Source organism: Amphiura filiformis, chromosome 12 (assembly GCF_039555335.1).
Source record: "Amphiura filiformis chromosome 12, Afil_fr2py, whole genome shotgun sequence".
Taxonomy (NCBI): domain Eukaryota; kingdom Metazoa; phylum Echinodermata; class Ophiuroidea; order Amphilepidida; family Amphiuridae; genus Amphiura; species Amphiura filiformis.
Window position 1 is genome coordinate 39,823,003 of NC_092639.1, and position 144,179 is coordinate 39,967,181.

The following is a 144,179-nucleotide window of genomic DNA, read 5'->3' on the forward strand; positions in this document are numbered from 1 at the left end:
AAATTTTTCTTACAGTAGGCCTATAACAAAATTTCAATTTTTTGTTAGTTTTTATAGTTATAATTTATGGGTATTTGTAAATTTAGTAATGTATCGAAACGTATGGAAATGGATGGAAAAGGATGGAAATGGATGGGAATGGATGGGAAAAGGATAGGAACGGATTGAAAAGGATGAAAATGGGTCGGAATTAATCAAAATATGACTCAAATGAGTACAATAAGAGCTAAAATTCGACAAAATGTGTTTCACCCGTCGGTCAAAATGCTCAAATCACAGGACAGTGTGGCCAGTAAAAGCCGCCACAGCAGCATGAAACCACAGATACTATATTCCAATATCTGTGATGAAACATTGGCAGATCTCAAAGAAAGTAACAATCCTGGAGAAGAACTGCATCATAAAAAAGTTTGGTGAAAATTGTCTTGATAAAAATTGTCTATTTTTCCACAATTCATTCACCAAATTGGTCTATAGATATGATATCTAAAAAATCATATTAAATCAAATTTTAGAATTTTATGCTCAGATTAAATTTAAACACATTTTAAGGTCTATTTGATAGGGGAATTGGAAACTCATACTCAGCGATATCCTCCTACATGCAGGAATAGGCCTATAAAAATGTATATAAATCAAAAGTTAAAGCCATGTACGATCTTTTAAATTGAGTTTGGTCATTTTTTTTTCAAACCTGATTTTTGGCATATTAATTTTTGTAATGCTTGTCAAGTCATATGTCCCAACTTACACCTAATTGGGATCATGGAGTTTTTATTTAATGCTAATAAATAATGTCATTGAGAAAATAAAGTACAACTATTTATGTAATTAAATAATATCTTTTAATATTAATCTAAAATTAAAGAAGAATTTGCTTTCTTTCTTTCCTTCTTGCGTTAATTGATTAATTAAAAAGAAAATCGAGGCCTAATTGTTCTTTCTTCCTTCCAATTACTAGTATTTGAATTTTATTTGCATGAAAAGAAAAAGCAAGAAAGAAAGAAATGCAAAATAGGGAAGACAGGAAAACAAATGAAGACACACTCGATACAAAGTAGCACTCAGTATATACATGGTATAAGAAAACACATTTTGATGAATTTTAGCTCTTATTGTACTCATTTCGAGATGTTCGAGTCATATTTTGATTCATTCCGACCCATTTTCATCCTTTTCGATCTGTTCCTATCCTTTTCCCATCCATTTCCATCCATTTCCATCCTTTTCCATCCTTTTCCATCCATTTCCATACGTTTCGATACGTTACTATATTTACAAATACCCTTTATTTAATTATACCAGTACCCAGCCGTTATTGTAGGGGTAAGGCGAGCCCCAATTTTTTGAGATATTTGTGCACATGTTTATGCGGAATTGATTTGATTTTCCTTTCGGAATTATTACCATTGAGCAGTTGGTGAGTTACTGAATCTTTTTATGTACAATTTTTGTCATAATTTTGCGAAATTCCGTTTTAAAATACTTTGGACAGTTTTTGCAAAACTTTTGGCCTGATATTAAATTAAATTAAATTAAAGATAGTAAATGTAAACCTGTATTTTAGCTAGAGTATCTCGAGCTAGTGAAACCCCAAAAATATTTCTTCATAATTCCTCTTTTGATCGCATCGTTATCAGAAATTCAATGTTTCTATTTTGTTCTTTAGTGTATTGGCTTTTGTTTATGCAATTCCGATACTCGTGCGATAGAAATTGGCCGAAATTTAGCGTGTTATTCATTTTCAAGTTTGGCAAATTAGGTTGTTATCGTTTGGATTGTTACGTAAGCGTTATGCACAGGCCTGTTAATTGTTCAGTGCACGGTGATGCGGCAATGGCCATGTTTGGAGAAACTTTGGACCTTCTTCATCGCTGGGGGTAGCCAAATTTGCATATTGATTGTCGCATCCGAGTTTCTACCTCGTTAGCTACCTGCGCATCCGGGAAAGATGCATGGATGGATGTTACATAACGCGTGCATAACGCTTACGTAACAATCCAACAAAATAAAACTGAACTGAACTGAACTGAACTGAACACCACATTTCGCCATAATATATTCTAGAAACGCTTGCTGTTGGAATAAGAAAAATTTTAATTGTAATTATTGCACAGGTCACGGCGACCCTGTGACCTTTCCGGAAAAAGCCGAGTGGCAGGTTTTTCAAATAAATATTTTCTGTGTAAAACTGTACCATCAGATAGGTAATGGATAATATGAATATTAACTGTACATCTATCACAACAATTTTTGATAACAACTTGCGTCACAATTGATCTAGTATAGAAGGTAGAGAATTTATTTCAATCTTATATACGCCATTTTTTTTTGGAATTAAGTGAAAATTAATTCTGTAAAAACTGCATTTTTTTAATGTAATTTTCACATTAGACCCGACAAAAGATTACCGTTTTGTTGTTATGATAATCTAATCTTTTGATTTTGTAAATAAAATTAGGGTCTAATGTGGATTTAGGATGCAAACTGGAACAATCCAATGCCTTGTCAAAATCATTTGCTTCAAAATGGAGTTCGGATGCACTTCGTAATACAACTTCCGCCACTGCGGGAAACCACATGCACAGCAGAGCACATGGCCGATATCAAAATCGATTTTATGTATTGTGTATGTAGGCCTATTCATAGGACCCTCGTATTAATTGTCTCTATGCGCTTGAGAATTCAACAATATAAATAATGGTAGCTTTATTATAATACACATTAATGTTTTAAGCAGATAAAATTCCAAAATATGATGCAGTAATGAAGTTGCGATTTATTAATATTATAGGTATAAATTTTCACGATGACACTATCAAGTTCTTCGTGGTCGAGCGGTCTAAGGCGCTGGACGTATGGTATACGTGATACTAGCCAAAGCCGTGAGTTCGAATCCGCCTCTGCCAAACTTTAAAAGAATTAAAATTAAAATTTTACTTTTTAAAAATTTCATATTGGGGAAATGTGACTGGGAGAATTTATGTATGGCGTGGAGTGGTGTGGATGGATGTTGGCGTGGTGGGCGCGTGTATGGAAGCATAAGTGTATCATTTTGAGCAAAACCCAAGAATCGGTCGCTATACCCGGGTTTCGCCAGCCCATTCTTGGGTTTTGCTCCCCAAACTAAGGAATAGCTCACCAAAACTCAAATCGGGTAGCAATTCTAGGGTTTTGCAGGCCATTCCTAAGAATGGGCAGCAATACTATACAAGCCTCCGAATCTTGGGTTTAGCCAAGCAAAACTCAAATCCGGGTAGCTATTCTAAGGTTTTGAAGCCCATTTGAAGGCTTCCACAAAAAAGTACTATTAACACTTTAAGTAGGCCCCTAAATGATAATAAATAATTGATAATAATAAATAATAATAAATAAATAAATAAATAAACAACCTATAAATAATTGAGCAATACGTAATAAATAACAGGAAGAATGAGAAGAAATAAACAAATTAAGTTTTACAATGTTACTTTTTCTTACAATAGGCCTACTAATTTTTACTAATTTTCTAATACTAAAATATGACGGTGAACTTGATGTTACGATAGTACGGTGCATGCAGTGACTGTTTGATTGAGTTCTCAATCCGCGTCCGTTTTGGAAATGGACGCACGTCTGTTTGTCCTCTTCTCGCGTCCGTTTTGGAAATGGACACTGCGTCCATTTGATCATTTCTCACGTCCATTTGTACATTTTTGGCGTCGGTTTCAAAAACGGACGCGCGTCCATTTGCCACGTCCAATTGGCCATAAATGCAATCTCACATACCTCCCCATTCCTAGGAATAGCCCGCAAAACCAGGGTATAGCACCCGAATCTTAGGTTTAGCACGGTGAAACTCAAATCGGGGAGCAATTCTAGAGTTTTGAAGCCCATTCCTAGGAATAGCTAGCAATACCATGGTATAGCCTCCGAATCTTAGGTTTAGCTCGGTAAAACTCAAATCGGGTAGCGATTCTATGGTTTTGGGCTATTCCTAAGAATAGCGAGCAAAACCAGGGTTTAGCCGCAAAACCCTAGTTTCGCTCCCCATTCCAGGGTTTAGCTATGGAAACCTTGAATCGGGCTTGGAAACCCTGAATCGGGTCTGAAAACACTGAATCAGTTGTGATTCCGCAATTTGATACGGTACCGTATACATTTTATCTTGTTACGGTGTCAGTGTCGAACAGCGTGTATATATGATGATACTAATCTATTTTTACAGAAATGTTATAATATGGCTTTAATATACAAATATTTAAAATCATGTTTTTACACGCACAGTATCTAATTGCAATTACAAATACAACAGCTAAATTGAGCTGAAGTGAAAATAAAATAGTCTATTAAAAAGTGTATTTTGAAAATAAATATTGTTTACAGTAGAAAATAGGGAGGGGTGTAATCATTTATGACACAGGTATTTCTTTCTTTCTTTATTTCTTTCTTTCTTTATTTCTTTCTTTAAGAAAGAAAGAAAGAAAGAAAGAAAGAAAGAAAAAATGACTTGAAACTTTTGATGGGATAATCTATTTACAGTAAGGGGTGTTTGAACATTGTAATCATACATATTCGTTACTTGCACGGTTCCGCCATTATGCACTATGTGGGAGAGCCTCGAACTGGCAGCATACATGAATGGGAATTGAACTAGTCATAACGTTCTGTGTAAGGTTACATAATTCTTCCTTTCATGTATGCTGCCAGTTCGAGGCTCTCCCGCACATAGTGCATAATGGCGGAACCGTGCAAGTAGCGAATTGATCAGTGATGCCACCCTTTTTTTTTTTTTCCTTTTACTAATTCACAATAATGGCAGTCTACTCAAATGCATTCAACAAAAGCATGTTTGCAATCTACCGCGAGAGGTCGTCTTACACGCATAACAAATACACTACGATCAAATAGGTTGATGACAATATTTGATTGAATGGACTGCACTGTGCCATGATTTCGGTGAAGGACACTGGTTTAAATCCTTTGTTTGGAGCCAATCAATAATTTAAGTTGGTGCATTATAACAAATGATAGGGCAAGTTACTATGCGTCTGGAGTGTATTGTGAATTATACTCCTCACCAATAACATCAGAACATTCATAGGGCATACAATTTGTATTTTCTTGGAATTCTCGCTATTCGCAATAAGGGCGCCGCCAGCGGTTTGCGATGTAATCGTGATGTATCATGGGAAAAGGTCGACATCCAAGTCCGCGCAATACGAATATTACCATGCTATTACATAGGAACATGTGACAATATTTTTAGTTTGTCAATATAACGGTATTACACGCAAATCGATAGAGAAAAAATTAATTGTGCACATTTCAAATCACATTATTAAGTATTATTGAGTATCGATTCGCGTGTAACACCTTTATTTTGACAAACTAAAAAATATTGTCACGTGTTCCTATGTAATAGCATGGTAATATTCGTATTGCGCGGACTTGATGTCGACCTTTTCCCATGATACATCACGATTACATCCCATGATACATCACGATCATCGCAAACCGCTGGCGGCGCCCTTATTGCGAATAGCGAGAATTGGGCCAAGCCAAAAGCATGCACAGAACAAGATTCAAATACCGCGCCAAATTGTTGTAATTGGTTGAGGGACAGCTGGGATCACTGAGTTAATACACTAAGAATAAATATGCCAATTAAACACTGTCTGCATTTTATGAACTGAATTATATTTTTCATTTTTATAAAATGTTTTTGGTGAGGAGTGTAATTAATTTACTATTCATCCATTCACTATCCAAAATCACAATACCTACAAATCTGTATAATGAGACCTTCCAAAATAGTGGTACCCAACTTCTACCGGATTATTTTTAAAGTGTTGAGAAAAACCTTCCAATTTCAATAGAATTTCTGGTAAACTCTTACTCAATGCTTTGGAAACACAAAAAAATCCCGTTAGGTCTCAGCGAATGTTAACACTTTTCTTTCATGACTTTCTTTGAAAGTGGATATTTTTTCAAATAAGTAACAAAAACTGGGTGTCTAAGTTAATTGGACAGACAATAGGCATAGCTTTTCGCCAGCCATACATGAGCTGGTATCTATTTCTGAGATTAGGTTTGTATGCTCAAGAGATTAACTTTATTGGTATTGGTAAGAATTATTTTATTTTACTTTTTGAGAATGTTTTAAAATGATTGTTATTCGATTTGTAACTTTTCCTTACAAATCGAATAACAATAATTTTAAAACATACCACCTCAAAAAGTAAAATAAAATAATTCTTACCAATACCAATAAAGTTAATCTCTTGAGCATACAAACCCAATCTCAGAAATAGATACCAGCCCGCGTATGGGCTGGCGATAAATGTAACAATAATAATTAGCAGAAGAAAATTACATTACCTATGATGTCATATCGGTGTCCTTGACCGGGGGTCCTTACTCCTTGACCACTGAACAGCGTGATATCATGTTGATATTAACAGATCTATTATATAGAATCAAAATTTTCATCATATCACAGATTCTCAACAATCTGTGATTATATGGACCATATTGATGTGAAAGTAGTTATCTATCATATCCTGTGTCGTTTTATGGATAAAAATGACTCAAAATATTATTGATGAAATGGTTGCTATCATAAACATCAGTTTTGTCTTTTCAATGGGAAAAATCCGATGCAAAATAAAGTTTTTAGGGCCTAGCTATAATATGGGCATAATTTATGCATGTAGGCCTATAGTATTGAACAATGTACCCCATTTGACATGCACTTATAGATAAATAAATTGTCATAGGGCCAGCACTTTGTCTCGTTTTTTGCAGGTTTACATGGTCCAATAATCACAAGATGACTGACATGTGGTAACAAAGGAAGCAGTCACTGCAATTTGATTATGTCCCATATGATTGGCCATTCAAGACACCCCTGTGAATATACTATAGCGGCCTTTTCAAAATATAATACCTGTTTGCTTGACTGCATTGACAATACCCGGGAACAATACACACAGTATATGCATTGGACAAACTTTTTACAATAAGCATGATAAGTGATGATGTGACCTCTAGATTTATACATCGTTCGTCTCGCACACTGCCAACATTTGATTGAATGGACTGTTGGCTACTGCGCCGTGATTACGGTGAAGGACACCGGTTCAAATCCTTTGTTTGGAGCCAATCGATAAAAGCATGCAGGGCCTCTATACCCATGTACAGTTTATCCCTTACATAACCTATGTCTTGAATAAGCTGGCAAAGTTATGTAATAATCGGATTAATACTATATAGCAGTAGGTAAAAACAAGTTTTGAATAATCCGCGCTACAAAGTCCCATGCAGTGATCCCAGCGAAAGTGAAAAAAAATCAAATTGTTACGTTTATAAAAAAAACAAAAAAGGAAAACGACAGTATTGACGAAGTTGAAGCCCCATTCAAATACATGTAGCTAATTTATATACTGTCAGTACCGGTATATAAATTACAGACTCACGTAAATGCATTATTTTTTGTCTTAGACACACGGCTTTCGGCTCAACCACTGCACTGGCAAGCTATGTTAGCACATCTATGACAATGACGAAAGGTACAAAATCAGCCATACGCCTTTAGATAGCAGAAGACACCAAATTGGTGTTTTATGACCTTTGACATTCTTTTGTGGCGAGTGACATGGTCTTTCAATTCACGCCGAGTGTCCTTGACAGGTTTGACTATGCTTGTGGTCATGAAAGAATTCAAAAGATAACCTCTGTCCCAATAATCCCAAGCAATTGTCTGAAACTGCTCCTCGGATCATAAGAACTCAGTCCTCAAATGATAGTCATAATAATGTCCAAAATATAAAAATTACTGACTATCATTGAAGACTGAGTTCCGCAGTCTAATATCCAAAATCTGAATTTTGATGATTTTTACGATCGTCGGGATGAAAAAAAAATCAAAAAAATCACTGAATGGGCCTTTAGTTCCCTCCTCTCCTTCCCCTGGCAATATAAATCAAAGAAAAATAAAGAAAAAAAAAAAAAAAAAAAAAAAAATAAATAAAACAAGAAAAGAAAAGAAAAAAAACAAAGAAAATTAACCAAATTAAGGGATCTGGAATGAGCGTTTTGAGCGTTTCGATAGTATTTTTTGTGGGACACGAGAGCACATCAGACATATCGAATTGCATTATGAATACGAAGAATGTCTTTCTGATATCAAATAATTTCATTGTTTGAAATTCACGATATAATACAAATTTTATGACAAATAATTAAAATTTGATATTTTTCACATTTTGATATATACAGTCCTCGAAGTAAATTTTATAAATCTAATGATATATTCTTAAAGTGTATGTAGCTGGGAGGAAAAGCCGACGATCAATTCAAAATTTTGACTTTTCATATTGAAGATATAAAAAAAAAAAAAAAAGACCTAATTTTTTTTGGTGTTTTGGGGAAAAAATCCATATCTTCAATACGAAAGGTCAAAATTGTCAATTGATCGTCGGCATTTCATCCCACCTACATACACATTAAGTATAAATCATCAGATTTATAAAGTTTACTTCGAGTACTGTTAAATATCAAAAATATCAATTTTAATGATTTGCCATAAAATGTGTATTACATTGCGAATTTCAAAAAATCAAAATTATTTGATATCAGAAGGACATTCTTCGTATTCAGAATGCGATTCGATATGTCTGATGTGCTCTAATGTCCCACAATAAATACTGTCCAAACGTCCATACCCCAGCCCTTAAACAGTCCCTGGCATACCATACATGTATAGGCTTATGTATAGTAAATTTGTTTGCTTTATCTGTTTTGTGCTGTTTAAGGTTAGCCGAGAGTTTTTCATGCGCTTGATTTCAGAGGGGCGTAAGTTCATAACAGAAACAGCCATGCAGAAAATGAACAAGCGTACTGGGACGTAGGCCTACTTACAATAGAATATTGATCCACGGTCAAGACATGAAACTTGGCTTAGCTCGTGCCCGGAGCTCGTGAGTCGGGGGCGGGCGGGGGGTTACATGAGGGGCGACATACCGGGTCGGATGCCGGGGGAGGGGTACAAGCCATTTTCGGCAATTTTCATAAGGATTTTAAAATTGATTGGGGCCCGGGATTGGGGCACTTCGTCAAGCTACGCCCTGGAAAATGTGTTGATTTTGAATTTATAGCCTTGATATCTTTGATGAAATAAATCAATGCTGCTATTCCCCTGATTACAATGTAATAGGGTACAACAATAACATCAACAACAATATCAAAAAGCAATTATTTGCAAATCGAATTTGGGAAGAATATTCAAAAAGACAGACTTAGCAGGCCTACAAATTTCTGAATTATATAAAGTGAAAAACAATCAATCACGATTCACTGCAGTCAGCGAATCAATCAAATAAAACTAAAAAGAAAGGAGCAAGAAAGAATAAAGAAATAGTGAAAAGAGAAAGAAAGAGAGAAAGAAAAAGAAAAAAAAAAAAAAAAGGAAGAAAGAAAGAAAGAAATGAAAAAAAAATGAAAAAAGAAAAAGAGAAAGAAAAGAGGAAAGAAAGGAAGTAAAAATGAGAAAAGAGAGAAAAAAGCCACATGGGGACTCGAACCCACAAAAATTGTTCATAACAGATTCCCAGTCCAACGCTCTATCCACTGGACCATACATCAGCTTACGCAATTTCTTATTCTCGAAGCGGATATGTAACTATAATTTGATGTAATTACTTGATTACAATCGCGTCCGCACAATGGCTCTTAGAATAAACACGCATGTCGGCGCTGAAATTTTGAACGAACTGATGGAGGAAAAACCTCGTTTTTTTTTTTATTTTCTTCAATTTGGAGTGAAAATCAAATGGGATAGCAATTGGCAGAATGTTGAGAAATAATGTAGGTATTCAGATGTCTAAATTAACGCCCCGTTATCAAGATATCGATAATTTCACAAAACAGTTTTTTCTCAGACAAGATTCTCGAAAATGTTCCCCAAAAACGGGCTTTTTAAATTTGATCGGTACTGTATTTGGTTCTTCCCCATGGCAACATTATTTCTTTAATCGATTTGTAGTACAATACAAAAAAGGAGAAAACAATCACTCGGCGTGGTTTTATACGGAGCGAACATTTGAAAAAACTGCATGGAACGTGTTTTTGATCTTGTGAACATGGTGCGTAAAAATGATTTAAACGAAGGATTTTCAAACGGATTCTAAATTTTTTATAAACACACAAAAATAATGTAAAGATACATCCATGCACCAACATTTGACTCACTGCGATATTTGATTGCTGAGAAAACGCGGTTTTAGAGAACAACTTTATACGTCTTTTATACGTTTTTTATACGTTTCTTCGTGTAACCTTAAGCAAATAGTTAAACATAATTTCCATAAAAATGCTTTTACTGTCAGATATGTCCCCTTTTAATTTTGAGCAGAACAAGTGAGGTAAAGCAAAGAAAATTGGAATTTACTACTACTAGCGCCAATGAATGTTATATGATTGTAAAACGGTACGATCCTATGGGTGCGTGGGGGTGTGTGCATATGTGTGTCCTGCACGCGTATTTTTTTTCTGCAACTATAACTGGGGACGCAATACGATACCGGTATGTAATAAGAATCAAACATACAAGAAAGATGGCTCTTGTCAAATCCTACAATTCTGTCAGAGAAAATATGCATATTTGCATTAAATTTTTAATTAATTGACATAATTGATTAATTAATAAATATTTTATTTAATGATTTACCATAATTCCAAACATGTCAAACAATATGTCAAATTAAAGCTAATGAAATGCTTTATATATTGGTCAGAGCACATTTTGCAGAATGCATTTAGTATTTTAGTTACATGATTCCAAACATTCTATTCCAATTTTTTGCTATACACGCGTAGGAGCTGTACTTTTAATCAATAATTTCACTCCATTGTCAAAGTACTGTGCTCTCTGTTGGATCATGGAGTGACCAGGTCCTGGAGTGTGATGGTTTTGTAGCAGATGACAGTGCTCATTCAAGCCTGTCAAGGTCAGTTAGTAGCCACTTGCTAAATGGATGGCCATTATCAGCTATCAAAGAGATGCCTTGTGCAGCTGCCAATCACAGTAGAGGTTTGATAACATTTTGTTAAAAACCCAAAAGTGATATAACAGTCAGCCGCCTGGACAACCAATTCTTTAGAAATGCTTAGTCGCGCTAAAAGTCGATCGATACATGTAAAAATCAGCACAATTCAGAGATACACCTTTTTGCTATGAAATTAATTTTCTCGGTCAAATATAAAGCAATATTTTTTTTTTCCTTCAGTAATGTCAGTTAAAAACTTGGTGCTTGGATATACATTTTTTTTAAAAATCCTGGTGTTAAAATTAAGCATCAAATTGTGTCTTTTAGTGTGATATTTTTGGTTTTTATAGGCCTTGAATTCGCCTGCGAGCTTTTTACGGAATTCATGTTTTAGCGTCTCAAACTAATATAGTTTGCTAAAGAAAGATATTTCCCACCTCTGTAAAGCACATCGTGTGGGTCTATATGTTATAGTTTTGTCAGAATTTCCGTTTTTGTTTTACCCTTTTTCCATTCATGTTCCGAAAATGTCAAATCAGTACTTTTATCTCGAGAGCAACCAGCAGAAATAGTCGATATTTCCTTTGTTGTTATCCAGGTCAATTTTTCATTGAAAGCAAATTGCCCGACCAGCGATTAAATCCCCAATTGGGTGTTCTGGTTAAACATGATCAGTAGGAGCGCTATAGGTCTGGGAATTTCTTTGCTATATTGAAGTTCTGGCAACACTATAGCCATGCCGGTATTCCTATTAAACCCAGGGATATCGATCCACAATGCTAGTACTAGCCTTTATTTCAGCGTTGATTTTGAATTTTTTTCAGCCGACAGTGAAAGATGGTGAAATCAAAACGGAAATTCTGACAAAACTATGATATATCGCTCACGGTGATGTGCGTTAGAAAGTTGGGAAAAATCCTTCATTAGCGAACTATATTACTTTGAAAAGCTAAACGGTTGATCAAAAAAAGGCTCGCGGGCAGAGTTTAAGCCTATCAAAATCGAAAATCTTACACGAAATGACTGAATTTCACGCCTAAGTTTAACACTAGGATTTGAAAAAAAATACAGTATCAAGCGCTACAATTTGACTTGACATGTACTGAAAAAATGAAAATGATTGCGTTTTATTTGGCCGAGAAAATTAATTTTACATTGAAAAGGTGTAACTCAAAATTGAGCTCATTTCAACACCAAATTCGATCGTTTGTATTGCCTCATTAAATGACTGAGTGAGCCTTGCAGAACAAAATAATCCGTTGTCCAGGTTGCTAACTGATAAGGACAAAGCTGTGCATGTTGGTACTTAATTGTTTGGATTCTTATGTTGAAATTCCCTTGTATTAGTATTTTTATGTGTAGTGTATATTGTTCATAAATTATATAGCTTTTAAATTTTGGGCATTTTTGCTCTGTTGCACTGTACCATTATGGGATTAGAGCAAATCAATTACCGACACAAGCAGGTATACAGTGTATTATTTTATTTCGTATCTCAGGAGCATCTAGCTCACTTGGAAAGGCATCAGACTTTGGTACACGAGCGCTTCGAACTTTAAATCGGAAGGTGGTGGGTTCGAGCCTCATCACGGTCACATTAATTTTATAAACCAAATATTGTTCGAACTTTTCATATTTGTTTTTCTTTTATTGTTTCTTTTCTTTGACTTTTTTTTCTTGTTTTATTTAATTTTTTCTTTATTTTTCTTTGATTCATACTGCCAGGGTAAGGAGAGGAGGGTACTAACGGCCCATTCAGTGATTTTTTCATCCGGACAATCGTAAAAATCATCAAAATTCAGATTTTGTACTAGACTGCGGAACTCAGTCTTCAATGATATAGTCAGTAATAATCTTTTGGTCATTATATGACTATCATCATTTGACGACTGAGTTCTTATGATACATCATCCGAAGAGCAGTTTCAGACAATTGCTTGGGATTGGTGGGGCAGAGGTTATCTTTTGAATTCTTTCATGACCACTGAAGCAGAGTCAAACCTGTCAAGGACACTCGGCGTGAATTGAACTGACCATGTCACTCGAAACAAAAGAATTTCAAAGGTCATAAAACATCAATTTGGTATCTTCTGCTAGTGGTTCAGCCGAAAGCCGAGTAGGCCTATTTAAGACAAAAATAATGCATTTAAGTGAATCTGTAATTTATATACTGACAATAGGCCTATATAAATTAGCTACATGTATTTAAATGGGGCTTCAACTTCGTCGATACTGCCGTTTTCTTGGGTTTTTTGCCCATTTTTTTCATTAAAAAAATTTATAAAAGTAACAATTTGATTTTTTTTTTCACTTTCGCTGGGATCACTGAATCGGGCTTTGCAACGCGATATATTCAAACCTTGTATTCATCTACTGTTATAGCATTAATCCGATTATTACACAACTTCGCCAGCGTATTCAAGACATCCAATGCAAATAATCACCTAGATTATGACGTATCATACTGTAAATATGGCGGAGTACTCAAATTCATTCAACAAAACCATGATTACAAGCTATTGCAATCTACCGCGACAGCTCGTCACACACACATAACAAATGCACTATACGATCAAATAGGTTGACGACAACGTTTGATTGAATGCACTGCATTGCGCCATGATTACGGTGAAGGACACCGGTTCAATTCCTTTGTATGGAGCCAATCAATAATTTCACGCACATCCTCTATTATTGCCCAATTATTGCCCGGGATGATTGCACACTGTAAAAGAGCTATTGTTATAATGTTTGATGAAATCGTGTTTAACAATTTGCTTAAGAACGTCACAATACAGATAAAGCAGACAGATTTACTACATGTGGTACATGTATATACATATAGGGAATGTGTGTGAGTATTACCTAATTATAATAGGGGCGTATCCAAAAATGAATTCACGCCCCTTTCAAATGTCGAGCCAAAGTGCAGGCCCTATGCTTACTTTATTAATTTAATAACTTCTTTATTATAAATAAAATGACACATAACTTATGTGAAGTCACTTCCTATCTTTTTTATTTGATTCATAAAATTACATTCAACAAAATGATTGAAGAGAAAACACACAAGGCCTAGGCAGATTGTTATAGAATGGAGTAGGTAAGATGCCATGTCCATAGCTTCGCAGGAGTTTCCGACTACGACTAGCAATCAACATGATAAGCACATTCAGAAAAACACAGTTAAGAGTGAAGATTGTAGTGAGTAATCAGTCCTTTATAAATGTGCTGGCCACTATCTATTATAATATAGTAGGCTTAAACTATACATTGCGAATTAATATCAAGTTATTTTAAAATAAAATGTACATGTAAGTTAACTCAAACCGGCAGTGTATTTGTGACGTGGTATATCGAAAGCAGTGAAATCGGACATTCCTAAGCGAAGATATTGAGTTCGTAAGTTCTGGTATTAAAAATTGGAAATTGAGATATCGTGGGTAAAAAGCTGAAAAGACAAAAAAAAAAAAAAAAAACAACAACAACAACAAAAACAAAAAAACAGACCAGAACAATTTGGAGTAATGAATTAAATGAATTAAGTTGACATGAGATTAGGAATTAACGTTTTCTGCTGTTTCAGTGTACATGTTCTCGTTGATGGTTTGGTGGACTGTCATGTAACATGGATGTAAGCGTGATCCTAAAAATGCCTTTCACATTGACCAAAACAAATTACAAGACCTCTTCTACATTGAGGCTGGCTTTCCTTTTAAAGGAATTTTTATTAATACACTTTTTACCACATGGTAACATTTATGTCACTACAAGGTTAGTTAATTAACCCTCTCCACGCGGGTGTCGAGTCGACTTCAGACGACAGGTATATTATAACAAATTTAAAAAAATTTCCGAACTGTAAATTTTCATGACCATATCAGCAATCAGCATGAAAAATGCATTGAAATGAGTACAAGCAAGTCTAGTATTGGTTCAGTGGTTCTTGAGATAGCTCTTGATATTTTGAGAAAATATCTCAAAACTTGGACTTTTTATGCGGAAGGCAATGGCCAGCACGCAGAGCATTAATGACATTTGCGGAATGTTACCATATCTCGTAAACTCGTATTAATATAATTAGAAGTCCTTCGGCATGTTCGGCTTTACGAGCATAACTTCTTTTCAGCTGCGAATCCGGGGTTTAGCGGCACAAGTGTATCATTTACGAGCAAAACTGTGGTTTTGCTGCCTATTCTTGGATTTAGCCACGAAACCCTAGATTCGCCACCAAAACCTGGGTTTAGCGACACAGGTGTATCATTTTCGAGCCAAACCGTGGTATTGCTACTGTTACGAGTCGTACTTGACTCAAGGCCAAAATCACCTTTTTCCCGAACTCACACGAATGCACAACACAAATACACTGTTTGTTTAAGCTAACAAAATCTAAGTCTTTAATTGAAAACAGAGTATGATTGGTACATATAATAACAATATCGCATATACAATAAAATCACACAATGACAGTTTTACTATATCAGTACTTAACCAGCTGTCTTCTTGTTGGTGATCCTAGAGTTCTTGCAATGTTCTGGACGACTGATGTAATATATCCTTATTCACCTGTCCTGCGAAAATCAGCGAAGTCCATAGTACACTTGCATTTATAAATCCTTGCGTATAAAATCCTCATACGAAAATGATGATGCTTCCTCCAATCTCCTTTGCGCTGCTATCTCCACAAATATATCTCCTTGCGCTGCTTTCTCCACAAATATATCTCCTTGCGCTGCTTTCTCCAAAAATGGTGTTTCTTTCACCAACCACTCTTTTTCCAGGGAACAGGTTTCTTTAACACAGCTCCACTGTTTTTTGACAGATGCGTTGCCTTCACAAACCCAGCAAACTCCAGCAATGTGACAGAAGAACTTTTAATCCTTTGATGAGGAAGAGCACTTTTGTGTGCTCGCTGTCTTCTTCGTTGCTGTATTAAAATTAGCTCAATTATTGGCTATATAAACTGGTTAAAATGTACTTCTTTTCTTGAAGCACGAAGACCATCACACACATGTGGAGTTTTCAATCTCACATGACATTCTGTAAAGTCCCAACAAAAGCCTCCAGCTTTTTATAGCAGTACTCATGCAAAAAACCCATCATCTATTAATAAACCATTACTTCAATCACATTTTCACAACATTGCTGCAATCTTGGGATTTCCCAAGATTAATTATACACATTCACATTACATCACTTCCTGGGGGGTTTTCCTGATGGTGCAACAATGAACTGGGGCTTTCCAAGTTCCAAACATAGATCTGACTTTGTTTACAATAATTTGGGGGAATTCAAAATACAAGGGGTTTCCCATCTCATGAAATACTTTCAGCTTGTAAACAAAGTTAAATAATTAAATTAAATCAAATTACTCAGGGCACATCACACCCTCCCCTTAAAAGAAGAAAGTTCGAATGTAATGAAAACTTTCTTAAATATTTTCTTCCTTTACATCAACTTTAACCTATTATCAACTTTGAGTGTTTAACTCATCATACACAGTGACTACTTGTCACACACAACTTCCCTTTTAAAGGAAATCTTTGTTTGTCAGTTGTTTTTTATGCAATTCTGGACAGGGCATCAGCCATTACATTGTCTTTTCCCTTAATATGTTTGATGTCCAGATTGTACTCTTGCAAGGTCAAACTCCACCTCACCAGTCTTTGGTTTTTGCTCTTCATCCTGTTGATGAAGGTGAGGGGATTGTGATCTGTGAAAACAAGCACAGGGTATACTGTGGTACCCAAATACACATCAAAATGTAGCAATGCTAATAGCAATGCTAGACACTCCTTCTCAATTGTGGAGTAATTTCTCTGGTGCTTGTTGAATTTCCTTGAAAAGTAATAAATGGGGTGATCTATTTGATCTTCACCCTCTTGCATCACAACACCTCCACAGCCTATGTCACTGGCATCAACAGTCAACTTGAACTGCTTCTGAAAATCAGGTGCAGTAAGCACTGGTGAACTCATGAGTATAGATTTGACTTTGTGAAAAGCATTTTCACACTGTTCTGACCAAATGAATTTTGCATCTTTCTTTAACAAATCAGTCAAAGGACTTGCTATCTCTGAAAAGTTTGGACAGAACTTTCTATAATAGCCAACCATTCCTAGAAATCTCATGAGTGCCTTCTTGTTTACAGGTGTGGGGTATTGCTCAATTGCTTCAACTTTGGCTTTGATAGGTTTTACCTGACCTTGACCTACAACATATCCCAAGTATGTGACTGTGGCATGGCAAAACTCACTTTTACCAGGTTGACTGTCAATTGTACTTCTGACAGCTTCTCAAACAATTGATGGAGTTGTTCCATGTGTTGTTCCCAAGTTTGACTGTAAACAATCAAATCATCTACATACGCTTCACATCCCTCTATGTCTGCCACAATTTGATTTACCATTCTCTGAAATGTTGCTGGGGCGTTTTTCAAACCGAATGGCATAACTTTGTATTGGTAAAGACCAAATGGTGTACAAAAAGCAGAAATCTCTTTGGCACGGTCTGTGAGTGGAACCTGCCAGTACCCTTTCAAAAGATCAAATTTGCTAACAAATTTTGCATTCCCAATTTTGTCTATGCAATCATCAATTCTTGGAATTGGGTACGAGTCTGTCTTTGAATGAACATTTGCAGCTCTCATGTCTGCGACCAATCGGTATGAACCATCAGGCTTGGGAACAAGTATACACGGTGAACTCCATTCACTACTACTTGGTTCTATGATATCATTGTCTAGCATGTAATTGATCTCATTTTTGAGATGTTCCATTTTCAATGGATTGACTCTATAAGGATGCTGCTTGATTGGTTTTGTATCACCAACATCTACATCATGAAATGCAGCATTTGTTCTACTTGGCGTGTCAGGAAATATATTGTCAAATTTGTGAATCAAATTTGCAATTTGACTTTGTTGATCTTGAGAAAGATGACCTAACTTTGAGTCCAAATTAGTGAGCACATCAGAATTGTTCAACTTTACATTATACTCCGTGTGCTCCAGCTCTTTATCCTGGTCAAATGTGACATCAGAATTGTCATCTTTACTCTTGTCTACATTGGCGATTTTGTCTACATCGGCATGTTTGTCTACATTATCAGCATGTTTTACTGTACACACAGGTTTTGGAATGCCACTGTCACTTCTTTCAACATACTCTTTGAGCATATTTATGTGGCATAACTGCCTGCTCTTGCATCTACCAGGAGTCTTGATAATATAATCTACTTCACCCACTTTTGACTCTACCTCACATGGGCCATGATATCTGGCTTGTAATGGGTGTCCTGGAATTGGAAACAGTACTAGAACTTTGTCACCTGGTTTGAACACTCTCTCTTTGGCATGTTTATCATACCATTGATTCATTTTGGCTTGACCCTGTTTCAAGTTTTCTTTGGCAATATCAGTTACTCTGTTAAGCCTATGCTTAAAATTGGAGACATAATCCAACAAATTGATATCTGATTTCTCATTGAGCCACTTTTCTTTCAACAACTTTAAGGGCCCGCGCACTGTGTGTCCAAACACTAACTCAAAAGGACTAAATCCTAAAGTTTCCTGAACAGCTTCCCTAGCAGCAAACAACAACAAGTGTACTCCCTCATCCCAGTCCCTCTGAAATTCCAAACAGTATGTCCTGATCATGTTTTTCAAAGTTTGGTGGAACCTTTCTAGTGCACCTTGTGATTCTGGATGGTAAGCACTTGAGGTATACTGTTCTATACCTAATTGATACATGACCTGCTGAAATACTCCAGAAGTAAAGTTTGATCCTTGGTCTGACTGTATGGACTTGGGGAGCCCCACAAATGTGAAGAACTTGGTTAAAGCTTTCACTATAGTCACTGCTTTAATATTTCTCAAGGGTATGGCTTCAGGAAAGCGTGTTGACGCGCACATAATTGTCAGAAGGTATTGATTACCTGACTTAGTCTTTGGTAGGGGGCCTACACAATCAATAATAACCCTACTAAATGGTTCATCAAAGGCTGGAATTGGCTTCAATGGAGCAGGAGGTATTTTCTGATTTGGCTTCCCTACTACTTGGCATATGTGACATGTTTTGCAATATTCAGAAACATCTTTTCTGAGAGTGGGCCACCAGAAATGTCTCAGAATTCTTTCATGAGTTTTCTTAACACCCAAATGCCCTGCCATGGGACTATCATGCGCTATGTTAATAACTTCAGTGTGGTAGACTTTTGGTACCACAATTTGGTGCACTACCTTCCACTCTTCATCGGCAGGTGCATCAAGGGGCGCCATTTTCTCATTAGCACACCATCTTGTTTGTAAAACAGACAGAATTTTGTTCTGCTTCTTCTAGGGTCAATGCCCTTTGATTGATCTCTTTGAGTTCTGGGTCATTTTGTTGCTCCAGAATCAGCTTGTCATGACTTAATGGGTCTCTCATGGTTTCCCCAATTTGTTCATGCTCAGAGGCTGTGTCATTTTGAGGGGTCTTTTTATCCCCAGGAGAAGGAAGTTTATCTTCTTTCTCATTCAACTGTGACACAAATGTGTCTTCCAAATTGTAGCCTAAGTCATCAATTTGGTTGTCCTCAATTGTTTCTAATGAGGCTCTCTTACTCATTGCCCGTGTCACTGCACATGCAGGAAATATCTCCTCTTCCTCACTATTATCATCCTGTAAACAGGGCTTATCTGTAACTATTGGGTCAGGAAACACCTTCCCCCTGCCAAATCATTTCCTAGCAACATGGACACTCCTTTGACTGGCAATTCATGTCTAACTCCTATGGTTACCGGACCAGAAACCAAGTCAGATGTCAAGTTAACTTTGTGGAGAGGTACACTAATTATTTCCATCCCAATACCCTGGATCAAAGCATTACCTGCTGAACTATCCTCATTAAAGGGCAAAGTTCCTTCCAGAATCATAGACCGTGCACAACACGTATCTCGCACAATCTTAATGGGCTTTGGACTACCATTCTCACCAAGTGATACTACTCCCTCTAACACAAATGGTTCAAATTCTTCACACACCTTGTCTGTCTCACCTCCCTTTTGTGGGAATTCTTGTTTCTTGATTTGACTGACTTTTTTCTTTGACTCAAGTGACACTGCACATCCCACAGTATTACTAGCAGTTTGCTGCTGTTTTTGTGCGTCTTGTCTGCCTTTCAAGAAATAACACTGGGTCATCGTATGCCCTGGTCTCTTACAATGAGTACAAGTTACTTTGGATTTAAATTCAGTCCCAAATTTTGGTTTGTTACCTGAACTCCCTGGGGTCCCTCCAGCACTATGCTGTGAATTAGACTGAGGTCTCCCTTCTTGTGTACCACCCTGATTTATTCTAGGTTGGTTATGGCTGAACCTGTTTGAATAACTTCTGTTATGACCAAATCTACTCCCATTCAATTTGTGAGTTAAGCCATAGTCGTCCGCCATTGTCGCCGCCTCATTTAGCGTCTTAATTTTGCTAGCGCTTTCATCCAAATGGGTTTTAATGTCAACGTGGACACATTTCTTGAACTCTTCTATAAGAACCAATTGCTTAAGTTGGCCGAAATCATCTTTGACTTCTTTTGAACCAAGCCACCTGTCAAACATTTGTTCTTTTTACTCTAGCAAATTCTACATGGGTTTGATCTGATTGCTTTCTTGAATCTCTGAACTTTTGTCTGTATGCTTCAGGCACCAGCTCATAGGCCTTGAGAACTGCCTGTTTGACTTCTTCATAATCATTACACTTCTCTATTGGTAGAGCTGAGTAAGTTTCCTGGCCTTCCCCACAAAACTACTTTGTAACAGTAGGGTCCAATGCTCTGGAGGCCATTTCAAATTTGTAGCTACCTTTTCAAAATGTTGAAAGTACTCGTCAACTTCTTTCTCTTTGAATTTAGGCACAAGCTTTACATACTTTGTAACATCAAACCCTGACTTTGACTTTGAGGAGAAACTTGACGAGTATTTGTCACCTAGCTTAGCCAACTTCTCTTGTTCAAACTCAATTTCTTCTTCTTTCAAATGTGCTTCCATTTGAATTTTTGCTAGTTTTTCCTTTTCTTCCATTTCTAATTTGTGGTGCTCAAGCGCCATCTTTTCTTGGCGTGCTTTTTCTTCCATTGCTAGTTTTTGTTTTTCAATGTCTAGCCGTTCTTGTTTTTCTTTATTTTCATTCTCTAACTTGATCATTTCCAGTTTTTTTTTGGTCCATTTCTATTTTCTTTTGGTCCATTTCCATTTTCCTCAGTTCTAATTGAATTTCCAACTCTTTCAATTTAAATGCTGAGTCCCCACCAATTTCAGTTTCTACGTCAAGTTTCTCTGCCAAATAGGATTCATCAAAAATGTCCTCCCCGACCAAAACATCAATCAATGCATTTTTGATTATTTGCTTTCTTGTAGCTTGCTTTACTTTCAAGTTATAATGTTTGGCAAATGCTAATAAATCAGGCTTCTTCAACTCATCAAACTTCTCCCAATTTATAGTTCCAAGAAACTCTTCTGCTTTAAACTCTGTCATACTGTACTTTCACGTTCAAGACTTTAGTAAATTAATGTTAACTTTTTTACAGTGTATTTCCCGGACGACGAGCCCCCAATTTTTGTTACGAGTCGTACTTGACTCAAGGCCAAAATCACCTTTTTCCCGAACTCACACGAATGCACAACACAAATACACTGTTTGTTTAAGCTAACAAAATCTAAGTCTTTAATTGAAAACAGAGTATGATTGGTACATATAATAACAATATCGCATATACAATAAAATCACACAATGACAGTTTTACTATATCAGTACTTAACCAGCTGTCTTCTTGTTGGTGATCCTAGAGTTCTTGCAATGTTCTGGACGACTGATGTAATATATCCTTATTCACTTGTCCTGCGAAAATCAGCGAAGTCCATAGTACACTTGCATTTATAAATCCTTGCGTATAAAATCCTCATACGAAAATGATGATGCTTCCTCCAATCTCCTTTGCGCTGCTATCTCCACAAATATATCTCCTTGCGCTGCTTTCTCCACAAATATATCTCCTTGCGCTGCTTTCTCCAAAAATGGTGTTTCTTTCACCAACCACTCTTTTTCCAGGGAACAGGTTTCTTTAACACAGCTCCACTGTTTTTTTACAGATGCGTTGCCTTCACAAACCCAGCAAACTCCAGCAATGTGACAGAAGAACTTTTAATCCTTTGATGAGGAAGAGCACTTTTGTGTGCTCGCTGTCTTCTTCGTTGCTGTATTAAAATTAGCTCAATTATTGGCTATATAAACTGGTTAAAATGTACTTCTTTTCTTGAAGCACGAAGACCATCACACACATGTGGAGTTTTCAATCTCACATGACATTCTGTAAAGTCCCAACAAAAGCCTCCAGCTTTTTATAGCAGTACTCATGCAAAAAACCCATCATCTATTAATAAACCATTACTTCAATCACATTTTCACAACATTGCTGCAATCTTGGGATTTCCCAAGATTAATTATACACATTCACATTACATCACTTCCTGGGGGTTTTCCTGATGGTGCAACAATGAACTGGGGCTTTCCAAGTTCCAAACATAGATCTGACTTTGTTTACAATAATTTGGGGAATTCCAAAATACAAGGGGTTTCCCATCTCATGAAATACTTTCAGCTTGTAAACAAAGGTAAATAATTAAATTAAATCAAATTACTCAGGGCACATCACACTACCTATTCCTTGGTTTGGGGAGCAAAACCCAAGAATTGGTCGCTATACCTGGGTTTCAATAGCCCATTCTTGGGTTTTGCTTGCTATTCCTAGGAATGGGCTTCAAAACTCTAAAATTGCTCCCCGATTTGAGTTTTACCGAGCCAAACCTAAGATTCGGGTGCTATACCCTGGTTTTGCGGGCTATTCCTAGGAATGGGCTTCAAAACCTTAGAATAGCTACCGGATTTGAGTTTTGCCTGGCTAAACCCAAGATTCGGCGGCTATACCATAGTATTGCTGCTCTTATTGCTGCCCATTCTTAGGAATGGATAGCAAAACCTTAGAATCGCTACCCGATTTGAGTTTTGCTGAGCTATTCCTTAGTTTGCGGAGCAAAACCCAAGAATGGGCTGGCGAAACCCGGGTATAGCAACCGATTCTTGGGTTTTGCTCAAAATGATACACTTATGCTTCCATACGCGTGACATCTTTATCTGAGTTTGCACGTTAATAATTTTGGCCAGTGTAAACTTTAATCATGGTAGGCATTATCTATAATACCTACCATGGTTTCATGCATTCTTATTGTCTATTACTTTCGTAAATATCACCTTTTTTGTTTTGATCAAAATGTTTTGCGAGTCCCCTTTTCAAGAATTTTTATTGTCATGATAGGTTGTGCTATTTAAACGTTTGGTTTGCATGAACATCTTGGCATATGCAATTGTTTTGTTAACTTTTCTTTTGGGATTGTACGGGATGGATAAAATTGAGTGTTTTTCCAAAATTAGTTGGGAGGGATTAGTTCTTAGTTCTTTCGCGCTAAAGTTAGGTTAATCAGATCTTCTCTGGGTTAATTAATAGGGAAGTATGCCAAGGTGTTCCGTATACAGTGTTTTATATTTAATATGTTTTTGTGTGTAGTGACTTAGAAAATGTAAACATTAAGTTTCTTTTACTTACCTTGATGAACAAGAAGTATTATTATTTCAGTACTTTAGGCCTATTAATCATGGGCGCTAAATTTATTGTGAGCCAAAGATCATGTTAACTACCTCAAATTACGTATCGATTTTCTGGTTGATAGGTGTTATTGTTGTTTCATTGATTATATGCCAAAATCACCAGCATTTTTGTTTCATAAGAGTTTGTTTATATACTAGTTTGCATAATTTCGTTTGCTTTTGATTCAGGAACTTTTTTTTAAAACTTTTTTTTCAGAGCTTTAAAGGAGGATTTCGTGATGTAAATATATTTTTCTAATTTATAATGATTTTCAGTTCTTTCTTGAAAATGTGGATCGAAGGGTTATTTTCTTTCATTTTCATTTTATATACCGTATATGGAATCTGCATAAAATTAGAATCAAATCCAAAACAATATACAACTGTAGCTAGGACCAAGTTACCAACGCCAAAAAGCAGATTATCTTTTTTCCAAGAGAGGTTTATATTAACTTTGTTTTCGATCCACCTTTTCACATCATCGCAAAATTTCTTAACCACATGACAATCACAAAACATATGAATCATAGTTTCATTCTCCTCCAGACAGAAGGTACACAGACTGGAATCTTTTATCCCTATTTTAAATAAAAATGCGTTTGTACCAAGGATTCTGTGAATTTACTGAATTATTCTGAATTGAAACCAACTGAGTTTAGTACTTATTGTACATTTGAAGGGTGTATTAAAAATAACATTCCATCTTGAAGGATCAAATGTAGCTTCAAGCTTTTCTTCCCATTTTTGTACATATTTACGAACAATTGGTTTTCTCGAAACCAGAATATTGTATATTCTTCTGGAACCCTTTCTATTGTTACGAGTCGTACTTGACTCAAGGCCAAAATCACCTTTTACCCGAACTCACACGAATGCACAACACAAATACACTGTTTGATTAACAAAATCTAAGTCTTTAATTGAAAGCACGTTATGATTGGTGCAATATCCCAGCAAACACAAAACGTTTTCGACATTATTCGCAAAAGGTTATAAAATGTTGTCAGAAAACGTTGAAATGTCGGGTTATATAAAGGGTATATAAGAGTATAAAACGTTTTCATAACCTTAAAAACATTTTTGATAATCTACTGCTCAGCAAACAAAAATGTTTTACAGAAAACGTTTAAATGTCGGATTATATAAAGGGTATAAAAACGTTTTAATAACATTCCAAAAACATTCTTGAAAACTTGATACAAAACATTCTAAACAAAATTAATGTTATTTTGGGGTTGAAAAATATTTTGCGAAAAATGTTTGCCCAAAATATTTTCAATAACGTTTTAAAAACGTTTTCATTACCTTTATATAACCCGACATTTAAATGTTATTAAAAGGTTTTGAAAAAAACATTTTAAGATCTGTGTTTGCTGGGTTCAAATATTTTAACATAATGATATTTAAGTATTGACACAATATTTGGCAAAAATGTTTGCAAAAATAGTTTACAATAACATTTTTTGAAAACATTAAAAATATTGTTGTAGTGTGTTTTCATACAAAACGTTTTAAAACGTTATCATGACCTTTATATAACCCGACATTTTAATGTTATTAAAACGTTTTTACCTAAACCAAAAGCCAAAATATAACTTATTTAAAACATTTTAAAAACGTTTTTGTGTTTGCTGGGATATGACAACAACTGCACATACACAATAATCAAATATAATCACTCTAACTATTTAGTACTTAGCCAGCATTCTTCTTCTTGGTGATCATAACGTTCTTGCAATGTTCTGGACGACTGATGTAATATATCCTTATTCACTTGTCCTGCGAAAATCAGCGAAGTCCAGTGTACACTTGAGTTTATAAATATCCTTGCGTATGAAATCCTCACACAAAATGGCATTGCTTTCTCCAAACCATTATCTCCTTGCGCTGCTTTCTCTAAACTTAACTCCTTGCGCTGCTTTCTCCAAACATAACTCCTTGCGCTGCTTTCTCCAAACTTAACTCCTTGCGCTGCTATGGTGCTATTTCCACCTTTCACACTATATCTTCAGGAAGCAGGACTGCGATGCAGTTGTCTCCACTTATTTTGACAGTTGTGTTGCTCCATTAACCAGACTTCAGCAAATCGTCAGAAGCATATATATTCCTTTCTTGGAAGAAGTACGTTCTTTGACGTATTCTAGATCTTCTCCGACAACACTGGCAGGCAGTAGTGCATTGACTACGTCAAATATTTCTGGTTAGCAATTTCCTTTCTTTGAAGGAATTGGACTGTAAGCATATTAGCTAGCTATCCCAGATCAACACTATAAACTGTGTCAATGATAAAGGCTATTGTTGCAGCCTGTCAGATCTGTATCCAGATGATAATAATTGTAACCTTTTTTATAAAGTCCGACACAATCCGCAGTAGACCCTATGTCTTACTTTGGTCCATTTTCGTAGCTCCAAAATAATAACCATAATTTCAGCATGTCGTTGAGGACAAAACAATTGCTGTGTGGGCAAACAACGGTATCCGCACTTGACGAGATCCATCTACCTAATCTTCATCGCTCAAAGGCTGAACTTGTAGCACTGTAGGAATTCTCCATGACCACACTTTGTAATACTCTCTGAGTATCCAGCTTAATTATTATTGCTCTCATTTTTGAGAGGTAACTACACCAACCACATATTACAATCACATCGATACAGGTCTGCCTAGAATTAAATCCAACATGATGTTTTATAGCAAACTATCTGGGGTTTTCCCCAATGTTCTGATAATAGACATTCACCTTTCACATTACATCACTCCCCTGTGGGTTTTCCCACTATGTCATTTCCCCTTACAATCTCAGGGGATTTTTTTTTTTGACATAAATAGTCTTCATAAATGATGTTGTTATTTCCATTATAGGGGATTTCCAGAAAAGTCATATTAAACAAACTATTGCATGATTATACAGGTAACTTCCCCTATTTCATGACATAGGATTATACAGGGCACATCACACTATCTTTAAAGAGGACATCAAAGTGAAATGGAATAGTAGGGTAAACAAGAGTATCACCAGGTTTGTCAAAGAATTTTGGAAATGACTTTTTGATCGCCAATATTACACCACCGTACTCAACAAAATTTGTGCGAACATGAAAAATACTCATAAAATCCTCCAGCGAGAGGAATTCCTCTCTCATTTAAAAGATCATTTACAAGATCAACACCATTACGAACCCAGTGCTGGTAATACAAACTTTGTTTACCCACTTTAATGTTTTCATTGTACCAAAGTGGACTTTTTAGTATCTCCTGTCGAGTACATGTAGTTGGTTGATGACAGTTAGAAAATTTAAACTAAACCATGCCAAACAAGAATTCCTGAAAAAAATTGGTGTCAGTTCCAATTTACAATGTAACTATTATTTTAATGTAATGTTAAAGAGAAGTTGTGCACTGCAGCACTGACAAGAACGTTTAGTGGTAGTTCATTTTATCATTAAATAGGCCTAATTATACAATTATAGGCCTGCGTGTTTTGGCGCAACGTCAGCCTTCTATCTCAGCTTCTATTCTTCAATTTTTTTCACAGGAGGAAGATGGCGAATTTCATCATTCGATATCAGCAAAGTATCAGGCCCTTGCAACTCCTATACCAGCGCAATACAAAAAGATTTTTGTTTAATTAACACTGGATGTTTTTATAAAGATATTGTATGTGATGAAGAAAGGGGCTGGTGGTTTATTTGTGTAATGGTCAAAATAGGATTCGGATTGGGTCAGGACTCTGTTTTGTCATCTTCCTTCTGTGGGTCTTTGAACCTGCTCATTGTCTGGTGGTTTTTTTTTGGGTTTTTTTGGGTTTTTTTTTTTTTTTTTGTAATTTTGATTTTGAAATGGAGCCTTCATCTTTGGTCCGAGTTGTATTTTTTTCCTGAATGTATTTTAATGCTTTCTCTCCCCACCAGCTCAAGTACTGATAAAATACAAAATACAAAAAACTGAAAAAAAAGATGTGGACACCGTCGCCCCCCCCCCGTGTATTAGCCGCCGTGCCATTATCACGTGACTGTAGAAAAATGCTGCTGGTACCAGATATAGGCTAAGTAAAACAGCGTATTACTATCAAGACTTATGTTTCAAAGCTGTCCTCAGATCGATGCGTCAAATTTCCAGTCCATCACACTACGTCCATGTCGATATTATCAAGACCACAGACAGAGAGAGATTGTGTCTGACGTCATCTGTCAAAGTCGTTGATGATGACTTGCTAAACCCGGCGGTAAATTATTTTAAGCTTATTGTTAATTTTGCACCTTCTAACATACAAACCATCTCAAAAGTTAGGTCTTTATAGTAGGAAACTTTCTTGGGCGAAGGCACCATGTCAACAATGCCTAGAAAAGTTGCTTTTTGCCTTGTAGAAATTACGTAATTTGTAAACACTTCCTGTTTACATGGAAGCTGGTCGATTCGGCCAAACCAATTCGTCCACAGTTGACTTGGCCATATGCCAATTCATGCATTTGGCCCCAAGCTATGTCAGCCACAAACCAATTCGATATTGACCAAAAGGGATAAACGATTTAATATGTTAATGAATATATGTGACCGTCCATCACGAAACAGCTGTAAAGTCGGCTCGCAGTCAATTTTGTTTTATTTCGTGTTTAGAAAATATATCATAAGCTTTAAAATGAAAAATCATTTGACTCCAAACGATATCCAGAAGTAAAAAAGAGGGTTAAGTGCACAACGTACAAAAAAGTGACTATATCTCATTAACCGATGATCCTACATATATGCGACCACTGACTTTTTTTTCCCCTTATGACCAGAGGAAAATTTCAACATATGGCACGACTCGAGGATATTTGGTTAAAAAGATAGAGGGTTAAGTGCACAAAATTAAAAAAGTGACTATATCTCATTAACCAATGATCCTACAGATATGCGACCACTGACTTTTCTGTTCCCTATGACCAGAGGAAAAATTTGACATATGGCACGACTCTCACGTAATATTCCATTTCCTAGGACCGGCAGCTCACCGAAAGCCCGTGTTGTGAGGGCCACAAACTGCGGCTACGTAACAGATATGCGAACGCTGACTTGTTTTGTTCTTTATGACCAGAGGAAAAGTTCCACATATCACACGACTCTTTAGGATATTTGGTTTAAAAGATAGAGGGTTATTGCACAAAGTACAACAAATTGGTTTGTGACCGAATGCAAGACATCATTTCATCTAAATATACAGATTTGGTGTAAAAACAACGGTTATGGAGAAAATCACGAAATAGTTCAATTTGGTCAACTTTTTTTGTACATCAATATACAGGGTTCGAATTGGCATGTGGGCGATTTGGTTTGGGGCTGAATTGACGAATAGTATCGATATCGATATTGATATTTTTACAGAGCACGTGATATTTCGATATGATGATTCGAATTGTCACGTGATCGTCAACCCTGTACTAAAGGTGTCAGTTCTGCAGGAACTGACACAAAAACATCTTTTCCAAAATTGATTCAGTTTATCATTGTTGTTATTCATGAAATTCATAATATTAATAGATCCACCCTCAATGTCCTGGATACGATTTATACCTGTTGTCTTAAGAAAGAGTTTTGCCCACTCTGTCTCCGTATTTTTAATGATTTTACAGATCCAGGTTATTTTTAGCGCATCTATATACATGATATATGACTGGACATCAACCATTCTCACACCTCCTTGACCGTAATCTTGGATCATTTGATTTCTTGTAACCTTATCAATACCTTTCCATATAAATTTATATATTATTTGATTTAAATCTTTTATTAACTCGTATTGTGGATTAGGCAAAGTTAAAATCAGAAAGGTAAGCTTCGATAAAATAAGTGATTTAACTATTGTTACACGGCCCAGAACTGTAAGATTGCGTCTTGACCATTGGTGAATTAATTCATGAATTGACTCCATTGTTTTTACATAATCGGCACAATTCTTTCAAGTGACACAGTGAAGTCAATACCAAGTGCTCTAAAACAGTTATTATTATGGATCCATTTAACGTTCAAATGATCACAAATCGTTTCATTGCTACCACTTTTGACCCAATCCACACAACATTATTTTTTTGTCTATATTTACCGTAAACCACACATGTTTTCAAACGAATCGAGGATTTTAAAAGCTTCATTCATTGACTTCTCTGTGCCATCAAGGAAAAGAACAGTATCATCAGCATATTGAGATATGCGATATTCTGCATCCCCTATTCTAATACCTTTAATATTCTGATTTTTTCGAACCATCATACCTAGAACTTCCGCACAAAGGATAAATAAATAAGGACTTAGTCCGTCGCCTTGTCTGCATCCTCTACCCACTTTAAAAGATTCCGAAAGAAATCCATTTACTAGAACTGATGACGAAGCTTGATTATAAAAAACACAAATCCATTTTTTAATAGAATTGCCAAAATTGAATTTATCTAATATTTTCATTATAAATGTATGTGATACCGAATCGAAGGCCTTTTCGAAATCAATCATGAGAAAAAGGCCAGGAATATTTTTATTCTCTGCCAAACTCAACAGGTCGTACATTAAACGTATGTTTTCTCCAATATATCGACCCGTGACAAAACCTTTTTGGTGTTCGTGTATGATATCGGACAAGCAGGATTTTAATCTGGTTGCGATGCAAGACGAGGCGAGTTTATAAGATACATTTAGGAGGGAAATAGGCCGCCAATTCTTCAAATATTGACGTGGTTTATCTCCTTTGGGTAATAAAGTGATTATACCATATTTTGGAGTCACAGAAAGTTGTCCATTTTCATACGTATAATTTAACGAACGAAGCAAATACCATACAAGATCATTGAAAAATACTTTATAAAAATTCTGAACTAAATCCATCAGATCCAGGTGATTTATCATTTTGCTGTTTTTAAGCGCATATAAAAGTTCTTTATATGTTATAGGACCTTCAAGACTATCGCACTGGGCGTTTGACAAGATTGGAGTATGTGAATTTGCAAAAACAGAGTCAATCAGCATTATCATCAATTTCAGATTCCGAATATAAATCTTTATAAAAAATTCTTGCCTCCGAAAGAATATCCTTTGAGTTGGTTAGAACAGAACCATCTGTACGAACTATTCTATTTATTGTTTTGTTAACTAAATTACGTTTTTTTTTTTTAAAAAAATATTTAGACGCTCTGCCGAAGTCAGTTCAGGAAATTACTGGTATATCGAGATTGCAACAAACGTGAGCAAGTGAAATAAATTGGCAAGTGAGTTTTCAGCTTTCATGTTTTTGTCAAACATACTGTATACTACGAAGCGTCTAATTGCCACGACTTGGAAAGATAATTATCTTGCCATGTTAATTATCTTGCCATGTTAATTATCTTGCCATGTTGACTTGTTAGCGTTATGTCAACCCGACGATATAATTTATCTCGCCAAGACAACTTATCCAAAATGTAGGTCAACATGGCAAGATTAATTATCATGCCAAGTCGACATACCAAAAAATGGATGTCGTCTTGGCAAAATAAATAATCATGCCAAGTCAACTTAGCAAAACCATATGCCTACACCAACATCATAGGTTGATTAATAATAACCACCTGTCAAAGCACTTGACCAAATTAAATCGGCATAAAAATACTCTGCGCACCAATAAATCTTAACCCCCTAGGCCCTTTAACCATAGCCTTGATCCTAACCCTAATCGATGATCTTAACCCTAATCCTAGGCCCTTGTCATAACCTTAACCCTATAACCACGATTCTAACCCGGCCCCTAATCATAACCATGCATGCACTCGGATCCCGCTATGTCCATAATCCTAACCTTAACCTGAACCCTAAACCTAACCCTAACCCTAACTCTAACCCTAAAACACATGGTGCGTCATATGCATAACCTCTATAATTATTGTTTGATTACATGTTGCAGGTGCACTGGTAAACAGAAACTGCTGTGAGTGTCATCCATATCGAACCATGTCTTCCACCGATGTGTTTTTAGCCGGTGCTGATGCTTATAACAATAAATTCGATGCCGAGCAGTATCTCAAAGACTGTTACCAGTTGGATCAAGATGTAGTAGGCAAAGATAGCAAGAATTGGATGGTCAAATGGCTGACACAAATACACAAAGTATTTGCCAAAGGTATTATGGGTACTAGGCCATCATACAGGGCGTGTTTGAAAAACGGCACAGCGCATTAGTAATAACAATTCCTTTAAAAAAGGAATGGGTGCCCAATGTGAGCTTGGACGTGATATGGTGAATTCCATGGTGACTTTGTGTAGATTTGGTATTATAATGATTTTTCTAGGGAAGAGTAGAAGATGATCAAATGCAAGAGAAATGTGAGAATTTTTATGTTGAAAGCTAAATTGAAAAATGTGTGCTAAATAGGTCTACATTTAATTTATACTTGTACAAAAAAGGGATCAATGGAAATCACATCCACCGAGTTTCGCGTCAAATAAGAATGTTTACTGCCGGTGATCATAACCAGCCATGACAATCCAAATATCTATTATCAGTAAGTGCTAACATTGATACGACCTTGATGGTTTTAATGCTTAATTGTGATTACGTTATGACACGACTTTGAACATTCTGACAATCCAAATATATACTTAGTCCACCTCAGATGACATTTAACAATTTTGGCGCAGAATTGTGATCGACAATACTTAATTCTCCTCGGATGACTTTGATCTGACATTCAACATTTTCGCGCTTACACAAACCATATAATCACATCAAAAGAATCTACACCATCATAGCACAACATGTAGTCTATTTTCATTATAGGAATAAAATCAATTCATCTCAATATGCAAAGAAAGGAATGTGATCTTTTTGTCCCCGAGTTTACTATTCTATACAGACCATTGGAAGACTCAACATTCAACAATACAATGACAATAGAATTAGCTTGTTTATTTTATAAGAAAACTCATAGCTGAATCGCTGAGCTATTAGCGATTGGCATGATTGGTTTTTAGCCAATGATTGGGTTTTAACCAATCGCTCACCGCGATGTGCAAGTATAAGCCAATTTTGTAATAGAAGCTACTCTCAGCAGCCGGCGCGGAGCAGTTTATAAAGACACGTGTTTTGATGCGTATGCAAAATAACTCTTTACCTGGCGTGTACGATGTGCTACAGCGCAACGGGAGTAACGAGAAACGTCATAGGCGCCGTATAATAATATGTCAATCATCAGCTATACATAATGAATATTCAGCGATTTAAAAACTACGTAACTTACGTCAGGTCGGCGTCAAATCCTACCGTGGTAATATAAAACTAATTTTGATTGGATAAGAGAAAGTCCAAAGTGCCTGTGTTCTTGGCTGGTCAATGCTGAAAGTGGGGCAAACTTTTAAATATTTTTAATATTTGTAACCGGTGTGTGTTACATGTTGTAGTCCTCGTAGTAGGCACATACCACGCAAATGCACAAGTGAGTTGTGAGCATAGCCATACATTAATACCAACTCGTTCGCACAAAATGAAATGGCATTATGTTATAATTCTATCAAAGAAACCCAGAAACTCGTCTTACAAGTTTTACTCTACTTTTTTCCCGTTAGGAAATTTGAAAGGCAAGAAATTACTTGAGCTCGGAGCAGGACCATGCATCTACGCTACTATTTCAGCTTCCAAGCACTATGATGAAATCGTGACATCTGACTACGTGAAAGGAAACCGTGAACAGCTTACTAAATGGCGCAACAATGATCACGACTGCTTTGACTGGAATCCACATATCCAAATCGTCTGCGATCTAGAAGGAAATGGGTATGTACAGCTAATTCTCAAGTTTTAAGTTCAAGTTATGCTCTAACAGCTGACCTTCCTCCGACGTACAGTTCTTGAGTTATAGGCAAATAAGAAAAGGATCCAATATCGACCTGTACATTAGAGACAGGTCAAACCGAAACTCTCGGTGCTCTATTATGGGACATTCCATATGATTGGGGCACAATATGTTACATGGGCAATTTTGGGTTTGTATCATCATTCTATGCAACATTCACCTTTTTTGTGCAAGTTTTTAATTGACAAAGTTTGAAGTCGTAATTGTATACTAGTATATAAAAATAATACTTTTCACTTATTTTACATTTTTGACACTAGCATTGTGAATTTACATTTAAAATCATTTTGTATACTAATTCGAAAGTATGCAATGTACCAAAACCAAGTTTTATTATGGTAGCCAGTGCTCAAATAGAATTTTTTATGTTTTTGTGTGAGCTTTTTAAATTGGGAGACGGAAGCGCGTATGAAATAGCTTGTTGTGCAATTAGTGATTTGACTAGCCTACAGTGAACCTGTACTCTGGAAACAGCTGCTTATACACTCAATCTAGAAGCACAAATACCGTAAAACCTTGTCTACAAGCATATAGAGTACCGTAAGGGGACAACAATATGGAGTTTAGGTAGCATTTACAAACAAATACTGTTGTAAGACCAATCTATGACATTGTCATATTTACGGCTGTTTGGTATTAATTCAACTTTCATCAGAAACCCTTTATATACTTGTAGACGAGTTTTTACGATATACTGAAATCCCACGTCTATTGAGTGTGGGTTGGTCTCTTTCGTGATGTATATCGACTCTCTCGCAAAGCAATTTGACAATTTCAGTGTTTAGCTAGTTAATTCAGATTCATCAATTATTCATCTTCCCCTCCAACATTGTTCCATTATTCAACAGTGAAACTGCGGAAGAGCGTGCAAAGACACTACGTGAACGTATCGTGGACGTTGCCTTCTGCGATGCGCTCAAGGACCCCATGTTGCCTTCACGTAACGGTGAGAAGTACGACGCTATTGTTGCCTTTGGAGTAGTTGAAGAAGTTGCACCAGACAGAAATTCCTGGCTTCAAATCTTGGCCTGCATTGTAAAATACTTAAACCCAGGTGGAGTTCTTCTTTTAGGAAATTCACTCGGAAGCACGTTTTATCGGCGTGGAGCGTCTAATAATCGTGCCTTCGCCTGTTATAAGACAGATAGGGACGAAGTTATATCCACTTTGGAAATTCTTGGTACTACAATACTCTATGAGTCCATGCTAGACCTACCGGGCGATGGATACTTTAATGACCGCACTGATAAAATGTTTGTTGTTGCTCAGAAATAAATAAAAACTGTTATGGCGCTATTTTCTTTGTATTTTTCAATCATTTAAATATATCGCTCCGCGGTCTTTCTCTCATCAATCACGCTCGCCTACGACCTTGTGTAGTCGATAGCCAGTTATTGAAGGAGACGGACCACAAGCGTACTCAATCCGTAATCTATATTATGTTGTGATACTTTGTTGATCAAAAATAGCTGCAATTGTGCTCAATTCAATTCAATAGTAAAGTTAATATCGGTAATATTGGTTCTATACCATTTTCACCCTCATGAGGCAGTGACGTCAACGTCAAGCAGCTGTTTCTAACTTTGAAAATATAATGTGATATCATTTTAATCAGAACAGAATTATGAATAACATAATCTGAAATTTACTCAACATTTTCCGTCTAATTTTGAGAAAGTTACAAAAGGCCAGATTTTCCCGTGTTTACATCCGACTGATAACGACGTTTTGACCCCGTGTGTTCATGCGCACATAATCGTAAACATCACTCATTTCAAATTTGTAGAGATCACATTCACAAGTTCTAGTAAAACACGATTTTCAACACTTCGATTGTTAATATTGCCCAAGTTTACACAATGTTTATGCAAAGTTAAAAGGCCTGGTAATGAACCCTTGAGCGAACGCTAACGATTTAAGACTGCGCCCAATGAAATGCGCACTGGCCTCACTGCCACATCAGGGTGAAAATGGTGTACATTATTATTTTTATAAGGTTAAATAAGTGGTATTTACAGCACATGATGTATTCTGGGACGCTGTAAAAAAGTCTTCATTGTCTTGGAGTTCTTGTTGCAGTTTAGATTTGCAACCATTTTTTCTGATGATTGGCGTTGGGACGTGAAACTCCGGGATTGTACATTTCACACTAATCTCAAATTAAAGAGAATATCTTTACCAGTCACCATAGGCTATTTAGTTTTTTAGCTAAGTTTAATGCCCACGTGACCCATGGGCGCCGCCATACCAAGACTACCAACTGATCAGTAGATGTGCTACAATGCTAAGAGATAGGATTTTTTCAGACAAATATCATCAAAATTGCTGCAAATGTATAAGGCAACTTAATTATACATTGGGGGATTCTGTTTTTTTAGTATGTTTTCAAGAACTAAATTTTAAAAGTTTTTACCGACGGAAAAAAAAGTTATCGACGAAACTCTTACAATAATACTACAAAGTTGCGAAATGATAAATTTGCTAGAAAATTAGGCATCTCGCGTTTCAAATTGAAATACACAGGAAGACCACCCGCTGTGCCAAAGGTCACTTTCCAAACCGTCCTGTCTAGACGCTGTAATGTCGGTGCCCTTGAGTCACGTGGGTATTAAATTAAGTGCCTTTATTTAAATACCCCAAGACGACTGTTTATGTACATTGTGATTACCTTGACTCTCAAAACCAAGCTTCATTTTGGATGGAAGTTGAAAAACTGGAACCTTATTGATTGTGCATACTGTATACAATAATTAACCACTAACATATATATAAAGACAGAGGAAATATGACAGAAAATGAAATAAACATAACAATTCTGTAGCCAGTATGTTTATAAGACATAACTTGATGCTCTCAGCATTAACAGTGGGAGCATATACTGTACTAAAAAGTATCCTTACACTTGGAAAAAAAATCCTAATTTTAAAACTAAATCATATTTGGGTAACCTGCACATTATGACACGCCATTGAATTACAAGTATTTGATTAGATAGAGGTTCAGTTTTAACAGTGACAAACTGGCCTATTCAAAAGTCCATAGACTTGACTTGTGGTTTGAGAGTGGTGGATGGCTAATTCATGCGCGCCTTTCTTTTAATTTAAATTTAAAACAAAAGGAAGAAAAGAAAACTGAAACAAAAGAACTGAAAAATTGAAAAAGTGGTGAAAAGTACAGAGAAGAAAAAAGTCGAAATAAAAACTTACTGTTTTAAATAAAGCTTGACTGAAGAAACTGTGTTGTCTCTTTCTTGCGCTTGTTGGGATCTTTCCCCCTTGTATATGTCAGTTTGTCACTTTTAATACTGGACTTTCGTTTAATGCGTGTAACCTTACTTCTTGAGTCAACTTTGGGGTGTCATAATGTGCTGGATTAGAGAATGCTTCAATTTAAAAAATAAATTTACCCATTTTTTTACAAGTGTGAGGATACTTCATGTGTGAGTATATTGCACATTGTATTGGCTTTTCATGCAACATATACTGTGTAATAGACAGCTTGTTCATCCTCCCAGTAATTAAGGGTCTCTTGCTCCACCTTCTTCCATTTCCCTGCCGAAACGTACTTCTTCATCTCTGAATCTAACTGGCCATTCTTAAACAGCTTCCATTCATGTAGATATTTAAAGCTTACGGAAAATATGATGAAGCCCCCTTGAAAATAAAAATAAATAAATTTGATGCATTATGTACGGTATTAATAACAAAACGAGTTGTACCATTAAGAAATACAAAGTGTTGGTGGCTTGTCTATAGTTTGTAAAGATACACTACTAGATTCTTATTGTTGCCGCCTCATAGGTACACCGCAGGGCACCTAGCTACTTCATTGGTATTCAGTACGCGTGTGGGTACTCTAGAATACACATATTGGAATCACTAGTACTGGGCTCAGTGCTACACTTTAGGTTACATACCACTAATAGGCCTGGGCGATACGGAAATACGACGAGTAACTATTTGTTTGCATGGCATCTGAAAAGACTGCTTTAAAATCACTGAAATTGACCAGGAAATATAGCCAAAAAAGTACTTTTTAGGGTTTGATGCTTCAAAATGGTATATTTTTTATCATTACATGACATTTTTGTTGTAATAGTATCAAAATTCATACGCACGGCTTCACTTACTTTGAATCGAAGTTTGCCAGGCGCCTACTCAAAGGAAAAGGTCTTTTAAAATATAGCTAAATATATTGCTGTCTATCTTCTCCTAATCATCACCTGAGGACCGACTTGGTTAAAAGAAGAGAGGCCCTTACAAATATGCCAAAAAAATCAGATTAAAAAAAGTACAAGATCGTACATTATGGCTTTAAATGAAAAGGTTTTTCAAAATATTTTGCAATCTATCTTTTCCTAGTCATCACCTAAGCATCGGCTAACTTGATAATAGAAGAGAGGCAAAGTCCCTTACCAGATTTTGTTATCCGGGTGAGCTCTGGAAAGCTAGTTTGGTCCATCTGCCCAGGCGCGAAAGTTCCATTGCAAACGACGACGTCATAGGAGTCTACATATAGGTAATATGGAAGAAGGAATATGAACTACAGATTTCAGTGGTCACAGTAAGTTGACCTTTGTTTTAGCTCTGGTGACCTTGAAATGACCGTGACCTCTATCATTTTTTTAAAATCATATCAACATTACAAATACCAATTTTCATTCAAATTGAATAAATTATATAATTTTATCCCGTTTGACCCCAAAACATGCTCCACCTCCCCCCTATGTTTAGGCTAAATCTGATAACAACCCTACTTGCACTTAACGCTATAGGCCTATGTGGCCTTTTTGGCATATTCTGATGATCGCAAAACTTCATATGCATCAAACTGAACTTTAAGGTGTTTTGATTTTCAGTTCTCAACCCTGGTTGATCCTATGACCTTGAACACCAAATCTGTGTTTACCACATAGACATTAGCTAATGTCAATGCTTATGTGCCAGTCGCATCTCCGTACCGCGTAATATGTGGGAAAAGGAACCTTTGAAGGCATTTGATTGGATGTACCGGAAATATCCCTTTAAAGACCTTTAACCCCAAATATGTATATTTTTCCATAGACCCTGGCTATAAACAATAGCAGTAGTGTCCAAGTATCAATACTATACCATGTAATCTGTAAGCATGGTAAGAGAAGAAGTATATTTTCAATAAAATTCGCATTTTTAGGCAAAATTACTCATGCGTGACGTTTGACCCCAAACGGGTCATGACAATTGCAAAATATTGGGTAGCGAAGCTTGTGCATAAATTTGATTTGAAGTCCGACTATCACTGACATTATTGGAATCCAAGTCTCGTATAAATGCCCATATGTTAAAAGCAGGAATATCACCAAGATCATTGCAGCTGGGAGTCTTGTCAGTAATAGTTGCCACCACTTTTTCATATTGGAATTCAAGTGTATGCTCAGCCCTTTGGCTTATTAGACATTGAGTAGACATAGGCCTACTAGCAGCAGATGTGGACGTACATTTGTAAGTACTACGCGAAGCAAGATCACTGGCAGTGGAAGATGACCTTGGTGGCTGCCCGATATCAGACTTTGTTCTCTTTTTTGCTGATGGCTGGTCACCTTCTTTTCTTCTCGGCGATAAATGGATGAAGCAATGGCATGTTACATTTGTTGTTCATTGCATCACATGCCTGACTAACATAAGTCGTGTTCACACGGTCGGACATAAGTGAGTTATTACCGGTAATAAGCGACTTATAACCGGTAATAGTGACTTATTACCGGTATTAAGTGACTAAGTCCGACCGTGTGAACACGACTATAGTGTCTCAAACTTGTTTCGTTGTTGTAACCGGAAACATTGCATACTCATCGCATACATTATATTGAATCTTACCGTCGGCAATCTTGGTATTATGAACACCATCTATTGTGTCGCATATGATGTTTTTGAACAAGCCTTTCCTTTCTGCAACCCTTAACATATCCATAGACATATCCAATCCGTCAATGTTTGTGTAACCCAGCTTTATTATCTGCAATGTTAAAGGTAATGATATATGATATTAAAGGTAGCAGTACGGGGAAATCAGTGTTACAATAATATATACACGTAGAACGATAGTCTCCTGCTGGCTATTGTTGTACAAGGCCCACTCAGTCATTTAATTAGGCTATTATATAGAAGCGATCGAATTCGGTGTTGAAATGAGCAAGATTAATAATTTTCATTTTTTTAGTAAATGTCAGAAAAAAAAACCTCCTGGTGTTAAACTTAGGCGTGAAATTTAACAGGCTTCAACTTGGCCCGCGAGCTTTTTTTTATGAACTTTTTAGCTTTTCAGGGTAATATAGTTCGCTCATGAAGGATTTTCCCCAACTATCTAACGCACATCATTGTGGTCTATATTTCGTAGTTTTGTCAGAATTTACGTTTTGATTTCACCATTCTACACTTCCGATTGATTTCTTTTTCAAAATGAACGCGTAAATATACCCATGGATGAATGATTCTGCTAGCCACAATAAAAATATCGATTATTTCTGCTGGTTGCTTTCGAAATACAAGTATTAAAGGGCAGGTCTATTGCAAAAACAAGTTTATCTCTATTCGAAGAGAATAATTATTTTCGATTTTAACAGGCTTCAACTTGGCCCGCGAGCTTTTTTTGTTGTTGAACTTTTTAGCTTTTCAGAGTAATATAGTTCGCGGTATATTCAAAAATTGTTTTGGCCTATTGCTATGGTAGTTATTCCGATTATTACGTAACTTCGCCAGCGTATAGCATTGCAATATCCCACAGAGAAATCAGATACATGAGTTTGTGGACTTAACACGGTTTATATCACGCTGAAATTTTTTTAGCCCAAATGTTTCTCATGATATTGATATGCATATGAATAATGTAATATCACAATTTACTAATATATAAAAAAGAAGCGGCTGATTTTATCCATATGTTTAAAAACCATTGAATTGGTAATACTTAATTCAGATTTTTTTTTCCTGTGAACAACAACAGTATACGTTCTGTGCATTGAGAATGTTTATAGTACCTTCTGGCAATGCAGGCACAGTCATTTCATGACGTCAATTTTTTCTAGGCCAAATCTGTCTCGTTCGAAGGAACTCATCGCTTAAGTTGGTTTTTGCGGAATATCAATTTTAAACGTCTTATTTTCTCAAAAAGAGAGTAATTTTCATTGTCCTCATAATATTACCTTGCCAATGATATGATGTTGTCCGAGTAATATACCTGACCTTTAAGTACTGAGTTGAATATTTCAGCAGTCTGAAATGAAAAAGGGTGAAAATAAAACGGAAATTATAATACATAGACACACACGATATGCTTTACAGAGGTAGGAAATATATTTTATCAGTAAACTATATTAGTTTGAAACGCTAAAAAGTGACTTCCGAAAAAATCAGGCATGAAATTTTGTCTTTTAGTGTACGATTTTTGATTTTTATAGGCCTTAACTTCGCCCGCGAGCTTTTTTTTCGGAATTTTTTAGCGTTTCAAACTAATATGGTTCTCTAAAGAAAGATATTTCCCACATAAGGAACATCGTGTATGTCTATATATTATAGTTTTGTCAGAAAATGCGTTTTGATTTCACATCTTTTCACTTTCGACTGCCAGAATGGTCTATATATTATAGTTTTGTCAGAAAATGCGTTTTGATTTCACCTTTTTCACTTTCGACTGCCAGAATGTCCAAGCAGTACTTCATTTAAATATAACCAGCTTTGGGAGGACCCCGTGTTCGATGGAGTGAGCAATGTATCTATGTGGCAACGATAACATGGATAGCAATACCTATTATTAAATTTGAAGCTCTTGGAGCTTGGGACATGGTCCGGGTCCGATTCTACCTTTACTTTACGACAATATCAATCTGTATGCCTACCTCTTCAGCAGTTTGTCCAGTAGCAGCACCACAGTCCAGTATTCTTGCATTGTAGCCAGGCTTCGCCGAATGCAATGCCAATGCAACGTTTTTTCTTCCTTGCTCCCAACCGGGGAGATCTTTAAACTAAAATATGACAACAGAAACAAAAACATCACAGAGTAGATTGATAAACATGTCACTCCTAGCTAGACAACAATTTCCCTAAAATAACCTTTTTGCTTCTTTTCCTGTTGATGGTATTTCAACTTTGAAATAGCACCAACTTCCTTCAATAACTAATTTATCGATCATGCATATTTGATTTAACACAGATATAGTATCAAACTAGAAGGCTATATATTTGTACACAAATACGGCTATACCCGCATGTTATTGGTGTACCCAAACTTACAGTCCTTATTTGCTAAGGACTTAAAATAAAGAAATTGTAAAAAGTCGTCCAATATGGCAGAAAATGTGTAAAAAGTGAAAGTCCAAGTCACAAGCTTTAATTGAATGTAGGTTGCACTGTCGTAGCACTTAAGATAAAGAAATTGTAAAAAGTCCCCTCCCAGGGGAGTCGTCTCTCTTACTCTCCATAGGTTGCTGTTGTCAGTCTCTCTTACTCACAGTGAGGCTATGCAATATGATTAGGGGAAACTATTCCAGAGGGAGTATGTTAATTAAATGGAACAGCCATTTCAGAGGGAGTATGTAAATTAAATGGAACAGCCTTTTTTGGGGCCATTTCAGAGGGAGTATGTAAATTAAATGGAACAGCCATCAATGGGTATGTAATTTAACTGGAACAGCCTTAACCCTTCACGCTGGTATTTCCAATTGTGATATAATACGATCTGTCTGTTTAGTCCTACGTGTGTGTCGGGTGGATGGGTGTGTGGGTGTTAGTAACAATATAATTCACAGGTGCTATCTGTGTACATATTTTGAGCCCGGAAGCTGCTTTCTTTGATGAGAAACGGCCCACCCTTTGTTTTAACATTTGGGGCCCTGGGGCCCATAATATTTGACTTATGAGGCCCATGTACATAATTATGTTGAAATATAATTCTCTAGTGCTATCAGTAGACTCAAGCTGGCCACTGTAGCTACTTTATTTACTGAGTAACGGCCGGCCCTATGTTTTAGCGTTTGGGGCCCTGGGGCCAATATTATGTGATATGTGGGGCTCATATGTACATATAACAATGTAATTCTCAGGTGCAATGTGTGTACAAACTCTGAGCCATGAAGCTGCTTTATATGATGAGAAACGGCCGGCCCTTTGTTTTAACATTTGGGGCCCTGGGGCCCAATATATATGACTTATGGGGCTCATGTACATATGTTGAAGTATGATTCTCAAGTGCTATCAGTAGACTCAAGCTGGGCATTGTAGCTGCTTTATTTACTGAGTAACGGCCGGCCCTATGTTTTAGCGTTTTGGGCCCTGGGGCCCATATAATGGTACATATGGGGGTTATATATACATATGACAATATAATACTAAAAGACCTATCTGTGTACCAAATCTGAACCCTGTAGCTACTTTATTTGCTGAGAAACGGCCGGCCCTTTGTTTTAACATTAGGGCCCCTGGGGCCCCCAGCCTTGTACATATGGGGCCAAAATGGGCAAAAGGCTCATCTACAACTTAGGGCCCATACATATGCCACATATGAGCCCTAGTGATCTTGTACTTTTAGAGCTAGCCTTGTCAATCTGTTGCCCCTTATTTTTAACATTTGGGGCCCTGGGGCCCATAATATATAGCATATGGGGCTCATGTATACTTGTAAATATAGAGTACCCCTGGGGCTATCAGTGTACCAACACACGGCCCTGAGGCTGCTTCATTTGATGAGAAACGGCATGGTTTATGTTTTTACATTTGGGCCCCTGGGGCCCATGACCTTTGACCTCTGGGGCCAAGATGGGCAATAGGCACTTCTACGGGGTAGGGCCCATAAGTGTACCACATATGGGCCCCAGGGCCTTTGTAGTTTTAGCGCTAGCCTTGACAGAATGATGTGTTTGATGGAGAAGGAGAACTAGAAGGCTATATATTTGTACACAAATACGGCTATACCCGCATGTTATCGGTGTACCCAAACTTACAGTCCTTTTTTGCTGAGGACTTAAAATAAAGAAATTGTATATGTAAAAAGTGAAAGTCCAAGTCACAAGCTTTAATTGAATGTAGGTTGCACTGTCGTAGCACTTTAAATAAAGAAATTGTAAAAGTCCCCTCCCAGGGAGTCGTCTCTCTTACTCTCCATAGGTTGCTGTTGTCAGTCTCTCTTACTCAGGTAGTATGTAAATTAAATGGAACAGCCATTTCAGAGGGAGTATGTAAATTAAACGGAACAGCCTTTTTGGGGCCATTTCAGAGGGAGTATGTAAATTAAATGGAACAGCCAATGGGTATGTAATTTAACTGGAACAGCCTTAACGCTTCACGCTGGTATTTCCAATTATGATATAATACGATCTGTCTGTTTAGTCCTACGTGTGTGGGGTGGAGGGGTGCGTGCGTGGGTGTTAGTAACAATATAATTCTCAGGTGCTATCTGTGTACAAATTGCTGAGGACTTAAAATATAGAAATTGGGTGGAAAATGTGTAAAAATTGAAAGTCCAAGTCACAAGCTTTAATTTAATGCAGGTTGCACTCTCGTAGCACTTTTAAAGAACTTGTAAAAAGTCCCCTGCCAGGGGAGTTGTCTCTCCATAGATTGCTGTTGTCAGTCTCTCTTATTCACAGTGAGGCTATCCGGGGAGGCTATGCAATATGATTAGGGGAAAACTATTCCAGAGGGAGTATGTAAATTAAATGGAACAGCCATTTTAGAGGGAGTATGTAAATTAAACGGAACAGCCTATTTTGGAACCATTTCAGAGGGAGTATGTAAATTAAATAGAACAGCCAATGGGTATGTAATTTAACTGGAACAGCCTTAACGCTTCACGCTGGTATTTCCAACTATTATATTAATAATTATAATACGGATATGTCTGTTTAGTCCAACGTGTGTACGGTGGGGAGGGGGGTATGTGGGTGTTGATAACAATATAATTCTCAGGTGCTACTGTGTACACATTCTGAGCCCGGAAGCTGCTTTATTTGATGAAAAACGGTCGGCCCTTTGTTTTAACATTTGGGGCCATGGGCCCATAATATTTGACTTATGAGGCCCATGGACATATGTTGAAGTTTAATTCTCTAGTGCTATCAGTAGACTCAAGCTGGGCACTGTAGCTGCTTTATTTACTGAGTAACGGCCGGCCCTATGTTTTAGCGTTTGGGGCCCTGGGGCCCATATAATGTAATATATGGGGCTCACATGTACATATATCAATGTGATTGTCAGGTGCAATCTGTGTACTAACTCTAAGCCCTAAAGCTGCTTTATTTACAGAGTAACGGCCGGCCTTATGTTTTAGCGTTTAGGGCCCTAGGGCCCATATAATGTAATATATGGGGCTCACATGTACATATAACAATGTGATTTTCAGGTGCAATCTGTGTACTAACTCTAAGCCCTAAAGCTGCTTTATTTACAGAGTAACGACCGGCCCTATGTTTTAGCGTTTGGGGCCCAGGGGCCCATATTATGTGACATATGGGGTACATATATACATATGACAATATAATACTGAAAACCTATCTGTGTACCAAATCTGAGCCCTGCAGCTACTTTATTTGCTGAGAAACAGCCGGCCCTTTGTTTTAACATTTGGGCCCCTGGGGCCTCTAGCCTTGTACATCTGGGGCCAAAATGGGCAAAAGGCACATCTACAATTTAGGGCTTATACATGTGCAACATATGAGCCCTAGTGCCCTTGTAGCTTTAGAGCTAGGCTTGTCAATCTGTTGCCCCATATTTTTAACATTTGGGGCCCTGGGGCCCATAATATATAACGTATGGGGCTAATGTATACTTGTATTTATAGAGTACCCCTGGGGCTATCAGTGTACCAACTTAGGGCCCTGAGGCTGTTTCATCTGATGAGAAACGGCATGGTTTGTGTTTTTTACATTTGGGCCCCTGGGGCCCGTGACCTTTGACCTCTGGGGCCAAGATGGGCAAAAGGCACTTCTACATGGGGTAGGGCCCATAAGTGTACCACATATGGGCCCCAGGGCCTTTGTAGTTTTAGCGCTAGCCTTGACAGAATGATGTGTTTGATGGAGAGGAGAAGGAGATGGAGAACTAGAAGGCTATATATTTGTACACAAATACGGCTATACCCGCATGTTATCGGTGTACCCAAACTTACAGTCCTTATTTGCCGAGGACTTAAAATAAAGAAATTGTATGTGTAAAAAGTGAAAGTCCAAGTCACAAGCTTTAATTGAATGTAGGTTGCACTGTCGTAGCACTTAAAATAAAGAAATTGTAAAAAGTCCCTCCCAGGAGTCGTCTCTCTTACTCTCCATAGGTTGCTGTTGTCAGTCTCTCTTACTCACAGTGAGGCTATGCAATATAATTCAGGGAAAACTATTCCGGAAGGAGTATGTAAATTAAACGGAACAGCCATTTCAGAGGGAGTATGTAAATTAAACGGAACAGCCTTATTTGGGGCCATTTCAGAGGGAGTATGTAAATTAAATGGAACAGCCAATGGGTATGTAATTTAACTGGAACAGCCTTAACGCTTCACGCTGGTATTTCCAATTATGATATAATACGATCTGTCTGTTTAGTCCTACGTCTGTGGGGTGGATGGGTGTGTGGGTGTTAGTACCAATATAATTCTCAGGTGCTATTTGTGTACATATTCTGAGCCCGGAAGCTGCTTTCTTTGATGAGAAACGGCCCGCCCTATGTTTTAGCGTTTAGGGCCCTGGGGCCAATATTATTTGATATATGGGACTCATATGTACATATAACAATGTAATTCTCAGGTGCAATCTGTGTACAAACTCTGAGCCATAAAGCTACTTTATATGATGAGAAACTGCCGGCCTTTTGTTTTAACATTTGGGGCCCTGGGGCCCAATATATATGACTTATGGGGCTCATGTACATATGTTGAAGTATGATTCTCAAGTGCTATCAGTAGACTCAAGCTGGGCATTGTAGCTGCTTTATTTACTGAGCAACGGCCGGCCCTATGTTTTAGCATTTGGGGCCCTGGGGCCCATATTATGTGACATATGGAGGTTATATATACATATGAAAATATAATACTAAAGACCTATCTGTGTACCAAATCTGAACCCTGTAGCTACTTTATTAGCTGAGGAACGGCCGGCCCTTTGTTTTAACATTCCTTGTACATCTGGGGCCAAAATGGGCAAAAGGCACATCTACAACTTAGGGCCCATACATATGCCACATATGAGCCCTAGTGCTCTTGTACTTTTAGAGCTAGCCTTGTCAATCTGTTGCACCATATTTTAACATTTGGGCCCCCTGGGGCCCAAATTATATAACATATGGGGCTCTTGTATATTTGTAAATATAGAGTACCCCTAGGGCTATCAGTGTACCAACTCAGGGCCCTGAGGCTGCTTTAATTGATGAGAAACGACGTGCTTTGTATTTTTACATTTGGGCCCCTGGGGCCCGTGACCTTTGACCTCTGGGGCCAAGATGGGCAAAAGGCACTTCTACGGGGTAGTGCCCATAAGTGTACCACACATGGGCCCCAGGGCCTTTGTAGTTTTATTGCTAGCCCTGACAGAATGATGTGTTTGATGGAGAAGAAGGAGGAGAAGAAACCACACTAGAAGGCTATATATTTGTACACAAATACGGCTATACCCGCATGTTATCGGTGTACCCAAACTTACAGTCCTTATTTGCTGAGGACTTAAAATAAAGAAATTGTAAAAAGTCGCCCAATTGGGCGGAAAATGTGTAAAAAGTGAAAGTCCAAGTCACAAGCTTTAATTGAATGTAGGTTGCACTGTCGTAGCACTTAAAATAAAGACATTGTAAAAAGTCCCCTCCCAGGGGTGTCGTCTCTCTTACTCTCCATAGGTTGCTGTTGTCAGTCTCTCTTACTCACAGTGAGGCTATGCAATATGATTAGGGGGAAACTATTCCAGAGGGAGTATGTAAATTAAATGGAACAGCCATTTCAGGGGAAGTATGTAAATTAAACGGAACAGCCTTTTTGGGGCCATTTCAGAGGGAGTATGTAAATTAAATGGAACAGCCAATGGGTATTTCCAATTATGGACTCAAGCTGGCCACTGTAGCTACTTTATTTACTGAGTAACGGCCGACCCTATGTTTTAGCGTTTGGCGCCCTGGGGCCAATATTATGTGATATATGGGGCTCATATGTTTATATAACAATGTAATTCGCAGGTGCAATCTGTGTACAAACTCTGAGCCATGAAGCTACTTTATATGATGAGAAACTGCCGGCCCTTTGTTTTAACATTTGGGGCCCTGGGGCCCAATATATATGACTTATGGGGCTCGTGTACATATGTTGAAGTATGATTCTCAAGTGCTATCAGTAGACTCAAGCTGGGCATTGTAGCTGCTTTATTTACTGAGTAACGGCCGGCCCTATGTTTTAGCGTTTGGGGCCCTGGGGCCCATATTATGTGACATATGGGGGTTATATATGCATATGACAATATAATACTAAAGACCTATCTGTGTACCAAATCTGAACCTTGTAGCTACTTTATTTGCTGAGAAACGGCCGGCCCTTTGTTTTAACATTTGGGCCCCTGGGGCCCCCAGCCTTGTACATCTGGGGCCAAAATGGGCAAAAGGCACATCTACAACTTAGGGCTCATACATATGCCACATATGAGCCCTAGTGATCTTGTACTTTTAGAGCTAGGCTTGTCAATCTGTTGCACCATATTCTAACATTTGGGCCCCTGGGGCCCATAATATATAACATATGGGGCTCTTGTATATTTGTAAATATAGGGTACCCCTAGGGCTATCAGTGTACCAACTCAGGGCCCTGAGGCGGCTTCATTTGATGAGAAATGGCGTGCTTTGTATTTTCACATTTGGGCCCCTGGGGCCCGTGACCTTTGACCCCTGGGGCCAAGATGGGCAAAAGGCACTTCTACGGGGTAGGGCTCATAAGTATACCACATATGGGCCCCAGGGCCTTTGTAGTTTTAGCGCTAGCCTTGACAGAATGATGTGTTTGATGGAGATGGAGAAGGAGAAGAAACCACAGGATGGGAAGATACCCTGCATGCTATTGCATGCGGGTATAAGAATAACAATATACCCGTCCATGCTTCGCATGCGGGTATAAGGAGAAGGAGATGAAACCCAAGGATGGCAATATACCCGTCCATGCTTCGCATGCGGGTATAAGGAGAAGGAGAAGGAGAAGAAACCACAGGATAACAATATACCCGTCCTTGCTTCGCATGCGGGTATAAGAAACCATAGGATGGCAATATACCCGTCCATGCTTCGCATGCGGGTATAACTGCTGCTGCAGATAACAAAATTGGGCTGTTCCCAGTTGTTATCCATACACACTCTATGACTGACACAGTGAGCGTGAATTCAAATGGGCTTTACCTGAATGCAGAGGAGGCTTAAAGGCATTCCTACAATGCACTATGATTGGGAAATTTGAAAAATTTGTGAAAAATGGTCATTTTAAAACTGCAGCCAACAAGCTAATAGTTGAGACTTGGGACTGATATTTGATTTTCTTACAGGAAACATTCATATTGTCCCACTGCATTAATTTTAGTCATAACTCTCAATGTTTTCAATGTTAAATAATAGGATGAAAACACCAGATATTTGCACACAATCCCAATGCAAGGTATGGTCAACTTGCCACATGTGTACAAAAGCCAGACATACGAAGGTCAGAAACCCCATTGGCTTATGGGAATGTCTTTAAACATCCTCTGACCTGAATGGGTGCACATGAGAAGGGGGGTAGATTTTAACTGGAATAGCCCATTCTTCTTACATTCGTATCATTTATAATATAATTATTATATTATTATTATTGCCTTTTGTATTTAGAGTGATGGACTTTTTTAGTCTTTCTTTTTTTCTTCTTCTTTCTTCTTCTTCTTCCATATTTATGTAAGAACCAAGTCGAACTTTCCCAATATTGAAAATTTCTATAAATGCTACACTCAATGGCCATATTATGTGAAACTATAAAGTGAATCGCGACTACCGTTTAATTTTTATGAGTCCTTTTGCTGCGATACCCCATTTGTTATTTGTCCACGAGGTACCATGTATTTTGAATGAGAGCACACAGTGCACGGTAAAGACACCAGATCTGAAACTGACTTTAACGTAAATAAGGTTGTTTTTGATTTATTTTCTTTTCTTTTGTCTGTTCAAACAAACTTTCTAACATTACTTTAACTCCTTCATACCTCACTCGACTCCAACACCAGTTTTTTTAATCCCAATATGTCCAACTTTTTGGATATTTTGAAATTCACTCCACTTAAATTTACGCGCATTTCATTTTGACATTTGAAAAACCCGCCTACAAATTTGTGTCTTTTTGATAGAGAATAAACATCTTTAAAGTAAAGGTAAAATGAAAATAACAACAAATAATGTTTCTTCTCCTTAAACAAGACCAAGGGCAATAACACTTTGGGTGCTCCATTTTATTTTAATGCCAATGAGGTTAAGAAAATGGCAGTTGTTCCAAATCTACCTAACACAGAGTGGGCTGACATTCAAATTTTAGATGTCTCTTGGACAAACATTAAAATTGGGTAGCGCTATAAAATGTGTCATAAAAACAAAACGGTAAATGCTAATTCCTTACTTTTTCACACAAGGTCACTGATGGATATACCATATATAAAATGTTTTAAAACTCACCCTGTAATAAGAGATAGCAAGAGTTAAATTGACGACAAAGTTTAACAAATGGTACCTGGTTCGATTGGGTAACTACTGATTATTAAAAAAATTCTTTCTTAATGAACCCTTTCTTTTCAAAAAGTCATGTTTTTGTAATCAAAGTAGCACACAATAGAGAGGCTCTGGATTGAATTAGAAATTTGAATTTCGAAAGGTTTGTGTAATTTTACCATGAGACTTACATGTGTTATAGAAATTCAGTCACACTGCTGCTGTTCCGCAAACCTTGTGGAAGTCATTTTTAGCGTTTTTTGATGACATTTTCTCTTTATCATACATTTTTGGTACATTTAATCATGCATACCATCAACGCATGCGCATATTTCTATTCTTATTGCAACAATTTCTATTGTCTAGACTATGATCTCTCATACCATACCAATAATTATATTGGTTTTTGTTTCATTTTGAAACAGTGTATGTGTATAGTTTTGATTTTGGTCACGAAAATAAAAAGGAACTCTAAATGTCATGGGATGCCTATAACATGGGTGAATCTCACCTTTTTCAGAACAACACACTTGCATGTCAATATTGAAATTAATGAATATTAGTGCAATAACTCCTGAGACCTGGTTTGAAAGCAATATATTCTATGATGTCATGAACTTTTAGGAATTTTGTAAGTAAGTTTAATCCACTAGTAAAATAAAGCATTACCTATATCATATATAGTGGAAACAAGAGCAGAGTATTATTAGTATACCTTCATTATGTGTTCTGCTCTGTGTGTCATGTGTGTGGTGTGTGAGCCTGTAAGCGCCTTCAATCGAGCCCAATCTTAAGTTTACACACTTTCATATATTTATATTAAATTTTGTTGGCCAGCATGTTTTACTGTACACACAGGTTTTGGAATGCCACTGTCACTTCTTTCAACATACTCTTTGAGCATATTTATGTGGCATAACTGCCTGCTCTTGCGTCTACCAGGAGTCTTGATAATATAATCTACTTCACCCACTTTTGACTCTACCTCACATGGGCCATGATATCTGGCTTGCAATGGGTGTCCTGGAATTGGAAACAGTACTAGAACTTTGTCACCTGGTTTGAACACTCTCTCTTTGGCATGTTTATCATACCATTGTTTTATTTTGGCCTGGCCCTGTTTCAAGCTTTCTTTGGCGATATCAGTTACTCTGTTAAGCCTATGCTTAAAATTGGAGACATAATCCAATAAATTGATATCTGATTTCTCATTGAGCCACTTTTCTTTCAACAACTTTAAGGGCCCCGCACTGTGTGTCCAAACACTAACTCAAAAGGACTAAATCCTAAGGTTTCCTGAACAGCTTCCCTAGCAGCAAACAACAAGTGTACTCCCTCATCCCAGTCCCTCTGAAATTCCAAACAATATGTTCTGATCATGTTTTTCAAAGTTTGGTGGAACCTTTCCAGTGCACCTTGTGATTCTGGATGGTAAGCACTTGAGGTATACTGTTCTATACCTAATTGATACATGACCTGCTGAAATACTCCAGAAGTAAAGTTTGATCCTTGATCTGACTGTATGGACTTGGGGAGCCCCACAAATGTGAAGAAATTTGTTAAAGCTTTCACTATAGTCACTGCTTTAATATTTCTCAAGGGCATGGCTTCAGGAAAGCGTGTTGACGCACACATAATTGTCAGAAGGCATTGATTACCTGACTTAGTCTTTGGTAGGGGCCTACACAATCAATAATAACCCTACTAAATGGTTCATCAAAGGCTGGAATTGGCTTCAATGGAGCAGGAGGTATTTTCTGATTTGGCTTCCCTACTACTTGGCATATGTGACATGTTTTGCAATATTCAGAAACATCTTTTCTGAGAGTGGGCCACCAGAAATGTGTCAGAATTCTTTCATGAGTTTTCTTAACACCCAAATGCCCTGCCATGGGACTATCATGTGCTATGTTAATAACTTCAGTGTGGTAGACTTTTGGTACCACAATTTGGTGCACTACCTTCCACTCTTCATCGGCAGGTGCATCAGGAGGGCGCCATTTTCTCATTAGCACACCATCTTGTTTGTAAAACAGACAGAATTTCTTCTAGGGTCAATGCCCTTTGATTGATCTCTTTGAGTTCTGGGTCATTTTGTTGCTCCAGAATCAGCTTGTCATGACTTAATGGGTCTTTCATGGTTTCCCCAATTTGTTCATGCTCAGAGGCTGTGTCATTTTTATGGGTATTTTTATCCCCAGGAGAAGGAAGTTTATCTTCTTTCTCATTCAACTTTGACACAAATGTGTCTTCCAAATTGTAGCCTAAGTCATCAATTTGGTTGTCCTCAATTGTTTCTACAGAGGCTCTCTTACTCACCCCCCCTGCCAAATCATTTCCTAGCAACAAGGACACTCCCTCGACTGGCAATTCATTTCTAACTCCTATGGTTACAGGACCAGAAACCAAATCAGATTTCAAGTTAATTTTGTGGAGAGGTACATTAAGTATTTCCATCCCAATACCCTGAATCAAAGCATTACCTGCTGAACTATCCTCACTGAAGGGCAAAGTTCCTTCCATAATCACAGAACGTGTACAACATGTGTCTCGCACGATCTTTATGGGCTTTGGACTACCATTATCACCTAGTGATACTACTCCCTCTAATACAAATGGTTCAAATTCCTCACACACCTTGTCTGTGTCACCTCCCTTTTGTTGGAATTCTTGTTTCTTGAGTTGACTGACTTGTTTCTTTGACTCAAGTGACACTGCACACCCTACAGTATTGTTAGCAGATGGCTGTTGTTTTTGTGAGTCTTGTCTGCCTTTTAAGAAATAACACTGGTCATCGTATGCCCTGGTCTCTTACAATGAGTACAAGTTACTTTGGTTTTAAATTCAGTCCCAAATTTTGATTTGTTACCTGAACTTCCTGAGGTCCCTCTACCACCAGCACTATGCTGTGAATTAGACTGAGGTTTCACTTCTTGTGTGCCACCCTGATTTGCTCTAGGTTGATTATGGCTGAACCTGTTTGAATAACTTCTGTTATGACTAAATTTACTCGCATTCAATTTGTGAGTTAAGCCATAGTCGTCCGCCATTGTCGCTGCCTCATTTAGCGTCTTAATTTTGCTAGCGCTTTCATCCAAATGGGTTTTAATGTCAACGTGGACACATTTCTTGAACTCTTCTATAAGAACCAATTGCCTAAGTTGGCCGAAATCATCTTTGACTTCTTTTGAACCAAGCCACCTATCAAACATTTGTTCTTTTACTCTAGCAAATTCTACATGAGTTTGATCTGCTTGCTTTCTTGAATCTCTGAACTTTAGTCTGTATGCTTCAGGCACCAGTTCATAGGCCTTAAGGACTGCTTGTTTGACTTCTTCATAATTATTACACTTCTCTATTGGTAGAGCTGAGTAAGTCGCCCTGGCCTTCCCCACAAAACTACTTTGTAAAAGTAGGGTCCAATGCTCTTTAGGCCATTTCAAATTTGTAGCTACCTTTTCAAAATGTTGAAAATACTCGTCAACTTCTTTTTCTTTGAATTTAGGCTCAAGCTTCACATCAAAACCCGACATCATAACATCAAACCCCGACTTTGAGGAGAAACTTGATGAGTATTTGTTACCTAACTTTGCCAATTTCTCTTGTTCAAACTTGTACTTTTCCTCAATTTCTTTTTCTTTCAAATGTGCTTCTATTTGCAGCTTTTTTTTGTTTTTCCTTTTCTTCCATTTCCAACTTTTGTTTTTCAAGTTCCAACTTTGCTACCTTTTCCTTTTCTTCTGTCTCTAATTTTTGGTGCTCAAGCGCCATCTTTTCTTGACGCATTTTTTCTTCAAGCACCATCTTTTCATGGCGCGCGTTTTCTTCCATAGCCATTTTCTGTTTTTCATTCTCTAACTTGATCATTTCCGGTTTTTCGTTTTGGTCCATTTCTATTTCCTTTTGGTCCATTTCCATTTTCCTCAGTTCTAATTGAATTTCCAACTCTTTCAATTTAAATGCTGAGTCCACACCGATTTCAGTTTCTACCTCCATTTTCTCTGCCAACAAGGATTCATCAAAAATATCTTCCCCGACCAAAACATCAATCAAGGCATTTTTGATTATTTGCTTTATTGTAGCTTGCTTTACTTTCAAGTCATAATGTTTGGCAAATGCTAATAAATCAGGCTTCTTCAACTCATCAAACTTCTCCCAATTTATAGTTTCAAGAAACTCTTCTGCTTTGAACTCTGCCATACTGTACTTTCACTTTCAAGACTCAGTAAATTAATGTTAACTTTTTTTTACAGTGTATTTCCCGGACGACGAGCCTCCAATTTTTGTTACGAGTCGTACCAACTCAAGGCCAAAATCACCTACCCGAACTCACACGAATGCACAACACAAATACACTGTTTGATTAAGCTAACATAATCTAAGTCTTTAATTGAAAACAAAGTATGCTTGGTACATATAACAACAATATTGCAATACAATAAAATCACACAATTACAGTTTTATTCTATCAGTACTTAACCAGCGGTCTTCTTGTTGGTGATCCTAGAGTTCTTGCAATGTTAATGTTCTGGACGACTGATGTAATATATCCTTATTCACTTGTCCTGCGAAAATCAGCGAAGTCCAGTGTACTCTTGCGTTTATAAATATCCTTGCGTATGAAACCCTCACACGAAAATGATTCTTTCACCAATCACTCTTTCTCCAGAGAACAGGTTTCTTTAACACAGCTCCGCTGTATTTGACAGATGTGTGGTTTTCATAAACCCAGCAAACTCCAGCAATTCGACAGAAGAACTTTAATCCTTTAAATGAGGAAGAGCACTTTTGTGTGCTCGCTATCTCCTTCGTTGCTGTATTAAAATAGCTCAATTATTGGCTATATAAACTGGTTAAAATGCACTTCTTTTTTGAAGCACGAAGACCATCACACACATGTGGAGTTTACAATCTCCCATGACATTCTGTAATCAGCAAACTCAAGCTCTCACATTTTAATACTCCAGAAAACCCAAGATCTATTAATAAACCATCACTTCATTCACATCTTCACAGATGATGCAAGCTTGGGATTTCCCAAGATTAATTATACACATTAACCTTTCTCATTACATCACTTCCTGGGTGTTTTTCTCTGTGGTGCAATAATGCTGAACTGGGGATTTCCAAGTTCCAAACATAGATCTGACTTTGTTTACAATAATTTGGGGGGAATTCCAAAATGACTTTCCACACCATTATCTTGCACGTACAAGGGGGTTTCCCATCTCATGACATACTTTCACATTGTAAACAAAGTTAAATAATTTAATTAAATTACTCAGGGCACATCACAGACGAACACTAACGGATTTGCTAAAATACGGAAGAACGATCCGGTGTAGTGTGACACTAAGACGGACTGGGTCAACGTACATCACCGAATACAAAAATATGCTATCCGGTGGCGAAATCACTAGTTCGGAAGAATATTTGGGGTGAAGGCCTCATAGGAACGTATTTGCAACGAACACGGGCCGAGTGCAACGAACAAAGAACGAACATGAACGAAAGGAGAGCGAACAAACTCCGGCAATATGCAGCACCATCCCAGCAAACACAAAACCGTTTTAAATAAGTTATATTTTGGCTTTTGGTTTAGGTAAAAACGTTTTAATAACATTAAAATGGCGGGTTATATAAAGGTCATGATAACGTTTAAAAACGTTTTGTATGAAAACACACTACAACAATATTTTTAAATGTTTTCAAAAAATGTTATTATAAACTATTTTTGCAAACATTTTTGCCAAATATTGTGTCAATATTAAATAACATTATGTTAAAATATTTGAACCCAGCAAACACAGAAATGTTCTTAAAATGTTTTTTCAAAACCTTTTAATAACATTGAAATGTCGGGTCATATAAAGGTCATGGAAACGTTTTTGAAACGTTATTAAAAATATTTTGGGCAAACATTTTTCTCAAAATATTTTTTCAACCCCAAAATAACATTCTGATTATAATGTTTTGTATCAAGTTTTCAAGAATGTTTTTGGAATGTTATTAAAACGTTTTTATACCCTTTATATAACCCGCTCGCCGATTTTCGCTCCAATTTTTCCAAAGATCTTACGTTTTTGACGGCCATACCGATTAAATTTTAAAAGCCCGTTTTGGGGGAACATTTTCGAGAATCTTGCTTGAGAAAACACTGTTTTGTTACATTATCGATATCTTGATTGTGGAACGTTAATTTTGACATCTAACTACCAACATTATTTCTCAACTATCTGTCGATTACTCTACCATTTGATTTTCATTCCAAATTGAAGCTACTTTTGCAAAAAACGAGTTTTTTTCGTCATGGATGTGTCCGACTTTGCGGGGGCGATGCGCTTGTTTATCATAACAGCCTGTATGCACGTTTGAATATCATAGTCAGTTTGAGAGCATCAGTTTTCGTAAGCTCCCTCCGTTGCTCAATCGATTAGCGTGCTTAGCTTGATCGATATATTTTCGACTATATAGTTTTGAGCTGGGCAACTAGTACGGGTTCGAGTCCCTCTGTGGTCAAATTCTATTATTTTCTATTTTTTTCTTACTTTTCTCTTTTTCTGTCTTCTTTCTTGTTCGTTTCTATCTTTCTGACTGCAGTGATTGATTGTTTTTGCCGTGTTTTTTTTCATTATTGTATAATTCAGGAATAGGCCTACTACTAGTCTAAATAGGCGCGGCCATATAAGCCTATGAATATTTTTTGCAAATTAAATATTGGTTGTTGGTTTGGTTATTGTTGTTGCAGTTATTGTTGTATATATTGCATAATCAGGGTAGGCCAACTAGGCCTATTATAGCCTATAGCGGCATTGATTTATTTCACGACAGATATATCATTTAATAATAATATAAAATACCATATAGGAAAATTGCAGAAAACCGGCTGCCCCCACCTCGGCAGCCCCCCTATCATGGTTGCTCCCTCCCTAAATCTGCAACATAGGATGACTCACGTGCCACGGTTCCATAGGTTCGTGGTCATGTGCATGTAGATTGATACACAAAGTAGGCCTACGCTTGAGTTCATTTCCATTGTATTTAACCTTAAAGGCCTATGCAGTGATCCCAGCATAAGTGTTAAAAGGATTAAAATTGTTCATAAATTGCTTAGGGGTACTACACCCTGGCCAATTTTGTGCCTATTTTGCATATTTCAAAGTTATAGCGCCTAGGTGACAAGTAAGATATGTATATTATAAGGGCAAGGACTACAACTACTGCACTGAAAATTCAGCAACTCAAGGCAAGTAGTTATTGATTTATTGATCAAATATTGGTTTTCCCTCATTTTTGACTGTAACTCCACAACTGTTGTCTGTGCTGAAATAAAATTTCCAGTGCAGTAGTTATAGTCCTTGCCCCTATAATATACATATCTTATTTGTCACCAATGCGCTATAATTTTTGAAAAAAAATGCAAAAATAGGCACAAAATTGGGCAGGGGTGTAGTACCCCTTAAAAAGTGAAGGATAAGTCATTCAAATTGTCATTTGGTATTTTTGAAATGAAAAAATTGGCAAAAATCGACGAAAACAGCAGTATTGGTGAAGTTGAAGCCGTCCGGTCCGTTACGATCGTCCGGACGAGCAAATCACTGAATGGGTCTTTAAGTTGCAACGTCGACATTTTATTATGTTTATGAAAAGAAAGTGGTTTAAAGACTCTATTATCTTCGTATGTCCAACCTTTCCAGGGGCAGAGCGCACATCAGACACACAACCAGAATACGAAGAATTTTTTTTTTGTATAGTCTATACTACAAATTCTATGGCAAATTATTAAAAATTGATATTAACAACCTTCAAAGTACAAAAATTAAACTTATGTTAGGCAGCACACAAGATATATAAGGAGTGGTGCAATAATTACGTGTACCCCTGGGGTGGTGAATTCTCAAAATAGTCTGACAAAAATCGCTTGCCCCCCCCTTTGGCCGTGCCAAAAAATCTTTGCCCCCCCCCCCCTTTCGACGTGCCAAAAAACCTTTGCCCCCCCTTTCGATGTGCCAAAAAATCCCCCCTTACACATGCAAGATTTTTGGGAACCTGAATTTAAAACCTTCAATTATCTTATCATATATTTGTGAGCGCAGCGAGCAGTTTTTCATATTTGAACGTGTTTCTAACGTTTTCCTACACCTTTTTAGGGCGTAATATAGATACGGTGCCATAACTATCTGTGCCAAAAATCGCTTGCCCCCCCCTTTCGACCTGCCAAAAATCGCTTGACCTCCTCCCCTTTCGACCTGCCAAAAAATGCTTGCCCCCTTTTGGCCTGCCAAAAAACCTTTGCCCCCCCTATAATTCACCACCCCGGGGGTACACATAATCATTGCACCACCCCTAATTATTGAGAATTCGCCACAGTATTTCTCTGAGGGTGAAATTTGCAATTTGTAAAAACACTTGCTTCATATGTCAGTGTGTTTTGCATATTTTTGGACCCATATGAATATTGACCTGGATAAGTGTCACCACATTATATTCTTTACTTTCTTCTCTTACATTTGACACCACTTGGTGGGGGGGTCATACCCTTGTGGTATTTCAAGATATGTCCATTTCAGACCAAAAGGTATTATACTATAATAGTCAGTTAGTAAGCAAGTAACATTCACTATTATAAGCTGATACCATTTCATGATTAAGAAAAAAAAAAGAACTGCAACAATTTTTCATATAGGCCTACAAATTCAACAACATTATAATAATCAAATAATCAATAGGCCCTACGAGAAAATTACGAAAAATATGAAAATATTGAGCATTGACCAGTACATAGGCCCCATACACACCCCCCAATCACACAAGATACACACCCTTCACGCACACCCCCCAAACACAACCCTGGGGGAACCAATCATGATTGGATGGGCACCGGGTCTGATGGGGGGCGCAAGCCATTTTTTCGGCAATTTTCCTATGAGATTTTCTAAATTTTGCAATCAAGGGGGGGCACGTTCCACGCCACGTCACGCCGATTAATACAGACGTTACAGTGTGGTGGGAATGTCTTCGACTTCCAAACCAATGGTCGCAAATGATTGAGAACTCGAGTCATTCTTGGTTGTTTTTGCCTTTTTGCCTTTTTGCCTTTCCACTTCTTTCTTTGCCCACTTTTCTTTCTATTCCCTTTTTCTGTTTCCTTCTTTGCTGGAAAGTCAGAAAGTCACTCCTACGTGTTAAAGTTTACATAAAACTGTTTATATTATTAGCACATGAAAACATAAATCCTTACTGTATCATATGTATCCGCTACGTTCGCGTAGTGCAGTAGCATGCCATCTTTGTCACCAGCTTCTCCACAGGCATTCATGTTTTGTCGCTGAGCACGCTGAATTTGATCCAATTTTTCGATGTTAGATTCATTTTCGGCCATTCTCCCCCTTTTCTAGTGCTCTTTTTGTTGTGTGAATTAAACGTCTTGCAGACCTACGTATACTCTTTTATAATACGTTCATGGGACCTTTGGACGTCCAACCGATCGATTTGAACGTACCATTGGCCTGGAGAGGAGGCATCTTTGTAGACGATAAATCAATATGACCTTCATCAAGTGAGGATCAGCCAAGCACGAAAAGTCTCTTGTTTAGCGTAACTATTGTCTGTCCAAATAACTTAGACACCCAGTTTTTATTACTTATTTGAAAAAATATCCACTTACAAAGAAAGTCATGAAAGAAAAGTGTTAACATTCGACGAGACCTAACGGGATGTTTGTGTTTCCAAAGCATTGAGTGAGAGTTTACCAGAAATTCTATTGAAATTGGAAGGTTTTTCTCAACACTTTAAAAATAATCCGGTAGAAGTTGGGTACCATTATTTTGGAAGGTCTCATTATACAGATTTGTAGGTATGGTGATTTTGGATAGTGAATGGATGAATAATAGTAAATCAATTATACTCCTCACCAAAAACATTTTATAAAAATGAAAAATATAATTCAGTTCATAAAATGCAGACAGTGTTTCTGATTGGCATATTTATTCTTAGTGTATTAACTCAGTGATCCCAGCTGTCCCTCAACCAATTACAACAATTCGGCGCGGTATTTGAATCTTCTTCTGTGCATGCTTTTGGCTTGGCCCAATTCTAAGAAAATACAAATTGTATGCCCTATGAATGTTCTGATGTTATTGGTGAGGAGTATAAATCACAATACACTCCAGACGCATAGTATACTTGCCCTATCATTTGTTATAATGCACCAACTGTGACATCTTTTGAGTTATAGAGGTTGTGCATGAAATTATTGATTGGCTCCAAACAAAGGAGTTGAACCGATGTCCTTCACCGAAATCATGGCACAGTGCAGTCCATTCAATCAAATATTGTCATCAACCTATTTGATCGTAGTGTATTTGTATGCGTGTGAGACGACCTCTCGCGGTAGATTGCAAACATGCTTTTGAATGCATTTGAGTAGACCGCCATTATTGTGAATTAGTAAAAGGATTCAAGAAAAAAGGGTGGAATCAATGATCAATATCATGATATGCATGATACAATGTTCAAACACCCCTTACTGTAAATAGATTATCCCATCAAAAGTTTCAAGTCATTAGGAATATACGGCTGGACCCAGATATCTTGCTGTAAATCGGTCAAAATTGAATAAAAGTAGACAAGGAAGAATATTTTTTCATCGCTTTATTAATAATTTATGTTAGGTCTAACCGTGTTTAGCAACTTTTCTTTCATGACTTTTTGCCAAAGTGAAAACTTTTCGAAATATATCCTAAAAACCGGGTGTCTAAGTTATTTGGACAGACAATAGCATATTATCTTTTTTTACCGTAGGCCTTATAATCATATAACACAGGCCTGCCTCGTGTGTAATGTGCGAGTAGGAAAAAAATCTCTGATTTCTTCTTGATTTGATCAATATTATACTTATTTCTTTTCTTTTAATACCTTACATCATAGGCCTATAACTTGTATTAGTGAAAATATAGTCTAAAACAAAATGGGGTTTCCCTCCACCTTTTCTTTATCAAAGACATACTGCAGTTACTGTCCGTTTTCCTATACACAATACACAGTGCTCTTTCCCATTGACGCGTGACCTCCACAAATAGCCCTACGTTAAAAGTATGGGGATATGACTAGTTAACGTCGCTGTGTGAAAAATAACCGGCCAATATTAAAAGTACTCTTCTAAAGTTCTAGAAAATATAGTTTTTAACATGTCCTAAATTTTTAGCTAATTTAGATGTTTGGAAATATTCGTACTTTGGTGTTTTAGTTAATGTTATAGGTAATAGTACATTGCCTAGTTAACGTCGCTGTGTGAAAAATAACCGGCCAATATTAAAAGTACTCTTCTAAAATTCTAGACAATATAGTTTTGTAACATGTCCTAAATTTTTAGCTAATTTAGGTGTTTGGAGAGGGTCGTACTTTTGTGTTTTAGGAAGGACATGTAAACGACAGATAACACCAAAAATATGAAGAAATTATTTAAAAACCGTGTTAAGTCAACAATCATTATGTTGCTCATTTTCAAGAATGCTGGTTTACAAAAAGCACGCCATTGTCTCATTTCGTGAACAAAGGTACACATACCATTGTTTCCTTTCGTTTCCTTTATAATCGGTTACCCAACTGAAGCTATGAATACCAGCTTTATTGCGATATCGCACATGAAAACAGACACTTGTGCACAACCAGAGAAGATCCGATTTAATCAGTTGAGCTGTTTCAATGAGTGTTATCTTGGTTTAATAGCTTTTAATGGGGTTAAGTCCTGCAAAGGTCGAGATGAATTCTACTGTAGTCATGACTGCATCATGAAAGTTTTCAAGCGGGAAATAATGTCACAGATATTTTCGCTGTCATGTTTAAAGATACGAAATACCTGTGTGATGGTTGATGAAGGCTCTGATATCAACTATAATAGCATGGGAAATATATCAATTGTGTGAAGAATATTTTGTGGGAACAAGTTAGAGTTAATGCAGTATGTGCTTCTGAACATGTTCTGAATTACAAAGTATTGGTTAGTACTTGTGTGATTTTTCCAATTGGCGTTAAACATGTTTAATACACGCCTGCGTTTGTAATGCCTGTTGGGGAGTAAACAAAATATTCTGTGTGCGTGGCCTGAACTAAAGGTCTGTAGTGCAAATCTGTCTATTTATGCAGCGTTTAGAGATTGCGTACTCAACCGTTGCTGTCAAAAGACCTTTGATTCTGAATACTTGTCCGAGTGTTTAATGACATTGTACCATATATGGTCATGTTTTTTATACTGGGCACTTAAAAAGGGCGGCTCTGTTGCATTCTTACTCATCAAGACGTGTTTACATGCATGTAGCTTGTTTATTTGATATTTATTATGAGCTTGTTCAGTACTATTGTTTTCCTTAGACATTGGTCTTTCAATTTCTGAAACAAAAATTAATCATTTTCATTTGTACTAATTACTGTAACTCGTTAAGTCTACTTAGTCAGGGGTGGCTCATGTGGTGGAGGATCATGTGGTGGAGGATCACAATGCTGTACAATGGTGATCCTCCGCCACATGATCTTCAATAAACATTATTGATGGATTTCTACTTTTTTCTGTACTTGATCTCAGCCAAGTGATATCATGTTTTATTCATTGCCTCAGTATTGGTTAATTAGACAATTAAAAATTACTAATTACTTGTTGCTACATTAATAAAGTTCGTTGACCTCTATGTATTTAATAGGGATTTAATGTAGGCAACATTCAAAAGGATGCTACGGACAAACGAAACATGATAAAAGGCTCAAATTTCTTAAGCCGACCTTGGTTGTGATCCTCTTTACTTCAGTAAACTAAAAACTAGTAAAACATAGACAGTTTGCGACAAATCTGAAAGAGCGCCCTCATGCTCAATTTTGATCCAAAAGTCCATTTTACGAAAACGCTTTGTCGAATTCTCTTTTAACTTTCAAAACTGGATTGTTGAGCTTGTTGTACATCTAGTTACATGCCTCAATCATGAAAATGTGCATCTCCAGTGCCAGATAAGGGGTGTTTTAAAGAAATTTATATAAATATTGACAGATTGTTGACCACCCTGTATCTACATAATTGAAGTACTTGATCGCTAAAAGTTCCATATGGCTAGGTGGGCAATTAAGTTAACTATATTAAACATGTCTCAAAGCTTTACATTATCAATGTACGTCGAGGGGTGACACCCCTAACTGAATTAATATTTTCATTCTTATTTTGCTTGTTACACCCTGTATATTATATGGGTCACCCTGTATAATTACTCCCATTGTATGGTTTCTGAAATCGTCTGAGTATATGCTCTCAGAATATATACTTTTATTGGGTTCTAATGTAAACTTTTGAAGTTATAGTACCAAACCTGTAAAAGCATGTGATTTATTTGAAAAATACACATGCAACGTAACTGGTGCCCAACATAAAAAACATGACCATATGCCTACTGCGGATGCGGTGGCATAGCATAATTCCCTCTATAATTATACTCTTGGATGATATTGTATTCATACTTGCATCTACTAGCATCTATTGCGACGTCGCCCGAAGCTAGCCTTTCGAATATGCTTCTCGTGTGGTGTGTGTAAATAAACGAATTAGGTATGAAGCATGCACGCAAGGTTAACATTGTCACACGTCTGCGCATGTCCGTAGGTGCTAGGCCATGTATAAACTTTCATTTAACATTCTAACCAAGCACATGCACCTCAAATCTAACCTTCTACCTCTCTTCTGGCAAACATAGTCCAAGGGTCCCTTAAACGTACTATAATGTACACTAATAATAGTATAGGCCTAAATGATATCAACGAGTGTACATGTACATGTAAATGATGTAATCATAGTATGTTTAAGGTTACACGAAGAAACGTATAAAAAACGTATAAAAGACGTATAAAGATGTTCTCTAAAATCGCATTTTTCAGCAATCAAATATCGCAGTGAGTCAAATGTTGGTGCATGGATGTATCTTAACATTATTTTTGTGTGTTTATACAAATTTTTACAATCCGTTTGAAAATCCTTCGTTTAAATCATTTTTACGCACCATGTTCACAAGATCAAAAACACGTTCCATGCAGTTTTTTTCAAATATTCGCTCCGTATAAAACTACGCCGAGTGATCGTTTTCTCCTTTTTTGTATTGTACTACAAATCGACCAAAGAAATAATGTTGCCATGGGGAAGAACCAAAAACAGTACCGATTAAATTTTATTAGCCCGTTTTTGGGAACACTTTTCGAGAATCTTGTACCACAAAACACTGTTATGTTACATTATCGATATCTGGATTGTGGAACATTAATTTTGATTTCTAACTGCCTACATTATTTCTCAAAAGTATGTCGATTCCTTTACCATTTGAATTTCACTCCAAATTTAAGCTACTTTTGCAAAAATCGAGGTTTTTCGCCATCGATACCTCCGACATTTACAGCGGTGATGAGATTGCTTATCATAAGAGCCTGGTATGCACTATTCCATAATAGTCAGTTTGAGATCAATCGATTTCACAGATCACTCAGTATAGCTCACGACGTTCGACTATAGTTTTGAGCTGGAAACTTTGGTACGTGTTCGAGTCCCTATGTGGTCCATTCCATCTATTTTATTTCATTTTTCTCTCACTTTCTTCTTTTTTCTTTTTTCTTGTTCGTTTCTTTCTTCCTGACTGCAGCAATTGATTGTTTTTGCCCGGTTTTTTTTTCCATTATATAATTCAGGAATTTTTAGGCTATAGGCCTACTAGTCTAATAGGCGCGGCCTTTGAATATATTTTTACAAATTAGATTAACAAAATATTGGTTGTTGGTTTTGTTACTGTTGTTGTAGTTATTGTTGTAGGCCTATATATTGCATAATCAGGGTATAAATAGGCATACTAGGCCTATTATAGCCTATAGAAGCATTGATTTATTTCACGACAGATATCATCCAGGATAATTTAAAAAATTGAAAATTTAGAAAATCCAAAGGAAAATTGCCGAAAACGGCTGCCCACAATCACCCCCCCCCCCCCATCAGCCCATATGGTCCTATCATGGTCGCCCCTTCCCTATCCCTGCAACATATAGGATGACTCACGAGCCCGTGGCCCTAGTTAAGATTGATACACTCTTGTACGCGTGAGTTCATTCTTTTCTGCATGGCTGTTTCCATTATTAACTTACGCCCCTCTGGAATCAAGCCTTGAAAATCAATTGTATTTAACCTTAAGGGATGGGTTTATTTGTTTGTAAATGGAGGAGAAATGGGAAGATGTTGGCATGTTTGCTGTGATTGTTTGCCTAGCAATATTGATCACAAGTACACAATAATGGTGCATATCAAGGACCAAACTCTATAGTTTTATATTTGAGCATGATCACTTCTGTAAGGTCATGGGAAATTATGTAAATCGGCTTTTATATTTGATGTTGCATAATTATCGGCTCACGCACTTTTTTTTTGTACCCAGTATTTCACAAAGTCCCTGTACTCTGATGACCCTATAAGACAAGTAAGATATGTATATTATAAGGGCAAGGACTACAACTACTGCACTGAAAATTCAGCAACTCAAGGCAAGTAGTTATTGATTTATTGATCAAATATTGGTTTTCCTCATTTTGACTGTAACTCCACAACTGTTGTCTGTGCTGAAATAAAATTTCCAGTGCAGTAGTTATAGTCCTTGCCCCTATAATATACATATCTTATTTGTTACCAATGCGCTATAATTTTTGAGAGATATGCAAAAATAGGCACAAAATTGGGCAGGGGTGTAGTACCCCCTTAAAAGTGAAGGATAAGTCATTCAAATTGTCATTTGGTATTTTTGAAATGAAAAAATTGGCAAAAATCGACGAAAACAGCAGTATTGGTGAAGTTGAAGCCGTCCGGTCCGTTAGGATCGTCCGGACGAGCAAATCACTGAATGGGTCTTTAAGTTGCAACGTCGACATTTTATTATGTTTATGAAAAGAAAGTGGTTTAAAGACTCTATTATCTTCTTATGTCCAACCTTTCCAGAGGCAGAGCGCACATCAGACACACAACCAGAATACGAAGAATTTTTTTTTTGTATATAGTCTATACTACAAATTCTATGGCAAATTATTAAAAATTGATATTAACAACCTTCAAAGTACAAAAATTAAACTTATGTTAGGCAGCACACAAGATATATAAGGAGTGGTGCAATAATTACGTGTACCCCTGGGGTGGTGAATTCTCAAAATAGTCTGACAAAAATCGCTTGCCCCCCCCTTTGGCCGTGCCAAAAAATCTTTGCCCCCCTCTTTCGACGTGCCAAAAAATCTCTGCCCCCCCCCTTACACATGCAAGATTTTTGGGAACCTGAATTTAAAACCTTCAATTATCTTATCATATATTTGCGAGCGCAGCGAGCAGTTTTGCATATTTGAACGTGTTTCTAACGTTTTCCTACACCTTTTTAGGGCGTAATATAGAAACGGTGCCATAACTATCTGTGCCAAAAATCGCTTGCCCCCCTTTCGACCTGCCAAAAATCGCTTGACCTCCTCCCTTTCGACCTGCCAAAAATGCTTGCCCCTTTTGGCCTGCCAAAAACCTTTGCCCCCCTATAATTCACCACCCTGGGGTACACATAATCATTGCACCACCCCTAAATATTGAGAATTCGCCACAGTATTTCTCTGAGGGTGAAATTTGCAATTTGTAAAAACACTTGCTTCATATGTCAGTGTGTTTTGCATATTTTTGGACCCATATGAATATTGACCTGGATCTTATGATAAGTGTCACCACATTATATTCTTTACTTTCTTCTCTTACATTTAACACCACTTGGTGGGGGGGTCATACCCTTGTGGTATTTCAAGATATGTCCATTTCAGACCAAAAGGTATTATACTATAATAGTCAGTAATTAAGTTAGTAAGCAAGTAACATTCACTATTATAAGCTGATACCATTTCATGGTTCAGCAAAAAAAAAGAACTGCAACAATTTTTCATAGGCCTACAAATTCAACAACATTATAATAATCAAATAATCAATAGTATTATGACTTTTGAATTGGGGAATTAGTCATGGGAAGGAAGAGCGAGGTACCAGATTTGGAGTCCCAAGGGATGAGGGAATGAACGGAAACGGGAATGACAATCTCTAAATGAACAAGATGAAACAGAAATTACGTATCATAGAATTTATTATGAATTTACGTTAAACTGATCAAAATACAAAGTGTATGAATTAATATAAAACCTTACCAGAGTTACATCACATAAGTAGTATAATTTAATATGAATCACGTGCAAGACATGATGACATTAGAATCGTCATCATGTTACCAGTCTAACTATTCATCGTGAACCAAAGTTGAGTAGATGTGCATCAGTCGCAAGGCTAGCAAGGAGTGACGAATTTATTAACGGAGAAACAAATCATTGGTTCACTCAGTGCAATTGATGCAGGGAATCGGATATAAAAACGTTCACTTGATGAATGGTTATTCATGGCTTTCTGCCCTATGATCAATAATCAATTATTGACTGAATTATCGTCACAACAATAGGCTCTACGAGAAAATTACGAAAAATATGAAAATATTGAGCATTGACCAGTACATAGGCCCCATACACCCCCCCAATCACACAAGATACACACCCTTCACGCACACCCCTCAAACACAACCCTGGGGGCACCAATCATGATTGGATGGGCACCGGGTCTGATGGGGGGGGGGGGGCACATTTTTCGGCAATTTTCCTATGAGATTTTCTAAATTTTGCAATCAAGGGGGGGTGGGCACGTTCCACGCCACGTCACGCCGATTAATACAGACGTTACAGTGTGGTGGGAATGTCTTCGACTTCCAAACCAATGGTCGCAAATGATTGAGAACTCACCGAGTCATTCTTGGTTGTTTTTCCCTTTTCGCCTTTTTGCCTTTCCACTTCTTTCTTTGCCCACTTTTCTTTCTATTCCCTTTTTCTGTTTCCTTCTTTGCTGGAAAGTCAGAAAGTCACTCCTACGTGTTAAAGTTTACATAAAACTGTTTAAATTATTAGCACATGAAAACATAAATCCTTACTGTATCATATGTATCCGCTACGTTCGCGTAGTGCAGTAGCATGCCATCTTTGTCACCAGCTTCTCCACAGGCATTCATGTTTTGTCGCTGAGCACGCTGAATTTGATCCAATTTTTCGATGTTAGATTCATTTTCGGCCATTCTCCCCCTTTTCTAGTGCTCTTTTTGTTGTGTGAATTAAACGTCTTGCAGACCTACGTATACTCTTTTAATGTACACTAATAATAGTATAGGCCTAAATGATATCAACGAGTGTACATGTACATGTAAATGATGTAATCATAGTATGTTTAAGCAGAGAAGATGATAAAAGAGGAGGTCGCTCGCTGCCCACATCAAATAAATAATGTGTGCATCCGCCTATTGATGGAAACAATGATCTAATCCGATTGATCAACTAATACGATAAGTGGCTTTGCGAGTCACGACTGTCTAGCTCTAAACGGCGCATGCCCGGATATCAATTTGTTACGTCAGTTGACCGCGAAATATAATTTCTGTATTGTTTGGCATGACCGGCTGCTAAGTTTGACCTGAGATCCCTGTGAAAAGACCCTCATTTTGGATCCAAATAGCATTTTTGGACACGTTTGGACACAAAACGGGAGTATATGGAGAAACTGACACGAGTTTGAATTACTGATTACACTAGTTTTAAGTTTCCGTAAACTACCGCAAATATTCAAATGGTTATCATTTAAATTTCTTTTCCTTTGACCTTATATTAATTTTATTGGAAAATTAATTATGCTTGACTTTACATAACTTAATAAAACTTTTGATTTTTTAATGGGAGTTGCGATATATATAATGCTTTTTCACTCGTTTAAAAATCATGGTCACCCTGGTTAGTATTATTTTATTAAAAAAAAAAAAGCATGATTTGACTGCGAAATTGGGAATTTAACGATGTACTTCCGTGTGTGGAATATTTTCTCCACTAAGAGAACTACTGAATCAGTCGACCGTGCGGCGGATGAACAGATTACCACAAAGGAAGTTTCAAGTGGTATTTTAAGTACCCCAAACAAAGAAAAGTGAATGGAGGTTAACTGTGGGTAATCGGATTATATGTTCGAGCGATCTCCTCTTTTCTCATCTTCTCTGGTTTAAGGGATGGGTTTATTTGTTTGTAAATGGAGGAGAAATGGGAGGATTTTGGCATGTTTGCTGTGATTGTTTGCCTAGCAATATTGATCACAAGTACAAAATTGATGGTGCATATCAAGGACCAAACTCTATAGTTTTATATTTGAGCATGATCACTTCTGTAAGGTCATGGGAAATTATGTAAATCGGCTTTTATATTTGATGTTGCACATCGGCTCACGAACTTTTTTTTTGTACCCAGTATTTCACAAAGTCCCTGTACTCTGATGACCCTATGACTTTTTGCTGGTATGTTGAGTACTTTAAACAATTAATTATAGTACTTACCTCCTACTTTAGGAACATGCATATGCCTTAATGTATGTCGACCATGTCAACAACCCAGTGTAGTTTTACATGGTTGGAAAAGTCTATTGCCTTTCGCTATTTTGCCAATCATAATTCATAAATTGTCCAACTTTTTTGACAAAAAAGAGTTTTGCAACTATTCCGCCAGCAAGGAAACACAAATTTATGTGTATCCAGTGCGTCCTTTACGTTTAAATAGTTCAGTTTATTGTCAAGTTGTGCCTCTATACGCCATATTTACGGAATTGATGATACGAGCTGAACCCAAATTTCTTGAAATATACATTACCTTTTCAACTTCTCGCCACGAAATTGGATTCATAAGAAGGTCAAATACAAGCCTTCCATTATGGCTGGTATCATCATCTCGATTGGTGTCTTGTGTTAGTATCAGACTTGTACCCGAGTCCAGCTTGTCCGAGTCCGAGCCGAGCCGAGTCCATTTGTATCCGAGTCCGAGCCAAGTCCGAGTCCTTTTGTGTCCGAGTCCGGACTCGAGTCCAAGTCCAGGGGTGCTGAGTCCGAGCCAAGTCCGAGTCCAAGAAAAATAAGACCCGAGTCCGGACTCGAGTCTGGCTCGAGTCCGGACTCGGGGTGAGAGTCCATGCCCGGTGGTGGTGGTGGGGGGGGGGGTCTTCAACTTTAATGTGACAGGTATCTACCTATTGGCATTGCTTAGTTTGGGTATAACAAAATGAAAAAGGGGTAATTGGGTATAAAATTTTGAAAGAAGGGGTCATTTGGTACAACATTTTGAAAAATTAGGTCATTATTTTATATTTGATTGCTTATTTTAAAAATTTACAATACAAATTTGCTGAAAAAGGTCAATTTTAAAGTTTCCGCATAATTTTATGGCATTTTGATGATAAAATTGTAGAAATGTGATGAGAAGGTCACTCACTGCATCACACCACACACCACTCTACCAAACCCCACCCAACACTGTTGACTCAACCATAGACCACGGACCAACCATACACACTTTCTTCAAAAGGAGAGCATGTTTTAGGCGAGTTACAATATGGGCGAGTTAGGTAAAGGCGAGTTAAAAAGGCGAGTTACCCCCCACAGAGTCAGGCTATTTTTAGATATTCCCATGGGTAACACTATGAAGTCCCAGTGGCGAGTTACAGTAACACTATGAAGTCACCGGTGGCGAGTTACAGCAACACTATGAAGTCCCAGTGGCGAGTTACAGTAACACTATGAAGTCCCAGTGGCGAGTTACAGCAACACTATGAAGTCCCAGTGGCGAGTTACAGTAACACTATGAAGTCCCAGTGGCGAGTTACAGCAACACTATGAAGTCCCAGTGGCGAGTTACAGTAACACTATGAAGTCCCGGTGGCGAGTTACAGCAAGACTATGATGAAGTTCCAACAGTGAATTAAAAATGTCACAGTGTATTAAGTACTGTTTTTTTTTAAAGCTGCTAGTCCGAAATCAGCAAAATCAGTTTCCATTTATCATATATTTCTCTCGGGCTTGCAATGATCTTGGGAATTAATATATAGAGGCAGTGCTACTCTCGCCTGTGCATAGGCTGCCCTCTTCTTCTAGTATAAATAAAATCCGAAAAAGTTATACAAACTTTTTAAACACTTTTTAAAAAAAACACAACACAAAGGGGCACAACACATAATCAGTCAATTGATTGATTACTCAACTATTTTACGTACCATGAATAATCGGATATACAAGCAACCACTAATATAAAAGAAACCTAATCATATCTCACTACTCTTGAAATAAAAAATCATACAAATACATTTTCATCAACATCAGTGGCGGTCACTGTGCATTCTACTGATACTGAAATCCTTTTGTTTTTACCATCAAAAACTAGTTAGGACATACTGCACACACAGAAAAAAAAATCAAATTGTATGTGCCAAAGTTTTCTGCCAACTGCGAGGTGGCCAAGAAATGATTCAGGCTATCTAGATGCACAACATCGCGTACTTTAAGAATGATCTTACGAGCTTTTCGCCCCTACGCAGAGCTACGCACCCCATTTTCCGCCACTGCACCGAAGTTGGCAGCCAAGAGATTAAGGCTACGTCGCGTGAATTTTATTATTTATTCTAGGCCTATAATGAATCGTCGTTTAGTTTTACAGCCACATTCATACGGGAGATTGAGGAATATACGGGGAACGCATTGCACTTTATTTGGTTGAAAACGGTCAAGACCAAGAATTGGCCTCAAAATCAGTGAAAATATGGTTAAAACCGGGATTTTCCCGGGATTTTTTGTTGTCAAAACTCAGTGGTAGCGCGTACCGTAACTAACTGGCAGCAGGGGGTTGGCGTTAGTACGTCGGCGTACTGAGCAATGTGACGCGCACGTACGGGGTGCATAATATGCACAGACCAACTTTCCGTGCCAGAGAAATTGAAAAGAAAAGAAAGGAAGACAAAACTGAAATGGTAGGCCTATGGATGGGTCTGGTTGTGGATTATATGCATGGTACTGGATTCGGTAAATAACTAACTAACTAACTCATGTAAAAAAAACTAAAATAATGAGAACAGAATTAAATAGATAAAATTCAAACGGGAAATCAGAAACTAAGCAGGAAATGGGAATAAAATGTAGAAAAAAGCCAAAACTAAAAGGAGAAATGTAAGAAATGGTAGATTTATAAAATAATGCATGGGAACGGGGCTCAATAAATGAATAACGTGGAAACGGAAATCACAAGCTAAGCAGCATGGGAACAAAATAGACCTATGCAAAAGAAACTGAAGAGAAAGAAAGGAGCTAAATGAATAAAAACAAAAAAAGAAGAAGACAAAAAAGGTACGGGTAGGCCTATTATACGGGTTATGGTTGCAGTAACTAAATGAAACGGGAGCAAACTAAAGAGGGAAAGAAAGAAAGAAACTAATCAGGAAAATTAAGGGAAAAAGAAGTTAAAATTAGAAACTAATCAGGAAAAATAAGAAAAATAAATAACAACTGAAGGAAACGGGAAATCACAAGCTAAGCAGCTAATAAAAATGAAGCTATAAAGGGAAAGGATAGATTTAGAAAATAATGGGAATGGGGTTAGGCCTAGATAGATAAATAACATGGACACAGAAAATAACAAGCTAAATAGCATTTTGTTTTAATGGAAACAACCTAGGCCCGTGCAGAAGAAACTGAAAAGAAAATGGAAATGCAAGAAGGGACAGGTTTAGAAAAATAAAATTTACCTTTCAATGATTCTACCTTTTCAGTAATTCCTCCTGTTTTAGTGATCGCTCCCATTTACTCATCTAGCGGGGACCCGCGCGAAGCGCGGGTATCCCGCTAGTTTTTATATAATATGGGCAGCCAACCACGATTTATCAGCATTTAAAAGATATATTAATTAGCAAAGATAAATAATCAATAATACAAATGTCAATTTAACTAGTAAACAAGTCTGAAATCTTAAAAGGTTGCCACGTGATTTCCCGAACACATGATATTTCAACACGTGACCATTATTCAGATTTACCGTAAGTATTTAGAGTATGGTACACGGCTTGCAGGCAACTGTGTATTTCTTTACTTCCGTATAAAATCAACAATTCATGCAGGGAGCCAAGTAACATTCTGTCTGCTTAGTGCAGATTGTATTTTATTTTACTTGAGAGCATAATAGAAATACATAAAGACGAATAAGGCGCCATGATGGAAAGCTATGGAAGGTCAGGTCGGGTATCAAAGGTTATTTTAACTTCAAATACTACTTGTGTTTCACACCTTGCCTCTGTCACGTATTTCCTTCATATTATTGACTTCAAGTCCTAATTTTGACTTTGCTATTGCAAAATGTCATTTCATATCAAATTAGTAGACTTTCTTTGAAAGAACATATCACTGGTGCCTGATGGGAATACCCGTCCGCCATTTCATTAAACTGGATCGTTTTCGCGTGATTTGCGCCCAGATGTATTGGGGCGCGCTATACTCTCATTGAACAGGCAAAGTTCGCAAAACTAACAACGTTGTTATTTGCCAATATTAATTAACATGATCCAAGGGGTCGAACATGAATTATTCATAACGGATCGATAACTGGCCTCACTTTCTAGCTAGTAAACCAGCGGAATTTTCCATAGGTTTTGCGTTGCTAATAGAACAACCGTGAATTTAGTGTCACCCCCTTGAGGTTACTCCTGAAGGTAAAAACTACATGTATCAGACCACCTAGTACCTGTATCAGACAGCAGGCATGTGGGGGTATTTTGTGTGTGTGTGTAGCACACTACATGTAAACTCACAGTTAACTTAATTGGGACAAGGCTGTAGGTATGCCAGGTGAATTCAAATTTGCCATCAAACTGCATCATTTTATATATCAAATTAAAGCCCTTGAGTAAAGAAAGTCAAAACTGAAAACCGTTTTGTCATAGCACTTTCCGTAGCAAAGTTACATCTTGTCAAAGATTGACTTTCATCAAAAAGATTTAGACATACCACCTAGACCTATGACTGCCCATCCCTTACCACCCACAGCGGGAGGTGAAGCCCTGTATCCAAGGTGATATTGCGGATTGACGGGGTTACTAGGCGGGGAGATAATCGCGTACATTCTGACGCTCTCGGTTGTGTGGTTACTGCGCCGTTATCGCCCGCGTCAAATGCAACATGTTCTGTAGACGCGAACATTATCTGTTTGCTTGCGTCCGGGTATGCGTCCTTGTTCAAGTCGTTGCTAAGCAGTGTCGGCTTCACTACGCGAGTCAAAGTCGCTGGTCTAGGTACTAGTTTGTCTGGATTTCGGTGGTGTTTCTAGATCTTAGTCTCATGATGATAGCAGCTTTTCTATGTGGAACTGCATCAAATCCGGGTCAAAATCCCTCTAAAATTCCATGTGCGAGTGTCTCATCGCCATAAAAAATCATATTTGGGTCAAGTGAAGTATAGAAAACATATTTATGTAGGTTTCCTTGACCTACCTGTTCCTTTAAATTTCTATGTAAATATGTATTGTGTTCTAAGCGAATTTGGCTGACTACATGTAGCAGATAGGTTTGCCTGGCATACCTATAGGCTGTGTGCAGTATTACATGTAAATGAATTGCAATATATTCAAATACATTATAGAAAATTAACATCATCATCATTATAATAATAATAATACTAACAGAAATTCACCTTTATAATTCTAAACATATTTTCAAAATTGGCCCACACAAATGTCATGTGTACTCACTTACTGAGCACATGCCCCGGCACATGCAAACTATAGTGATGAGATGTATGGTCCAGTGTGCATGTTTCTCTTTCAAGAGCTTAATGGATTGGAAAGTTCCATGAAAGAAGTCTTACATTGTAGAAATTTTTATATAGTCCAAATATTTAATAAAATTATGCATTTGATTAATTATCAATTATTTCATTTTAAATGATAACAAAAATATGATTCTGCTAAGTGACAGATAAATCTAAATAATTTGGTGGATATGTAGGATAATAACAGGTCACAGATTTGACAGCCCCAATTAATTTGGAAAATGGCCAAATAAGTAAAGTCAACAAATTTGAGATCTATTTTTACATTTGTAGATAATCATTTCACATTTTACATAGATTTGGACATTGGACTGGACTCGGACCGGACTCGCCTTCGAGTCCGAGTCCTTTTGTGTCCGAGTCCGAGCCGAGCCGAGTCTTTTTGTATCCGAGTCCGAGCCAAGTCCGAGTCCAACAAAAAGTGGACTCGAGTCGGACTCGAGTCCGAGTCCGGACTCGAACGATACATCTCTGGTTAGTATTATTCCATATTTTGCTGGTAGAAGTTCAATGAAACCCTCCATAATTCACGACTTCTGTCACTTGAAGTATAAATCAGCCAACGAGTAGGAGGAGCAACAAAACAACAGCAGCATGTAAATTTTTTTTTAATGACGAGTTATTATATGGTAGAATAGGAGTTAGAGCAGAGTGAGGTCTTTGGGATATGGGGATATGTTTGAAGTCGACATGGTCGATGGCGTGTGGGTGTGTGGATGTGGGTGCTACGCGGTGTGTGATGTGTGGGGTGGGGGTGTGTGTGTGTATTAAGGGTTGCGTGGTGAGGAGTTAGAAGTGAGAGTTAGGATTCAGAGAGTCATGGGTTAAGGTTTGGGGTTATAGGGCTAGGTTTAGGTTTAGGATTAAAGCTTAGGTTATAAGTTAGTGAAGTTTAGGGTATAGAACAAAATTACTGGGTTTTGGACTAATGACCTCAAGAATATCGGCGTGTAACCCATAACTTACCACTGTCTTGAATATTAATTAAGTTTTATCCTAATTGTGAACAAAAAGAAAGACCTTCATATTGCATGAATGTTTAATTAACTGAAACATTTAACCTCAATGACTTTATGAAAATAATGCCACCAGTTAAGGGCAAAAATCAGGAAAATGTACATTATTTGGAAGGCATAAAGTGACGACGTTTGAACGTGAAATTTTAACGTTGATATTTCCCAAATATTATTAATTAATTAATTAATTAATTAATTAATTAATTAATTAATTAATTAATTAATTAATTAATTAATTAATTAATTAATTAATTAATTATTTATTTATTTATTTCATTTACCTCATCATTTCGGCTTTAAATGTTATTACGTATATTATTTCATCATCTTTCAAGATTCAAATTTGACAAGAATTTCACATTATGGTGTTAAATGTTGTACATTCCTGTTATAAATAACTATCATATTGCATAATTTCTATACAGTATATGCAATAAACCAACCAGAACAGTATAACAATTGAAATAATAGGCAGTTCTAAGATAGGTTAAGAAGAATATAACGTCACAATTCTGTATTATTATTCAAGGTTGTAACGTGTGTCTATGCTGTCATGTAGGCCTACCTGGCAACAGACACGCCCCGGTACAAACAGATGAAATTTGTAGAAAAGCGTGATTATGACAAAAAACATTAAAAAATTATACTTTGAGGTATTGTTTTTTTAATTTTTGTATGGCAGATCATACATACACATGTGCTGAGGTCAAAAAGGTAAAAATTTTGTTTTTGACCCCTGACTCGCCTGTCATTCCAAACAACCCCTTAACGTTGTGAAATCCCCTACTATGTTCAGGAAAAATTAAAGGCCCATTCAGTGATTTGTTCATCGGGACGATCGTAAAAATCATCAAAATTCATATTTTGGTACCTTTGTCATTGTCATAAATGTATTAATATAGCCTGCTAGTGGTTCAGCCGAAAGCCGTATATTTATAAGACAAAAATAAGGAATTTACATGAATTTGTAATTTATATACTGACAGTATATAAATTAGCTGCATGTATTGTATTTGAATGGGGCTTCAACTTCGTCAATATTGCTGGTTTCTTTGTTTTTTTGTTTTTGTTTTTTTGCCAATTTGGGTGACTTATCTTTCACTTTTAAGCAATTTATAAACATATTTTTTGTACACTTTCGTTGGGATCACTGAATGGGTCTAAAAGGCACATTCAGTGATCCCAGCGCAAGTGTAAGGAAAAACAGCAGTATTGACGAAGTTGAAGCCCATTCAATTACATGTAGATTTTTCTTACAGAATCTTCTTCTTATGTAGGTGGTGCATTGTCGCGCATGCTATATATTGTCGCGCATGCAAATCTGAGTTCTTCCAACGCTTGTTTGTATCGATTTCAACCAAACTTGGTCACAAGAAGCACTGACCCAAGCTTAATAATTTATAAGTTGCACACAGATAGGGGTCAAAGGTCATGAAGGGGGGATTAGGGGCCATTTTGTGAAAAACTTTGAATTGCTACTCCTACTCTAACTGCTATGAGCACCAAACGTTAACTTGGTCAGAAGAACCGATAGCCCAAGCTTAATATAAGTTTACACAGCTTGGGAGCAAAGGTTATGTAGGGGTTATAATTAAAGACAGAGATAAAAACAATTTATCGCGTCTGATGTCACTGTCAATTACGATCCTTGATTGGTTTAGACAGGTTAATCAGCGCGTAAAAGGAAGACCGATCTATCTGGTGCTGATCGGAGAAAAGGAATAGCAGCAAATGGCGAAAAATTACGTACTTTTACAAGGCATAAAGCAGCTTTTCTAGGCATTGTGGACATGGTGCCTTCACCAAAAAAAGTTCCCTACTATAAAGACCTAACTTTTGAGATGGTTTGCATGTCGAAAGGTTCAAATTAACAATAAGACGCCCGGTTATAAATCCGCGTTCAGCAAGTCATCATCACGACACTTGTAAACAAACCGTGCTCGAGTTTGATTGACAGATGACGTCAGACGCGATAAATTGTCTTTATCTTTGTCTTTCATTTTAATAGAGGTGATTTTGTGGAAATCTTTAAAATGCTATTCCTACTCTAAAATACATGTTGGCCACCAAACATGGTCAGAAGAACCACTGGCCGAAGCTTAATATAAGTTGTGCCCAACTTGGGTTCAAAGGTCATGCAAGGGTCAGTAGCAACAATGTAACCAAAAAACACTAAGACTACCAAAATCACTTTGCCAGATTAGCTGCAGTCATGATAGTAAATAAATTAATCCGAGGTCATCTAAGGTCATAGGTCAAATAGAGGTAAAACCTCAATCTTTGGTCGATAAATTTGGTGCATATGATTCGAGCGGAACATGAAAAAAAAATCTGAGGTCACCCGAGATCAATTGTTGAAGCTTGCCCCGGGAAGCTTGCCCAAATGGGCTTAAACTTTGTGAAGATAATCCTCGACATGAGTGGAATATAAAAAATGGAACTGAGGTAATTTGAAATCGAAGATCAATCATGGATCAAATGTTAAAATCTCCCCCATTTTTGGCTAAAACTTGACCATAACATAACCATGACAAGTATATAAATAAGAGTACAACACATTGTTTTTAATGATTAGGGTCAAGTATCATGCAGAGGTCATCAAAATTGAGCCACAGCAGCTCTAGTTCTTTTTTCTTATACTATCAGACGGATTTAGCCTTGTTTAATACTGTATTCGTCTGATTAGCCATTGTCAACATGGGGTCATCGCTAGGAATATTTTCCTTATATAAAAAACTAACACCTCCGCTGAAGGTATTTCATGATATAACATTAATGGAAAGAAAATTGCAAATGTTTTTCGTGTTTTGAATCGGACGGGTGAAAGCTCTAATGACGTCATGATGTAAACAATATTGGCGATTGTTCTGGCAGTAAGGCAATGACCGACTAAAGGATTTCAATGTATTTTCAGTGTGTATTAGCCCAGTTTTAGGAATGAATTGATTTTCATTTCCTCTTCCTCACTGATTTTGTTACTTATTTTGAAAAAACAAAAACATTTGAAGCCATTTAGCACGTTTAGAACTAGAAATGTGATGTTCGAGGTTTTTTTGGCGCTGTTTCGGCTCTCACCCAAAGATTCCATTTAAAAAAAGGTCATATTCTCACCCAATGACCCCATATTTTTTACATTTTTCTCTCACCGAATGCCAAAAATCATGCTCTCACCCATTGACCCCATATTTTTTACAGTTTGCTCTCACCGAATGGCCCTTACTGCGAAAGTGCTACACCTATATCCATTTCATATTGAAGTGCTCCCCGGGTGCTGCGTATCTACAATCCGGATAATGCATTTACTGCCTCCATGCCACCAGGTTTATTGGGGCAACGTTTAAACTTTTAGTCTGGAGTGGGAGGAAAGGGATTACACCCACAGCAGCAGATAAGTGTATCCCATCATGCTCTGCAGTACCACAGTAGAACTGCACATGCCATAGAAAGTGTACACAAAATCCCTCACTTCAACTTTTAATTACTTGCTTATATCAGGGGAGTTGCGACTTTTGTTTGAAAAAATATGATCTCCAAAGTATTGTGAAACTATCCATAGCTCTCAATAGAGAGATTGCGATGTTCCAAACGCAGCACGTGGAATGTACGTTTTCACGTACGTTTTTACGTACGTTAATACGGTGTTAAATATTGCTAGTCTCGGTTCCAAACTGGATTGTGCTCATTCGTCACGAAGGAGAACAAGTCAGCTGGAATGAAGACTATAATATTTGATCTAATCTAATCTAGGTCGATAGAGGGCATAGTGATTGAAAAAATAACAGTAAGCTGAGTCTCTGCCTAATTCAAACAGGCCGCTTTTGATTTTGACAAAAATTTTGACCTACATGCTGATTAAACTTAATTGCCCAAAAACATATATTTTGGTAGATTAAAGATCACTCCATCCATACATCATGACTTTACTTTCAAAATGAGACTTTTTCGTCCTGAAAATTTGGCGCGTTGCATGAACTTAGACAAGAGGTAAAATCAGCATATTTCAACGTAGCATCTGCGTTGTTATTCTACGTTGGAATCCAAAATGGGAAATCGCAATGTCATTTTTTTTTGTACGCAAAGTATCACACATATTTCAATGGGCAATCTCTGCGTATGAATATTGCGTTTAAATTTAGTCCATTTTTAACACATCGCTGTACTTTTATTATAATGATTTGTTACAAACAAAAAGGATTATAATAATAATTAGACTTTCCTTCGTATGTTCATTATCTTATCGATAATAGGCGATCAAAAGCGATCGGAATGTTACAAAAGTACAGATCGCATTCAGCTTACTTCATATAAGATGATCTCATAAAGGTGGCCCTTTAACAGATGTGTTGAATTGTTCTTTTGAGGAGGGAATTGTGCCACACCAGTGGAAATCTGCCATTGTTGTCCCCATTCCAAAGCAACACCCACCCAGCATTGATAAAATGAGGCCTATATCACTTACTGATATTTTTGCTAAGGTTGCCGAAGGGTTTGTGGCAAAATGGATTGTGTATGATATTGAACCATACATAGATATTTATCAATATGGGAATGTCAGTGGTATATCAACATCCCATTACCTGATCAATCTTGTGCACACACTTTTCCAAGGTTCAGACAAACGCAACAATGTAGGAACGGTAGTCCTCACGGACTTCTCCAAGGCATTTGACCTGGTAAACCACAATATAGCTGTTGAAAAGTTGATTGCTTTGGGGGTCCGGGGGCTATCGTTCCTTGGGTTTGCAGTTTCCTCAATAATCGCACTCAGTGTGTGAGATATAACCAAACCTTGTCTGATTATGCCCCCTTGTGTGCTGGTGTCCAGCAAGGTACCAAACTTGGTCCCATGATTTTCCAGGCTGTCATCAACGACGCTGCTGAAGGTTGCAGTTCTCACTACTGGAAATATGTCGACGATCTCACATTCGTTGAGAACCGTGCGTGTAGTGAGAAAGGCAACCTTCAGGCTGATCTTGATGACTTCCTGGACTGGTCTGTAAGCATGGTAAGTAACCACCTGAAACTCAACCCTGACAAATGTCAAGCCATTCAAATCTGTTTCATGAGAAACCCACTTTCTCATCCCATTCTGAAGATAAGCCATTCATTGCTTTCTTTTGTTTCATCTGCCAAAGTCCTGGGCATCTTCATACAGCAAGATCTTAAATGGGATGCCCAGGTGGATCACATGTGCAAGTGTGCTAACAAACGCCTCTTCATGCTCCGTTCTCTGAAACGTTTTGGTTTCAACGTTTCGGAGCTGACCACAGTTTATGTTGGTTACATACGTCCCCTACTGGAATACTCTGATGCCATTTGGCATTCATCGCTCACTATTAAACAATCAAATACACTTGTGCGAGTCCAAAAAAGGGCATGCAGAATCATTTTGGGTGCTAATTATATTTCGTATGATAATGCAGTTAGTGTATGTAAGCTAGACTCTCTCTCTGCCAGGAAGGGAACAACACTCGCTTAAGTTCGCGCAATCGCTTGCTAAATCAGAGCGTACCAACATGTTGCTCCCTCCTAGTAGAAGTGAAGTCCATGGAAGATAGCTGAGAAATGCAGCCCATATCTCCAAATTGCGTGCACGCACAAGCAGATTTGCTGAAAGCCCCATTCCCTACTACATTAATCTGTTGAATAAGCAGTAGTAGCTTGTGTGCTGGTGGCTTCCCATTGTGCCCTTTTGCTTCTCTCTGCTGTTTTTCCATGCCAAGTTGCCTTTTTTCTTTTTTTCTTTATAATTATGTGTAATTGATTTCTTTCATAATATTTGTTTATTGTCTCTTGTATAATGCAATTCTGCCGTTTGGCCGCGATGTTGTGCAGGTTAATAAAATCATATCATATCATATCATATCATCTTTGGAAAAATACTAAAACGTTGCGGAAATGGTACGTGTGACATTATGCAGTTACTGTCCGTTTTTCCTATTCAGTGCACACACAGCGCTCCAATTGAATACATGAATACAAAAGTCCATGCGAAGTTATTTTGAGAGAAATTATTTTGAGAGAAAAACCCGTGTATCATTTTAATTCCTTCAGTTAGATTTACCTGGTCAATATGGTAAGTTTTACATGCAAATGAGTGGATTAACCTGTATTAGGTATGACGATTAGCATTTCAGGGACTTCGTGGGGTTCATTTTAAATTTTGGACTTAGGTGGTTTTTTGAATCATATACAAAGACAACAATGTTAGAATGAGATTACCACTAGTAAGATAATACAAAATAAAGCACACAGGTATGTATAATGTTGATAAGCATTCTGCCATGTAATATAAACCACACACTTTCCTTTATTAAACCCATTTTTGTTCAAAAGTCATTCTCTAGCAATGAATGTGTTACAAGTGGACTTTTATACATACTGGATTTCAATCAATGTGTTACAAGACTCAAATCATGGAATTGGGTGATTCTTTCATACATGCTATTTTTCACATGCCCAATAGACACAGAGAATGAATTTGAGTTGTTCTTTCATGCATATGACAGGCCTATGTATAGCAACAATTTCCCATGCTTAACTCAATTTGGCCAAAGTATGGACTTAGGTGGCTTTTGTATTCATATATTCAATTGATGATTGACCTCTAGCTCACTCACTGTACTGTAGGAATAGACAATGGACTAGTTAGTGGGCTGGTGGGAAAACCCTTCACCCAATAATAGCCATAGAAGCTCACATGTGAATTATAATGTTCATCCTTAACATACTACAATTTGAAGTAAAAAATGTCACGGGAAAGCTGTTGTCGAGCTGTTTTCCCGAAGAGAGTCTTCCAAAATTCCATAACAGTCGGACGTGTAATTTCAATGGCAAATTGTGCTCAACAGCTGACTCGCGATAGCTCCAACTTCGAACGAGCACCATCGTATGATTGGTTTGATCAATTTTCGCCATAGAAGCTGTAAAAATCTTCAATTCTTTCCCTCTATGGTCATCTAAAAATGATTAAAATGCGATTTTGGGAAGATTGTTGTCGAGCCCTCCCAAATATGAAGTTCTGACTGCCCGATAGGGAGCTAAAAAATGGAAAAACTTTTTCCAAACCAGTCCAAAATCACATGTTTCTCATTTACTTGTGTGATACGATCACAATAACTGTGACAGGTTTGACATGAGTTGTACCATCAACATGACTGGATAACAATAAGCAGACTATTGTTCTCATTTCGGAAACAAAGGCCACGCTCACTATTGTTCCTGTGCGTTTGCATTGTAATGGTGCATCCAACTGAAATTAGAATACCTATTTCATCACAGCACATTGAAATATCGCACAGATAAATCAGAAACATATGTTTATGGATTTAACCAGGGCTATGAGACACATCCCTGATTTAACATAGTTGAGCTGTTTTCAATGAGGTTTATCTTGGTTTAATGGGGTTTAAGTCCCGCAAAGGTCGTGGTGAATTCTGCTGTAGACATGACTGCATAATGAACAATGAAGCAATTATCAGATTACCAATTCCAATGAAAGAAATCCTATTAGTTTCACTTCAACGCACTTTTCTGGTGTTGCATATTACCAAGTTTTAAGGTGTATTTGGGACGAAAATGATTCCCCGTTTAATCTCTACTAATCATATGACCGATTTTTGCGCGATTGCACGAACAAGTAAACGTAATTCTTGGCAACACTGATTACTATTGATTAATGTATATTTCTACGCTGGGCTATTTTCACGAGCTACTCCCGCTTAGGCTAGTCCATACAGGACCAACGCAATATTTAGCAGTATAATCAACGCCGTCAGGCACGCAATATTTAGCAGTAGAATCAACGCCGTCAGGCGTTGGTCCTTATAGATTCGACCAGAGAAGATGATAAAAGAGGAGGTCGCTCGCTGCCCACATCAAATAAATAATGTGTGCATCCGCCTATTGATGGAAACAATGATCTAATCCGATTGATCAACTAATACGATAAGTGGCTTTGCGAGTCACGACTGTCTAGCTCTAAACGACGCATGCCCGGATATCAATTTGTTACGTCAGTTGACCGCGAAATATAATTTCTGTATTGTTTGGCATGACTGGCTGCTAAGTTTGACCCGAGATCCCTGTGAAAAAGACCCTCATTTTGGATCCAAATAACATTTTTGGACACGTTTGGACACAAAACGGGAGTATATGGAGAAACTGACACGAGTTTGAATTACTGATTACACTGGTTTCCGTAAACTGCCGCAAATATTCAAATAGTTATCATTTAAATTTGTTTTCCTTTGACCTTATATTAATTTGACTGGAAAATTAATTATGCTTGACTTTCCATAACTTAACAAAATATTTGATTTTTTAATGGGAGTTGCGATATATATAATGCTTTTTCATTTGTTTAAAAATCATGGTCACCCTGGTTAGTATTATTTTTTGTTCACAAAAAAAAGCATGATTTGACTGCAAAATTGGGACTTCAACGATGTACTTCCGTGTGTGGAATATTTTCTCCACTAGAGAGAACTACCAAATCAGACGAGCGTGTGGCGGATGAACAGATTACCACAAAGGAAGTTTCAAGTGGTGTTTTAAGTACCCCAAACAAAGAAAAGTGAATAGAGGTTAACTGTGGGTAATCGGATTATATGTTCGAGCGATCTCCTCTTTTCTCATCTTCTCTGATTCGACATATCCTCCCTTGGAAAGTCGAGGGAAATGTCAAACTGATTAGCCACGCCTACTGACAGCAACTAATGATAATCAGCCAATCCGATTGACTGAATCATCAATAGCTGTCAGTAGGTGTGGCTTGCCTACCTGCTACCAGAAAACTAGCTTCCAGCTTGGAATTGACACCAGTATTGCGTAACCAAATTGATTATTAATCCTCTTCAGTTGCATATCAGTGTTAATGATATTATAATACCCGGTTTACCTTCAGTTCACCTGTAGGTTGCACACCGTCACACGTACACAATCAGTTCCTTTTGTCATCACTACATTTAATATTGTCCTGGTTCACACCACGATTCGTTACTATTTTTGTATTAATTGTGATAGTAGGCCTATTCGTCTAACATGTTTAAGAAAAATATTGAATTAGAGGACACACGCTTCATAAAAACTTCATATTTACTTTAATTCATTTTCTTTTAGCTTCTTTTAAAATAATAAGTTCAGCAAGTTCTTTCTTTCTTTCTGTGAGTGATTGAGTGACGAAGTGACTAAGTGAATGACTGAACTTGTATACACGTTTTTAAACATTCAAAAACAGTTGAAAACTTTTTGCAAAATATTCTATCAAAATGTTATGACAAAATATTTTGGGAAAATGTTTGCCAAAAATATTTTACAAAATTTTTACACCTCCGCTGAATGGTATTTCATGATATAACATTAATGGAAAGAAAATTGCAAATGTTTTTCGTGTTTTGAATCGGACGGGTGAAAGCTCTAATGACGTCATGATGTAAACAATATTGGCGATTGTTCTGGCAGTAAGGCAATGACCGACTAAAGGATTTCAATGCATTTTCAGTGTGTATTAGCCCAGTTTTAGGAATGAATTGATTTTCATTTCCTCTTCTTCAGATTGTGAAGCTGCGATTGTTGCGTCCGGGGGGGGGGCTCCACTTTGGAGGTGACGCGTATGTAGGGTTGTTAAGACCCCCTTTTCAGCGTCGCTGTCACCCAAAGACCCCATATTTTTTAACGAACACATGCTCTGTCACCCGAAGACCCCTTATTTTTCCATTTGATCTGTCACCCAAAGACTCTTTCAATTTGAACAGAAAATTTCATTTATCACTGATTTTGTTACTTATTTTGAAAAAAAAATAAAAATTTGAAGCCATTTAGCATGTTTAGAACTAGAAATTTGATGTTCGAGGTTTTTTGGCGCTGTTTCGGCTCTCACCCAAAGATTCCATTTTAAAAAAAGGTCATATTCTCACCCAATGACCCCATATTGTTTACATTTTTCTCTCACCGAATGCCAAAAATCATGCTCTCACCCATTGACCCCATATTTTTTACATTTTGCTCTCACCGAATGCCCCTTACTGCGAAAGTGCCAGCCCTACACCTATATCCATTTCATATTGAAGTGCCCCCCCGGGTGCTGCGTATCTACAATCCGGATAATGCATTTACTGCCTCCATGCCACCAGGTTTATTGGGGCAACGTTTAAACTTTTAGTCTGGAGTGGGAGGAAATGGATTACACCCACAGCAGCAGATAAGTGTATCCCATCATGCTCTGCAGTACCACAGTAGAACTGCACATGCCATAGAAAGTGTACACAAAATCCCTCACTTCAACTTTCAATTACTTGCTTATATCAGGGGAGTTACAACTTTTGTTTGAAAAAATATGATCTCCAAAGTATTGTGAAACTATCCATAGCTCTCAATAGAGAGATTGCGATGTTCCAAACGCAGCACGTGGAATGTACGTTTTCACGTACGTTTTTACGTACGTTAATACGGTGTTAAATATTGCTAGTCTCGGTTCCAAACTGGATTGTGCTCATTCGTCACGAAGGAGAACAAGTCAGCTGGAATGAAGACTATAATATTTGATCTAATCTAATCTAGGTCGATAGAGGGCATAGTGATTGAAAAAATAACAGTAAGCTGAGTCTCTGCCTAATTCAAACAGGCCGCTTTTGATTTTGACAAAAATTTTGGGTTTAAATAAAGCTGAAATGACACACATATGCTTCCATATCCATTACTATTTTATAATTAGCCTAGCCAAAAGAAAGTAAGCTAATTCATGATCCTAGGTGCTCCCATTCAAAAATTACATTTACGCTCTACCAAATGGGGCCATTTGGATTTCTGGGCAAAAAGTATGTTATAACGTCAAATTAATGTCAGATTCGGATTTCTTGGGGTCGACTTACCCGAAAAAGTGTCTTTGTACACGAATTTAGGATGTCAAAGTAATGTCAGATTCTAAATCCTTGTGGTCGACTTATGCAAAAAAAGTGTCTTTGTACACGATTTTAGGTCCTCTGGTTCAAAACTAAATTTTTCAAGATGGTGCTACAAGTCTTCAACTAGTCGCACTGCTCCACGGTCTATTGTGGGTTGAAAAGCGTAAGTGTAGGGACTGTAGCGTCATGTAAAATAAGTACACGGATGACCGGGGTCACATATAGTACAAGGAACTTATACGATAATACGATGCCTCATTTCAAATATATAGTTTTAGTTTTGGTTTTGGTTTTGGTCACGTGGTTTCCTATTATCCTGCCTAACCACTTGAATCACAAGATATCGAACTCTTTGTTTCTACCTTTTGTTTAAAACTAAACATTTGTGACAGGTAGTTTCGGTTTTGGTTTCAGTTTCTTATAAGTGGTGTGACGAATAAAATTACAGGATTTTCGAGTTACCTGATCTAAGTATACAAAAGAAATGTTTAAATTTCGCAGTGCAATATTCACGAGCAGAGAAGTCGAACAAAACAGTCTACATTTGAAAGCATTGATTTAGTTTGAAAGCATTGGCTTGAGACTACGAAATAGCCTAAGCTGATTTCACTGTGAAAATATATAGACCATCGAAATATTTGCATTCGACATTACAAAGGGCCACTACTGTAATTGTATAGGTGCTATAAACAAAATCGATTCATGTCGTTAATCCCATGTAGCAGAATCGATGGAAGGCCATTGTATGACCTCTAATAACCTAATGACTTTTACTCAAGCAATTTTTACTGCAAAAAGTAGAAGATAGAGGGGAGAGGAGATTGTGTGTGTGTGTGGGTGGGGGTGTGTGTGTGTGTGGGGGGGGGGTTGGAGGGCAAGGGGGATATGGGCCGGGAGAGAGAGAAACATATGAGAGAGAGCATTGGAAGTGAAAGAGAAGGGGGAGGAGAGCTCGAGATGAAGATATCGAATGTAGGGGAGGAGGAGGGGGAAAGGGGTAATTTAGGAAAGAGGTGGTTATATAGGAGGGAGCCCCCTCTTAAAGAGGTATGGGTTGTGCTTCCGGGGATAATAAACTAATTCATAATCAAATCATCTCCATGCATCGTTTATGTTTCATACAAACAAACAAATTCCCCACCCCACCCCATCCTTCAGTATACGCGCATGTATATGATTTCTAGGCCTAGAACTCGTGAGCGTAATATGCCACCTACCTTCGACAGAGAGCATCAACTGTCGTCCGCGGGATAGATTTCCGATATCAATCATGATAATAATTATGTTAGCACAATAGGCTATTGTATACTTCTGGTTATATACCCTATACTGTGTCCTCCCAGCATAATAGTGTTATGATTGCAGATCAGATCAGCTCTACTTTTTAATCCCTTGATTTTTGGTTTCTGAACAAAAGAGAAACCAAAACTATATATTTGAAATGAGGGGATGTCCTCATTCACAAACTGATACTATCTGTCCATCCAGAGAACATGAGAAAAGAGGAGATCGCTCGAACATATAATCCGATTACCCACAGTTAACCTCTATTCACTTTTCTTTGTTTGGGGTACTTAAAACACCACTTGAAACTTCCTTTGTGGTAATCTGTTCATCCGCCACACGCTCGTCTGATTTGGTAGTTCTCTCTAGTGGAGAAAATATTCCACACACGGAAGTACATCGTTGAAGTCCCAATTTTGCAGTCAAATCATGCTTTTTTGTTAACAAAAATAATACTAACCAGGGTGACCATGATTTTTAAACGAGTGAAAAAGCATTATATATATCGCAACTCCCATTAAAAAAATCAAAAAATTGTTAAGTTATGGAAAGTCAAGCATAATTAATTTTCCAGTCAAATTAATATAAGGTCAAAGGAAAACAAATTTAAATGATAACTATTTGAATATTTGCGGCAGTTTACGGAAACATAAAACCAGTGTAATCAGTAATTCAAACTCGTGTCAGTTTCTCCATATACTCCCGTTTTGTGTCCAAACGTGTCCAAAAATGTTATTTGGATCCAAAATGAGGGTCTTTTTCACAGGGATCTCGGGTCAAACTTAGCAGCCAGTCATGCCAAACAATACAGAAATTATATTTCGCGGTCAACTGACGTAACAAATTGATATCCGGGCATGCGTCGTTTAGAGCTAGACAGTCGTGACTCGCAAAGCCACTTATCGTATTAGTTGATCAATCGGATTAGATCATTGTTTCCATCAATAGGCGGATGCACACATTATTTATTTGATGTGGGCAGCGAGCGACCTCCTCTTTTATCATCTTCTCTGGTCCATCGTATAAGACTGTTACCGTACGGCAGCGTGTTGAAGGATATTACACAGTCAAGAATAGGCTCCGTCCTCAGCTAATTGGGATCCCTCACAGTCTCCCAAAACATCAAAAGCGTTGCACGTATACTTACTTAAGACTGTCCTTTTTCACATAACGCAGACAAAGTAGGGCCAACCCCCGGGGGGGGGGGGGCACTCCCTATCTGAAATGGCAGGGGTGTGCCTCGGCCATGTTAAAAGTAGGGGAATTCAGGTCAAATGTACAATTACAAAAATATGGGGTCATTCAGTACACAACCTGAATAAAAATGGGGTCATTCGGTATGAAACTTTGAAAAAGGATGGTCATTGGGGTAACAAAAAGTAAAATGGGAGTCATTGAGTACAGGATTGCCAAAAGAGTATCATTAAGTACACATAAATAAGTGCCAAACTGCGTAAAAACAACTTGGCCACCTTGGAAATGTGAAAAATCTCATTATTTCTGGAGGAGAACACAAATACCACCTAAATTTGGGAATTAAAAGGGGGTCATTGGGTATAGCAGGAAATAGAAAAAGGGGTCATTGAGTACATGAATTTTTTTAAGGGGGTCATTGGGTAATAGGTAGGACCATAACACAAAAAAGGGGGTCATTGGGTACAAGCCGGTTTGAAAAAGGTGGTCTATCCCGAGGCACATGATGCATATCTGTCATGGAAGTGCCCCCTGGGGGGCCAACTTGCCTAGAAATGGTCAAATTTTGGCCAAAAATATCTCTGTGTAATCCTATGCAAGTCCCACACACAGTGTCAACACCCTGTATTATAAATATTTTTTCCATTCAGCTCCAATAATAATATTCTATTATTGACACAGATAAAGAAAGTTTACATATGCATTGTGTTATAGGACTTGCACCTGGAACTTAACTGAATGGGCTAAACGTGTTCCTTTATACCTATAAAGTATAATTGTAATTCTCAAAATTAAATATATCACAACTTTTACGGGCGATTTAAAAATCTTTACGGACAATATGCAGTAAAACATATACACAACAAACAGCAGTCGCCGCTAATTGCATTTCAAGTTCGTGTACTGGAAAAACAAAACCCTGGTTTTACCTGAAAACAAATCGAATTTTCTTGTAATAGCAACATCATATGGGGTACTAGAGCATGCACAAATCGTAATAATGTGTAGAATATAGAAACACTGTGGTATCTCATATGATAGTCATGGTATGCTTAGCCTGAGTCGCTCGGCCTATCTCGAACAAAATCGCCATGCGTAGCTGTTGAAAAACGAGAGGATTCGCTGTACTATCACGGCAATTTTTGACACGAAGATATAGGGATGATAACGATGTGCCACATCACATCGATATCGACGATCGTGTTTTTTCACGGCAGTGAAATGATGCCACTTTCACCCACATCTCATATGCACAGTTTATCTCTTACATATCCTGTGTCATGAATATGTATTAGCCCACCAGCCCTGTGGTTAAGAGTCTAGGAAATAATTCCTAATATCTCATACCCTAGTTTGTATGCCTATATCTAATCTTGCCACACATAACAACTTACTAATTAGCCCTAACCCGGAAAAGAGTCTGTCCAGGAGTAGGAATTTTTTAGCCTTTTTTAGAAACATGTTTGTAATTGGCTTATAGCCATCACATGCTGACAATACACATAACTGATTGGTTAATCAAAACTAGCACGATCATGGCCAGGCCTGATTACAAAGTAAATATATCATTCTGTATAGAAAACTGTGCAGCAAGCGATTTACTTCAGAAAATTACTACATTGCACAAAACTAAGTCCATTATCTATACTCTAAAGTTAATTGAATGTTAGCTAATGTTTATTGACTCTTGTAATAACCCATGTGTAGGCCTATAAACCTATATAATATTTGTGTTCATACATATCCCTGACCTGATAAACGCTAGCAAGAGCAAGCTGTGTAATTATATTGTTTACTTGTGATAAAATACAATTTTCTTCGTAGTTATAGCCAAATTTGTTTCCTATAGGTGACTTAATAAAATTCCTTTAAAAGGAATGGGCGCCCAATGTGAGCTTGGTCGTGATGTGGTAAATTTCATGGTGTTTAGATTTGGTATTATTATCTCTTGCAAACCCGGTGACACCTCATTATAGAAATCAGACCTGTCGATAGGTTGTAAGAGGGGATAGCCTTTTCCAGGCACGAATTGGGTCATATATAAAGAAAGTTTTGCTACTTTGCAACGCAATAAAAACCTAAATGCAAAACGAGATCCTGTAGGTGGCTCCCGAGGTGGCTTAAAAAACTAAATGCAACATGAGGTTTTTAAAAAATACTGTTTTCCAGAGTCAAGACGCATGTATCATTATTAAGCCTCATATCACTTATTTATTGTCGAATAAGTGCAGAGTAGGTTAGATATGAATATTGAATGTTAGACCAAAGTAGCTCAAAGTACATGTACTATACACCTGATCCGTGAACTTGTCTTTTTTAAAGGCAAATTCTTGTTTTACTGAAGTTAGGCTAGGCCAGGGCTAGGCTGGGTCCCACCAGCGTCATGCACGTGACGTGACACAGCTAAAATAATCGACCGGAAATCGGGGATCATTAAAACATCAAGCGGTCCGAATTTTGAGCCATACAAGTTTACGTGGTGAACTAGCCCCACGTATACAAACTGGCCCCACATACAACTTGCCCCATGATAAGTGTACGCAGTCGCAGAGAATATCTTATCTAGCATACGCGTAACATACATTTGTAAGAAGAAGGTTTTATCACACTGCTACAGGGATATAACAATAGCTAACAATGGTATATCAACAATGGTTTATCAACAATTCTAACAACTCTATTCGGTGACTTCGTGCATGCTAGACGTGTTTTTCTTGAGCTCCGGGGCTCTCTCTTTTTTATCTTATTTTTTGCATATATATATATTTTCAACTTTTTTTGGATGTTATCATTGCCCAATCAGCTTTTTATGCGTCTGTCAATTGCATTCCTGATAAGTCTGATTGGGCAATATGCCTACTTGCAGTGGAAATAAACTCGAAGGCATGGGAGACAGGCCCGTACGCAGGGGGGTGGTGGTGCGGGTGGTGCGGGGATGCGACGCACCCCCCAAATTTGGAAAAGTGTACAAAAAGTCCCAAAATATCTGAAAATTAGGTTTTTTAAGCTTTTTTTGGACAAAAAAGGTCCAAATTTTATCCACTTTTCACAAAATCGCCCCCCCCATTGAAAAAAACCCACTTTTTCAAAATCAGCACCCCCAATGAAATCCTGCGTACGGGCCTGGTGGGATGTGTTAAAGAACAACCAGAGGTCCTCCAATAGACCAGGTTAAAACTGAGCTAAGTGCCACTTGGAGAACGAGAAATTCTCATATGGTTTATCTGGACCAGTTTTGCATGGGGAACAAGAATTTCTTGGGTAAAAAGCCCGTAACCTGAGAACTTTTCCGTGAGGGCGCTTTTTTCAAAATGGCCGCCAAAATCCATATATATGGTTAAATTAGTCACATTAGGGGCATATCTAACCAGATTTTGGATTTTTATTGATAGCAATAATGTACTAGTAAGTCAGGTTATTAATATGAAGGTAACAGGAGGTCACAGCTGAGGGGGCTTTTTTCAAAATGGCCGCCAAAGTCAATGAAAAACATATATATGGCTAGACTAGTCACTTTAGGGGCATATTTAACCAGATTTTGAACTTTTATTGATAGCAGTAATGTACTACTAAATCAGGTTATTAATATGAGGGTAATAGGGGGTCACAGCTGAAGGCGCTCTTTTCAAAATGGCCGCCAAATTCATTGAAAAACATATATATGGTAAAATAAGTCACTTTATGGGCACATTTAACCAGATTTTGGATTTATATTGTTAGCAATAATGTACTGCTAGGTTAGGTTATTAATATGAAGGTAATATGAGGTCACAGCTGAGGGCCCTTTTTTCAAGATGGCCGCCAAAATAAATAAAAAGCATATATATATTGTTAAATTGGTCACCTAAGTGGTATACTTCATCAGATTTTGGATGTTGTTATTGATAGCGGTAAAGCATTACTAGGTCAGATTATTAATACGCAGGTAATAGGATGTCACAGGCGAGGATGCTTTGTTTCAAAATGGCCGACAAACTTGAAGGAAAGTATGATATCAACAAAGAAAGTGTCAGGAAATGTTACTTAAGTTGAAAAAAAGTAATAGTTGTCATTAACTTTTTGAACTGATAATGACAAAGGTATATTCTGATTTAAAATGGCGGCAATGATGCCCGGGCAATGATGTCTACCAGAATTGCCTTTATGTATTAAAGAAGACTCCTAAAGCAACTTGTGAACTAGAATGCCGCAAAGGTGTTGATTACAGTGTTATAAATTGTCCGTTTGTCACTCCAATCGCTATTTTCTGAAAAATCTTCATAGTCATTCTATCCTTATAGTTCTTTGACGTCCTCAGACATTACCGTTCAACCCATTAAGGATCCATGTTTTCGTTGATTATCAACAGTGTTTCCACCATCGTATACAGTGACATCTGCTGCTCTCCACTCTCTTGCAATGGGATTTGCGCGAAGGATATGAAGTGGCTGCTTACATGGTGGTAGTAAGGATATATCTGCAATCTTATTTTATCTTTCGATCAAAGATATCGTATCTTGCTTCGTTGACATCTTTGCCCTTCACTCCGTATAGAAGTGAAACATACTCCTCTAGCTCTTTGCATAAACTTTCTGACGGAAAATCTAATACTCCCTCCAATGTTGTAGAATGCGTCCACAAACTTTGGCTTTGACTCCAGAAGCTTACAGCACTGACGTATCCCCTTGTGAAAAAAGCTGAGTTGTAATTATTGCCAGTGAACGTGTGAAATCCAATGACTTCTGAGCTGCAAAGGCCTTCCTGTATTTGTCAGTGTTAGTGTCCAGAATCTCCATCATGAATGAAATGGAATAAAGCAATGAGTGCAATGTCTATGTCTCCCAAATGTGAACGGATGATTGCTATACCCTCGTTGTTATTCCTCACTGCATGCTTGGTAAGATGACCTTTGTGTCAGCTTCTTCCTGAATACTGCTAAGATCGGGAATCAAAATAGCATCTTGTTTTGTGAAAGGCCTTTACATTGAGCGATATTGACTTAACAGCAGCTATATATGTGACCCCTCAGCACAACTGAGCCCGGATGTCGCCAGTGCCACTATTGAGATATGCTCCATCGAACTTAACAATAAACAATAGGAAACAAAGGATTTATTGACTGTTTTATTGATTATTCACTACTTAAATGTCAAGTACTATAGACATGATATACATCATTTTAAAGCTAATTTCAAGCAGATTATTTTGGTTGAATATCTCAAAAATGATGATTGGCGACTTCAGGGCTCACTTGTGCTGAGGGGTCACATATTGACTTAACAGTCATTGGATTTCACGCATTCACTGGCAATGATTACAACTCGCCAGGGGAAACGTCAGCGCGCAAGCTTCTGGAGTCAAAGTCAAAGTTTGTGGACACATTCTGCAACATTGGAGGGAGTATTAGATTTTCCGTCAGAATGTTTATGCAAAGAGCTAGAGGAGTATGTTTCACTTCTATACGGAGTGAAGGGCAAAGTTGTCAATGAAACAAGATACGATATCTTTGATCGAAAGATAAAAAGATTGCAGATATATCCTTACTACCACCATGTAAGCAGGCGCTGGTGCTTCATATCCTTCGCACAAATTTCATTGCAGTGGAGAGCAGCCGATAAAAGTGTTGAAACGGTAATGCCTGAGGACATCCAAGTACTATTGGTAGAGAAATACTGTGAAGATTTTTCAGAAAATAGCAATTTGAGTGATCCTGAGGATTAAAACAAAGAGAAATGCATCAGTGAAACCATGTAAAAACGGACAATTTATAACACTGTAATCAACACTTTTGCGGCATTCTAGTTTACAAGTTGCTTTAGGGGTCTTCTTTAATACGTAAAGGCAATTCTGGTAGTCATCATTGCCGCCATTTTAAATCAGAACCTACCTTTGCCACCCTGAAGTACTTCATTATAAGTTCAAAAAGTTAAAGACAACTATTACTTTTTTCAATTTAAGTAACATTTCCTGGCGCCTTTTCGTTGATATCATACTTTCCTTCAATTTTGTCGGCCATTTTGAAAAAAGCATCCTCGCCTGTGACATCCTATTACCTTCGTATTAATAATCTGACCTAGTAATAATCTGACCGCTATCAATAACAACATCCAAAATCTGATGAAGTATGCCACTTAAGTGACTAATTTAACAGTATATATGCTTTTTATTGATTTTGGCGGCCATTTTGAAAAAAGGGCCCTCAGCTGTGACCTCATGTTTCCTTCATATTAATAACCTGACCTAGTAGTATATTATTGCTAACAATAGATATCCGAATCTGGTAAAATATGCCCCTGAAGTGACTAATTTAACCATATATATGTTTTTCAGTGAGTTTGGCGGCCATTTTGAAAAAGCGCCCTCAGCTGTGACCTCCTGTTATCTTCATATTAATAACCTGACTTAGTAGTACATCATTGCTATCATTAAAAATCCAAAATCTGGTTAAATATGCCCTAATGTGACTAATTTAACCATATATATGGATTTTGGTGGCCATTTTGAAAAAAGCGCCCTCATGGAAAAGTTCTCAGGTTACGGGCTTTTTACCCAAGAAATTCTTGTTCCCCATGCAAAACTGGTCCAGATAAACCATATGAGAATTTCTCGTTCTCCAAGTCGTACTTAGCTCAGTTTTACAATGTCAGGTCATGCAAAGGTCAAATTGTAAATTGCTCTGATTTGACTAAAACTTGGTAGAAAAATTATGCATGAAACTGAAAGACACAAAGTGATAAAATATGCCAAAATAATTTTTGTTAAAATAAATACTGGTACAAACTCAAAATTGGCGAATATATATATTTTAGTGTGTATTGCTTGTTTGAAATTGTTTTAGTATTTTGTGTATAATGTTTATTCACCACTTTGTCATAATTCTATTTATTTCAGCAATGGGCTACATTTGCACGCCTATGGTATTTAGTAGATGCCTACAAACAACCACCAGGCAGGGTAGCATCTCAAGTGTCATTCTTACTTCAAGGCAAACATAAACCCATATTCCATCCACTAAGTAAGTTACATTGTATTCAACCTAATTGGTGTAATTCGGCAGGATTTTTGTGGCAAAAATATGGCTATCTTATAGAATACCGTACCCTACCATATACATACACAGTGTATGTGTATGGGTCGTTCATAAAAGACACTGAAAATCTACAGTGGTAGGGTATTCCAAAAGAAATATACACTTTATGTAGTAGATTACTCTAATCAAACTTGGCTGTTGTAATTAAGGTTTAGGGAAATCATGAATTCCAACATTTTTGCAAATATCTCCAAAACCTTTCATGATACAATCTCAAGTGAGTTTGTACTTATGTAGGGATATGTTGGCCATGTTATGAAGGTATTAAAACCGTTGCCACGGTAACCAAGCAGTCGCTATTGGCTTCTGACCAATCACATTGAAAGTTGGTTTTTCCTGTTTTTTCGCAAATCACTTCATTTGTCCCAATAAAATAAATGTTGAGTCATGTTTCTGCGCACCTCCACTGATTTTCCCGTAAAAAAAATCCCAGTGGAATTCCCCCTGGGGAGGTCAAATTGAAATGTTCGTTTTTTGCCCACAGATTCCATATTACTTACAAACTTTTTACGGAAAAATCAGCAGAGGTCATTCGTGATGTTCTTTGTGGGTAACTTTCTTTTTATTTATTTGGACATATGCAATTTCAACCGTATGAGGGCAGTGTCCAGGTCTGAAATTTATCGGTAGGAGAGTAATAATCAGAGGAGGTAGGGTGCTGAAAACACTATTATTATCTTCTTCTGTGCCAAAGATGAAAACGATCCACATATCTTTAATTTGCATTTAAAACCACCTTAAGGGGGTACTACACCCCTGTGGTAAATTTGTGACTATTTTTGCATTTTTCTCCAAAAATAATAAGACACTGGTAACAAAAGTTATGTATATTATTGGGGCAAGGTATCCAATTACTACACTGAAATTTCAGTGACTCAAGACAAGCAGTTCAGTATATATGATAGAAAATGAGGTACATCGTAGCGGTACCTTATTTCTTATCATAAATAACGAACCGATTGTCTTGGGTCACTAAAATTCCAGTGTAGTAATTGAATTCCTTGCCCGTATAATATACATAAATTTTGTGTGTTATTAGTTGTTGAGAAAAATGCAAAAATAGACACAAATTTATCGAGGGGTGTAGTACCCCCTTAAATAATGAACATTCTAAAACAATAATATTCTAAACACAATATTTTGCAAAGACCTTTTGCACTGGCCGACCTATTGTGTAATAAAAATTCCTTTAAAAGGAATAGGGCGGGCAAATGAAAAATTGTCAAGAGAAATGAAAGAATGAGTAAGTCTTCACAATTAAAAACAGGGAAAATATGACACAACATCGATTTCCAAAGGGGGAATAACACAAAATGTATAAACAAAGTTAAAAGAGTTTTTAACTTTATACGTTTATACGTTTGTTATTCCCCCATTGGAGGTTGTGTCATATTTTCCCTGATTTTAATCTTATCTATTGCTTATCCTTTATTCTCTGCTGGTCAGTTGGAACAGATTTTCCCTGTTTTTATATTAACCCTTCACATCATAACAGAAGACGTTTTATGTTAACATTTTATATAAAACATTGTTATAAAACTTTTGTAGATCTAATAGTTATTTAAAACATTTTCGTAATCATACCTAGAGTTTTTTTTATCATCAGATAGAAAGACTTCTGCTCATCTTCTCTGGTGAGACAACAGGGCTGGGGTATCTTTCCATATCAAAGTTTAAAAATCTGTCATATCAATGTCCTCAATATGTTGTTTTGATACAACTTACGAGGGGAAAACTTTGATTTTACAATATTTCGATATTATTTTATGATTAACATTTTCTCCCAACAAAAAAAATCCAGGGAATAAAATATTCATTCATATGTTTATTTATTTTATTCAACCTGGGCCATTTCTGCTGGTGCACATGCATTCTAATAATTTGTCTATAATACCTTATACTAGGGATGCCCACTGTCAATACAGTTTCCACTAGAACGATTTTTCATTCACTGTGTGCGTGGACTCACACACGTATTGTCTATGGAGAAACTGATCGATACAAGAAATCCCAGGCCTGTTAAATGGCGTACATGACTTGTTTTGATCCAAATGTAGGCCTATATCAGGGTGTTTCAAGAAATTCCTGATTCCACCAGAATACATTAACCAAACTTTTTCCTGTTTGGTCAGTAAATAGAGAGGACCTTCCTTCATGAAGAGATCAACTTTTTTATTGAAAAATTTAATGAGATGAGAACTACAACAGGTTGAAGTGACACCATTCCGTGCATCAGGTGTTCAAACGCAATTATCTCCGAATTTGGAGTGAATCAGACAAGCAAACTTACATACTCATAAAATTTAACTATTTTTGAAGACAAAATGTGTAGGATGTTAAGAAATTTAAGAATGTTTAAGCCTACCGCGGCCCATCTCAAATCATGCACTTCCCCGTGCACTTCTCACTACCATGTCCAGGGTTTTCTTTAACGCACAAAACACGCGTATTTACGCGTTCAGGCACTTTGCTGACTCCTTCAAATCCAAAGTCCCAAAGTCCAACGCGTACAAAATCTTGAAAACGTACGCGTTCAGATATTGCAAGATTTGAATAGAGAAACACCCGATATTGTGCATTTATTCTCGCCTTTTGGCATTTAGGACCTACTCCCGATATGTAGGGCCCATCACATTTTGGCAGCATTAATCCATGCATGTTTTAGTGATTGCGAGTCTCTAAAATGTGTCAGTTTGAAATCTTGCAAATTGGGTCCGGGTCCTTTTTTCTGTTTAAATGATGCACCAAATGTCTTCAATTGGACTTTAATTTTGCAAAATTTTCCCTCTCAGGGGTGAATATCCACCTCAGACACCCCCATGCGTAGTGGATAAACAAGTGACCATTTTCGCTTCTGCTTTCGACATTTGTCAATTTAGGCCCTATTTTTAACACAATTTATAAGCCTAATATGGAAAACTTGACAAAGAAAGGCTTCATGGACCGTCATTTCACAATTTTCGGTTTTTCAACTTAAATTTTACACAGTAATAGTGCCAAAATGGTCCACCAAATCGCTTCAATTAGGTCTTCATTTTGCCAAATTTTCCAAGTTCTGAGGGGGAACATCACCCTGCGTAGTTGATAAACAAATGGCTACTTTCACTTCTGCTTTCGACATTTGCCAATAATGTTTAACACAATTTATAGGCCTACCATAATAGGGAAACTTGCCGTCCGAAGGCTCCATCATGATCATGTCCATGGACTGCTCATTTCACAAATGTTCGGCTTTTTTAAACTAAACTTTTACACATTAATAGTGCCAAAATGATCCACCAAATTGCTCCAATTAGGTCTTCATTTTACAATAGTTTCTTACTTCTCAGGGGGCATTTTTGAATAGTATTATTTTATTTTAAAATTGTCCCCACCCTTCTGACTGCTCTAGATCCGCCACTGCTCCAAACAGTGACGTAGATTTCTTTTTGACTGGGGGGCTAAAATGACCAAATATGAGGTTAATTTGGTCAGAAACCCACATACAGGCGTCAACATTGGGGGATGATTGTATGGACCATCCCCTGGCAAAATATTGGGGAGATTTCTCACCCCCCCGGATCTACGCATATGGCTCCAAAAACAAACATAATTGTTAAAAATGTCTTCAAAAATAATGTTATAAAAATACCCCATTGGGAAATGTTTTTGACTCCTTAAGAGGAAAAATTCACAATTGAAAGGGTCAAAAAAATTTGAAAATACCCCTTCAGCAAAATGCTTAAAGAAAACCCTGAAGATGTCCATTTCATATGCTATCCATCATGGCTTCCATGCACACACAGTGTATTGCTCAATGTAGTAAAGATAACCTTTGAGTTGGAGCAAATTTCTCAAAATTGGTAGTGATTAATGTTACCAAACTTATGCCATGATGAAATATAATAATTTTTGAAGATAAAATGTGCTGACCTTAAAAGATTGAACAATGTTTAAGACTACCGCTTTTCATTTGAAATAATGCACTTATTGTTCATCTCCTCTGTGGAGATATTTTCCATGGCGGCCATCTATGATCATGCTTGAGGTTTCACCAAACAAACCATGGGTTTTGAGGTCTTATATTTTTTGTTGTATGTCAACAAAATCGATTAAATTTTCAGGATGATCTTATTTTCATGTTGTTATAAGCAAATATAATATTCCAGATAAGCTAGTTAATAAAAACATTAAGAAAAAGTACCTTAAAGTTGCACTTTCTGTTAGTATTCCTTTATGGACTTTAACTTTTTAACATGTTCTAGCAGCCCTATATAAAACCGTGACACTCGAAAGGCCATATCTCTGGAATCAATTTAAAAGTACTTCAATTTTTAGTGGACATGCCTACTTATACAAGCATTATCAAGCACAATTTGTCACAAGATTTGAAAAGTAAATAGCCTATGTACACACTGAACACAATGTACATACAAGCTGTATTTAAGTTCATACAGAAGCTGTCAGTATAAAATGATATATATGACCTTCACGATGCTGTTAATTTAGCCCAAAGATTAGGAAAACTAGCAAAACTGGTGAACTGGTACTGTTCAAATAAAAACATCTGCAAATCTTGCTGCAATTTCCAAATAGTATTTCTATTACTTAAATAATTATTTTTGTTATTTCTTTTAATACAAACACATTACTGCCTATGATGACTTTATCGTATTACTTACATATCAAAAGCAAGTAATAATGACAAAACTTGCCGTAAACTATCACCTCTGTGGGTGTTTGGGATTTAACCGGCACGAATATTTTCCCAACACTGCGGCCAGGGTTTTCTTTAAGCATTTTGCTGAAGGGGTATTTTCAAATTTTTTTGACCCTTTCAATTGTGAATTTTTCCTCTGAAGGAGTCAAAAACATTGCCCAATGGGGTATTTTTATAACATTATTTTTGAAGACATTTTTAACAATTATGTTTGTTTTTGGAGCCATATGCGTAGATCCGGGGGGGTGAAAAATCTCCCCAATATTTTGCCAGGGGGGATGGGGATGGTCCATACAATCATCCCCCCAATGTTGACGCCTGTATGTGGGTTTCTGACCAAATTAACCTCATATTTGGTCATTTTAGCCCCCCCCCCCCCCAGTCAAAAAGAAATCTACGTCACTGTTTGGAGCAGTGGCGGATCTAGAGCAGTCAGAAGGGTGGGGACAATTTTAAAATAAAATAATACTATTCAAAAATGCCCCCTGAGAAGTAAGAAACTATTGTAAAATGAAGACCTAATTGGAGCAATTTGGTGGATCATTTTGGCACTATTAATGTGTAAAATTTTAGTTTAAAAAAGCCGAACATTTGTGAAATGAGCAGTCCATGGACATGATCATGATGGAGCCTTCGGACGGCAAGTTTCCCTATTATGGTAGGCCTATAAATTGTGTTAAACATTATTGGCAAATGTCGAAAGCAGAAGTGAAAGTAGCCATTTGTTTATCAACTACGCAGGGTGATGTTCCCCTCAGAACTTGGAAAATTTGGCAAAATGAAGACCTAATTGAAGCGATTTGGTGGACCATTTTGGCACTATTACTGTGTAAAATTTAAGTTGAAAAACCGAAAATTGTGAAATGACGGTCCATGAAGCCTTTCTTTGTCAAGTTTTCCATATTAGGCTTATAAATTGTGTTAAAAATAGGGCCTAAATTGACAAATGTCGAAAGCAGAAGCGAAAATGGTCACTTGTTTATCCACTACGCATGGGGGTGTCTGAGGTGGATATTCACCCCTGAGAGGGAAAATTTTGCAAAATTAAAGTCCAATTGAAGACATTTGGTGCATCATTTAAACAGAAAAAAGGACCCGGACCCAATTTGCAAGATTTCAAACTGACACATTTTAGAGACTCGCAATCACTAAAACATGCATGGATTAATGCTGCCAAAATGTGATGGGCCCTAGATATCGGGAGTAGTTTCTCAATGACAAAAGGCGAGAATAAATGCACAATATCGGGTGTTTTCTATTCAAATCTTGCAATATCTGAACGCGTACGTTTTCAAGATTTTGTACGCGTTGGACTTTGGGACTTTGGATTTGAAGGAGTCAGCAAAGTGCCTGAACGCGTAAATACGCGTGTTTTGTGCGTTAAAGAAAACCCTGACTGCGGCATGTGAAAAAGTAGGTCAATAGTCAGAGAATACAGGGCGGGTGCGGCACGCCGCACCCGCCCAAAAAGAACTACGTCACACATGCGTCAAGCGATACTTCGCAGATTGATCAGCCATTGAGGTGCTGATGTGATGATAATGTGATTCAATTAGCTAATCATTTCGTGGGAGCAGGTCCGGGGGGGGTACTCAGTACAAATGACCATACGGGGACGTGCCGCAAACATGGGTAGCATTTTCGGCCTTTTGGTATATCAATGACCCCTTTTCTAAGCCAATTTTGGTATATGGGTCCTTTTTTTAATTTTCTAAATTTTTTCTGAAAATAGCCCAATTTTGCCTCAATCTCCAAAATATTGGGGAAAATTTGTAAAAACTAAGACAATTTGGGTTAAATTTGGCCAAAAATTTTGACTTTTGGTACCGTAAAACCTCGTCTACAAGCATAAAGAGTGCTTCTGATGAAAGGTAAATTAATCAAGGCGCCATTGTGGAATTTGAGCAAATAAATTACAGATCCAAGCATATATATATACAAACAAGTATTATTGTAAGACCAATCTATTGTGCATATTAACGCATGTATCGTATTAATTTAGCTTTCATCAAAAACACTATATATGCTTGTAGATGAGGTTTTACGATATATCGATGGGTCCAAATGTCTTGAAAAATAGGTATATTGATGGGTCCACTTTCAAATTCTCAGCGGCACACCCCTACCAAAACCAAACTTGAGTTCCCCCTCCCCCGGGAACAGGTCACATATATAGTTCGCATAATCAAAGATGTAAAGGAAGGGAACATTTGTGCATTAAGTCAAAGTTTAGTCCAAAGCACACAGCATAAAATGTTGCCAAGGTAAGCGAAAACAGGTTAATGCAGTTTGTGAAGTATTTCTTACAAAATCACAACTGGTGAACTGCCGACTTTGAACAAAAGGAGCCACAGTGTTGAACTCCTATCTGCCAACTTGAGACTTTACGCTCATTTTGCGGTAGCAAATCGCATAGTTTGCAACATAAAGATGTACATGTAGGGAATGGGAACAGTTGTGCAGTAAGTTATTTAACCTGTCAAAGTTTAGTCCAAAGCTCACAATTGTTTGATTTAAATCGCGCTGATCGAGCAGCATTACATAAAAGCCCACCATAAAAACAAACCCACAAAAAATATTTTGTCAGTGCCGTAACTAAAGAAAAACATTTAGGCTACATTGAACTGCCATGCATACATGGCATGATTAAGTGAAGTATGCAGAATTTGACAACCATTCCACTATTGGCACTAAACCAGTAGATCGTAAATTACCTTTTAATTCACTGTTATGGCCAGCTGCAAGGACGTATACATAATTATTTGAGGTACGTTTCCTTATATTTGGCAATTTTATTTCCAAAAGAGATCTCAAAATCATTTATTTCCAGCATAACGTTTATCAGCTGAAGGCCTCGGTACTCGCGACAGTGCTGCAATCACTGTTTACAAACAAACAACCAGTGTTGTCACTACTACTAGCCCAAAATCCCGCCCAAAATCCACCTTATTCCTTACAATGTGTTTCAATGGGGAAGAAATTGATGGAAAATTCCTTTTGAAGCTTTTGGGCTCGCAAAAGTAGCTTTTGGGCTTGAAATAGTAGGACAGAAAACCCCGGCAGAAAACACGCCAATCAAAATGCCAATGAGAGCGGAGATCGGTGATCTGAGAGTCTATGGAACGGCTAGAAAAATTTTGGGGCTTCAAGAGCGGCAATCAATGAATTCAGTGAGTCTAAGGAACGGCTAGCGGCTCTGAAAAAGGGGGTCGTCGCCGCGGCACATACCCGTATAGCTGGTGAATGTGAGTGCCCCCCCGGGCTCAGAAGTTCCCCAAAGTCCATTGGGTGGAGAACGTTTTTGATAACTTATCGTTTTTGATAACTTATCGCCGAACTTATCGCCGATTTTGAAAGCAGGAGGAAACCGGAGATGGCGGATTATGATACAATTTCAAATTTAACCAAAGCATACAAATGCAATATTATAAGTACAGTATGATAACAGCAAGCACACCAACATGGTAAAATGTGAGTTATGTGACCGCGAACTAACCGGCCCATAAACGCGTAATAACCAGGAGAGGATAAATTACCAGCCCTTCCTCTCAGCATTCAGCAAGATAAACCGTACAACAGCATTATTGAAAATGTGAGCGTTGTGAATTAATAAATGCCGCCTACAAGAAATATCCTATATCACCAGCTTTGATGATAAAATATTACCACACACCTGTTTTTCAAGGCCTCTCTTTTATCTATTGAAAGGATTAGGATTATTGAATAAAGTCCCTGACCTGATGCAACGCATTATCAATGATTCGCTATTAGGGACGGTCATACTGTTATGGATGAGCGAACAACGTATGACCACTACACAGGTCAATGGCCTTATTGTGATCTGGCAGGTTTTTAAAAGCACGGTTCCTGATGCGTGGGCATATTACCGGGCAAGGAACAATAGAGACAAATTGCCTGGCAATTGACGTCACATGTCAACCAGGGGGATGACACTCACCTCATTTGCATGGCAAAATTACCCGTCTCCTCTGCAGCCAATTTGTTTTCGCTCCATCGAAATCAAGCTGGTCACGGAGGAGACTACCTTCCTTTGTGTTTGTTCATTTGTGTATGGAGAGCCTTTCTTGGAGTCCATGACTTAGGCTACTACGCTCTCAGCTAGAGTCCGACGCTGCATTGTACTAGAAATACCTTTTCTGTGAAATCGCTATAGAGCCAATCGGGAACACGTATTCAATTTATAAATATAGCATTAAATTAGAATCACATAGTGGCCTCCGTGCAGTGGAAAACCTTAATTCTTTCATCAAAAAGAAATGAAAATGACCAAAAAAATCGGATCCACCTGTACGCCTATAAAATGGGCACAGAAATTTGTCTCAAATATGAATGAATTTTAAGAAACATACGGGATATGATGAACCAATGACCTGACGCCATGATAGCAGGATCTATTAGTTGTTTTATATGCAATGCATATACCGTGTTGTCATAATACCAATATTTGGCATAATATATAACGACTAATATTTAGTATTGTAAATATGCAGTTCATATGCACAAACGAACACTGATCTTTATGATATTCAGGTTGTTGTACATCTCATATAACATGTCATATAGGAGGTCATATGTGTTGACCTTCTCCTATTGTATTTGTTCATCTGTGTATGGAGAGGATTAGCGCCATTAAAACTCCATCAGTATTAGGGCGTAGTTCAGTGAACTCACCAGATTGCTATTCCAAGTACTTTGATAAATACAGATAATATGTATTGATGGGTCGAGGCGATTGCATTGAAAACCTAATACATTATTCATAACAGTTACGTAATCAATCGATAGTGCGGACACTTTTCATTTGCAAACCACCAAAATTCGTGATCTTTTAGCGTTGGAAAAGAAACCACGTGAATACAGTGCCCTCTCAAGAATATCAACTCTCTGTGTCAACCCAGTCTATAGTGGGATCAGAACATTATAGTCTGGTGATCATTATAGTATATCAGTACGAAAAGTCCAGAGCGATATTTAATGTATTTTCTAAAATTAAAAGAACCACTTTCTAGCGGGAATTTTCGTAAGTTACACAGCTGAAGTTATGAAAGGGTAGGAAGACTACAATATTATGACATAAACAAGAATATGTTCTTTTGATCTTTTTTTCTATAGGCTGTTCCCTTAATACATGTAATAAGGTATCATTAAACATGTTAAAAAAGACAACGATTCGATTTTGAAGTTCAAATTAATTTTGAATTTGTTAATGCGTACCAATGGTGTCAGTCATTTTATATTGAGAACATTTGTCAAAAGGAGACACTTTTGGGCAAGATCATAAATGGAGAAATAGCCAAAAATCTGCCCGGGGTGATTTTTTTTCACAATTTGGGTTTGTTGCGAATTTGTGATGTTATTAATGTTTAAAATATTGTCTGATAGTTTCAGACCGGAATATAACTGCCATCTTGTATTTTTTGAGACATTTTCAAGGTAATTCCTACTCTCAACATTGTCAACAAAATTGATAAAGGCCGGTATCTCAATTTCCAATTTTATAATACCATAACTTACGAACTCAATATCCCCACTTAGGAATGTCCGATTTCATTGTACAGCGGCGTTGTGGAGCAAACTAGTGTCTCCTTTTGACATGACACGTCACATTTGTTTATTTTGAACAATTTATAACATTTCTTTATATTTCATTTTTTTTGACATCTGCCTTTTTTCCAAGTTTCGTAAGGGGTTGTGCAATAATTATGAGCCCTGGTGGGAGGGTAAAATTGGGTGGGGGGGAGTAAAACGCTCTAAAAAGGCTACGAAAAATAGTACAGACACGCTAAAATATGCAAAAAATTCGCTGCGCTCGCAACATGCACTTAGACCATTTAAGGTTTGCAAATTGGGATCCTAAAAATTTGGCATGTGCAAAGGGCGGGGGCAAATATTTTTGGCAGATCGGGGTGGGCAAGCGATTTTGGCAGACCGAGAGGGGGAAGCAATTTTTGGCGCGCCATTTGGAAATTTTATCCCCGGCTCATAATTATTGCACAGCCCCTAATACACAGTACAACCATTTACTAAGTAATTTGTGATTTATTTATTTTAGAATTACCAGGAAGCACACAACGTTTTACAGATATAAAAACGTTTTAATAACATTCATAAAACATTTTTGAAAACGTGATGCAAAACTAACAGAATGGTATTTAACTAATGACAAAATATTTTGCAAAGGTCAGGTCAAATTTAAAGTTGCTCTGATCGGGCTGTAACTTGCAGAAAATGATCCCTGACACTTGGGGAGTATGAAGCCATAAAGGTCATCCGTGGTCAAAGGTCATGACCAATTTAAAGTTGATCCCAATAGACTGTAACTTGCGGACACTTGATGAGTATGAACCGTAAAGTTCATTCGAGGTCAAAGGTCAGGTCAAATTTAAAGTTACTCCGACCGGGCTATAACTTGCAAGAAATGATCCGTGACCTTTGGGGAGTATTAAACTGCAAAGGTCATCCAAGGTAAAGGTCAGGTAAAATTCAAAGTTGCTCCGTATAGACTTTAACTTGGAACACCAACACGCCCGGTTAAGTTTGTGGTCTTGGTCTATCACCACTATTTGGGTCTAGTATATTCTTATAGTATATATAATATATATAATATTATAGTCAATCAAAAATAGCTGCAATTGTGCTCAATTCAATTCAATAGTAAAGTTAATATCGGTAATATTGTTCGAACTTTGAAAATATAATGTGATATCATTTTAATCAGAACAGAATTATGAATAACATAACCTGAAATTTACTCAACATTTTCCGTCTAATTTTGAGAAAGTTATAAAAAGCCCAGATTTTCCCGTGTTTACATCCGACTGATAACGACGTTTTGACCTCGTGTGTTCATGCGCACATAATCGTAAACATCACTCAAATGTTCCCGTTTTCATTTCAAATTTGTAGAGATCACATTCACAAGTTCTAGTAAAACACGATTTTCAACACTTGAATTGTTAATATTGCCCAAGTTTACACAATGTTTATGCAAAGTTGGGACTATAGGCTTGGTAATGAACCCTTGAGCGAACGTTAACGATTGAAGGCTGCGCCCAATGAAACGCGCACTGACGTCACTGCCACATCAGGGTGAAAATGGTGTACATTATTATTTTTTATCAGGTTAAATAAGTGGTATTTACAGCACATGATGTATTCTGGGATGCTGTAAAAAAGTCTTCATTGTCTTGGAGTTCTTGTTGCAGTTTAGAATTGCAACCATTTTTTCTGATGATTGGCGTTGGGACGTGAAACTCCAGGATTGTACATTTCACACTAATCTCAAATTAAAGAGAACATCTTTACCAGTCACCATAAGCTATTTAGTTTTTTTAGCTAAGTTTAATGCCCACGTGACCCATGGGCGCCGCCATACCAAGACTAAAAAATGATCAGTAGATGTGCTACAATACTAAGAGATAGGATTTTTTCAGACAAATATCATCAAAATTGCTGAAAATGTATAAGGCAACTTAATTATACATTGGGGGATTCTGTTTTTTTAAAAATGTTTTCAACAACTAAATTTTTAAAGTTTTTACCGACGGAAAAAAAAGTTATCGACGAAACTCTTACAATAATGCTACAAAGTTCCAAAATGACAAATTTGCTAGAAAATTTGGCATCCCGCGTTTCAAATTGAAATATACAGGAAGGCCACCCGCTGTGCCAAAGGTCACTTTCCAAACCGTCCTGTCTAGACGCTGTAATGTCGGCGCCCATTTAGTCACGTGGGCATTAAATTAAGTGCCTTTATTTAAATACCACAAGACGACTGTTTATGCACTTTGTGATTACCTTGACTCTCAAAACCAAGCTTCACTTTGGATGGAAGTTGAAAACTGGAACCTTATTTATTGTGCATACTGTATACAATAATTAACCACTAACATTAAGACAGTATGTTTATAAGAGATAACTTGATGCTCTCAGCATTAACAGTGGGAGCATAATTTATACTGTACTAAAGAGGATCCTTACACTTTGAAAAAATCCCAATTTTAAAACTAAATCATATTTGGGTAACCTGCACATTATGACACGCCATTGAATTACAAGTATTTGATTAGATGGAGGTTCAGTTTTAAAAGTGACAAACTGGCCTATTCAAAAGTCCACAGACTTGACTTGTGGTTTGAGAGTGGTGGATGGCTAATTCATGCGCGCCTTTCTTTTAATTTAAATTTAAAACAAAAGAAAAGAAAACTGAAACAAAAGAACTGAAAAATAAACAAAAAAGTGGTGAAAAGTACAGAGAAGAAAAAAGTCGAAATAAAAACTTACTGTTTTAAATAAAGCTTGACTGAAGAAACTGTGTTGTCTCTTTCTTGCGCTTGTTGGGATCTTTCCCCCTTGTATATGTCAGTTTGTCACTTTTAATACTGGATTTTCGTTTAATCAAATGCGTGTTACCTTACTTCTTGAGTCAACTTTGGGGTGTCATAATGTGCTGAATTAGAGAATGCTTCAATTTAAAAAAATAAATTTACCCATTACTACAGGATACGTGTGTGAGTATATTGCACATTGTATTGGCTTTTCATGCAACATATTCTGTGTAATAGATTGCTTGTTCCTCCTCCCAGTAATTAAGGGTCTCTTGCTCCACCTTCTTCCATTTCCCTGCTGACACGTACTTCTGCATCTCTGAATCTAACTGGCCATTCTTAAACAGCTTCCATTCATGTAGATATTTAAAGCTTACGGAAAATATGACGAAGCCCCTTGAAAATAAAAATAAATAAATTTGATACATTATGTACGGTATTAATAACAAAACGAGTTGTACCATTAAGAAATACAAAGTGTTGGTGGCCTGTCTATAGTTTGTAAAGATACACTACTAGATTCTTATTGTTGCCGCCTCATAGGTACACCGCAGGGCGCCTAGCTACTTCATTGGTATTCAGTACGCGTGTCGGTACTCTAGCAGAACGGTCAACTAAAATACACATTATTGGAATCACTAGTACTGGGCTCAATGCTACACTTTAGGTTACATACCACTAATAGGCCTGGGCGATACGGAAATACGACGAGTAACTATTTGTTTGCATGGCATCTGAAAAGACTGCTTTAAAATCGCTGAAATTGACCAAGTAATAGAGCCAAAAAAGTACTTTTTAGGGTTTGATGCTTCAAAATGGTATATTTTTTATCATTACATGACATTTTTGTTGTAATAGTACCAACATTCATACGCACGGCTTCACTTACTTTGAATCGAAGTTTGCCAGGCGCCTACTTTAAGGAAAAGGGTCTTTTAAAATATAGCTAAATATATTGCTGTCTATCTTCTTCTAATCATCACCTGAGGACCGCGTCGGCCAACTTGGTTAAAAGAAGAGAGGCCCTTACAAATATGCCAAAAAAATCAGATTAAAAAAAGTACAAGATCGTACATTATGGCTTTAAATGAAAAGGTTTTTCAAAATATTTTGCAATCTATCTATTCCTAGTCATCACCTAAGCATCGGCTAACTTGATAATAGAAGAGAGGCAAAGTCCCTTACCAGATTTTGTTATCCGGGTGAGCTCTGGAAAGCTAGTTTGGTCCATCTGCCCAGGCATGAAAGTTCCATTGCAAACGACGACGTCATAGGAGTCTACATTATAGGTAATATGGAAGAAGGAATATGAACTATTTCAGTGATCACAGTAATTTGACCTTTGTTTGAGCTCTGGTGACCTTGAAATGACCGTGATCTATCATTTTTTTTAAATCATATCAACATTACAAATACCAATTTTCATTCAAATTGAATAAATTATATAATTTTACCCCGTCTGATAACAACTCTACTGGCACTTAACGCTATAGGCCTATATGGCCTTTTGGGCATACAGGGTGTCCCAGAAAAAATTACCGAGTGAATAAAATTGAACGTAAGTTGAGAAGTAGACGTCAAAATCAAAAAATTTAAAATGTAACACATAGCCTATATTGTTGTGCATCACACACGAACATTTTATTTGATTCGGTTGACTGGTTGCTAAGAAATTAACGATTACATAATGCGCTTCCTAAAGTTTGTGTGTCTCATTAAATTTAATCTACATTATCTATTTATAATCCAACGGTGTTATGTTATTCATGCTTTCTCTGAAGATGAATAACAGTTTGTCCGAAAACATTGATTTCTGCAATTGGAAGCTTTCCAACTTTAATTCATTAGCTTGTGCAAATCTATTATATTTTACCTTCCTAAAGAACATTTGAGCCAAGAATGACAATGATCAAGTGCTTACAGCTTTACGTGTGATCTGTGATACCATGCAATATCAATGGTGAAGTTTAAAAAAATTTAAACTTTGCACTACAACTTCTTGGACATATTCCAAAAACAGTAATGTGTGTGAGAATTTCTTTTAAGCCAGCTGGAATTCTTTATGCAATAATTCTTTATGCAACATTTATATCAACATTAACAAAAAGATATTTACAAGTACTGAGCATGATCTTACATGCAAGCTTTCATTTTCAACATCGTGCAGGTTTTCTAATTTGAACAAAACCTAATTAAATGTTCTACAAGAAACAGATTGTTTAAAAAGAACGGAAAGGATTTCACAGAACAAAATATGAAGCCCATTGACAGTTAACCATTAGTACGCAATGTGTTGTTCAAACTTGGAATGAAGTGAATTGACGCATGCGTTATGTAATCGCTCATTTCTTCGCAATTAGTCAACCGATTCCAGTAAAATTGGCGTATAAGATGCAGAATAAGATGGGCTACACGCTGATGTTTAGCATTTTGCATTCTGACGTCTATTTCTCGACTTCATATGCATCAAACAGTGAACTTTAAGGTGTTTTGATTTTCAGTTCTCAACCCTGGTTGATCCTATGACCTTGAACACCATATCTGTGTTTACCACATAGACATTAGCTAATGTCAATGCTTATGTGCCAGTCACATCTCCGTACCGCGTAATATGTGGGAAAAGGAACATTTGAAGGCATTTGATTGGATGTACCGGAAATATCCCTTTAAAGACCTTTAACCCCAAATATGTATATTTTTCCATAGACCCTGGCTATAAACAATAGCAGTAGTGTCCAAGTATCAATACTATACCATGTAATCTGTAAGCATGGTAAGAGAAGAAGTATCTTTTCAATAAAATTCGCATTTTTGGGCAAAATAACTCATGCGTGACGTTTGACCCCAAACGGGTCATGACAATTGCAAAATATTGGGTAGCGAAGCTTGTGCATAAATTTGATTTGAAGTCCGACTATCACTGACATTATTGGAATCCATGTCTCGTATAAATGCCCATGTGTTAACAGCAGGAATATCACCAAGATCATTGCAGCTGGGAGTCTTGTCAGTAATGGACAAGTTGCCACCACATTTTCATATTGGAATTCAAGTGTATGCTCAGCCCTTTGGCTTATTGGACATTGAGTAGACATACTAGCAGCAGATGTGGACGTACATTTGTAAGTACTACGCGAAGCAAGATCACTGGCAGTGGAAGATGACCTTGGTGGCTGCCCGATATCAGATTTTGTTCTCTTTTTTGCTGATGGCTGGTCACCTTCTTTTCTTCTCGGCGATAAATGGATGAAGCAATGACATGTGACATTTGTTGTTCATTGCATCACATGCCTGACTAACATAAGTCGTGTTCACACGGTCGGACATAAGTGAGTTATTACCGGTAATAAGCGACTTATAACCGGTAATAGTGACTTATTACCGGTATTAAGTGACTTATTACCGGTATTAAGTGACTTAAGTCCGACCGTGTGAACACGACTATAGTGTCTCAAACTTGTTTCGTTGTTGTAACCGGAAACATTGCATACTCATTGCATACATTAGAGAGCTTGCGAAATGACGTTACGTTAACTTTAACTTTAACTTCTAGAGGATTATCGAGGATTATGTATTCAAACCCATCTTGGTTTTGAAAACATAATCCTCTATAATCCTCTAGAAGTTAAAGTTAAAGTTAACGTAACGTCATTTCGCAAGCTCTCTATTATATTGAATCTTACCGTCGGCAATCTTGGTATTATGAACACCATTTTTGTGTCGTATATGATGTTTTTGAACAAGCCTTTCCTTTCTGCAACCCTTAACATATCCATAGACATATCCAATCCGTCAATGTTTGTGTAACCCAGCTTTATTATCTGCAATGTTAAAGGTAATGATATATGATATTAAAGGTAGCAGTACGGGGAAATCAGTGTTACAATAATATATACACGTAGAACGATAGTCTCCTGCTGGCTATTGTTGTACAAGGCCCACTCAGTCATTTAATTAGGCTATAGAAGCGATCGAATTCGGTGTTGAAATGAGCAAAATTAATAATTTTCATTTTTTTAGTAAATGTCAGAAAAAAACCCTCCTGGTGTTAAACTTAGGCGTGAAATTTAACAGGCTTCAACTTGGTCCGCGAGCTTTTTTTTGTGAACTTTTTAGCTTTTCAGGGTAATATAGTTCGCTCATGAAGGATTTTCCCCAACTATCTAACGCACATCATTGTGGTCTATATTTCGTAGTTTTGTCAGAATTTACGTTTTGATTTCACCATTCTACACTTCCGATTGATTTTTTTTCAAAATGAACGCGTAAATATACCCATGGATGAATGATTCTGCAAGCCACAATAAAAATATCGATTATTTCTGCTGGTTGCTTTCGAAATACAAGTATTAAAGGGCAGGTCTATTGCAAAAACAAGTTTATCTCTATTCGAAGAGAATAATTATTTTCGATTTTAACAGGCTTCAACTTGGCCCGCGAGCTTTTTTTGGATGAACTTTTAGCTTTTCAGAGTAATATAGTTCGCTCATGAAGGATTTTTCCCAACTATCTAACGCACATCATTGTGGTCTATATTTCGTAGTTTTGTCAGAATTTACGTTTTGATTTCACCATTCTACACTTCCGATTGATTTTTTTTTCCAAAATGAACGCGTAAATATACCCATGGATGAATGATTCTGCAAGCCACAATAAAAATATCGATTATTTCTGCTGGTTGCTTTAGAAATACAAGTACTAAAGGGCAGGTCTATTGCAAAAACAAGTTTATCTCTATTCGAAGAGAATAATTATTACATTACAAGTTGACACTCGTTGCAATTTTTTTATGCGTATTTCTCCTGAAAAAGGAGAAATTGGTGGGTAAAGTTCAGCCTCGTATGTGTTCTTCCCCCGTTTGAAGCGTACGTGTGCTCCCCCGTTTGGCTAATGACGTAAATAAATGAAGCGGACACTATATCATGCTAAATCACTAAATCACCTGTGTATGTCTGCAATCATAAATTGAATACAATACTGGTCTTTTCAAAGATACTAATCTTAGAGGTGCAAGTGATCAGCATGATATGGTTCAATGCAGAGGTACCGCGTGAACGTATCAGTGCAACGCGGTATATTCAAAAATTGTTTTGACCTATTGCTATGGTAGTTATTCCGATTATTACGTAACTTCGCCAGCGTATAGCATTGCAATATCCCACAGGGAAATCAGATACATGAGTTTGTGGACTTAACACGGTTTATATGCTAGTCTCAGATAGATCACGCTGAAATTCTAAGCTCAATTTTTTTTAGCCCAAATGTTTCTCATGATATTGATATACATATGAATTGTAATATCACAATTTACTAATATGTGACCGTACAGCACGAATGAGCCGTTAATGTCCTCAATTGTATTCTGAGTTACAGTGTAAAATGGGCATAAGGTCGTATTCATAGGTACCTCAATTTGGTGCTACGTGTACCTCATTTAATGAGATACACGTAGCACCAAATTGAAATACCTATGAATATGACCTTCATGCCCATTTTACACTGTAACTCAGAATACAATTGAGGACATTTACGGCTCATTCGTGCTGTACGGTCACATATATAAAAAAGAAGCGGCAGATTTTATCCATATGTTTAAAAACCATTAAATTTGTAATACATAATTCAGATTTTTTCTGTGAACAACAACAGTATACGTTCTGTGCATTGAGAATATTTATAGTACCTTCTGGCAATGCAGGCATAGTCATTTCATGACGTCAATTTTTTCTAGGCCAAATCTGTCTTGTTCGAAGGAACTCATCGCTTAAGTTGGTTTTTGCGGAATATCAATTTTAAACGTCTTATTTTTTCAAAAAGAGAGTAATTTTCATTGTCCTCATAATATTACTTTGCCAATGATATGATGTTGTCCGAGCAATATACCTGACCTTTAAGTACTGAGTTGAATATTTCAGCAGTCTGAAATGGAAAAAGGGTGAAAATAAAACGGAAATTATAATACATAGACCCACACGATATGCTTTACAGAGGTAGGAAATATCTTTCTTCAGTAAACTATATTAGTTTGAAACGCTAAAAAATGACTTCCGAAAAAATCAGGCATGAAATTGTGTCTTTTAGTGTAAGATTTTTGATTTTTATAGGTCTTAACTTCGCCCGCGAGCTTTTTTCGGAATTTTTTAGCGTTTTAAACTAATATAGTTCACTAAAGAAAGATATTTCCCACATAAGGAACATCGTGTGGGTCTATATATTATAGTTTTGTCAGAAAATGCGTTTTGATTTCACCTTTTTTTCACTTTCGACTGCCAGAATGTCCAAGCAGTACTTCATTTAAATATAACCAGCGTTGGGAGGACCCCGTGTTCGGTGGAGTGAGCAACCGTATCTATGTGGCAACGATAACATGTATAGCAATACCTATTATTAAATTTGGAGCTCTTGGAGCTTGGGACATGGTCCGGGTCCGATTCTACCTTTACTTTGCGACAATATCAATCTGTATGCCTACCTCTTCAGCAGTTTGTCCAGTAGCAGCACCACAGTCCAGTATTCTTGCATTGTAGCCAGGCTTCACCGAATGCAATGCCAACGCAACGTTCTTTCTTCCTTGCTCCCAACCGGGCAGATCTTTAAACTAAAATATGACAACAGAAACAAAAACATCACAGAGTAGATTGATAAAGATGTCACTCCTATCTAGACAACAATTTCCCTAAATAACCTTTTTGCTTCTTTCTCATGTTGATGGTATTTCAACTTTGAAATAGCACCAACTTCCTTCAATAACTAATTTATCGATCATGCAGATCTGATTTAACACAGATATAGTATCAAACTGCTGCTGCAGATAACAAAATTGGGCTGTTCCCAGTTGTTATCCATACACACTCTATGACTGACACAGTGAGCGTGAATTCAAATGGGCTTTACCTGAATGGGTGCACATGAGAAGGGGGGGGGTAGATTTCAACTGGAATAGCCCATTCTTCTTACATTCGTATCATTTATAATATAATTATTATATTATTATTATTGCCTTTTGTATTTAGAGTTATGGACTTTTTTAGTCTTTCTTTTTTCTTCTTCTTTCTTCTTCTTCTTCTTAGACCTATACCATTTTTAGTATTATTAGGAATCATGTTGAATATTTTGAGTAGGCTTTATCACCCATTGTTCTTTACATAATAAGAGATAGCAAGAGTTAAATTTAAAGTTTTAAAGTTTAACAAATGGTACCTGGTTCGATTGGGTAACTACTGATTATTAAAAAATTTCTTTCTTAATGAACCCTTTCTTTTCAAAAAGTCATGTTTTTGTAATCAAAGTAGCACACCATAGAGAGGCTCTGGATTGAATTAGAAATTTGAATTTCGAAAGGTTTGTGTAATTTTACCATGAGACTTACATGTGTTATAGAAATTCAGTCACATTGCTGCTGTTCCGCAAACCTTGTGGAAGTCATTTTTAGCGTTTTTTGATGAAATTTTCTCTTTATCATACATTTTTGGTACATTTAATCATGCATACCATCAACGCATGCGCATATTTCTATTCTTATTGCAACAATTTCTATTGTCCAGACTATGATCTCTCATACCATACCAATAATTATATTGGTTTTTGTTTCATTTTGAAACAGTGTATGTGTATAGTTTTGATTTTGGTCATGCACGAAAATAAAAAGGAACTCTAAATGTCATGGGATGCCTATAACATGGGTGAATCTCACCTTTTTCAGAACAACACACTTGCATGTCAATATTGAAATTAATGAATATTAGTGCAATAACTCCTGAGACCTGGTTTGAAAGCAATATATTCTATGATGTCATGAACTTTTAGGAATTTTGTAAATAAGTTTAATCCACTAGTAAAACAAGAAATGTCTTTAAAAAAGACAATGCCTCAAGAGATTCCAGCGGGCACCATCTGTTATTTGCCATAAGAGATACTTGAAATGCTAGCTTTAAGCGGTTTCGCTTCGTTATTCCGATGTCCTCATTCACAAACTGATACTATCTGTCCATCGTATAAGACTATTACCGTAAGGCAGCGTATTGAATGAATATTAAACAGTCAAGAATAAGCTCCGCCGGTCTCGCTTCGTTATTCCGAAGGGTCGTTATTCCGAAGGTTCATTACTCCGAATTAACGACAAGGTTCGTTATTCCGAAGGACCGTTATTCCGAAGGGTCATTACTCCGAATTTACAACAAGGTTCGGTATTCCGAAGGGTCGTTATTCCGAAGGGTCGTTATTCCGAAGGGTCATTACTCCTAATTTAAAACAGGGCTCGTTATTCCGAATTTACAACTAGGCTCGTTATTCCGAATTCATAATAAGGCTCGTTATTCCGAATTAAAAACAAGGCTCGTTATTCCGAAGGGTCATTACTCCGAATTAAAAGGTAGGCTCGTTATTCCGAATTTAAAACAAGGCTCGTTATTCCGAAGGGTCATTACTCCGAATTTAAAACCAGGTTCGTTATTCCGAATTTAAAACACGGGTCGTTATTCCGAAGGGTCATTACTCGAATTTAAAACAAGGCTCGTTATTCCGAAGGGTCATTACTCCGAATTTAAAACAAGGCTCGTTATTCCGAAGGGACAATACTCCTAATTTAAAACAAGGCTCGTTATTCCGAATTTAAAACAAGGCTCGTTATTCCGAATTTAAAACAAGGCTCGTTATTCCGAAGGGTCATTACTCCGAATTTAAAACAAGGCTCGTTATTCCGAAGGGTCATTACTCGAATTTAAAACAAGGCTCGTTATTCCGAATTTAAAACAAGGCTCGTTATTCCGAATTTAAAACAAGGCTCGTTATTCCGAATTTAAAACAAGGCTCGTTATTCCGAAGGGTCATTACTCCGAATTTAAAACCAGGCTCGTTATTCCGAATTTAAAACAAGGCTCGTTATTCGGAAGGGTCATTACTCCGAATTTAAAATAAGGCTCGTTATTCCGAAGGGTCCTTACTCCGAATTTAAAACAAGGGTCGTTATTCCGAATTTAAAACAAGGCTCGTTATTCCGAAGGGTCATTACTCCGAATTTAAAACAAGGCTCGTTATTCCGAATTTAAAACAAGGCTCGTTATTTCGATTTTAAAACAAGGCTCGTTATTCCGAATTTAAAACAAGGCTCGTTATTCCGAAGGGTCATTACTCCGAATTTAAAACAAGGCTCGTTATTCCGAATTTAAAACAAGGCTCGTTACTCCGAATTTAAAATAAGGCTCGTTATTCCGAAGGGTCCTTACTCCGAATTTAAAACAACGGTCGTTATTCCGAATTTAAAACAAGGCTCGTTATTCGGAAGGGTCATTACTCCGAATTTAAAACAAGGCTCGTTATTCCGAATTTAAAACAAGGCTCGTTATTCCGAATTTAAAACAAGGCTCGTTATTCCGAAGGGTCATTACTCCGAATTTAAAACAAGGGTCGTTATTCCGAATTTAAAACAAGGCTCGTTATTCCGAATTTAAAACAAGGCTCGTTATTCCGAAGGGTCATTACTCCGAATTTAAAACAAGGCTCGTTATTCCGAATTTAAAACAAGGCTCGTTATTCCGAATTTAAAACAAGGCTCGTTATTCCGAAGGGTCATTACTCCGAATTTAAAACAAGGCTCGTTATTCCGAATTTAAAACAAGGCTCGTTATTCCGAATTTAAAACAAGGCTCGTTATTCCGAAGGGTCATTACTCCGAATTTGAAACAAGGCTCGTTATTCCGAATTTAAAACAAGGCTCGTTATTCCGAATTTAAAACAAGGCTCGTTATTCCGAAGGGTCATTACTCCGAATTGACAATAAAAGAAAGAAAGAAAAAAAGAAAGAAAGAGATGAAGGAAAGGGAAAAATGGAGTAACGAAGAATGGAAGACAGGAAGATATACAGACAGGAAGACAGACAGGAAGACAGATATGCAAATAAATAAATAGATGAATGAATGAATGAAGTAATTAATTAATTAATACTTTGGTTGAATAAAAGCAAAAAATACAAGAATCACCTAATTTGCATATTTAATTGGCGGCCATCTTGGGGTTTTAGATGTCGGGATTTCAACAGAGTAAAGGTACAAAACGAAACATGCTAGAAACCTAACTCTTTTTTTAATGAACGATAAAAAAAAGTATGGAGTTAGATTTTGTTTAAACATGACTTGGTATAGCGTTCCCTATTAATGCACTGAAAATAAAAATGTTTCGGTTTTTTAAAATACTTGTTTAAACGCTTAAAATACTATTAAACACTTGTTTAAACACTTAAAATACTCTGTTTAAACACTTCTATACGTTTACTTTGTAATACCTTTAAGGGTTACCATGGTTACAGTTAAGGTACATGAGGTAAAGACGAAATTAACCAAATTAAACACTAAATTAAACACGCAAACACTCCAAAACACTGCACTAAGGGCTAACTATAGCCCCTCTTATAGGGTCTATGGCCTAACGATAAACACATTTAAGTACATGTATTTAGATATTGAACATAAATAGACATGATTATTTTGCTTTATACACATTGTTTATGAACAGATCACTAAAAGCTCTACAACTATAATGTAAAATTACCCATGGGGAAAACTGGTAAAAGAGCTTTGCTTTTTTCATTCAAATGACTCTCTCTAAAAAATGTAAAATGCAACGACATTGCACCAAAATGAACAGATACCGTACCATTTAAAAGGGCATGTCGTGATCCATAGCCTCATCCCCCCACTTTTCTAAAAAAAAGTTGAGATATTTATATCACTAGGAACCTCTGGCTACATAATGTTTATTTACAAAATATTTCTTGCAGATTAATTCGTTTTGCAAAGATATCGTGAAATTTTAACAATTTTACAACACATTGTCTATGGCGCAGTGTAATACACATAATCATGCATAACTCGCAAACGCAAAATCGGAATCAACTGAAATTTTGGAAATAAGCTTTTTTCGTGGATATTTACTGAAAATTGTCATAAAAAGAGGATGATAGGATCACGAAATACTCCTTTAAATCCGTATATATCGCCAGATTTGTATAGTTTCGATATTTTCTTAGAGATGACTAATAAGACAGTATCGGTCATTTTTATGCAGTCTGAATGCCTATTAAAATAAATGTTTAGCATGTCATTCCTTGAATATTTGGGTACACTTTTAAAAGTGTTCATTTTCTAAACATGTATGCCCTACTGAACTCGGGGGGGGTATAGTGCCGACAGGCGTTGGGAATTAGGGGCCTATATAAATGGTAATTAAAAGGGTTTATTGGGTATTATGAAAATGAAAAAAATGTAACTGCGTGTAAATTTTTGACAAAATGGGTTCATTGGGTATAAGAATTGATAAAGGGGGTTATCGGGTAGAGAAATTTCAATAAATATGGAGCAAATTTAGTTTAATTTAAGTTTAATTTTTTGCAAATTTGCAATAGAAATAATATATATGCCAAGAGTTTGATTTTTTAACTTAAGAGGTTTCTTCATTAATTACTTCATGGCATTTTTATGATAAAATTGGGAGGACGTAAATAAAAATTCCTTTAAAAAGAATAGGGCGAACAAATGAGCAAATTGTCAAGAGAAATGAAAAAATGAGTAACCCTTCACAATTAAAAACGGGGAAAATATTACACAACATCGATTTCAAATGGGGGAATAACACAAAACGTATAAACAAAGTTCAAGAGTTTCGTTTGTGTTATTCCCCCATTGGATCATGTTGTGTCATATATTTCCCTGATTTTAATCTTATCCATTGCTAGTGTGAGTGTGACACTGTTGTATCCGTTTGGATCCATCCTTTGGTTCCCTGCTGGTCAGTTGGAACAGATTTTCCCTGATTTTATATTAACCCTTCACATCGTTTTATATTAACATTTTATATAAAACATTGTTATAATTTTTGTAGATAATAGTTATTTAAAACATTTTCGTAATCATACCTAGAGTTTTTTATCATCAGATAGGAAGACTTCTGCTCATCTTCTCTGGTAAGACAACAGGTCTGGGCTATCTTTCCCGGGTATCTTTCCATATCAAAGTTTCAAAATCTGTCATATCTGTTTCCTCAATATATTGTTTTGATACAACTTATGAGGGGAAAAGTTTGATCATGATTAACATAACTGTATTTCAAAGCGTCAAACTATATCATTATTTTGTCCCAACAAATATAATCCAGGGAATAAAATTAAAATATTCAATTATTCATTCAAAGGTTTATTTATTTTATTCAACCTGTGCCATTTCTACTGGTGCTACATACATGCAGGACAGATATATGGCTGCACATGTATGCATTCTATTAATTTGGCCATAACACATTATACAAACATCAGCAAGCATAATTTGTCACAAGATTTTTTAAAAAAGTAAATAGCCTGTGTACACATGCACTGAACACAATGCACATAAGGCTTCGTATCCATAGGCTGTTCCCTTGTGACTTGTGCACTTGTTTCGTGTTTACTTTTCCCATGTGACCTGCCACACAGACAACGAACCGTAGCGGCCAATAAGCAAAACAAAGGTTCGTTGTCTGTGTGGCAGGTCACATGGAAAAAGTAAACACGGAACAAGGGCACAAGCCACAAGGGAACAGCCTATGGATACGAGGCCTAATACAAGCTATAAAGTACATAGCGAAGCTGTCAGTATATTATTATGACCTTTACGATGCTATTAATTTAGCCCAAAGATTAGGAAAACTAGCAAAACTGGAGAACTGGTACTGTTCAAATAAAGACATCTGCAAATCTTGCTGCAATTTCCAAATAGTATTTCTATTCCTTAAATAAATATTTTTGTTATTCCTTTTAATACAAACATTACTGTCTATGATGACTTTATTGTATTACTTAAATATCAAAATTAAGTAATAATTACAAAATTCGCCGTAAACTATCACCACTGTGGGTTTTTGGGTATATATATAACCATCACAAATATTTTCTGCAACACTGCATGTGAAAAAGTAGGTCAATAGTCAGAGAAATATAGGGCGGGTGCGGCTACTTCGCACCTCGCCCAAAAAGGAGGAGGGCCTTATCTAGCATATTGACTTTAAAAAAGGGGTCTATAGAGTTTTCTTATAATTGGCACCCTTCCTGACGTTGAAGACGTTTTGGGCGCTTTGGCTCGGCTAATTCCAATCAGCCGGAATTAGCGGACCGGAAAACTGGACTGAAAGCGAGGCAGATATTGACCTTTTTCCCTCTATCCCACAATACACTATGGGGTGTGACGTAGTTCATCAACCTCATAGATCGTGTGCATCCGATGGTCTTGGCAATTATTTTGTCTTAATATGGGCATACTGATTCCGTATACGTAAAGGCCATCGATGTTACTAATTATGTAATCGATAAAAACACAAGTGATGCAGTTATATATGCTTTTTATCTGTTTTTGATAACTTTTATCATGTTCTTTTGCATGCTTTTTAATGATGTACTTTTAAGGTAGTGTAAGTTATGTAGATACAGTAGCATACTTTTTAAGGTATATTTTATTCTTGTTCTGTAAAGCGCCTTGATGCCTTTGCTCTGGCGCTATATAAGTGTGGTTTATTATTATTATTATTATTATAGAGCGATATAGAACATCTGTGTAAGAGATTGTTGTTTACGTATTTTTGTTTGAATCCAACTAAAGGCAGCGAGAAACAGAGAAAGGTCTCAAATACAGCGAAAGGTCTCAAAAACAGAGAAAGGTCTCAAAAACAGAGAAAGGTCTCAAAAACAGAGAAAGGTCTCAAAAACAGAGAAAGGTCTCAAAAACAGAAAAAGGTCTCAAAAACAGAGAAAGGTCTCAAATACAGAGAAAGGTCTCAAAACAGAGAAAGGTCTCAAAACAGAGAAAGGTCTCAAAAACAGAGAAAGGTCTCAAAAACAGAGAAAGGTCTCAAAAACAGAAAAAGGTCTCAAAAACAGAGAAAGGTCTCAAATACAGCGAAAGGTCTCCAAAACAGAGAAAGGTCTCAAAAACAGAGAAAGGTCTCAAAAACAGAGAAAGGTCTCAAAAACAGAGAAAGGTCTCAAAAACAGAGAAAGGTCTCAAAAACAGAGAAAGGTCTCAAAAACAGAGAAAGGTCTCAAATACAGCGAAAGGTCTCAAAAACAGAGAAAGGTCTCAAAAACAGAGAAAGGTCTCAAAAACAGAGAAAGGTCTCAAAAACAGAGAAATGTCTCAAATACAGAGAAACCCAGCAAACACAAAAACGTTTTAAAAACGTTTTTAATAAGTTATATTTTGGCTTTTGGTTTAGGTAAAAACGTTTTAATAACATTAAAATGTCGGGTTATATAAAGGTCATAATAACGTTTAAAAACGTTTTATTTGAAAACACACTACAACAATATTTTGAAATGTTTTCAAAAAATGTTATTGTAAACTATTTTTGCAAACATTTTTGCCAAATATTGTGTCAATACTTAAATAACATTATGTTGAAATATTTGAACCCAGCAAACACAGAAATGTTCTTAAAATGTTTTGTTCAACACGTTTTAATAACATTTAAATGTCGGGTTATATAAAGGTCATGAAAACGTTTTTAAAACGTTATTGAACATATTTTGGGCTAACATTTTTCGCAAAATATTTTTCAACCCCAAAATAACATTCTGTTTAGAAAGTTTTGTATCAAGTTTTCAAGAATGTTTTTGGAATGTTATTAAAACGTTTTTATACCATTTATATAACCTGATATTTAAACGTTTTCTGTAAAACATTTTTGTTTGCTGAGCAGTAGATTAGCAAAAAATGTTTTTTAAGGTTATGAAAACGTTTAAACTCTTAAAAACTCTTAATATACCCTTTATATAACCCGACATTTAAACGTTTCTGTCAACCTTTTATAACCTTTTGCGAATGATGTCGAAAACGTTTTGTGTTTGCTGGGAAGGTCTCAAAAACAGAGAAAGGTCTCAAAACCAGAGAAAGGTCTCAAAAACAGAGAAAGGTCTCAAATACAGAGAAAGATCTCAAAAACAGAGAAAGGTCTCAAAAACAGAGAAAGGTCTCAAAAACAGAGAGAGGTCTCAAAAACAGAGAGAGGTCTCAAAAACAGAGAGAGGTCTCAAAAACAGAGAAAGGTCTCAAATACAGAGAAAGGTCTCAAAAACAGAGAAAGGTCTCAAAAACAGAGAAAGGTTTCAAATACAGAGAAAGGTCTCAAATACAGAGAAAGGTCTCAAATACAGAGAAAGGTCTCAAATACAGAGAAAGGTCTCAAAAACAGAGAACGGTCTCAAAAACTGAGAAAGGTCTCAAATACAGAGAAAGGTCTTAAAAACAGAGAAAGGTTTCAAATACAGAGAAAGGTCTCAAAAACAGAGAAAGGTCTCAAAAACAGAGAAAGGTCTCAAAAACAGAGAGAGGTCTCAAAAACAGAGAGAGGTCTCAAAAACAGAGAAAGGTCTCAAATACAGAGAAAGGTCTCAAAAACAGAGAAAGGTCTCAAAAACAGAGAAAGGTCTCAGAACCAGAGAAAGGTCTCAGAAACAGAGAAAGGTCTCAAATACAGAGAAAGATCTCAAAAACAGAGAAAGATCTCAAAACCAGAGAAAGGTCTCAAAAACAGAGAAAGGTCTCAAATACAGAGAAAGATCTCAAAAACAGAGAAAGGTCTCAAAACAGAGAAAGGTCTCAAAAACAGAGAAAGGTCTCAAAAACAGAGAAAGGTCTCAAAAAACAGAGAGAGGTCTCAAAAACAGAGAGGTCTCAAAAACAGAGAAAGGTCTCAAATACAGAGAAAGGTCTCAAAAACAGAGAGAGGTCTCAAAAACAGAGAAAGGTCTCAAAAACAGAGAAAGGTCTCAAAAACAGAGAAAGGTCTCAAAAACAGAGAAAGGTTTCAAATACAGAGAAAGGTCTCAAATACAGAGAAAGGTCTCAAATACAGAGAAAGGTCTCAAATACAGAGAAAGGTCTCAAAAACAGAGAACGGTCTCAAAAACTGAGAAAGGTCTCAAATACAGAGAAAGGTCTTAAAAACAGAAAGGTTTCAAATACAGAGAAATAGAGAAAGGTCTCAAAAACAGAGAAAGGTCTCAAAAACAGAGAGGTCTCAAAAACAGAGAGAGGTCTCAAAAACAGAGAAAGGTCTCAAATACAGAGAAAGGTCTCAAAAACAGAGAAAGGTCTCAAAAACAGAGAAAGGTCTCAAAACCAGAGAAAGGTCTCAAAAACAGAGAAAGGTCTCAAATACAGAGAAAGATCTCAAAAACAGAGAAAGATCTCAAAACCAGAGAAAGGTCTCAAAAACAGAGAAAGGTCTCAAATACAGAGAAAGATCTCAAAAACAGAGAAAGGTCTCAAAAACAGAGAAAGGTCTCAAAAACAGAGAAAGGTTTCAAATACAGAGAAAGGTCTCAAATACAGAGAAAGGTCTCAAATACAGAGAAAGGTCTCAAATACAGAGAAAGGTCTCAAAAACAGAGAACGGTCTCAAAAACAGAGAAAGGTCTCAAATACAGAGAAAGGTCTTAAAAACAGAGACAGGTTTCAAATACAGAGACAGGTCTCAAAAAACAGAGAAAGGTCTCAAAAACAGAGAAAGGTCTCAAAAACAGAGAGAGGTCTCAAAAACAGAGAGAGGTCTCAAAAACAGAGAAAGGTCTCAAATACAGAGAAAGGTCTCAAAAATAGAGAAAAGGTCTCAAAAACAGAGAAAGGTCTCAAAACCAGAGAAAGGTCTCAAAAACAGAGAAAGATCTCAAAAACAGAGAAAGATCTCAAAAACAGAGAAAGGTCTCAAAAACAGAAAGGTCTCAAAAACAGAGAAAGGTCTCAAAAACAGAGAAAGGTCTCTAAAACAGAGAGAGGTCTCAAAAACAGAGAGAGGTCTCAAAAACAGAGAAAGGTCTCAAATACAGAGAAAGGTCTCAAAAACAGAGAAAGGTCTCAAAAACAGAGAAAGGTCTCAAATACAGAGAAAGGTCTCAAATACAGAGAAAGGTCTCAAATACAGAGAAAGGTCTCAAAAACAGAGAAAGGTCTCAAAAACAGAGAACGGTCTAAAAAACAGAGAAAGGTCTCAAATACAGAGAAAGGTCTTAAAAACAGAGAAAGGTTTCAAATACAGAGAAAGGTCTCAAAACAGAGAAATGTCTCAAAAACAGAAAAAGGTCTCAAAAACACGTTATGGTCTCAAAAACACGTTATGCTCTCAAAAACACGTTATGGTCACAAAAACACGTTATGGTCTCAAAAACACGTCATGGTCTCAAACCGGGTATTACAACCGACCGTTATATGTGCAGTACCGCATGGGGAACTGCAACATTTTTGGTGCATTTACGCATGGGGAATTGCAATAATTTTGGTGTATTTCCGCATGACAAACTGCAATACTTTGGTGTATTTCCGCATGGGAAACTGCAATATTTTTGGTGTATTTTCGCATGGGGAACTGCAATATGTTTGGTGCATTTCCGCATGGGGAACTGCAATATGTTTGGTGTATTTCCGAATGGGATGTATTAATCAAAATTATGTTGCATTTTTGTGAAAGTTTAAGTCAAATGACTATGTGCTTTGACCTGCAGTGAATAGGCCTATGCGTCATTTTAATAGGCATTTCATGATGCTAAATTAAATTACTATGTCGCACTGTCGACACGGGGAGGGGGGGGGGAGTCTAAGTTAGAGTCATGGGATCTGCTTGGAATGTGTCACCGGAACCATAGACCCTAGTCTATGCCGGAACAGTGGCGTAGATTTCTTTTTGACAGGGGATTGGTGGGGTTGGAAAGATTGTCTTGAAGTATAGTGAATCCAGCACCTTTTGGCGACAAAAGAAGTTTATGGTACAAATGCGAGCGAAGCGCGCAAAAAATATTGCATACGTTGAAGATAAACTGGTGACATATGGTACAAAAGTTCACGTTCAAAAGTTGAATAAATGCGCCCAAAATGTGGGTTTTTTAGGTTAAAATATTGAGGTTAATCATGTTAATTAATAACTCTCAGAAGTAGGCCTACTTTACCTTTTCATGGGGGGGGCAAGGGTTCAACCCCCCGCTAGTTACGCCACTGGGAACTGCACATACACACAAGACGAGATGTACAGTGGGTAAGAGCTTTTATTTTTTATTGTAGTCTCGCTGATGAGAATAATTAAATTAATGTCGCATAATTACTGTCGCATGTCCGAATGTAGATATGAATTTATTCAATTCAATATTAGGCCTACTTTCGTTTTACTTTTCGTTTCATTTGTTGTAATTAAAAGAAAATATATCTTAGAAAGTCTTGTCCGAAAGGCCGGTTTAGTATAGAGGCCTATAATATTAGTATTGACTGAAATTAATTTTTATTAAAATAAATTGTACACGCCTCTTAATGATGACTATTATAATAATGATCAACTTGACATTGTGACCACATTTTATTATAATAGTTCCAACGGTTATCGATTACCAATTCACGCAGATCTCATTAATGATGCACATCAATAGCACCGGTGAGATCAGAAAAGGGTCGATGTTTACGGTAATCAGTGGTAATCGTCAGCATGTCTCAATAGCCACCGGTCTTCATATTATAAATATGATAAACCACTTTATTACATCTTCTCTGGATAAACAAACCATCTAAACCAATAAGTATGATATATTATGACAAGTAATAGAAAACCCCTGAAAAACTTTTATCTTTATCTTAAGTCTGGTTATTTTCTTTCTTGGCCCAAATTAGATAACTGACAAATATTAAGCGATTTCACTCAATTATGCAATTTAGGCATCCAATATAGACATTTTTGGGACGCCATTTTTCCTCAACCTAACCACCCACAGAGTTAAAAATTTTCATGTATACTGTTGAAATGTATTGACTGTTTTAGTTTTTGCATTTTCAATCACATATGTGACCGTACACCACGAATGAGCCGTAAATGTCCTCAATTGTATTCTGAGTTACAGTGTAAAATGGGCATGAAGGTCGTATTCATAGGTACCTCAATTTGGTGCTACGTGTACCTCATTTAATGAGATACACGTAGCACCAAATTGAAATACCTATGAATATGACCTTCATGCCCATTTTACACTGTAACTCAGAATACAATTGAGGACATTTACGGCTCATTCGTGGTGTACGGTCACATATTTGCATAATTCTAAAAAAATATTAAGTATGCGCATAGCTAATTTTGCATGCGGAAATGCCACAAACAAATTGCAGTTCCCCATGCGGAAATACACCAAAAATATTGCAGTTCCCCATGCGAAAATACACCAAAAATATTGCAGTTCCCCATGCGGAAATACACCAAAAATATTGCAGTTCACCATGCGGAAATACACCAAAAATAATATTGCAATTCCCCATGCGGAAATGCACCAAAAAATATTGCAGTTTCCCATGCGAAACTGCACATCCCGACCTGCATCACCGCATGCGGAAATGCAAGTTGCGATATGTAGTTCCTCATGCGGAAGTGCGTGACGGAATGTGTAGTTTCACATGCGAAACTGCAAGCTGGTGTGTGCAGTACTGCATGCGGTACTGCACATTATAACGGTCGTTTGTAATACCTGGTTTGAGACCTTGACGTATTTTTGAGACCATAATGTGTTTTTGAGACCATAAGCCTAACGTGTTTTTGAGACCATAACGTATTTTGAGATCATAACGTGTTTTTGAGACCATAACGTGTTTTCGAGACCATTTCTCTGTTTTTGAGACCTTTCTCTGTTTTTGAGACCTTTCTCTGTGTTTGAGACCTTTCTCTGTATTTGAGACCTTTCTTTGTTTTTGAGACCTTTCTCTGTTTTTGAGACCTTTCTCTGTTTTTGAGACCTTTCTCTGTATTTGAGACCTTTCCCTGTTTTTGAGACCTTATTATACTATTGAGACATTGTTGTGTGTTTGTTTCTGAAACCTTTCTCTGTTTTTGAGACCGTATTGTGCTATTGAGACATTACTGTGTTTTTTTTTTCTGAGAGCTTTCTGTGTTTTTGAGACCTTATTATACTTTTGAGACCTTGTTGTGTGTTTATTTCTGAGACCTTTGTGTGTTTTTGAGACCTTATTGTACTTTTGAGACCCTTGTGTGGTTTTGAGACCCTTTTGGCCCTCGGCCGCCCATACTTTTGGCCCTCACGGCCGCCCATAGATCTCTGGCAACATTGACTAATACCAGATGTAGAGAATGTGCTTGAGTTCCTTTAATTTAGCGATAATTATATAAAATGAGGGTACATTGGGAAATTAAATGCGTTTAAGTAAATACTTTGTTCAACTTCGTCCATCCATATACGAAATAGTAAATTTCTTTGCTAATTTAGTAGTATAATTCTGTTAATTTGGCGTTGTTTTTCGTACAGCGTTTTAGGCCTATCTCATATTAAAAAAACCGGGCAATTCAGGGTTTGAGTAACAAACCGGCAAAGATCAGCCTATAGCAGACGACTTCGTCGTTTGGCGAGCAGGGCACTCATTTTTTTCACGGCAGTGAAATAATGTCCCCCACATCTCACATGCACAGTTTATTCTTTACATATCCTGCTGTGTCTTGAATAGCTATTGTAGCCCACTAACCCTGTGGTTAAGAGGCTAGGAAATAATTCCTAATATCTCATGCCCTAGTTTCTATGCCTTTATTTAATCCTGCCCCACATGACAAGTACTCTTTAGCCCTTAAATTTGGCTGTGAGTCTGTTCAGTGTAGGATATTTTAGCCTTTTTTTATATAAACATGTTTGCAATTGGCTTATAGCCATCACATGCTGACAATACACATAACTGATTGGTTAATCAAAGCTAGGTAGGCAGGTCATGGTCAGTATACTGAATGTTTACTTTGTGATTAGGCCTATCTGTATAGAAAACTATGCAGCAATCTACAATGGGCGATTTACTTCAGTAAAAGTTCAGTATAGTTAATTGAATGTTTATTGACTCTTGTTAATTGAATGTTTATTGACTTTTGTAATAACCCAGCAATGTGTGCATAAACCTGAATAATATATTTTCTGTTACAAAATAAGAATTGGTGTCCATAAAAACAGGGCTACGAGACAAATATCCCTGACAAAAGCCAGCAAGACCCTAAATGGCTGTTTAATTTGTTTACTTTAGTGATAAGGCATCTTGCATCTGTATAGAAAATTATATTCAACAAATTTAAGATATTGCCAACATGCAATAATAGTGGACATTTTGATACCATTTTCTTCGTAGTTATAGCCAAATTTGTTTCATGTAGATGGCTTAAAAACCTAAATGCAAAATGAGGTTTTTAAAACAATTGTTTTCCATGCAGAGTCAAGAAGCAGGTATCATTATTAAGCCTCATGTCACTTATTAGCCCTTATTTATTGTTGTAAATGGCAGAGTAGGTTAATTAGATATGAATATTAAATGTTAGACCAAAGTAGCTCAAAGTGCTATACACCTGATCCGTGAACTTGTCTTTTTTAAAGACAAATTCTTGTTATCTCGTTGGTATGGGTATAACCTTAGCCTTTATATTTCCGGTTAAAAATAGCGCCTGAGCAAAATATGTCAGCCTCTCGAGGGTACCGAATGTGAGTGAATCGTGCTTGTTTTTATGAAAATGACAGAGTAGGTTTTCAACATTATCAAATCTGTTCGAAAAATACCCGGGAAAAATATTTCGAAACGATTGTGAATTAGTGACAGGCTGTCGGAATAATATCAAGGCCGGGACTTGTAAGGAGGCGCGATTGTCGGTTGAAATTCGTTCAGGTGCGCGTATCTCAAAAGTTAATCTTATTGTATATCAAGTTTTATCACAAAGTTTTATCAAAAAATCAAGAGGGCCGCCGTTGTAATAGTAATCGTGCAATTAATGGACCTTTTTTGCATGAAAATGTCATGTTTCATCCGGATACACAATCTGACCAAATTTGAAGTCATTCGTATGTTTGTTTTGGAAGATCACCTTTACGACTTCAGAGTCCCCTTAATGTATTGTGGTTCTTGAGATTTGTGTCATTTATGAAGATTTTTTGTTTCGACACTCATAACTCAAGAACCACAAGATCTACAAAAGTGTAACTGTGATATTTGAATTCTTCGTCAAGCCCGCTTCAAACAATTTTCACCAGAGGTCATCATTACTATTCACAAAATATTCGACCTATTCACAATAGCTAATTTCAGCAATCAATAAATTAAATTAATGACCCTTCGGAATAACGAGCCTTGTTTTAAATTCGGAGTAACGAGCCTTGTTTTAAATTCGGAATAACGAGCCTTGTTTTAAATTCGGAGTAATGACCCTTCGGAATAACGAGCCTTGTTTTAAATTCGGAATAACGAGCCTTGTTTTAAATTCGGAGTAATGACCCTTCGGAATAACGAGCCTTGTTTTAAATTCGGAGTAATGACCCTTCGGAATAACGACCCGTGTTTTAAATTTGGAATAACGAGCCTGGTTTTAAATTCGGAGTAATGACCCTTCGGAATAACGAGCCTAGTTTTAAATTCGGAATAACGAGCCTTATTTTAAATTCGGAATAACGAGCCTAGTTGTAAATTCGGAATAACGAGCCCTGTTTTAAATTCGGAGTAATGACCCTTCGGAATAACGAGCCTTGTTTTAAATTCGGAATAACGAGCCTACCTTTTAAATCGGAGTAATGACCCTTCGGAATAACGAGCCTAGTTTTTAATTCGGAATAACGAGCCTTATTTTAAATTCGGAATAACGAGCCTAGTTGTAAATTCGGAATAACGAGCCCTGTTTTAAATTCGGAGTAATGACCCTTCGGAATAACGACCCTTCGGAATAACGACCCTTCGGAATACCGAACCTTGTTGTAAATTCGGAGTAATGACCCTTCGGAATAACGGTCCTTCGGAATAACGAACCTTGTCGTTAATTCGGAGTAATGAACCTTCGGAATAACGACCCTTCGGAATAACGAAGCGAAACCGTGTTCGTGTTCGGTTCGTGTTCAACAGTGTCTGTTTTTAGTGTTTGTTTATTGAATTAGTTTGTAAGTGAAGCTTTTGAGTTGAAAGACAAGTTAATCAGGGTTGCCAAACCTGTGGTAAATGGGTGACTTTTGAACAATTTCCCTGAACAGATCATGGTTAAGAAAAAAAATAGGATGACTTTTCAGCAATGCAGGTGCAAGTCTGGTAAGGATAAGTATTTGGATGTCTTGAAGGCCTACATTTATTCATAGGCCTTCAAACACATGTGTTTGAAGGCCTATGATTTATTCAACTAAGGGACTGGGTCCGAGAGGGATTGTCTGATACAGGAGCAGCTGACAGGATATTTGTGTCAGGTGCAAAATATTTAGGCCCATGTGGAACGTAAGTGTCCTACACAATAAAATTGTAAATTTATTTTGATTGTTCTGAGACTGCACTTCAAATTGCGCTGCATCAGGTGAAACTTTGAAAATGGGGTGCACCCCCAAGGTAACAAAATTAACTCAAACATTGAAATTGCATCTGACCTTCTCAATTATAATTCTAAATGACAGTGTCCTCTCACCTCACTAATCACACTTAATAGAACATTAAATAAAATTAATATAAAATATCAGTACCGCAAAAGACAGTGACCGCGAAAGACGGTGACCGCGAAAGACGGTGACCGCGAAAGACGGGTGACTGCTAGTAAAAATAGTAAAGACAATTTATGAATTTAGGCCCAAAAAGACCCACAAAAATGCATGTCACAAATTGGACCCCTCAAAAATGGAATACGAGTAGGGGTGGGGGCTACATACCATATGTGAGCTCAATCGCACTGCATCGCGTGCATAGCGCCCTGCCGTTTATGACGTGCGATCGCTGCCATAAATAGGCAAATTGACATATGTCAATTTCGCTGAAAGAAATTGACATATGTTGATTTTGTCCAATAGGAGAACTTGTAATTGACATAAGTAAGCTAATGTACATAAAATCGACATATGTCATTTCCAAGGATAGAAATTGACATATGTCCATTATTTAAAACAACTTGTGCTGTTTGCATCAATTTTATGTTGTGTAATTGGCTGCGTGACTGCTTCCCTATACCTGATTGGTTTAAATTGTTCTCAACCATTTTGAGGTATAAATCAACATGTCAATTTCAAGACATGTGATTGGTTGCAGAAAAGAATACTCCCAAAAAGACATCCAATGCGCCCAACAGAAGTTCAATGCATAATGCTATACGGGCTGTCGATATACGTACGTTGACCGCTTTTGGTACCCAAAAATCTTTGCCACCCCTATAAATCCCTCCCCCCTCCAAGTACACATCATTATTGCACCACCCCAAGACCTGCACAGGATATAAGCTTCCATCCATGTAGACTCTTACTCATGTGAATGTTTATTTATTTTATTTATTTATAACATTCGGCCGAAGCCAGGCTAATCCCAATAGTGCTCAGAGGCTACTAAATTTAAGGGACGCCATCCGGATATGACGGGACAGGGATATGGGAAGAGGTCCGATTTTAGATGCAGGAGGAAAACCGGAGTGCACCGGAGAAAAACCTGCGAGGACGAGCATGGATCGGCAACCAAACTCACATGTGGCGCCGCGGGGAATTGAACCCGGGCCACAGTGGTGAGAAGCGAGTGAGAAGACCACTACACTAACCCGACCACTACACTAACCCGAATGTTATGTCGTACATTGTATTTTTAAAACAAGCCTTCTTATTTATTTAAGGGATCTAAAATGAGCGTTTATTGCGTTTCGACAGTATTTTTTGTAGGACATGAGAGCACCTCAGACCTATCGAATTGCATTCTGAATACGAAGCATGTCTTTCTGATATCAAATAATTTTCATTTTTTGAAAATCACAATATAATACAAATTTTATGACAAATTATACAAATTTGATATTTTTCAAATTTTGATATATAACAGTCCTCGAAGTAAATTATATAAATCTAATGATATATTCTTAAAGTGTATGTAGCAGGAGGAAAAGCCGACGGTCAATTGAAAATTTTGACCTTTCATATTGAAGATATGGATTTTTTCCCCAAAAGACCTATTTTTTGTTGGTGTTTTGGGAAAAAATCCATATCTTCAATACGAAAGGTCAAAATTTTCAATTGATCGTCTATTTTTCATCCCACCTACATACACTTTAAGTACAAATCATCAGATTTATAAAGTTTACTTCAAGTACTGTTAAATATCAAAAATATCAATTTTTAATGATTTGCCATAAAATGTGTATTAAATTGCGAATTTCAAAAAATTGAAAGCGACCGGTTGTATTAAACATACAATGATTGATGAGGGTCATAAACAGTCAAGTGATTGAGTTCGTACTCCGAGGTGTATTTTTGGTGCATTTGTAGCGTAGTGATTTGGAAATTGACGTCAATTTCTAAATTGGCATATGTTGATTACATTTTGAATTTTTCTGGCGGTAATTTCAGCCAATGAGACGGAAGGCCGGTTGCAGCAACCAATAAACAGTAATAAATTTGACACTAGTTTTCAAATAATGAGCATATGGCGATTTCTCCCAAGGTAATTGACATATGTACATTTTACGTAAATTAGCTTACTTATGTCGATTACAAGTTCTGCTATTGGATGAAATCAACATATGTCGATTTCACTGAAAGAAATGGACATATGTCAATTTGTCCATTTATGGCAGCGATCGCACGTCATAGCCGTTCTACAATGCAATAGACATGACTTTCATGTTACCCGAGGCATTTTAGAGTTTGTCAATACAAAGTTTTCATTACCAGGGGTTGACAACCTTTTTCACTCACTGGGCTAGAAATAGAAATACTACATGAGCTGCATATTTTTATAAGGACAAAATTAATAAAAAAATAAACATGTTTCACGTCCCCTCCCGCTTCCTTTTTTGAGGTTTCTTCAATTTTATTTTTATTTTTTGAAATTTGGTTATAACTTTTCAAAAAATATGTCTAGGAAGTAGAGATGCTTTCTATAGCCTTGCTAATATACAAGGAACACTTTTAATAGGGATGACCAATGAACCATCAACTTGATTAGAACGCTCCCATAGACATGCAGGGAGCTCTACTGTGCACTGCTTGCACAGACATTTCTAAATTGATCTCATTCTTTTATTTTTCAATATTCTTCTGTAAAAATTGGGGAAGTGAATGCCAATTATATTTTGTAACTATCTTGCAAATTACAGCAACACACCTTATTTCATTTTTCTGTAAGTGCGAGTCAAAATTGGTCCATCGCCACAGTGCGTTTAATTGCCAGTGGCTGAGTTCAGCACTGCTCAAGAATGGCACAAAATATTCATGTCAATAATTTCAGGTGAAAAACGTGGTCTACTGAGCTGTAATTTGGCAGAGTTGCCAGTAATACCTCTATCATACCCTCTGTAAAAAGGAAAAAAATTGAACAAGTAGATCTCGAGTTACAAATTAAATCACCAGCTTCCCTTTAGAATTTCCATACTCCTTTCGAATCATGCTAAGAAGACACCTTTCTGAACATAAATGTGAAGTTTCGTGCTTATTCGATGTATTTTTCACCTGATTTCAACCCTAAACATTTTCTTATATTTAGGCCTATACCATCTACAACTTGCTGCTGGCTATACCTTGTTTAGAACTTTCAAAAGAAGTACCTGAATGTGCAGACCAAGGGGGTGACACTAAATTCACGGTTGTTCTATTAGCAACGCAAAATCTATGAAAAATTTAGCTGGCTTACTAGTTAGAAAGTGAGGCCAGTTATCGATCCGTTATAGCTCGTTATGAATAATTCATGTTCGACCCCTTGGATCATGTTAATTGAGTTTGGCAAATAACAACGTTGTTAGTTTTGCGAACTTTGCCTGTTCAATGAGAGTATAGCACGCCCCCAATACATCTGGGCGCAAACCAGGCGAAAACGATCCAGTTTAATGAAATGGCGGACGGGTATTCCCATCAGGCACCAGTGATATGTTTTTCAAAGAAAGTCTACTAATTTGATATGAAATGACATTTTGCAGTAGCAAAGTCAAAATTAGGACTTGCTGTCAATAATATGAAGGAAATATGTGACAGAGGCAAGGTGGGAAATACAAGTAGTATTTAAGTTATAATAACCTTTGATACCCGACCTGACCTTCCATCATGGCGCCATGATTCGTTTTATGTATTTCTATTATGCTCTCAAGTAAAATAAAATACCAATCTGCGCTGAGCAGACAATGTTACTTGGCTCCCAGCATGAATTATTGATTTTATACGCAGGTAAAGAAATGCACAGTGTATGTGCATGATGTGCAAGCATACTCCAAATATTTACGGTAAATCTGAATAGTGGTCACATGGTGACATATCATGTGTTCGGGAAAACACGTGGCAACATTTTAAGATTTCAGGCTTGTTTACTAGTTAATTGCCATTTGTACTCTTTATTATTTATCTTTGTTAATTAACATATATTTTAAATGCTGATAAATCGTGGTTGGCTGCCCATGATATCTGTTAATTTCAATGTTTTATGAATATAATTCTACCGCGCAGTGGGGGTCACGCAGCAGAATTTCACATCACCTGACTAGCTAGATTTCGAAGCTCTGCTCTTCAAATTCATGTAACTTTCAAAGTTTATACATTTAATATATTTAATAAGATACTAATTTTTTTTTTTAACCAACTGGTACACGAAATATACTAGCTTATCACCTATACAGAAAGGTGATTATCAGCCTTCACTCAGCAAATTCACAGGCCCGGCATATATGCAGCCATTCTCCGTCTGGATAACATGACTGTCGCCCTCAATACGTCTGGGCGCAAATTTAAATAACAATACGCTATTTACATATCAATGTGGCCTCATGCTAATTTCTAGCGCCGCTTCCAGGCCTATTCCGTGGTGCAGACATAACTGTTTCAAAATAGCCCGCGAAAGTCATGCAGGTGACTCCGAGGTCATGCATTGAATTGGTTTGAATGAAGAATACTATGGGAACCAGCACCTTTTGTTAGAAGTCACACATGAGCATGATGAGTGAAGTGGATTTAACCTCTATTGTTGTGAATGAGTCAATGACCTTCAATGACACTGAAGATTTTGTTTGCATACACCTACTAATTGGTCATATTAAACCCAATAACATTGAAATTTTTGGTTGTGAAAAAAAAAGTTCACCTGGACTTAGTGCAATTTTGATTTTGTGCCATATCGGCCATCTTGGATGATTTTTGGCAAATGTTCTCTAAATGCATGATTTCAATGCCTCAGTTTGAAAAAATAATTTATGCCATTGACTAGTAAAGTGCCATTTCACAAGAAACCCCTTTAATACTTTCACAATATGCTTGTTTCATGTTTGCATATATGTTAAAATAAAGAAATATATAAAGGTAAATATATGCTTATGCCAATTTTGCTCCCAATTGCTATTTTTGGACCTTGTCATTTTATTTCGTTCCAATGACCGGTCAGAATGGGAAACTTTGAAAATTCATAATTCGAAAAGTATTTGTCCGATTTTGACCATTTAACCACCAAAATACTTCTGTTGATGAGTTCTATCCAGAAAACAATCTTTTGTAGCAATAGGGGCAACATGAAATTTTGATGGTTATCCCTACTTTTATAAGGTTTTGTGATAGTTAGAGAGGACCTATCTCTCAGAACAACAAATAAAAAGAGGCCTCCTCCTTTTTCCAGGCATTATTGTGTACGCTAAAACAGCTCTAATTATGGGTATTTACACCGATTTTGCAATAAAAAATAAAAAGGCCCCTCTTCCTCCTTTTTTTCAAAAACCCGGACGTGAAACATATTTTTTTAATTTTACTTGGCTTTGCATAGACCATTGTCCTCCTATTAGACCCGCGGGTCAGTAGAGTATTTTTGACCGTGTGTTGCATTTAAGGCCCATTCAGTGATTTTTTTCACTCGGACGATCTTAAAAATCATCAAAATTCAAATTTTGGTATCTTTGTCATAGATGTGCTAACATAGCCTGCTAGTGGTTTAGCCGAAAGCTGTGTATTTTTAAAAGACAAAATAAGGAATTTAGCAGGCAAGTGGCATGATAGAGCCGGCAACTTGTGAAACCGCCCGGCCGTAGATCGCTCATTCTACAAAATCCGGTACCAATCCACTGTAAAAATAGAAAAAATAAAAGTTGTTCAAAAAGACCTGCTTTTTGTGTTTTTTAAGAGTAAATGTATCACTACTTTCAGATGTAAAAAATTGCCAACACCACTTGCATATTTTTCTTTCAGGAAGTCATGATGTTTTTTAACACTAAAACTCAATGTAATGTGAGTTACGTTACCGACTACAAAATGGGCTGGTTTTACTCAATCCAAGGTCATAAAAAGCAAACTAAAGATCACTTGAGTGAAATGTAAAACAGATTTCACCATTTCATAGAAGTTTTGAAGATGCGTAAATGAGTGTGTAACGTAGCTCACAGTAACGTAGCTCACAGTAACGTAGTTCACTGGTTTTTAATGTTTTTAATGTGATTTGCGAACGTTAGAACGTTATGTCGGTTAATTCTAATATAAATGGGGCTCGACCACTGGTAGCTTTCACATATTATTAGGAAGTACATGTAATACAAGTGCATACTATAGAATCCTGGTAACGTAGCTCGCCAATCTTAACATGGTTGGTCGAAATTTCAATGTTTACAACATTTCTATGCCAAAAATGCTACAGCATTACGATTTTTACTGTGATTTTTAAAAACCTATGAGTGTTTCCTTTCAAAAACCGCAAATTACATTGATACCTCTGTTTTACTTCTTTCCAATAACGTGTGTTAAAAAGGGGTAACGTAGCTCACAGCGTTTTGGTGGAAAGTGCAATTTATATTAGAATTACACAAAGACGTTTGTATTCTTTACTTTCTTCTCTTTCATTTGACACCACTTGGGGGGTGGTCATACCTAGTGGTATTTCAAGATATGTCCATTTCAGACCAAAAGGTATTATACTATATAATAGTCAGTAAGTAAGTTAGTAAGCAAGTAACAATCACAGGGGCGTAACCAGATTTGACCTTCCGGGGGGGGGGGGGGCAAGATTGAAAAATTTCCCAATTTTTGACCAAAAGTTGTAGTATTTATGTGCGAGCGGCTTGCCGCGAAGCGATAAACGGGTGGGGTCCAGGGGCCCGCCTTAGGGCCCCTGCTAGGTGGGGTCCATGGGCAAAGCCCCGGCGGGTGTCAAGGGGGCGGAGCCCCCTGAAGCTCCTGGTTTTTGGCATATTAGAAGCTAAAATATCAGTGTTTCAGAGTACAAATTTCACAATGAAAGTAGTATAGATCTTCTTCCTCTTTCTTTCCTTTTCTCTTCTGCATTCCCTTTTCTCTTCTCCCTTTCCTTTTTTCTTTTCTTCTTTCCCTTTCTCTTCTTCCTCTTTTTCCCCTTTTTTCTCTCCTTCCCCTTTTCCCCTTCCCAATTTTTTTGCTCTTCTTCCCAGTTTTTTGTGTCGGGGGGGACAGCTTCCCCACACTGGTTACGCCACTGAACAATTACTATTATAGGCTGATACCATTTCATGGTTCAGCAAAAAAAGAATTGCAACAATTAACATATAATAATCAAATGTGACGTGTCATGTCAAAAGCAGACACTTTTGGGCAGGATCGTAAATGGAGAAATAGCCAAAAATCTGCCCGGGAGTAATTTTTTCACAATTTGTGTTTGTTGCGAATTTGTGATGTTATCAATGTTAAAAATATTGTCTGATAGTTTCAGACCGGAATATAACTGCCATCTTGTATTTTTTGAGCCATTTTTCAAGGAAATTCCTATTCTCAACATTGGCAATAATATCTTTAAAGGCCGATATCTCAATTTCCAATCTTATACTACCATAACTTACGAACTCAATATCTTCGCTTAGGAGCGTGGAGTTGTGGAGCGTTGTGGAGCAAAATATCTCTATATTTAAGATATGTAAAAACCTCAAAATTGATAACCTGCCCATACAAAAGTGTCTGCTTTTGACATGACACGTCAACAATAATCAATAGGCCCTACGAGAAAATTACGAAAAATATCAAATGAGCATTGACTAGTACATATGCCCCATACACACACCCCCATCACACAAGATACACATCCTTCACGCACACCCCCAAACACAACCCTGGGGCACCAATCATGATTGAATGCGCACCGGGTCTGATGGGGGGGGCACAAGCCATTTTTCGGCAATTTTCCTATGAGATTTTCTAAATTTTGCAATCAGGGGGGGTACGTTCCACGCCACGCGCCGATTATTTAATACAAACGTTACAGTGGGGTAGGAATTTCTTCGACTTCCAAACCAATGGTCGCAATGATTGAGAACTCGAGTCATTCTTGGTTGTTTTTCCCTTTTCGCCTTTTTGCCTTTCCACTTCTTTCTTTCTTTGCCCACTTTTCTTTCTATTCCCTTTTTCTGTTTCCTTCTTTGCTGGAAAGTCAGAAAGTCACTCCTACGTGTTAAAGTTTACATAAAACTGTTAAAATTATTAGCACATGAAAACATAAATCCTTACTGTATCATATGTATCCGCTACGTTCGCGTAGTGCAGTAGCATGCCATCTTTGTCACCAGCTTCTCCACAGGCATTCATGTTTTGTCGCTGAGCACGCTGAATTTGATCCAATTTTTCAATGTTAGATTCATTTTCGGCCATTCTCCCCCTTTTCTAGTGCTCTTTTTGTTGTGTGAATTAAACGTCTTGCAGACCTACGTATACTCTTTTAATGTACACTAATAATAGTATAGGCCTAAATGATATCAACGAGTGTACATGTACATGTAAATGATGTAACTTGAAGTATAAATCAGCCAACGAGTAGGAGGAGCAACAAAACAACAGCTAAAAATCATATTCCAGCAGCATGTAAATTTTTTTTGAGTTTTTTAATGACGAGTTATTATATGGTAGAATAGGAGTTAGAGCAGAGTGAGGTCTTTGGGATATGGGGATATGTTTGAAGTCGACATGGTCGATGGCGTGTGGGTGTGTGGATGTGGGTGCTACGCGGTGTGTGAGGTGTGGGGTGGGTGTGTGTGTGTGTAGGGTTGCGTGGTGAGGAGTTAGAAGTGAGAATTAGGATTCAGAGAGTCATGGGTTAAGGTTTGGGGTTATAGGGCTAGGTTTAGGTTTAGGATTAAAGCTTAGGTTATAAGTTAGTGAAGTTTAGGGTATAGAACAAAATTACTGGGTTTTGGACTAATGACCTCAAGAATATCGGCGTGTAACCCATAACTTACCACTGTCTTGAATATTAATTAAGTTTTATCCTAATTGTGAACAAAAAGAAAGACCTTCATATTGCATGAATGTTTAATTAACTGAAACATTTAACCTCAATGACTTTATGAAAATAATGCCACCAGTTAAGGGCAAAAATCAGGAAAATGTACATTATTTGGAAGGCATAAAGTGACGACGTTTGAACGTGAAATTTTAACGTTGATATTTCCCAAACCTTTTTTTTTTACATATTTGTGAATTTTACACGTGCCCCATGGCACCTTATTGGACTCAAATAAAGTTGCTGTTTTTATAGAGGATAACGGATGAATTTTTATTTATTTATTTATTTATTTATTTATTTATTTATTTATTTATTTATTTATTTATTTATTTATTTATTTATTATTTATTTATTTATTTATTATTAATTAATTAATTAATTAATTAATTAATTAATTAATTAATTAATTAATTAATTAATTAATTAATTAATTAATTATTTATTATTACGTATATTATTTCATCATCTTTCAAGATTCAAATTTGACAAGAATTTCACATTATGGTGTTAAATGTTGTACATTCCTGTTATAAATAACTATCATGTGGAAGACCAGTAAATTAAGGTGAAACTGTTTCTGCTATACGTGTCTGTCTATTAGAAAATTAATAATAAATGAAATGTTAATGTAAGTCCTCAACTTCGCACAGGTGCTATCACACAAAGCACACATCACTCCGAACATTTTAAGCCGAAATGATGAGGTAACCACATCCTAACACAAGCCCCCACCCATACATGCATCATCATGTTACGTCTAAAAACGTGCAAAACTCTGCAAACTAACTCACAACTCCCCAATAAATGAAAAAAAAAAATGCAGATTAACGCTGTCCGGTCACCCATGTGTGTCCAAATTGCACATCTTGAATTGAGACCAAGACATGCTGTTATTTCAATTGTTATACCGTTCCGGTTGGTTTATTACCTACCATTGCCTACAAGATGCAGTTCTAAGGTGACAGAGGGACAGGTCTGCAATTCGATTCCACAACCATTCATACCTTTCATCTGTTTTATTGTATTATCGTACGAATTGCTCCGTGGTACCTTACGGGTACCTGAATTTTATTTGAATGAAGATGACTCTGTCATGCTCGACGTCATATTGCATAATTTCTATACAGTATATGCAATAAACCAACCAGAACAGTATAACAATTGAAATAATAGGCAGTTCTAAGATAGGTTAAGAAGAATATAACGTCACAATTCCGTATTATTATTCAAGGTTGTAACGTGTGTCTATGCTGTCATGTAGGCCTACCTGGCAACAGACACGCCCCCGGTACAAACAGATGAAATTTGTAGAAAAGCGTGATTATGACAAAAACATTAAAAATGATACTTTGAGGTATTGTTTTTTTAATTTTTGTATGGCAGATCATACATACACATGTGCTGAGGTCAAAAAGGTAAAGATTTTGTTTTTGACCCCTGACTCACCTGTCATTCCAAACAACCCCTTAACGTTGTGAAATCCCCTACTATGTTCAGGAAAAATTAAAGGCCCATTCAGTGATTTGTTCATCGGGACGATCGTAAAAATCATTTTGGTACCTTTGTCATTGTCATAAATGTATCAATATAGCCTGCTAGTGGTTCAGCCGAAAGCCGTATATTTATAAGACAAAAATAAGGAATTTACATGAATTTGTAATTTATATACTGACAGTATATAAATTAGCTGCATGTATTGTATTTGAATGGGGCTTCAACTTCGTCAATATTGCTGGTTTCTTTGTTTTTTTGTTTGTTTTGTTTGTTTTTTTGTTTGTTTTTGCCAATTTGGGTGACTTATCCTTCACTTTTAAGCAATTTATAAACATATTTTTTTACACTTTCGTTGGTATCACTGAATGGGTCTAAAAGGCCCATTCAGTGATCCCACCAAACATGGTCAATAGAACCACTGGCCGAAGCTTAATATAAGTTGTGCCCAACTTGGGTTCAAAGGTCATGCAAGGGTCAGTAGCAACAATGTAACCAAAAAACACTAAAGCAGTATACAGACTTTTTATTGTACGTACAATATGTACGTTATTTAATCTATTGCCATTCTATTTCCAGTAATGTTTAAGTTCTAACGAATGTTTGATGACGTAAAATCGATAATATATTTCTGCTAGATAGTGTATGTAACATATTATCGATTTTTCGTCATCAAACATTCGTTAGAACTTAAACATTACTGGAAATAGAATGGCAATAGATTAAATAACGTACATATTGTACATACAATATTGTACGTACAATACTCGAGTCTGACTACCAAAATCACTTTGCCAGATTAGCTGCAGTCATGATAGTAAATAAATTAATCCGAGGTCATCTAAGGTCATAGGTCACATAGGGGTAAAACCTCAATCTTTGGTCGATAAATTTGGTGCATATGATTCGAGCGGAACATGAAAAAAAAATCTGAGG

At 37.0% G+C, this 144,179-nt stretch overlaps 2 protein-coding genes across 2 annotated transcripts; one reads left to right on the top strand and one right to left on the bottom strand.

Annotated features, from left to right (window-relative positions):
- The first annotated feature begins 1,372 nt into the window (after positions 1–1,372).
- LOC140166183 (nicotinamide N-methyltransferase-like) lies at positions 1,373–35,260 on the top strand. Its single transcript, XM_072189583.1, has 4 exons — positions 1,373–1,420; positions 31,608–31,823; positions 33,266–33,473; positions 34,401–35,260. The coding sequence occupies exons 2-4, from the start codon at positions 31,655–31,657 to the stop codon at positions 34,825–34,827; spliced, it is 804 nt and encodes a 267-aa protein (XP_072045684.1). The 5' UTR covers positions 1,373–1,420; positions 31,608–31,654; the 3' UTR covers positions 34,828–35,260.
- Positions 35,261–36,876: 1,616 nt separating this feature from the next.
- LOC140166184 (methyltransferase-like protein 27) lies at positions 36,877–59,685 on the bottom strand. Its single transcript, XM_072189584.1, has 5 exons — positions 59,497–59,685; positions 41,426–41,551; positions 39,408–39,546; positions 37,968–38,060; positions 36,877–37,205 (listed from the first exon to the last, which is right to left on the bottom strand). The coding sequence occupies exons 1-5, from the start codon at positions 59,635–59,637 to the stop codon at positions 37,021–37,023; spliced, it is 684 nt and encodes a 227-aa protein (XP_072045685.1). The 5' UTR covers positions 59,638–59,685; the 3' UTR covers positions 36,877–37,020.
- Between the last annotated feature and the right edge of the window lie 84,494 nt (positions 59,686–144,179).

Coding starts and splice junctions, on each gene's coding strand:
- LOC140166183 (XM_072189583.1), top strand. CDS start 31,655: ATGTCTTCCACCGATGTGTTTTTAGCCGGTGCTGATGCTTATAACAAT. Junction 31,824..33,265: donor ACACAAAGTATTTGCCAAAG/GTATTATGGGTA, acceptor TTTTCCCGTTAG/GAAATTTGAAAGGCAAGAAA. Junction 33,474..34,400: donor TGCGATCTAGAAGGAAATGG/GTATGTACAGCT, acceptor ATTATTCAACAG/TGAAACTGCGGAAGAGCGTG.
- LOC140166184 (XM_072189584.1), bottom strand. CDS start 59,637: ATGGCCGAAAATGAATCTAACATCGAAAAATTGGATCAAATTCAGCGT. Junction 41,552..59,496: donor TAGCGGATACATATGATACA/GTAAGGATTTAT, acceptor GTCATATTTTAG/TTTAAAGATCTCCCCGGTTG. Junction 37,206..37,967: donor CACCCGGATAACAAAATCTG/GTAAGGGACTTT, acceptor TTTATTTTCAAG/GGGGCTTCATCATATTTTCC.